The sequence below is a fragment of the Eucalyptus grandis genome, chromosome 3 (genome assembly GCF_016545825.1).
Source record: "Eucalyptus grandis isolate ANBG69807.140 chromosome 3, ASM1654582v1, whole genome shotgun sequence".
Classification (NCBI taxonomy): Eukaryota; Viridiplantae; Streptophyta; class Magnoliopsida; order Myrtales; family Myrtaceae; genus Eucalyptus; species Eucalyptus grandis.
The window spans coordinates 52,609,391-52,752,389 of NC_052614.1; the positions used below are offsets into that span (position 1 = coordinate 52,609,391).

A 142,999-nucleotide genomic window follows, 5' to 3' on the forward strand; every position below is an offset into this window, starting at 1 on the left:
CCAATTTTCCTATCCAAGCTTTAATTTCCCCACTGAATCCTTCAAGGAACGATGAGGAGCCTAATTTTCTCGTCTGACTCCTATTTTTCCTCTAAGCCTTATTCTTGCCAGCCACAAGGAAAGGAGAGGACGAACTTGAGCAAACAACGATGGCAAGCGACGATTATGAGCGACGAAGGCGATCAACGAGTGACTGTGAGTGAATGGCGAGTGGTGATGGAGTTTTAACGAGAATGGCGACCAAGTGTGAGGAGGACTTCAAGTGTGAGATGGACAATGAGAGACAGGGCTTGATTGGGTTAATACACTAAATAACATCGTTTATCAACCACACCAAAATGACGTTGTTTATTGTTTGCTTTGTCCATGTGGACAGCACAACATCGTTCGCCTTGTCCATTAGATAATTTTTTATAAAATAATTGTTATGTCAGCAAAAAAATGTTGTCAGAAAATACCACGTCAACTTTGACTGGAAATTTTCGGTGTTGATATTTAAGTGTTCATTTCTTCTACAATTTTGGCACCTAGAGTGTTTGGTACTCAAAATTTTCGAGGCAACTTCCCATCATCCATGATCCAAGAAATGCCTTTAATTGACAAGTTATTCTAACTAAGGGGTTACTTTATGGACAGCCCTCGTGCACTCTCTCGGCTAAATTAGCCAATGAATCTTGACAATGTATTCATCTAGTACTCACCTAGAAATACCTTAACTCTCTTCTTGTGACATCCGAAATTTCGCTCAAGAAGATAACAACCTCGAATACTTGACGAACTACGCCATTAAACAAGCTCACCTTCGACACCATCAAGAGGCATTGGTCTGTTCAATTGACATCGTCGCAATGCACTATCGCCACTCCATCACTCAGTGCCGCGTCATCAAATCGCCATTCAAACAAGCCACCGAGTCCAATCATCACCTCGCAATTGCCAAGCCCACTATCAAATTCCATCACCAGATCAATTGTGCCTCGCTCTAGCGGTCCCCATCATCGGCGGAGGTCCTCGCTCTAGCAGTCCCCATCATCGGCGGACCACCTCCGCCTCACCATGACACCAAGCCAACACCCCGCCACCTCAACTGCTAGTCGCACCATGCCACCTCGAGTGGGTTGGCCTCTTCGCGGGGTAACGCCTTTCATTTCCTTAGCTGGTGCCCACCACCCTCATGGAGTCAACATAAGAGACTGGATGCGTGTCATTTCCCCTTAGCAATTCGCTCCATCAAATGAACCCTCAGCTACAACATCAGGAGATTCGTTCCTCTCTCCTTCACCACCTGCATTCCTTAGTCCTCTTAGTTTTCTTCTTTTCATACCCTGCCACACGCGGAAGCAAACATAATTAGCTGCTACATCTTAGTTTCCCTTCCTCTATCTCTATTCTTCTATGTCTCTTTCAAACTCACTCTGCCCGCACCAATAGACAACTGCGACTAGCACTTGCTTTCTCTTCACTGCGGTTGCTCGTGCCGATACCCATCTGCCTTACCTCCGTCCGATTGGGCTGCCACCGCAATCCACAAAGACTTGAGGCAAGTGGATATCTCCCATTCTATCCTATATTGATTGTTTGTCATGTGATGAGGAGAGTTTCCTCAAAAATTTGTTGAATCAAGTGTTTCTAGATACGTTAGCACTTGGTCGTAGGTTGCGGACAAAGTTATATAGTTAGAAAGCTTAGGACATAGTCATTGGATTATCATATGTGTTCTGAGAAAGTTATTTACTAAATCTGTGTACACTTCTAAGCTGAAGTTGCTGAGGGTTGAGTCAAAATGGAAAAGTGGTTGTCAAGTTTAGGTTTGGTTTATTCCAACCTTGATTTTGCTAATTTCATACCAACTTATGTGATGCAAATTTCATGGGGTGTTCTTATGAAAGTTGTCTCTTATTGGCTATTCTACGACATACTTTAATTTCAAAATTTTTGGACTTCATGCGACAAAAATATATTTGAAAAATTATGGGGTTCGAAATCTGTTTTTGGACTCACTAAACCGTCATCTTCCAACTTTCCATTTTCCATAAAATTTTTGGTCTAGAATTTTAGCATGTGTCCTTCATGAAAGTTGTAGAGTACATTTTATACGACCATATATAAAATTTCCATGATTTTTCGATCTCATTTAATTTGCAAAATATTTATTTGCCTACTCCACTGCATTTTGGAAATTCCTACTGATTCGGTCATATTTACCAAAGATTATTTAGAATTGTATGAGCTAAATCAGACTTTGAGTATTTAATGGAAATTTGGGAGAAGTACACTATCAGTGCCATAAGTTGTGTACGGTGCTCAATTTGGTGCCAAAAATTTCCGTCAGATCACTTAAGTGTCAAATTGGAGAAAAAATGATCACTTTGGTACCATCGTCGAGAGATTCTGGCCAGATTAATTACGTGGCTTTTATATTTTAAAAAAAAAAAGTAACTGTGGCTTTAAAATGACATCATTTTCCATATTCTTCAAGAAATGACGTCGTTTTGTTGTTATACGTGAATATCCTCACAGAAATGATGCCGTATAGCTCATGGGGATTGAAATTAGAGTTTCCACTACTCGCCGCTCGGCCACCGTCGCTTTGCCACCATTGTAGTTGCTCGATTAGGTGAGCAATGAGAGATTGAAATTGTTGCTCAAGCAAGAAGTGGCAGGAAGAATAGGAAGCGAGGGCAGAGGAGGAGGAGGAAGAAGAGGGGTCGAAGGTGCCGCCGGGTGCACTACCGATGGTGGTGGTGCCATTGCTAGTGCCACCGCTAGTGCCATTGCTTGTGTCGTTGCTGGCATAGGTCTTTGAGGAAGAAGAAGACGACGTTCCTTCTCTCTCTCTCTCTCTCTCTCTCTCTCTCTCTCTCTCTCTCTCTCAATTTGGGGATAGGGTTTCTAAGTTGGGGGAAGACATGAAACGGCGTTGTTTTGTTGTTTGGATGGCTGACTGTACTCTCCGATGAGCCATGTCGGCTTCAAAAATTAATAGAAAAAGTGCCACATCGGAGTTCCGGCCAATTTCATTGGCGTTGGCACTGAAATGATTGTTTTTCAAGTTTGTTTGCACTTAAGTGATCAAACGGAAACTTTTGGCATCAAAATGAGTGCTATACACAACTTATGGCACCAATAGTGTACTTCTCCCTGAAAATAGTCACTCTAGGTCTTGACTATCTTATATTAAAGTTTCATAATTTTTCAAACTTGTTTACCCTAGACAACAACTACCATTTCTAAAGGTGCACGGAACGCCTTATAAGGCTAGTCTAAGGTCTAGGATATAAAATTTTTCTTATAGTTCATCTAATGTAGGCACATGTGAGAATATTCCAGTCTAGGGGATAGAATGATTGAGGTTTCATTAGGTTCACATTTGAGTTCTTGGGTACTAATAACGTCAATCTGCTTTTTGAATTGAATTATGAAATTACTGCATTATGGTATATGTGACTGGGATTACCGTTGGACCTTGGGATGACAATACCCTAGGTTGTAGTTGGGATGCCTGGAAGGGGCAACTGGGTTCCTTCAGATGCTTAGGGGCATAATAGATCCCCCTTAGATGTCCTTGCGATGCTGGATGAGTGTGAGATGCCCCGAGAGGGTGACAGGTTTCCCAAATGATGATGGAAGTAAGAATTCCTATTGAATATAATCTTGGTACCTTTAAATTGAGCTACTGATTACTTGTTGGGAAAAGCTAATGTTTATATTGGTCTATTATGTTATTTTGAAAAGGTTCTCAGGTAAGTTGATAATTTACTATACTTTATATTGAGTTTTCCTTGTCAGTACGGTGATTGATTTATATAGTATAGATCGATAGACCTTCTGCTTGCTGGGTTTAGGCTCATTGGTTGGTGACTTTATCTTTTCAGATCAATAGAAGTGTTGTCTCACCTGCCTCCCCTATGGTTCGTTATGTAGTATTAGTCGACTTCACTTGGTAGGAGGACGAGTTTATAGACCATGGTTTCTCGAACTGTTTTTATTTGAATCACGTCTCGTTTCGTTGTGGATATAGGGCCTCCAATGGGGCTTGTAACTCTTGGGTTTGTTGGAATGTACGCTTGCATCAATGTACGCCCGCATCAATGGACGCACAGTGCGTCCCCTCCTGCTGTTCACCGACGGACTAGGGGATGGAGGTAGCCTACTGCATTGAAAGGAGGTAGGAGGGTAGCAAGATTTTTGAGACTTGGAAGATTTTTGATGAAGCCAATTGGTCAAGGTTAGGCGATCACATGTATAGCTAGGTTGGGATGGGATGACCAACTTACAGTGGGGTGTAGTCAGTAGTGTTGACCCTTTTGAATTACCTAATGTACCCAACTTGCCGTTGGACATATATATATATATAGATAAATAAGAAATGGAGTCGCCTCATTTATAGAAGTCTATGTGCACCCCTGGATTACTTTAGTCCTTGAAGTTTCCACATGCTTAGGAAAAAGCGAAATGAAAAAGATAACCGTGCTAGTAGTTATACACTAACTGTGACGTGTTGGAGGCATCACACTCCTCCCCTCTCTCTTTCAGCATAGCTACAATGGAATGCTCTAATATCATGTGAGGTTTTGTGCGATTGCTACCAACTGTTTTGAAAGTTTCATTTAATGAGTTATGAGCCAATATATTAATTACTTCACGCCACATTAATTCTCCGATGTGGGATTTTCTAACACAATTTATCCATGCATCTCAATAATTTCCTCCCTCAGGTGTGAGCTTATTGTTGAGGTGAATTTATGAGTTCTATTAAAAAGTCCCACATTGGAGAAATAGAATGGTTTAATGTAGTTAATATATCGTAGTTAACTTAAAACTCATTAGCTCTTTTAGAATAGTTGGAAGTTTGTGAGAAGAAGCAGAATCTAGAAGATAACCTGCGTGTGAGAAAACTTCTGTACTCTGTAATTGTTGAATCAATCAACTGCAAACTTCATCATACATCTGTTCATTCTTCTTCTTGTTCTATCTTATAGAACTCTAAGATATGAAGAAGATCAAAGAAAAACTAAAGACAGATCTCTATCGGAGACTTAGAGAAAAAGGCTCAGATCAAGGAGATTCAAGTTTTATTGAAAACAATCAATTCTCTCACACTATCTGTACATTTTCCTTAGCCCCTTTTTATACTCAGGCTTTTAACTTCTCGAACTACCTTTACAACAGATTTAACAACTTTTATTAACATAATGATTAATCTTAGCCACACGTGTAGCTTCTTCAGTAGCTTGATCAGCTTATGTTCCTGGTTTTAATTTGTTGTATAACCAGATCCTTCACAAGGATTGCTAGCTCAGCTTGGATCGAGGATTGCCAGCTCAATCTTTAGTTTACTCCGAGCTTGCTCTGTTTTTGTCAGCCCGCCTCCTCTCGCTTCTATCTTGCTCGCTTTTATCGGGTCGACTTCTTTGCCTCTATCGGCTTCTCATTTCGGCTTTGTTTCTTAACATCCCCCTCAAATTGGGAATGGGAAGAGCACAGATTCCCAATTTGACTCGTAGATAGGAATGTGTTACCCATGTCAAGGGTTTTGTAAAGATATAAGCAAGTTGGTAATGAATTGGGACATATTTGACACGCAATGACCCAGAAGATACCTTTTCTCGAACAAAATGAAAGTCTACTTCAATATGCTTTGTTCGAGCATGTAAGATAGGGTTAGCAGTGAGTGAGATAGTTGATTTATTATCACAGTATAGAGTAATAGGAGAAGGAAGGGAACAACCTATATCTCGCAAAACAAAGCTTATCCATATGAGATCAGCAGTAGTTGATGCAAGAGCACGGTATTCAGCTTCTGTAGAGGATCTACTAACAGTAGGCTGTTTCTTTGCTGCCCAGGAGATAAGATTAGAACCAAGATATGTGCAAAACCCGGTTGTTGATTGTCTGGTTTCAGCACATCCTGCCCAGTCAGCATCCGAGAAGCCATAGAGATGCATAGTGCTTTGTGAGTGAATGAATAAGCCATATCTGATTGTACCTTTAACATATCTCGGTACTTTTTAATCTATGGAAATCTGTAGCGGAGGTGTCCGCATTTTCGGCGAGTAGATTTGTGGCATAGGCAATGTCTGGTCGAGTTAATGTAAGGTACTGAAGACCACCAACTAGGCTTCTATATTCAGCAGGATTGGATATAGCTATAGAGTCATTGATCAAAATAGTTGGTTTTAATGAAAAAGGAGTGGAAATTGGTTTAGACTCGAGCATATGAGCTCGGGTGAGAAGATCAAAGGCATATTTGGCTTGACAAAGAAACAAATGTGCTGGAGTACGCTGAACTTCAATGCCAAGGAAATAATGGAGTGAACCAAGATCCTTCATATGAAATCGAAGATGTAGAGCGAATAAGACCGGAGAGTATTTGAGATGAGCTTCCAGTTAGAATGATATCATCAACATACAGCATTAAGATGATTGTTTCTGTACCAGTGTGTAGGATGAACAACGAGGGATCGGTTGAGCTACAAAAGAATCCATATTCTAATAAGAAACTGCTGAACTTGTCAAACCAAGCTCGAGGAGCTTGTCGAAGCCCATAGAGAGATTTTCTCGAGGAGACAAACATGATGGGGTCTCTGTGATTCTTTAAAACCTGGTGGCTGTTCCATATGAACTGTTTCAGTTAAATTGCCATGTAAGAAGGCATTTTTAACATCTAACTGATGAATTGGCCACTGTTTCATCATTGCTATTGAGAGAATTATTCGAATTGTAGCATGCTGCACTACAGGGCTGAAGGTTTATGTGAAATCAAGGCCTTCTTCTTGATGGAAACCTTTGGCTACAAGCCGAGCTTTCAGTCTATCTAAACTCCCATCAGGTGCAAGTTTTGTTTTAAACACCCATTTGCAGCCAATTACATTCATTTGATCAGTTCTAGGAACTAACTCCCAGGTGTTGTTTTCATACAAAGCATCCATTTCTTCTTGCATTGCTTGATGCCATCCTTTGTGTGCTAAGGCAGACTTTACTGACTTTGGTTCAACAGGAACCTGATATTCAACCAGACATGCATATTTGGGATTTGCTTTAACAATCCCTGATTTTAATCTAGTTTGCATAGGATGAGTAGACAATGTACCTTGAGTAGTCCCTGATACAGAATTGATCTGTCCTTGTTCTGTATTAATATGAGATGTCGTGTTAGATTCTTGACTAATAGACACTTGTTCTTCATCATTTGGAGACATCTGAACTGTTTCAACATTACTGAATGCATTATCAGGAGTGATTTGTAACTAAGCATCAGATATTATGTTCAGTTGTGATATATATGTTGAATTGAGTATGCTGATCCCATTGTCCTGTATTTCTGGCATAATTTGGCTTGATTCAGTATTTGGCAAAGATTCAATCGATTCATTAACTTGTGATTGAATCTGTTCTGTAGTTTTGGACATAGGAGATACCAATCCTCTTATCCATTGTTTGTATAGATCTGAGCCCTGCTGATACTCTGTAGTAGTTCTTCGAGTAAAGGGAAATACCTTTTCATCAAACACCACATGTCTACTTATATAGACACATCCATTAGTAGGCAACAAACATCTGTAACCTTTATGTTTTTCACTGTACCCAAGAAACACACACATGAGAGATCTTGGGTCAAATTTATGCTTCATATAAGGTCTGAAACATGGATAGCAAGCTGATCCAAAAACTCGTAGATGAGCATAGCTTGGTTTCTGTTTATAAAGCCTATAATGAGGTGATTTCATATGTAGTTTTGTTGAGGGAAGCAAATTGATTATATACACTGTTGTCATGAAGGCATCTACCCAGTACTTTAATGGTACTTTTGCATGATACAGCATTGCTAAGCCCAACTCAACTACATGTCGATGCTTTCTTTCTGAAATACCATTTTGCTCTGGTGTATAAGGATAAGAAATGTTATGTTTAATGCCATACTATTGCAGGTGATTCTAAAATTTGATGCCAGTGAATTCTCCTCCTCCATCACTTTGAAAAACTTTGATCTTGTGATCAAGCTAATTTTCTACTAGTCTTTGAAACATAACAAACACATCATATACTTCTGACTTCTTTCTCATTGGATATATCCAACTAAATCGAGAAAAATCATCAACAAAGATGACATAGTAATGAAACTTTTGAACTGATGGGACTGGTGATGGTCCCCATACATCACAATGTATCTTCTCTAGAGGAACATTAGAGATATGGTCTGAGATAGGAAAAGGCAGAGCTGAACTCTTAGCTATTTGACAGCTGCTACACATATTTTGAGTTTTCGAACTACATTGTATTAGATGTTGAGTTTGCAGAACTTTTACTGTTTTTAAACTGGTATGAGCAAGCCTTTGATGCCAAACATCTTCTCCTACTTCATGTTGAGTCTGAGTGAAGTATGCTTCTGTTGCTCTAGATTCCACTCGTCTGCCCCTTGATTTTCCTTCCTAGCTTCACTTTGTTGTATGATTGTAATTGTCCTTCATATACACCCCATATTTGTCAAATATAAAGGAACAAGGATAGTCATCTCATGTTAATTTTGATACGAAAGGAGATTCTTCTTGATTTCAGGAACAATCAAAACATCTTTTAGTGGTAATATGCTAGTTGTTGTGTTTAATGTTCCATTCCTAATACATGAGATTGATAAACAGAGCCATCTCTTATCATAACTGTATCATTACCTCTATATGCTGCATAGTTTCGAATCTTACCAGGATCTGCAGTAATATGAGATGTGGCCCTTGTGTCTGGATACCATTCTGAACCACATGGTTCTTCAATATGCATGACTGCTAATGCAGTTGGTATTTCATCTGCTTGATATGAATTATCAAAGTGATACCAGCATCTAAGAGTTGTATGACCTGGTCTTTTACAGATTTGACATTCCAGAGGACCATTACTCATTAGCTTTGTTTCCTGTATGCGCTTATCACCATTTAAGCCTTGTGGTGGATAAGATCTAACACCTTGATATCTCTGAGTAGAATTTGTGTATGGTCTAAATCCCCGTCCTAGTTAGACCAGATATTCTTACTGATCTGGTCTTGTTTTGTTAGATTCAGATTATTCATTCTACTTTGTTGATTTCTTCCTATTCCAGTGGTATTATTTCCTCGATCTCTTCTATTGATGAACTGCCCTCTGCCAGAATTGTATCCTCCTTGAATACTTTCTCCTTGGCTTCTGGAATTAAACCTCTGCAAACCTGTTTCAATCTTTCTTTGTCCATACTATGCTAGGTTTGTATTGTATTGATTCACAGGATATGTTTGCAATCTGGTTTCAAATCTTTCAAGCTAAGAGATAACTTCATCATATTCTGGCTGGGGTTTGAGGCAGTACATAGTTGTTCTAAAGGTTTCATATTCAGGACCTAACCCTTCAAGTATGCCAAACATCCTAGTTATATCATCAACAGGCTTTCCAATAGCATTCAATTGATCACAGATAGTCTTAAATTCTCGAAGATATTCACTCAAAGGTCTATCTCTTTTTCTACAAGCCTGTAATTTCCCTCTTAACTCAAATTCTTTTGCTACAGATTTCTGAGTAAAGCGGTTGACAAGTGCCCGCCACACCTCAAATGCAGTTTCTAACCCAATTATCAAACTCAAGATATTCTCTGATACTGCACCACTTATCCATGATGAGATTAACTGATCCGTTTTTATCCAATCCAGGTGATCGGGATTCATCTCTTCCCCAATCTCGGTTGTACCATTTGTGCGGAGGTAATGTTTCACCATTAATGAAGCCAATTAGATCTTGACTTTTCGAAAACCTGCTAAATTGTGCTTGCCATAATAGAAAATTCTCTTCATTCAACTTGATTGTAACAAAGTTTGCTATATTCACATGAATAGGAAAAGGATACTTCTGCAACTGGTTGCCATTATATCTCCAGAAAACTTTGAAAATTCGAAGAAACACTCAAGTAATATTTCAAAGATCTTATCAAGAATCAACAAGTTCTTCGTATTGTCTTGCTCATACAATCTTCATACAGACTTTCAGTAATACAAGCATTAGATCTACAACTTCCAGGAATAAGCTCTGATACCATGAGAAGAAGCAGAATCTAGAAGATAACCTGCGTGTGAGAAAACTTCTGTACTCTGTAATTGTTGAATCAATCAACTGCAAACTTCATCATACATCTGTTCATTCTTCTTCTTGTTCTATCTTATAGAACTCTAAGATATGAAGAAGATCAAAGAAAAACTAAAGAAAGATCTCTATCGGAGACTTAGAGAAAAATGCTCAGATCAAGGAGATTCAAGTTCTATTGAAAACAATCAATTCTCTCACACTATCTGTACATTTTCCTTAGCCCCTTTTTATACTCAGGCTTTTAACTTCTCGAACTACCTTTACAACAGATTTAACAACTTTTATTAACAGAATGATTAATCTTAGCCACACGTGTAGCTTCTTCAGTAACTTGATCAGCTTCTGTTCCTAGTTTTAATCTGTTGTATAACCAGATCCTTCACAAGGATTGCCAGCTCAGCTTGGATCGAGGATTGCCAGCTCAGTCTTCAGTTTACTCCGAGCTTGCTCTATTTTTGTCAGCTCAGCTCCTTGGATCGAGGATTGCCAGCTCAGTCTTCAGTTTACTCCAAGCTTGCTCTGTTTTTGTCAGCTCAGCTCCTCTTCTTCTATCTTGCTCTGCTTTTATCAGGTCAGCTTCTCTGCCTCTATCAGCTTCTCTGTTCTGGCTTTGTTTCTTAACAGTTTGTCCCATGAAATTTCACATGTTAGGTCTAGTTTAAATCTTCCAAGCCCATATCTATCTTCCCAATTACATATTTTCAAGTTTAGGCTAAAGCCCAATTTACATATGAGGGAGCTTGAACAATCTTACAAAATCTTATAAGATTGTAACAGATTGATCACATAGTTTGGTCCATATGACACATACCAACTTTAGTCGTCGTGCGTCACTATCATGTAATATAGTTAACGTACAAAATTACTCTTCAATCAGAAACCGATTAAAGAGAGGAATGTCCTTTTCTAGAGGAATGATAAATGACGCGTTGAATCTCGAAATTGCAATTTGCCGGTTGGTCACCTACGGTGGGAAAACTTGCCTTTTCAAACTACATAGTACGCCAGCAGAACAGTCGTTCAATGCCCCGGCAAGCAACGGCATGAGAATTTCAGAGATAAAAAATGGAGGGACGTGAAAAGAAAAAGATATTAGAAGCTTCTAAATGAGACTATAAATGAAGACATTGCAAGTGCGGGTTGATCGGGCCTCGTTTGTACGAGTTTGGAGCTCTCAAAGGTCCAAATTCTTCTGCGGCTTTCATAAGGTAAGTTGGCTTCCATGTTGCTTGTGTCAGTGTGAAGCAGAGCATGTATAATCATGTGGAGTGTCGGACAGATGTATGCAAATAACCACAGTCGACATGACAATTGATACTGAACCTCATTGACTTTGATGTACACATTCACATGTCAGAAAGGATTACATGAGCCAACAAGGGAGCTCTTCCCTTCTCGTTGCATTCGGTGGTACGTTGGCCTCGCCGATCTTTCCATAGCAATGAAGCCCTCCAGCAAAAGACCGCGAGTCCTACTCGTGCTTCTTCTGGTGACGATGCAAGTTCAATTCTCTCGTGCTGACGTCGGCACCGCCGCGCACTACAGTCCTCCATACACACGTATGTGAAATCTCTCTCTCTCTCTCTCTCTCTCACACACACACACACAGAAGTTTGACATCATTATTTTTCAGCGACGGCATGCTTTGGCAATGATCCATCACAGTTCCCATCGAGCAACCTCTTTGCGGCGGCGGGTGAAGGGATATGGGACAACGGAGCGTCATGCGGGAGGCAGTACCTGGTGCGGTGCATCAGCGCCTCCGTCTCCGGAACCTGCATTCCCAGCCAGACTATCCAAGTCCGAATTGTCGACCGAGCGCTGTCCTCGTCTTCACGTCCCTCGAGTAGCGGCGCGACCATAGTCCTCTCAACAACAGCGTTTGGCACTATCGCAAAGTCATCTGCTGCGGCCGTGAACGTCGAGTATCAACAGTACGCTCTGTTTCCTCACCTAATTGGTTGTGTTTTGATCGAAACTAAACACCCATTTGACATAACATGACACGAATTCAGCCAGCAAAATTTGAATCCGACATGGTTCAACATCGACAATGCATATCGTCATGTCTGATGAACAATGTCTATCAAGTTGGAGGTTGAACGGGTGAAAGTTTTTTCACCCGTGAGTGATGACATAATGAAAAAATGCTTTGACTTTTAATCAACTAAAGGTGGCAAACGCTTGTCCACATGCCTTTTGTGTCACGGACTCCGCATCCTTTTTTATGCCAAAATCTCTCACTTCACGAGGGCGATGAATTGAAAAGTCAACGGTTTCAATTTATGTGTTTTATATAAAGTAGATTATTTTTGGGTATTGGGACGCCAAAGACAAAGTGCTAACGACAGCAAGTTTTTTCTTTTTTGACATCTTTCTTGGCAGGGTTTGAGGGAGCATACAAAAAGCACATTTGAGGTGGTGAACGAGTTCTCCCCTCGAAGGATCCATAAATTATTCGGTGCGTCATATTAGAGATATTTTCGTTATTTTCTGAGATAGAAAGTTTTCTTGTTGTAGAATAAAACAGCTTTTTTGTTAAATTAGAGTACTTTTTGCAATTCATATTCCTCGAGGACACCTCTTGATTGTAGAATGTTAAAAAATTCTATTATTGAGTAAAGATGTAACCTTCGTCTATTTTCTCTCTTCGTCTATAATGGAGATACTTGAATATTTATCTTCGTCTTTAATGGAGATACTTGAATATTTACATGGTATCAAACCTACCAAGAGAAAGGAACCCATATCAAAGCCCTAGCTTATCTTGATTCTTGACTTCAATCTTTAAAACAAAAAAATAAAAGAGAACCCTAATCTTTGCCATCATGTCTCCACCGTTTGTCGTTCTAAGTCCTCCGTTTTTCAACCATCTATCTTCATTCTCAAGAGCAGGCATAGTTAGTCGTCTTCGAGAGTAGTGCCATTGTCCTTCGCTTATTGCGGTTTCATATTTGCTCCTGTCTCTATGAGCCACTCTATTTAAGGGTTCCAAGGTAGAATTGGGAACCTAAGAATCAGACCAACCCGGTTCCAAATTCTAGAATATGTAGGCTCCAGTTCCAAAAATTAGGAAACTTGTTTTGATGGGTAGATTTAGGTTTCAGGAGGAATTTGGGACTTGGAACAAGTTTTTTTTTATTTTTCTAGTTCTATGTCTTCGTGCGATCTTACGGCATTTCATGGTGTCCAATTGTGAGTGTGTAATTTAAAACCATTAGTCTAAGTTTTTATTTCTAACGATATCTATGACTAAGCTTTCACTTTGTTAATATTTTATAATCTTTGTGTGTTTAAACATAAGCTATGATAAATGGATTGTAAAAAATGGTGGTCACTAAAGGTGAAAATTCATTGCAATCATTCAATTAAGAGTACAAATGGAATTTGGGTAAACCTTGAACCTATAACAAGGTAGGTTTCAGGTTTCTAAGTATTCCGACGGGTATATTCTGAGTGGAACTTGGGCGGAACCTAGAACTGATCATCTCTAGCTCTATATCATGAGTTGTTGTCTTTCTGTCATCATTGGGGGAGTTGTCATTTCCTACGGATCCGTCGGTCCTATTGTTGACATTCTTGTATTGGTGAAGTCTATCACAAGTCGAGCTTCAATGTTCTTTCGCTTCATTTCGCCATGCATTCTTCCCAATTTGGTCAACACTTAACATTGCTTCCCCTGGATGTTATTTGTTGTTGTACTCTATTTCAATTGGAGTGTCGTTGACAAGCAAAGTTGCCATCAAATGTCTAGGCAGCTGTGAGGGTCAGAGTCGAGCATGCCTTCATCGAGCAGCCAATGTTGAGCATTGTTGGATGATGCATTATAGTTTGCTGCAATTTGAGTTGGGTTTCCACACGGTTTAATCAAGTTTGTGTGAAAAGAAGGTGTTACTTTGAGATAAGGCCTTTCTTCAGCGCTTGTTGTGTTAGGTAATGATGTAGATTACATTGAATTTGTCGTGTGAAGTCCAGCTTACACAATCGTCACTGTCTTGAATCCAGTTCGTATATCCACATCCCTTGGCAAGTGTAAGGTTTGGCTTATGCCGCGCTTTTGTCATAGATTCTGTCAGAAAGTTGCGTCTATCATATGCAAGCTAAATGCTCTAGCTTGAGGTGGTGTTAAAGTGTATTCATGAATATTACAGAATTCTCTGTTAGAGAATCTTGTTGGGGATATTACTAAATATTGGAGATATTATTAGATATTTCGTTATTTTCATAGGATAGCTAGTTTCTTGTTTGATTAAGTTAGCTAATTTCCTTATTAGATTAGATTACTTCCTACATGTTTTTGAGTATAGATACCCATTGATTATAAAACATAATAAAGTTAAGTTATTGAGCAAACATTAGCCTTTGACTATTTTCTCTCTTCCTATCTCTCGAAGATCCCATGATATTTATAGCACACACCGTCCATGTAATCTTTAATTTACACAAACAGGGGACACATCGGCCGCTTGTGTAATTTTTTTTTATTTTTTTACTAACGGGGTATGCTGTAATTGCTCTCTATTAAATTGGCAGGAGCCACATGGGACCCACCATATTTAATGGTTGAGGTGTTTTAATACATATGACATGCTAATAATTTCTCCCACAATATTTTTTTCGCTTTCTAAATTTGCTGTATTATTTATGGCCGATAGGGCCTTATGAAAAAAAAGTCAATTTTTGTCTTACCTTTTAAAAGTCTCTCTGTAAATTGTTGTGATAATCACATGAAGTAGAATAACTCTTTTTTTTTTCTTTTTTTGTCGATTGAGTAGACTAACTTGTTCTGATAAATGTAATCTGAATTTAGATGTAGTTCGGGTGATGCCAAGTCATCTTCCCTTCTAGAGTTATGAAAGTATTCTAGAAGCCTAAATGTATCTTAGAAAGTACAACTTTTTTGAATTGACTCTATATAGAGGCGGTTATTAAATGATTCCACCGGACAGTTTTCGCCCTCCTTGGTTCTTTTCACATTTATGGGCGACTACTGGTGGCTAAAGATACGAAGAAGCTTTCCTCAATCCCTGCTGAACTTGGATAAAGATGATACTCATTCACACGAAATTGGTTCTATATACACTCATATGACATGCCCACTCTGGAACTTTATTTGTTGTTGACGACTAACTGGGACAAATTCGATTTCAATCGAGAAAGCCCTTCTTCTCCTTGACTTTTAGAATGAATGGGACTACTTTTATTTTGCCGTTACTTTCTAGTCTGCATCCGAATTAGCAGAAAGCAGTCGGCGAGTGCATTACACGTTCTCAATTGAATCTGGAGGATTGAATTTGATGAGGACCCGCGAGATTTAACAGTCCAGATACAGTTTAATACATGTACAACAGTTTAGCATATGCTGCCAAATTAGACACCGCAGGCACGCGGTGACGTTGCAAGTCGGCTGCAGCCAAAACTTACTGCTGGACAAGAATCCTTTAACCCATTCAATAGCTCTATTGGTGCCTCAACATATGTCAACAATTGATACATTAGTCATATATTTCATAACTTCCCTTATCTGTATTGATCAATGGTTTGGATAGATGAGATACTTAATGGAGATACCAATGAGATAGAGGATCTCATTCCCTTACTCTTACCAATTAACGTCAATATTTTGTTTCATTCCTACCCTTTATATTATCATGACTTCGCACAATGGATGAATCTTGTTTGTTCGAGCACTAATCACATGCTCACTTGATATACCTTAGCTGTACTAATGGGTTTTGTAGGGTTTCTATGAATGGGAAAAAAATCACAAAGCATCGATAATCACACAAAAAATGTCGAATGAGTATGTATCCAAACATTTCAATGTAAAGATGCATCGAAATTATATCTCATATCATTTGTCTTACAGATATATTGTCTTAATACACTTATATGGATTATCTGCCCCCCAACTTAAAATTTTGGGTTAAAGCATGAAATACTGCGATATAGAATTTTAATTCATGGATAAAAACCTCCATAAAAGTTGTGGAAAGCCTTCCAAATTTAAAAAATAAGACGGTTGACTACGGATATCTAGAAAACAAAGTGTGAACATGCTATATAGATGGGCCAGTGGTTGGAAGTTGCAATAACTTCATGACACTTTACATCACCCCAATAAGAATGCAAGAAGAAAGGCACACTGCATGGTGAAGTGTAGGGCACGTACTTTAGACAAACTTCTTTCTTGTCTTTTGTTTGATGTTGAATGCTTTCTCGTGAAGTACAACGTCTTAAATTTGTGATAGTCAAAAATGGAACTCCCATTGCACACTCTGTGATCACACTTGCCCCTTTTTCTCTGCAGTAATTGCATCATCGAGATAATACGTGATATGTTGACTTAACGGAACTGAATCAAGCATTCTTATTCATTTGGTCAGAAGTTCTTGAGCATATCCTCGTTGCCGTCAATTAATGACCATATAAGTGGGCAAGAACTGCAGGCATAATTGAAGCCTCACATTGCGAGAAGACGATCGAATTATGTAGTTCCTTGAGTGTGCAGCAGCTAAAAAGCCGTAAAACTATATAACAAATAATAATAAAAAAAGTCTGGTCTTCTTTCATTAGCTGGAGCTCCGGATTTTGCGGCAATCATTGTGAGATCTGTAGTGATTTTTTCATGTTCTTGTATCATCGAATGATGTGCAGGGTCAACGATTTGCGGCGGTCTTGAAGGTGAGGACCTGAACTTTTGCAGCGTGTAGGGTCCAACACGAACCGTCTCTCCCAGCTGGATTCAGTAGATATTAGTGCTTTTGCTTCCTTTTATTGCCCCCAGCTGCATCTTTATTCTTTACAGACCATGCCAATGAAAACAGCACAATTCCAACGTACGTTAGGTGCTGGAGAAAAAAACCACCTCGTCAGGTGGGGAGTGTTTGGCGTCTTGCCTCATTGACAGAAGCAATCAAAGACCGGTCAAGCTACGGTTCAGAAGAAAGTTTCAAGAGTTTCGCGAAACAAAGTTGTCCGCTTGTATATGTATAGATGAACCGTCTGTTGTTGCGCAAATCCGGCAGGTCCCCAACTTGTTAATGGACGCAGAGAGCCTTGGACCTGCACAACACTGAGAAAGGGAAGTATTTGGGCGTGGCCTATAAGAGATTCTCGGATGCTTAAATCAGTTTATATTCTAAGGAGAGTATACGGAGCGTACGGAGCAAGTCCAATGGGCTCCACATCTATTTCTGCCGAACTCTCTAGTGCATTGATCCAGTACTTCATCTCTGTAACTCGAAATTACTAAGCCTCCTCACTGCTACATGAGAATGAAATTCAGGGGAAAAACGTACTCATTCACCCGAATGGATCGAGATCCCTCCAGAGAATTTGATTAAATTTTACCCCGACACCGTGACACCCACATGATCTCAATCCATCAAACCACCCGGCTGACATTGACATATAATATTAAAAAGAGACCATTCGTAATCCTAAAGTGGTAAACGCAGGCAGTTGAAGCTTGCGCGTTTTGTCCCTTTCAAATGGCCTCAGCTTCCTGAAACCTGTGAAGGGTTTTTGAAGGATACCATTAAAATATGTAAAGAAATTGGGAAAAGTAAGGAAGAAGAAGAAGATTATGTCAGAGTTCTAGATGATAGACATGGTTCACTAAATTCAAATGAAGTTGACAAGCAATCCACAAGCAGCGTTCTCCATGACAGTTTCATTGAATTTCTAGAATTTCCTCACCAGAGGCTTCGTTAGGCAATCGTTTTACACCAAACATTTATTTTCTTTATCAGAAAAGGTCTTTTTTTTGGAAAAAGTCAGAACCCATGTAAAGATAGCGAAATAGGTAGAAACTCATGTCAGTTGTAAACATCGGTTCGCAATGTCAATCGGTCATAAATCCTTATCAAGAACATCATCTTCCCAACTATCCCAACGACTATGATGAAGATATCTCTCATGGGAGGAAACTAGTCTTTGCTTCTAGAGAAGTAAACCAAATTAAACATTTGCATGCAATACATGAGACAAAGCTTCTTAAATGTACATTCCAGAGAGATGGGCTTCACAATAACTGAGGAAAGCTAGTTTTCCAAGCCTAACCTACAAGTTGCACAGATAAAAATGGGTCATATGGATGCTACTTGAGATACCCATGGGCCACAAAGCCCTCGATCCCAGGTGAGAAAGTCTTAATACAGAGATATGTGCAGAGGAAGAGTTGATTGACACTAAATTATATGACGGCAAAACAGTCGACCAGAAGAACTGCAGATGCCATCGGCTGTTAAATGCATCTAATGAAAAGATACTGACATAAATCTACAAGATTTTCTTCCAGAGCTTCCTGGAAGACGTTTTTCAGTTTTGAAGCAGATTTCTTTTTGACCTGAGACATTCCTTGTCCTTCATTCCAGCTTCAGGAACTCTTCTTATGCAACTATACAAACAGTGTCAGAAAATCTAAACGACAAATTGACTAATCAAAATCTCCTCTAATCTGTTAAGAAGGAATCCTAGGTGATGACTACCCCCAAAAATACACCAAAAATGCATAAAGAAGGAAGAAGAAACCTGAAACAGTCAGGAATGAACTCCAACACCGAAACTAAATGCTGCAGAGCCGAAGATAAATCAGATGTCTTTACAACTCTCAGGTGCCAAAGGCTGGTCTATTACTGAACTTCATTCCTTTGATCGGCTGCACCCTTTGCAAGCGCCAATTCAGAAACTAGGGCAATATGATCACTACCCCACTTCTGAAAAAAAGAAGGAGAACGACCAAAAGGTCTTCGTCATCACAAAACAAAATTCTACACTCGGCAAAAGACTTATGCACCTTTATCACATTAATCCTTAGTTCTTTTACTGATTAGTAACAAGGTACTAGCTTTGCAATAGCATCTAAAGACAATCTAGAATGCTGAGGAATTTCAAAATGGTAGTCCAATCCACGATAGGTAGCATGCATTACTAATCAGTTCAGCCAAAAAAAAAGGTTATGAAATAAAATTTTTAAGCTGGAAAACAGAAATCATGAGTAATTTATCTATAAATGATCCTCTGTTCTCTTTGTAACTTCCTAGGTGTTGCAGATTCAAGCCATATACCTTGGTTGGGAACCCTGTTGTCCATTGCATAGCCTGTTTGGGTATAGGAGCAAGCACCCTTGTTGTCTGCAGACCTTCGGAATGCCTGGATACAAGATTATAATCATTAAGTTTTCCAACAATATCCACCATCAGAAAGCACGTGAAACATCAAGAAACTAAGAATGTCTATGTATTCTATAGAACCATTTGAAATTTACTTAAAGCAGGACAAAGAGATGCAACCTCATCAGCATGAGGAAAATAATGCCTTCCTCTTCATTAGTTCCTCTAGTTATCAAAGGTCTCAAGTAGGAATTACTATGATCTGAGGACTTACCATATGTAGTCAACTGTACCCAAGAAGCATCGATTGTAACTGGTGACAATGGGTTCCCCATTTGTGTCTCTAGTCCCAGAAGAATCCTGCATAGATGCATGCAATGATATCTAGGTCTGGACTCCTTTTTATGCAGTCTATTATTCAAGAATACTAAAATAAACAAATCAAGAAAGAATCTTGAGAATGTATAATCTACCTCTACTTCTGCATATGTGCTCTTAAGTTTGAGGGGATGCTCCAAAAAAAGACAATCTGCACTGCCAGTAGCTGTAGCTATCTCCATTGGTGTCCACAATGAAGGATCATAAGTAGAGATCTCCCCTTCAACAGGCTCAAAATCCAAACCAGATGAAAATTCCTTGACAATTCGACTACCAGGAGAGGAATCTGCACCTTCTACGTTGTGTAATGCAGATAAGAATGTGGCATCATCCTCATAAGAACATCCAACTTCCGTGCTAGATTCTTCTGGCTCATATAGAGATAAATTCTTCAGTTCCTCATCTATTATGTCATCCACGGTATCCCCAAGTAACTCACCATGTGAGGTTGAAGGATTATCTTGTTTGTCATTGACTGATGGAGATATTACATGCCCTGCAACTTCTGATGAAGCGGTTTCTGCATCATCAGAAGTAGACTTTTGGCTTGACAACACAAACGAAGTGATCTTTGCATCATTTGAATCTAGAGATTCAACATCTATAGCAACCCTAGTACAGTCTTCGCCTGTAAAGGAAGATGTTGGTAGAACATCTGTGCAATCTTTTGCTTGCAAATTATCTAGATCAGATAGCTCAGTGACACATGAAGAAGCCATCTGAAAATTACATTTATCTTCGCCTGACTTGACATCATTGAGAGGAAACACAGTTCCCCCAACCAAAGTATTTGAGTTTGGTTCTTTGTCCAAATAAGTATCAGAAGGTAATCCATTTTCATTTGCAGCATCATCTGCTGGATTCTGTTCAGAGTCTTTTCCCAGTTCATAATTTAGTTTGCTGTCATCACTTGCACTCTGCCTGTTTGTGCAAGAACTAGCAGGGGATGCTGGATCACTGTCCATACACCTATGCTGAGATGGGTCAGACACGTTAAGAGAATTTTCCTTATTGTTATCTTGGTTCCTCTGCTTCTGCTCATCCAAGGTAGAATCTTTTAGCTTATTGTAGTTCACCCGGAACTGAGGTTGACCACTGCAAATTTTCGTAAAGAAGAAACCATATTGAAATCAGAACCCTTGGCAAATCCAAATTTTCCTCTTACAGCTTTAAATTCTGATCCAAACCTTACCGAGTGTTTTGACTATCTGGTATTGTTGGACGAATTTCTGCAGAGGCTTGACCAGATACTTTATCTCTATCTAGTCCAGACAAACTTAACTGTCAAATCAAATGAAGCACAAATGAGTTAAGAGGCACACAGCACTACCACCCACACACCTACCTCATTTCCGAGATAATTGAAAAGGTAATCTAACAAGTGAAACTTACCTTCTGTTCAGATATGAAGTTGTATAGAGGACTCTGGTACAGCATAAGGAGAAGATGGTAATGACATATTAGAAGTTAAATCAGTTGGAGAACAACTAAATAAGGTTTACGGCATGAAAGCAGCACTAGAAATAAGGAATCAAGAAATTACCTTTGGAGTACAATTGAAATCTCCACAAAGAACAACAGGAGCATCAGCCCAAGCTCGGGAGACAGCATAAGCCCTGTCCAGAAGAACCCTTATCTGTTGAACAGATGCAAAATATCAACATCAACTACTTTGTCTACAGAACACCTAGGTTTATCTAAACATAATACGTTGTATAGAACACTTTTAAATAGAAAAAGATCTGGATCATCTTTACTGAGTCCCAGGGTGTTGAGTAACATAATATGTATTGTCCAGAGCAAAAGAGTATCACATGTAACCTCCCATCCCACAGTATGTCCTCTCGTCGAACTCAATGTGGGACTCATGGAATTGAAATATAAATACTTAAAACTTGTACATAGAACGTGGAATTGTGAAGATACAAATATATATGTTCACTCTTAAAGAGCAATATGTATGCAAATCTAGCTTTTCAGATATTATTAACAATCTTTCTTCAGATGTTCATCATGATTTTTTAGCTTGTAACTTTGCAATATGATGTAATTTACTTTAAAGTGGATGCCCCATAGCCACACTCAACACTCATTCACATGAAACTTGAGTTTGTGCAAACCCAGGCCAAATATTAACCAAGCTGATATATTTTGAGTCAACTGACTTGAGATTTTTCTGGAGGTCTGCAGTGAAAGCCAAGGGTTTGGGACCAGTTTGGTTATTTTTAATTTTCTATTTTGGATTGTGATAAATCTCTTTGATTTTCTCGCAATTGTGAGTGTGTGAATCTCTCTATGCATTATATAGTGAATATATAGAGAATTCTCTGCTCAACTTGTGTATTTCAAATTTATTGAATTCAACTCATCTATCTCCAGTGAAGGTAAGCAAGCCACATTAATTATGGGTCATTTCTCTGTCTCTCTTTCCTTTCAACCTCTTTTTTTGGCTGGACATGGAAAAGCCTACCTTGAGCAGTACCACAAAAACGCCTAGCTTCCAAATTCAGAAACATAGTTGACAATTAATAGAATAGATAAAGAAGAATAAAGCCACTTGACCAAATGGCTATGATAGAATATTATACTGGATATCCAACCATTAATCATCTGAAGACATCAAATACCTGACCAAGCTTTATTTCTCCTCTTTTTAGGATTGTAGAGCACGTGAATGTTACAGACCACGATCTTTCTAGAACCTGCTGAACTGTCAATAACACAACCAAATGTAATACACAAAAATGATAAAAGCTATCATGACTTCTAAATAAAAAGGAATGCAAAGAAACTTAACCGCCTGTTCAACAACAAACATAATCATCAAAATAGGCACCAGGAAGCGACAAATTCCCATCACAAAGGGTCACTTCAGAGTGCAAATAAATCTTGCAGTCGCATCTCAATATCAACTTTTTTTCCTCTTAAGTTTCAATATTACCTTGGAAAATTTTCTTTTCATTTTAACAGCTTTACTATCATCATGCTAGGAAGAATGCACCACAGCTTTTCAGATGTTAATGAAAGTCATAAAATTATTCTATAATAGAATTATGCCAAAGGAACAGCCACACTTTGCAAAATATTTCACTGTTCTTGATGTTCAAAACTATATCTAACCCGAAACAAGAGCATGACACGGAAATGAGATAGAGGAAGAAGCAGCAAGCACCTTGGTTGGTTCAGCAATTCTGAAAATGAGACTAAATGGACTGCTTAAGAGGAGAAGAGCAACAAGCTAACTGATTTTTGCATAGCTTTCTCAACTTCCATTACTAGTACTCAATATGGAATGTGTCCATCCTTATTACGTAATTGCATCTCCGTTACTATGTACTGGTGATTTGTGTGTTTGTCTTTTGTTGTTCGATTGGGGCTTGGTGAGAGAGAGAGAGAGAGAGAGAGAGAGAGAGAGAGATCTTAGTATTACCTGGCGGATTGATGTGCTGTATTTCCAGTCCCATTTTCACTCAATAGCTGTCCATCAAGAAAAACTGTGAGTATAAAATTAGGTATAAGTAATCACACTGAATGTCCCTGTTCTTTTTATCTCCATTTATATTAGGTTTGATGTACCTCAAGCACGCATATCTGAGCAACATTATCCCGAAGCCCCAGCTTGTTGAACTCAATGCATTCTTCCTGAAGCAACTTGAACCTAATAAAGAGAAATCAAATTAGTTCATAACCACATTCTCCAAAATAGTTTGATATTATCTGGAAAACTGCGTGGAGTTTGAAGAGAAATATACAGATCTCTTACAGAAGATAAAGATAAAAGAAATTGGCACTGTTACAAATTAATAAGCTCGCGATCTTATGAATCATGCGAAAAGGAAACTAATATTAGCACACACCTTATATCCATCTGTATCCACAATTGACGTAATAGAATATATCAAACACAGAGAAAAAGTTAATCCTCCAACTATAAGCCACTTGAAGAAAGGGATATAAGCCAATGAAGGCTTATATACTCCCATATTCTTCAATAACAAATTACAGTGGACATAACTGAAGGTACTTCTTGTCAAATGAATCATTAACATGGCCTAGACCGGCTAGAGCTAAAATACTCGCATGGGCATCATGCTTCTAACAGATTCAATTACACCCTGATCCCACAGCTTAGCATGCCTAAAGTTCCGTGGAAAGGGGAAACAGAGAGAGAGAGAGAGAGAGAGAGAGAGAGAGAGAGAGAGAAGGAAGGAGGGAGGAGAGGAGGTATAAACAAGGGAGGCATAAAAAGAAAGCCAAGAAGCTCACTGAAAAGTAATGCTTGACGGAGCTAGATCAATCAAATTAAAATTGTTCATAGTCGTGAAGGGAAAAAAAACATTTACCTTGAAGCACGCCAAAAGATTGCACAACCATCAACTGGATTTCCAGTCCGCATCTACAAGTGAGCAAAAAGTGGAGTTATCTCCATTTCCATAAATTACTTATCCTCTGCAACTTGTCCAGAGATATAAGTCATAATTTATGGTGAAATTTGAAAAGAATATTGCAAGAAAAGGCTAGATGCTCACATAAAATATCCAATTGGTGTAACGACTAGAATTTGATATTATTATCCACATATGATGTTGTTCACGTAATGAAAATAACATCTGATTCAGACATGCATTGACAAGATTCCTTTGTCTAGATCTGACTGAAGCCATTTTCAAGCCCCCAGCCTAGTCAACCACGCATTAGGACACAATTAAGCATCCTTTATCAACTCTTATCCTTATGCAGTCTTGCTGAGATTCAGAATCAATGGCTATCTCTTTTCAAGAAATTCTAGTGCATCTTTACTCTGTTTCACCTTTTTACCGTGTCGCACTTGTTGTGTGGGATTAATCGCAGCAAGCTACTAGAATCTAGCCTAAGCTCCAAATCAAGATTGACTGGTTCCATAGTTTTCATCCAAACAACAAAATCGAGAAGGGAGCAAACCAGAGAATAAGATTCTAAAACTAAACATGGATAGCCGAGTGACACCTCCCCAAAAAATAAATCTACTCTTCCAGCATGTAAGACCTCTATGAACAATCGCACATATCATACCCTAACCTTCATTGAGAATGTCTTGAATTCTATATGGGCTTGGACCAACGTTTAAGCTTGGAAGCATGTTATAGATTAAGAAGTTGAAACAGAAAAAGTCTATTTTTTTGAGCCACCTTTTATAATCATTGAATTTTACAATGGATTTTACTTCTCCATTCCCTGTGGTTTTTCCTGCAAGAGTTTTCCACATAAATCTGTGTGTTTTTATTTTTCTCAGTTTTAATTTTGTTGTAGCTTCTGCATCAATCATAACAATCTCGTATTGGAGCCATAGGGATTCTTGATCTTCTGGTTGTGGCTTCAAGTTCAACAACGAGATTTGACGTTGAGATCTTCAATGGGAGTGGCAGTTTCAACCTACAGCAAGTTTGCATGTTGGCTATTTTTACGCAATAGAGTTTGAAGAAAACTTTATTTGGGAAGAAGTTGAAAAGCACGCTGGATGAAACCTAGGAAGAATTGGATGAAAAAAGCCCTGTCTACTATTCAGTTGTGTCTCATGAATGAAGTTTTGCAGGAGGTACTAAATCAGAAAACAGATGCACGTTTATGGAAGAAATTGGAGATTTTTTTTTTTTTAATAAATAAAATCCCTCACCAATTGATTGAGGCTCAAGCAACAACTTTTCACTCTTTGCATGGCTGAAGGTGCTCCTCTTAAGTCTCATATTTTTGAGTTCAACGCTATTATCTCTTAATTAAGAAGTATTGATATTGAGATTGAAGATGAGGATCAGGCTCTCTTATTGTTAGTTTCACTACTATCCTCTTATAAGAATTTTAGAGAGACCATGATTGTTAGTAGAAAAACTATTGATCTTGAAGATCTCAAGACTAGTCTTCTTAATAAGCTAAAACTAGACACAGAATTGACTTTTGAAAGCAGTAATGATCATGGGGTTGGTCTAGTTGCTAGAGAAAGGTTCATTGAGAGAAGCAATGGTGGTAAGAGCAAATCCAATTCCAAGCATAGGGATCTGATTTGAAAATGTTGTAAGTTTTAAGGGGTGTATCTAGATAAATGCTTGAAACTGAAGGCAAAGAAGCAAAGAGAAAATATATGACTCAGCAAAATCAAGGGATGCAAATCGGCAAAACAATCAAACTATTAGAATAGACAGAGTCAGGGAAACGAAAATCCCACTAGATCTAGAGTTGCTGAAGAAGAAAACAAAGATTAGTTATTGGTTGTAGATGATAAAAACATTAAGTGGTAGCTGTACTCTTCATTCAAGCTGTTCATACTGCATGCGTCCTAATCGTGATTGGTTCTCCACGTACAAATAATATAATGGTGAAGTTATTCTAATGGGAAACAACACTAAATGCAAAGTAGATGGGATTACAACTGTCAGCATTAAGATACATGATGGAATAATTAGAACCTTGGACAATGTCAGACATGTTCCTGATTTGAAGAACCTTATCGCTTTGGGTAAACTTTATGCTAACATTGCTAGTTGACAGCTAGAGGTGAAGTTATCGAGATTATGAGAGGTTCACTTCTATTGAAGAAAATTGACACTTTATATTAGCTACAATGCACCACAGTTACCGGTTCAGCTGCAGTCTTATCCGTTATGACAGAATCAGACAACACTAAATTATGGCATATGAAATTGAACCATACGACTACTAGAGGGATGGAAGAGATGAGTAAGAGATGTCTTCTAAGTGGTCTAAAAATTGGGAAATTGGATTTTTGTGAGCATTGTGTTTTTGGAAAATAAAAAAGGGTCAATTTCAAGACAAGTTCACACAACAAATGGCACTTTGGATTATATTCACTCTAATCTTTGGGTTCCTACGAAAGTTCTTCCGAAAGGCCTTGATTCGAGGTATTTACTCATTTTCATTGATGATTTTTCAAGAAATGTTTGGGTCTATTTTCTACAGCACTTATTGCCTATCTCCTCTGCGATACCTTTCATCGACAATTCCTTTCAATTATTGATGTTCGTGTTCTTTTCTTATTGCTTTTTTGTTTGATTTTTATTCCTTTGAATGATTTTTTGCCTATTATATTAGTTTTCTATTGCTCTTTTTGTTTGGCAATCTTCCTATTGATTTTCCAGAAAAGAGAATTTAAGCAATGGAAACATTGATTGAGAAGCAAACTGATAAGAAGATCAAGCGGTCGAGAAGAGAAAGTAGGCTGAAAGCTTGTGAAGGTGAGTTTAATGAGTTTTGCAAAATTAAAGGCATTGTGAGGCATCATACTACAGTGAATACACCACTGTATAATGATATTGTAGAATGCATGAACAGAACCTTATTAGAAGAAACTAGGTGCTTATTGTCTAATACCGGTTTAGGCAAATAGTTCTAGGCTAAAGCAATTAATACAACTTGTTGGTTGATAAATCGTTCTCCTTGCACATCTATTGAGTGCAAAACACCTGAGGAAGTATGGTCAAGTAAACCTACTGATTAGTCATCTCTTCGAGTATATGGAAGTCCAGCATATGCACATGTTAGTGAAGGTAAACTAGAACCTATAGGGAAAAAAAAATGCATCTTTATTGGTTATGCTCCTGGTGTAAAGGGTTATACTTTGGTGTACTAATTCATTTAAGATTATTATCAACAAACATATTACTTTTGATGAGCCTATTAAGCTCATCCTAAGAAGGAATCATCTATTCCTTGTGATGAAAATCCGTAAAGAGTTGCAAAGAAAGCATAGCCTAAAATAATTTCTTTGCAACCAATTCAGTCGTCTATAGATAATATTTAGTTTAAAAAACCTAAAGAGGAAGATATTCTATTGCCAGAGATAGACCAAGAAGAACTGTGAAGCCTCCACAGAAATATGTGATCTCAGATTTCGATGCTTATGCTTTTGGTTGCAAAGTCAATAAAGTATAACAAGTCAAAAATGTTCAATGAAGTTGTCTCTTCAAAAGATTCAGCAAAGTAAGAGATGAAATCTCTTGCAAAGAATCAAATCACCAAAAGGAAAGAAAATTGTATGCTGTAAATGAGTTTTCGAAAGAAAGGAAGGATATCCTGGAGTTAAAGACATCAAATTCAAATCTCGTCTGGATGCTAAAGGCTATAATTAGATTAAGGAAGTTAATTTTAATGATGTGTTTTCACCTGTCACTGAACACAACTCCATTCGAGTTTTTCTTGCGTTAATTGCTATGCATGATTTAAAATCTGAACAGCTCGATATGAAAACAGCTTTCTTACATGGTATACTTATGGGAGAAAATCGATACGAGTCAACCAGAGGGTTTCCAATTTGAAGTTAAGGAAAATCATGTTTTTCTATTGAAAAAGTCTATATGGCTTGAAAAAATTGCCAATATAGTGGGTATAAAATGTTTGATTTATTTATGGTACAACTTGGCTATTTTAGAAGCAAATACAATAATTATGTATATCTTTGCCAACTTTCAAGTGGCTCTTTCATTTATCTATTATTTTATGTTAATGACATGTTGATTGCAGCAAAAGATAAATATGATATACAGAATTTGAAGGCACGATTGAGTGCTGAATTTGAGATGAAAGATTTAGGTTGAAGGGAAGAAAATCCTAGGCATGAAAATTTGGCAACATTGAAAAAGGTTCCAGAAAAGTTGCATTGAGAAGGTGTTAGATTATTTTGACATGAAAGATGCCAAACCAGTAAGCACTCCTCTTGCCGCTCATTTTATATCATTAGCTAATTTATGTCCACATACAGATAAGGAGATGAAAAATGTCACATGTTCCAAACTCTAGTGCAATTGGTAGTCTTATGTATGTCATGATTTCTAGTTGACCCAATATTTCACATGCTTTTAGTGTGGTAAGTAGATATTTATTATGGCCAGGCGAAGTTCATTAGCAAACTATGAAGTGGATTTTGAAATATTTGAAAAGTACTCCTAATTTTGGTTTAGAGTTTGAAAAATTGGTGACACTCTTGCAAAATATGTTGATTCTAATTACGCTGGTGGCCTTGATAAGAGGAGGGCTTTGACTAGGTACATCTTTATCATTAGAGATTGGGCACTCAATTAGAAAGCTACTTTACAATATACAGTTACTTTGTCTACTACAAAGGCAAAGTTTATGACTATTGTAGAGGTATTAACGAGGTCATATAGTTAAGAGGCTTATTTGGAGTGCTCAGAGTAGATCATGGTGTGACTGTTGTTCATTGCAATAGTTAGACTGCTATTCATCTTACTAAATATCATATGTATCATGAGAGGACAAAACACATTGATGTATAGTACCATTTTATTTGAGACACTCTTGCTGATGGTTAAATGAAGGTCTTGAAGAATGTCACAGACAATCTGGCCAATATGTTGACGAAGCCCTTGCCTATTGCCAAATTCAAGCATTGCTTGGATTTGGTCAATGTCTGTTGCGACTGAGTTTTACTCTAGTGGGAGGAGAAGCTTGTTTGTTGCTTATGTAGAAATCAAGCCAAGATGGAGATTTGTTGAATATGTCTCGAATTCTCTATGGCGTGGCCCAATGTTAGGGCTTGGGAGCAATATAAATATTGTTCTTCTCAAGTTATTAGGTTAAGTTGAGACAAAAAAGAGTTTATTTTTGAGGCACCTTTTGTAATACTTGAATTTCTAGTGGATTTTGCTTCCCCTCTCTGCGAGGTTTTTCCCACAAGGGTTTTCCACATAAATCTATGTGTTCTTTATTTTTCTCAGTTTTAATTTTGTTATAGCTTCCACATCAATCACAACAACTTCCATATGTGAATCTCACAAAATTTATGTGGCTACATAGAAAGTGAAAGGGAGAAAAATAAGAAGTCTAATTGCATGAAGAAACAAAACATAATTGATGCATGTGCATTCAACTGCTACAGGGCACAAAATCCTTTGTCTCATGCCAAATGCAAATAGAACTCAAAAGGAAGAAATAGGCTTGGAGAAAACATTTAGAATATACTGCATATCAATGGGGGTTAGGACAAGGATTGCATGTGTCATACCTTTCTAATGCCTATAAATGCCCAAAGTTAAATTTTTCTGTGGAAGTACAATTGATAACTAATAGACAAGATCACAAATAAGATAAAAAAGAAATGGTATATCTTGGCAACTTCTTTCTTGGTAGACCTACCAAAATCACATAACACATTCGAAATAAAACAAAAGAAGAATGTAGATTCCTTTACTAAAAACTTGTAATTTAAGAGCAAATGTAAAATGTGGAGATGAAAATCCTACATTCTACCAACAAGACATAATATAACTATAGTCGACAGCACTATATAGAATTAACACCACTATGTATCTCATCTTCTCATTTAGTAAGAAATAGGTGAAAGCTCCTAAAGAAATGCTAAATGAATAACTACAGTAGCTACAATTCAAAGACAAGATCACATGTTTCCACATACCTTCCAAATGCCACAGTATCCTCGTGGCTTTAACTCCTCCTCCAGGTCGTGAAATTTATCAACCTCCTGAAAAGAACAAACACATGTTGCTAATGAAAAAAAAGTGCAACATCATGGAAACCCTTGTCTAGCATTCCTTTGAGGTAAGTTCTAGCCGACATGTTCATGTCAAACAAGAAGTAATAAGATTGTCTGTCATTGCCTCTAACCTTGTCCGTATTTTCCTTTTAAATTCTTCAATTAACACCATCAAACGAATATGAAACACTACTGCATAAATGCACATGCCATAGGCTTTAAATAGTGTAAAACAAGGAACCTGAAAGCACATTATGTCAGCAGACCATAATCCAAGCTCAAATAAGATACTTCTCTTTCTCCACTGCCAATCCAGCATATGGCGAGGTATATGATAGTAGAGTTTGCTTCGATGGTTTATTGCAAGATAGTCAGCCAATATGTTGTATGACAGAATAACAAACTGCTCTGCAAAGATGGCACCAATCTAAGAAAGGTTAGATTCGACCTAAGTAGGGGGAAAGAGTTGGTAACAAAAAATTGCAGGTATGACTGTGAGAAGGCATTGCATGAGGATCTTGATCTCAAAAATCTGATATTGTTTCGAGATAAATAAATATAATGGTTTTTTAGCACAATCTACGATTGAAAGTTTAATTTCAATGAGTTTAGATGAATATTGAATTCAAGGCATAATTATCAAGCTAAACATGCATATATGTTTAATGAGGAGCTATACCATTTCCCCCAGTGAGATATATGTCTCATACAGAATTACTAATTCAGGCAAAGTCCCACACCAGGCAACTAAAAAGATATACTGGGGCCTATAATGGGGTGAATTCCCTCTCCTGTTAAGCTAGCCATTTGGGATGAGTTCTTTCACCCTTATAATGCATCAATATGGTATCAAAGCCACCCCTTGGACACCCACCTTCCAGCACTTTGTCCTTGGGGCTGCAGTCCCTTGGTGGTGACCCAAGGAGTTGTTCTTGGAGCTGTTCTGCAAGCTCGCAAAAACCTTGAAGAGGGAGAGAATGATGCAGGCAAAGTCCCACATTTGGCAAGATATTCTGGGGCTTATAATGGGGTGGGTCCCCTTTTCTGTTAAGCTAGCTTTTCAAGATGAGTTCTTCCACCCTTTGTAACAAATCAATTACTTTCACTTTCTCCAGTCTTCTTCAGAAATATTTGATAAAATTAAGACTCTCACTGTAGCTGCAAAATCCCAAATTGCATTATAGGAAAAGCAACCAAACCAGGGAGTCTCAAAGATTACCAATAATGATATAAATTTGACTTCCATTGTTAATCGGTATCTGATTAATATATGTTAAGGCTATGTTTGGAAAGATGAGGAGGGGGGATACCAGAGGTGTCAATGGAAAATGGGTTTAAAATATGAAATTTTCTACTATACATCCCCCACCACCATGTCCCAAACAAAGCTTAAAAAACCAAGCTTGCAAATTTACAGAGTTCATGAGTAAAGCTCAGCAAGCTTAAGAGTTATTTCCTCCACAATCAATAGATCACACACAGCATCTGCTAATACGGGGTGGTGTATCTTAATAATTCTCATTGACAAAAGCATGGGACACATGATTGCATACCACAGTCAGAAGGTGGCTCTCTTTTTGCATATTCCCAAATTCGAAAGTCAGGAGGTCTTTGCGGTCTAGACCTTTGCTCTTCTGATGTCCGAGCAGCTAAACTCCAATCAGAATGTGGAGGTCTCCTGAATGGCTGATTTTGTTTTGATGGCCGTTGCTGCTGAAACTGTGGATTTTGACTATATTGCCGGGATTGCTGTATACTTTGACCCTGATTATAGTGCCGGGGATGGTGGAATTGTGTATCATGACTGTAACCAGAGGATAACCCCGTATGACTGGCTCTGAACAAAATGCCTTCTTGAATTGACTGGAGGCCGATACCCAGCCTGGATGGCGGAATCACCGATCTCTCCTTGTCGGAATCCACGATTGGCATCCTGGACAGCATGGAAGTGAGAATCACCGGAGACGAAGTCAGCCCTTGCTCCTTGCTGGAATCCTCGGTTTCTATCTTGGACTGGGTGGACATTGGACTCACCACTTGAAAATCGCCCTCTTCCACCACCGCGCGAGGAGTCAGAGAAGCTCCTTTGGGATGGATATCTACCACCACGGTACTGTAGGATGAAACCAACATCCGCTTACATGCATTAGTAGGGCCACAAAACCTTAGTCATATCCTAACAAAAATCTAGCTTGAATTCATTATAGTGTTCAGTCAACAAAAGTAGCGGCTCGTCACTGAAAAAACAGTTCCAATCCTAATTGATATGACAAAATATATACGCGACCGAGACATATATAATGCGAAACTCATCGCTTGAGACGGCAATGGAACGGAAGTTCTCAATGCAGGAGCTTGAACAGCATAATTATTGGAAGCGCGAGTCCTATGAGCCGAGACGACATTCTATGGAATTCCCGAATCATGGAAGTTGCGCGCGAGCGCCTAAAGATGCTATTCCCTTATCAAAGACATCGACGACGGGCTGCGTGGTTGGAGAGCTCAAAGCAGCTCAATCACAATTCACCAATCGGTTCAATGTAAAATTGAACCGCAGCAGTTGCACGCGGACGAGCACAACGCTGCGGCATCGGCGAGGAGGAAACTCACCTTGGGACGAGGGTACATGGCGGAGCTTGCGGTGGCGGCGGAGGCGGCGGCGGCGAGAGGCGAGGGGAGGGAGGAGCAGCAGCAGCGCCTCATGGAGAGTCTTCCAGCGACGGAGCACACGTCATCGACACGGCGACGTTGGCGGAGCTTCGGGCTGCTCTCTTCCTGGCTCGGACTCGGATCGGAGATACTGGATTGAGCAAAAGATCGGATTTTTGGAGCCCAAGATTTTGCTCTCTTCACCCAACGGCCCAACACTCTGTTTTTCAGTCCAGGGGGAAAAGGTAGCTTTTGTTTTAAGGACAGGTCGGTTTCAAGATCGATCCAAGTTTCACTTGAAATTTTGGATCGGATCTCCTCAATTTTTGGAACTTAAAATGTACCTTATACATTCTTGAAACCCGGGACGTACCTTATTAATCGATAGAATTGGCTAGGTTTCGTTTGTTTCCTTTTTGTGTTCCCTTTTTGTCTCATTTTTAGTTAAGTAAGATGAACACATCAATAAAAATTCTCATTTGTCGATGGCAACAATCCATAAAAGATGAATATGAAAAACAAAAATTTCAAAACACATAATATAAACCTTAAATTATAGAGTTTCGATCTTCAATCATTCATGAAAAATTGATCCAAATTATAACCACCTGAAATCAAAAAGGTATTTATGGTGAATCTAGTGATAGGTTTCATTCAGTGCATCAACATTCGGAAAGACAGCTATGTGTATGATATATGCGCAAGAACAGAGGTTTGTTTTCTGCTCCTATCTTTCTGCTGTAGCCAAAAAGAAGTGGAAAAGAGAAAACAAAAAACGTGCAAGAAGATGTGATATCTCAGAGATTGTTCCTTAGAAATTCATTTCGGGCAGTTGAACCTTCTCAAAAAAAGAGATGAGGATCATGCATTGTTTTTGTGAAAAAATTCGATTTTTCCATTGTCTTGGTATGGTTTCTAGTGTTAGTTGTCCTATATTAGATCAGATTTGCATCTGAATGAGTTTGTATGCATGATTCCGTTCAATCCAATCACTGCTAATTTCCTGACAAACGATGCAGAACAATGTGATGGACAGTGAAAAGAAGGTGAACCGGGTGCCCACAAGGGATGAGGAATTCGATTTTAGAGCAGCACATTGGACCGACCTCCACGGCAAGACTGAAGTCAAAGTCAAAACTTGAGTTCTCAAGACTAATAACACCATCAAGATAAGCCTTAACTTGCTTGTCGCAGAAGATGGGCGGTCTTTCTTTCGTTCGACAGAGTTTCTGGCCCGACCTTATACTGGATCTTTCTGAAACCAATGAATTTAGGCCCCGATGCCATTGTTTTATCACAACATGTGAGCTTGTAGTGTGAAAGGATAGCGACTGTTTTTGTGCATGGCGAGGAGTCCTCGATTTTTCAGGATGAGAGAATTTAGAAACCATGTCAGGGATCAAGAGAGCTTACCGTGATATTGGGAAATGTCTGCACTATGAACTGGGTTCTGGGACTCATAGCATACAATATGAACTATTGAACAATAAGGCTTAATTGGATTTGGTACATCAATTAGCTTGAGCCTGAACTGTAGGTAATCTTCTATTATAATCTTAATTCTGCTTTTTTGTGGTAAAATTTTTGGTCCTGTGAAAACATTGCCGAATGCTATTGTCTTAATCAGGAAAAGAAAGAACATGTGCCAAAATGTTCATCTTCTCTGCAATTTTGCATCAAGTGAGTATAATATTAGACGGCAATTGTAACCACCCGCTCTAAAGAGAGCAAGAGTGGTCACTAGAGCTAGAGGGTCCGTAAAATGAGCGGCTCCTGGTAAGTTTCTAGGATGGTGAAGGGAGTAGGAATAAATCAAACTATACACTGAATAGGGGAAAATAATTCTAAAATATATATTATGATATCCTTGAATTAATTCACTCAATCCAACAGTGCATGTGAATATGGCTCGTATACACCAAGTGCATATACACGATTCTCTCCAAGAATCATACAAAAATTATCAACTTTGCACTTGAGTTTTTTCTTCTTTTCTTTTTTCTGCATTAAGTCGTGTCCCGACAATTTGCCCAACCTCAAAGCATTTTTCAATATCATCATGAGCACGTGAAGGCACATGAAGCAAATTGCTAGAGTAAGATACCGATCGAGGCAAGATGAGATATGCCAGAAAAGCTAACCAAATTAGTTTGGTCTCTTTTGGAAGTTTGTTTTTTTTTTTCCTTTGAATTGTCTCTTTAGAAGTTAGGAAATGGGTTTTGATCTAATAACATACATATTATACAAATAACACTTCAAAAAATTGTACTTTTCACTAGCAATGAACTAAATAAAGTCTCGAAATTTTGATATATGATGTACCAATATTTCTAAATGGTGACAAGTTGAGGGGACGAGCGAACAGTGTCACTCCACTGACTTGATTGCCTGGTACTTATTATAACTTTTGTAATAACATGTGCCCTACTCTATACAATTTCATTCAAGATTGTCACGTCTCCCCCTCTCTCCTCCAAGCTTAGCATTGCGATTATTTTTGTCTCGACTTCCTAAGTTAGATATGCTTCCACCAATAATTTTATGGATACATGTTCAGTCATTAACCACGAGACAACAAATATCAGCCGATATAGAATGCATAATCTACAATGTACATAATAGAAGAAGATGAGTAAGGGATGTTTGTTGGAGATCCTTTCACGTTCCTAATCCTCAAACGTATGGTACTTCTGGTGCAACATCCAAATTTCATGACCCCAATCACAAAGAGTAATCCCCTAAAAAGTCGAAGTGCTATACTATTTCGTTTGGACAGACTGAGATGTCTTGGCAGCTAGTGTAAAGGATTCTGAATAAAACCTAGCTAGCAGAATATGTTCAATTTAAGCCTAAAGGATCCCAATAATATCTCCCTGCTAATTTGTAGTTACGAAAGAAAAGATGATTTTGGCCAATGAGGCAAAACCTCAGGTCACCATTCAGATATAAAACGGGTCTTGCATCAGGCGGCCAAAAGAGCCATAGAAGTATAACATGACATTTAGGGTTTTGTCAACCCTTCGAATACAATGAAGAAGGTAAGCATGGCCCAATCAATTAAGTTTCTGCGTCATTGATGATGTTCAAAATGAATATTGAATAAAAAATGAGCTGTTGGTCCTGTCTGTAAAATCAGCTGCTTTTTTGTTTAATTAAGGCTCCCAATCAAAGGTCTGCCTTGCAAAGGAGGATGCAAAAGAGAATCACTGCACCTGTTGTCAAATCTTTGAAAGTTCCAACTTACACAAAATCCTTATGTCACACCCCGATCTTCGGACACGCACTCATCCCTCACCTAGTCAATTAAATAGCGACGTCCCAAGACGTAACTTCGATCCATTCTATTTTAAATATGCATGCGGAAGCATATAAATAATCCCTAGACAATAAAACAATAAGATATGAAAGTAGGATCGAGTTTTTCACAAAAGACATTTTCATAAACACATAGGTTTATACACGGAAGCCTACAAAAAGGAATCAGCTTGAAACAAAAGATAAATGTCCTAGGACTAACTAGCCGAACATGCTCGCCGATTCTCCAGGCTTCACCACCGTTGTCAACTAGGGGCTTAAAAATGGTTATACAATAACCAGTAAGACAATGTCTCAGCATGTTTAACCCCATAAGACCCGATTAGGAAGCAAATACGCCCTAAGGGCTGTCTAAGCATATCACGGGTCAGAGGACTTACCTTGGTTTCAGTTCCACCCTGTAAGTCAATATCATTTACAGAGGTCTCAAATCACATCAATCAATCAATTCATAACATTAGATCAAATCATTGATCAATTGACTTGGTCGATTACATGTCATCATGACATTTTCTTGGTTGGCTCATCTCATACTATCTATAAAGTTCGCTCATATCAGGATTACTCACTACTAAGCTAATAAATAGATAATATAGCTCGCTTCTAAGATGATCGAGTATACTACTCTCTACTAAACTGTCATATTGCCCTTAAGCTGATATAGTATATCGACAATGTTTAATCTAAGATGATAAGGTATACTGCTCTCTGTTAAACTATCATATCGCTCGTAGGCTGATATAGTATACCAACATCTTCCATCAAAACTAACAAGGTATACTGCTCTTTGCTAAGCTGACATATCGCCCGTAAGCTAATATAGTATACCGGTATACTACTCTCTGCTAAGCTGACATATCACCTGTAGGCTGATATAATATACTATCCCAATTATACAACCAATTCAACTTCTTTTATCATTCTCGATAAAATAGCCGTGTGGGTACATGGTTGGCTTTGGACAAAATACAAGGTTTTCACTTTTAAACCTCCCACTATTTTCAGCTGTCTCAAAAATAGATTTTTGGCGCGTAGACCGATGCCCGGTAATTTTCTAGTTAATTACCAAATTTAATTAATTTGGGAATAAAATCCTAAAATCACAATTAAATCAATTCAAACACAATTTAGAGCTCAAATAAATAAATAGATTGCATCACAATAACCAACATAAAATTTTGGCCGTCGGCTATCCTAGCCTAATTTCCGGAAAATAAATAATTAAATAAGTAATTATGAAAATATTAAATAAATAGCAATAAATCTAACTTAGGCCCATAATGCTTAATTGGATGCCGAAACGAATTTGGAAAAATTCCAAGGTTTGTTAAATAAATATTAGAACGTGTCTACTCGCTAAATACACTAACTAATCACCTAACATGTATTGACAGATAATTAAATTAACTAATCTAATATAATATATCCACCTAAACCATGCTTAATTAATCTAATCAATCCCTAAGCGTGATTAACCGACTAAGCGAGGATTAGGGAGTTCAACTCACTTGATTCATGATTCGTCTGGTTCAAAACATCGGGAACGCAATGAGGACCGACTTTCTCCAAAGCGGGCCAAACTTTCGAGGCCCAGAACCACCTCAAAACGGGCCTAGAAGCTGCTAGAAACCCACTAATTTGCTCTCTATTTTGGGGTAGAAACGATGCAGCAGGGCTGGTTGAGGCGTGCAAGGGTGGCGGAGGCGGCGGGGGTCGGCCACGAGTCTAAGTGGCGTTGAACGGCGGTGGAGGGAGCTCTGGCGGTGGCTTGAGTTGCTCGGGGGAGCTGCCGGAATGCGGCTAGAGTAGGGACGACAGCCTGAGGGAGGCGGAGACACGCGGATAGCGAAAGACGCGTGAGGGCGGTGTCACGGCGAACGACGACGGGTGGTGGTGTGCGGCTGTTCGACGGTGCTCTTTGCTAGCTCCTTTGCGGTTGCTAGCGTCGAAACAACAAGGAGGGAGGGGAAAATGGGGCTCGTTGACCGGCAAGGAGGGGGAGAGGAAAGAGAGAAGGAGTAAGGGGTCCACCTTGGCCACATTTTTCCCTTCAAATGTTCCCTTGACCCATCCTTAGCCACCAGCTCCTCCTGGCCTCCATTAAGCCACCAATGCTCATCTTAGGACTTTTGAATTGGTCCAAAACCATAGGCATATGGGGCATACGTTCCTACATTTCTCCCTTAATTGGACACTTGTTAGTCCTCAAATCAATTCAATTTGGCTCTTACAAATTCAATTATTGAGTTGATAATCAAATTGGTATTTTCCTCATCAACTAATCTCACCGCTTCCTAATTGCGTGATAAAAACGATCCATGACTTTTTCGAACAAAAACAGCCCTAGGACGACTTTTTTTCTAAAAGTCTCGGTTTGTAGAAAAATCTTCTAGAATTAATTATGACATGACAAAACTTTCAATTTCAAATCGGACTCGAATTTGCGGTTAATTTCAATCTGGCATGTTTTTAGCGTAACCTAGGCTACCAAGTAGGTTTCATAAATTTTTAGTGCAAATGACCCATGGTCAATTTTTTGAGTCACAATGAATCCACTCGACACATTGGCGACTCTCGATTATCGTGAAAATATCAAGGATTTAAATATAGACACAAGGTATGAAACGATAGAAAAATCAATCTAGTGCCGGCCGACGAGAATTTTATAATTTAATAGTGTCACCCATGATTAGCCACACATCTTAGTTGAACCGATCTATCTTTGATTTCAAATCGATTTTATATTGTGCCGTAATGGCCTCTAAAGATGAGCACGGTCAATAAGTCGATTTTTGGTCGAATTCTCAGGTCTATTGCAGTAAAATTCCTTAATGGCTTCCCTGAATAGTCTAGTTATTTCGAGAGTGATCGCCTAGAGACAGCCCTATAAACACGTCGATGAAATGTTTGATTTATTCAGTAGAAAACAAGATTGAAAATCTGGGATATCACACCTTAATAACATTAGAAAAAGAAAGAGGTTCAAATAACCCGAGAATTGGGACAAGAATAGTGCAAGTGTCATAATTTTTCTATTATGCTCATTTGAAAGCCATAACTTTTTTTTTTTGTTCACTTGAATGCCATTAGCGATTTGTTTTGTAGGAAAATCCAATGTGGATGCTCGTCATTTTACTTGACTTCATCGACGTTAACATAGAGAATTTTTTAATATTTTTAATTCTTAATTTTTCTTTGAATTTTTTTGGGCTAATCACCAGCCCTAAAAAAGGAGAAAAAAAGTGTCTTACTGAAAAAAGAAAAAAAGGAAAAAAAAAAAAAAAAACTCAAACAGGATGATTGGCTAGAAACGATACTCAAATGATTGATTTTATTCTAATGTGGCACTTACGGAAGCCAAAAAAATTATGACCCTCAAATGAGCACCATGCATAAATTATAGCATTTACGCTATTCTTCTCCCCAAGAATTATTTTAATAATGTTTCAAAAAAAAAAAGTAATTAAGTACTCTTGAAACTAGGGGTAAGCATGATTCGGGTTGGGTCCGTCAACTCCTAACTCTAGGACCAACCCCACAAGATCGATCCTCAATTTTGGAACCGAGGATCAACCCTATTGAGCTTGGGACGAGGACCGAACCAACTCAATGGGTTCGGTCCGGTTCCAAGGTCAACCTAAGATCAACTGATACTTTTTTATTTCATTTTTTGTATTCCTTAAAAAAACGATTAGGACCAGACCGACCCAATGAGTTCGGTCGATTTCAAGGTCAATCCAGATTAACCAATAATTTTTTTATTTCATTTTTTGTACTCCTTGAAAGGGCAACCGAGGACTATACCAACCCAATGGGTTCGATAATAAGTGAGGTCAGCTAATAAAGGCAAGCGGTAAGGGTCAAGTGGGAGAGAAAGAGAGAGAACAAATATAGTTAATCACTTAATAACATTAAACTAAAATAATTAAAAGAAAATCTCAGCACATGCATTCAGTATATGAATAGCTATATGCATGACAAGTACTAGTATTAGAGCAAAACATTCATAGACCAAGCCTTTCTATATGATAATTGGCATCCATGCCAACCATTGAGAGAGAGAGACGTGCGTGACAAGTACTTGTATTTGAGCAAAACATTAACAAACCAAACCTTTCCATGTGCTAATTGGCATCCATGCCAACCATTACAAATGAGAGAGAGAGAGAGAGAGAGAGAGAGAGAGAGCAAATATAGTAAATCACTTAATAATATTAAACTAAAATAATTAAAAGAAAATCTCATCACATACATTTAGTATAGGAATAGATACATGTATGACGAGTATTTATATTAGAGTAAAACATTAATAGACCAAACCTTTCTGTATGCTACTTGGCATTTGCAACCGTTGAGGATGAGAGAGAGAGAGAGAGAGAGAGAGATATAGTTAATCACTTAATAATATTAAGCTAAAATAATTAAAAGAAAATCTCACAACATACATTCAGTCTAAAAATAGATAGATGCATGACAAGTACTTGTATTTGAGCAAAACATTAAACCAAGCCTTTCCGTGCACTAATTGGCATCCATGCCAACCAATGCGGATGAGAGAGAGAAAGAGAACAAATATAGTTAATCACTCAATAATATTAACCTAAAATAATTAAAAGAAAATCTCAGCACATACATTCAGTATAGGAACATATACATGCATGACGAGTATTTATATTAGAGTAAAACATTAATAGACCAAACCTTTCTATATGCTACTTGGCATTTGCAACCGTTGAGGGTGAGAGAGAGAGAGAGAGAGAGAGAGAGAGAGAGAGAGAGAGAGAGAGAGAGAGAGAGAGAGAGAGAGAGAATAAATATAGTTAATCACTTAATAATATTAAACCAAAAAAATTAAAAGAAAATCTCACCATATACATTCAGTATACGAATAGATACATGCATGACAAGTATTTATATTAGATTAAAATATTAATAGACCAAACCTTTCCGTATGCTACTTGGCATCCTTGCCAACCGTTGAGGATGAGAGAGAAAGAGAGAACAAATATAGCTAATCACTTAATAATATTAAACTAAAGTAATTAAAAGAAAATCTCAGCTTATACATTCAGTATATGAATAGATACATGCATGACAAGTATTTATATTAGATTAAAACATTAATAGACCAAACCTTTCCATATGCTACTTGGCATCCATGCCAACCGTTGAGGATGAGAGAGAGAGAGAGAGAGAGAGAGAGAGAGAGAGAGAGAGAAACAAATATAGTTAATCACTTAACATTATTAAACTAAAATAATTAAAAGAAAATCTCACCACATACATTTAGTTTAGGAATAGATATATGCATGATGAGTACTTGTATTAGAGTAAAACATTAATTAGACCAAACCTTTTTGTATGCTACATTGCATCCATGCCAACCGCAATGCCAACCGTTGAGGATGAGAGAGAGAGAGAGAGAGAGAGAGAGAGAGAGAGAGAGAGAGAGAGAGAACAAATATAGTTAATCACTTAATAATATTAAACTAAACTAATTAAAAGAAAATCTCACCTTATACATTTAGTATACGAATAGATACATGCATGACAAGTATTCATATTAGATTAAAACATTAATACACCAAACATTTTAGTATGCTACTTTGCGTCCATGCCAATCATTGAGGATTAGAGAGAGAGAGAGAGAGAGAGAGAGATAGAACAAATATAGTTAATCACTTAATAATATTAAATTAAAAGAATTTAAAAAAAATTCTCACCACATACATTTAGTCTAGGAATAGATACATACATGATAAGCACTTGTATTAGAGTAAAACAGTCATAGACCAATCTTTTCTATGTGCTAATTGGCATCCATGCCAACCATTGAGGATCGTAGAGAGAGAGAGAGAGAGAGAGAGAGAGAGGGAGAGAGAGAGAGGGAAAAAATATAGTTAATCATAGGGGTGAGCATGGTCGGGTTGGGCCGGTCCAACTCCTAACCCTAGGATCAATCATGGTGCTGGTCCTCAATTTTTGGACCGAAGACCAACCTTATTGAGTTTGGGATTGAGGATTGGACCAACCCAATTGGTTCGGTACAGTTCCAAGGTTAATCCGAGATCACTCGATAATTTTTTTATTTCATTTTTAATACTCATTGAAAAAACGATTGAAGACCTAACCCACCCAATGGGTTCAGTTTAGTTTCAGGGTCAATCTGAAAACAACCAATAATTTTTTATTTGATTATTTTACTCGAAATGGCAACCGAGGACCGGATCAACCCAATGGTTTGATGAAGAGTGAGATCAGCTAAGAAAGGCAAGCGATAAGGGTCGAGTGGGATGGGCGTCAAATAGAGTGAGCATCGAGTGTTGAGCGAGGAGCAAGCCAAGCGAGCATCGAGCAGAAGAGGCACGAGTGACCCAAAGCGAGCGAGGCGAGTGTTGAGTGGCGAGTGAAGAAGTTATTTCTCTCGATTTTGGCAAATTGAAGACTAAGAAGACAAATAAGACGTAATAAAATGAGTACTATAGAAGGATACCATAATGAGTTATTTATGCCTTTTTGGACATCATGAGGACTACTTACAAAAACATTTTCCTCATTCATAAATTATGACTGTTGACGCCATAAAAGACATTAAAAATCTAAGTTATTAAAGAATAATGTAAAATTACTTGAATTACTAATTAAATAGTTATTTAATGTTGTTGCCATTGTTTATTTTAAGGTTTTCTTTATAAAAAAATTATAAATAATATATTATAATATATATATATATATATATATATATATATATATTATCGGTTCGGGTTGGACCGACCTTGAACTCCACGAACCGAGGATCAATCCTCATAGTGCTGATCCAAGAATCTTAGGACCAAGGATTAACCCAATTTCCGTGGGAACTGAGCCGGTCCAAGGTCGGTCCAGGATCAACCCTAGACCGATGCTCACCCCTAGTTAATCACTTAAGAATATTAAACTAAAATAGTTAAAAGAAAATCTCACCACATACATTCAGTGAGGAATAGATACATGCATGAACAATATTTATATTAGAGTAAAACATTAATAGACCAAACCTTTATGTATGCTACTTGGCATCCACAACCGTTGAGGATGAGAGAGAGAGAGAGAACAAATATAGTTAATCACTTAATAATATTAAAATAAAATAATTAAAAGAAAATCTCACCATACACATTCAGTATAGGAATAGATACGTGCATGACAAGTATTTATATTAACTTAAAACATTAATAGACCAAACCTTTATGTATGCTACTTGGCATCCATGCCAACCGTTGCGAATGAGAGAGAGAGAGAGAGAGAGAGAGAGAGAGAGAGAAAAATATATATAATTAATCACTTAATAATATTAAACTAAAATAATTAAAAGAAATCAGTATACGAATAGATACATGCATGACAAGTATTTATATTAGATTAAAATATTAATAGACCAAACCTTTCCGTATGCTACTTTGCGTCCATGCCAACGGTTGAGGATGAGAGAGAGAGAGAGAGAGAGAGAGAGAGAGAGAGAGAGAGAGAGAGAACAAATATAGTTAATCACTTAATAATATTAAATAAAATAATTCAAAAAAATCTCACCGCATACATTTATTCTAGGAATAGATACATGCATGATAAGCACTTGTATTAAAGTAAAACATTCATAGACCAATCCTTTATCTGTGCTGATTGGCATCCATGCCCACCATTGAGGATGAGAGAGAGAGAGAGAGAGAGAGAGAGAGAGAGAGGAGAACAAATATAGTTAATCACTTAATAATATTTATGACATCCTGAATTTCCAATTCTATTTTCAATTGAATGAATTGGGCTTTTGATTGACACGCCTATAGTTTTATTCTCTCGAGCTAATCACTCACGAGATAGCCTCTCTCTCTCTCTCTCTCATCCTCAATGGTTGGCATGGATGCTAATCAGCACACATAATGGCTTTGGTCTGTTAATATTTTGCTCAAATATAAGTACTTATCATGCATGTATATATTTCTAGACTAAATGTATGTGGTGAGATTTTCTTTTAATTATTTTAGTTTAATATTATTATGTGAATAACTATATTTGCTCTCTCTCTCTCTCTCTCTCTCTCTCTCTCTCTCTCTCTCTCTCTTTGGGCACACAGAAAGGCTTGGTCTATGAATGTTTTACTCTAATACGAGAACCTTTCGTACATGTATCTATTCTTAGACTAAATGTATGTGCTAAGATTTTCTTTTAATTATTTTAGTTTAATGTTATTAGGTGATTAATTATATTTGTTCTCTCTGTCTCTTCTCTCTCTCGCATCCTCAACGGTTGACATGGATGCCAATTAGCACACGGAAAGGCTTGGTCTATGAATGTTTTGCTCAAATACAAGTACTTGTCATGCATGTATCTATTCCGATACTGTGAATGTATGTGGTAAGATTTTCTTTTAATTATTTTAGTTTAGTATTATTAAGTGATTAACTATATTTCCCACCCCCGCTCTCTCTCTCTCTCTCTCTCTCTCTCTCTCTCTCTCTCTCTCTCTCTCTCTCTCATCCTCATGGGTTGGCATGAATGCCAATTAGCACACGGGAAAGACTTGGTCAATGAATGTTTTGCTCAAATACAAGTACTTGTCATGCATGTATCTATTCCGATACTGAATGTATGTGGTAAGATTTTCTTTTTAATTATTTTAGTTTAGTATTATTAAGTGATTAACTATATTTCCCACCCCTCTCTCTCTCTCTCTCTCTCTCTCTCTCTCTCTCTCTCATCCTCATGGGTTGGCATAAATGCCAATTAGCACACGGGAAAGACTTGGTCTATGAATGTTTTGCTCTAATACATGTACTTGTCATGCATGTATCTATTCCTATACTGAATGTATATGGTGAGATTTTCTTTTAATTATTTTAGTTTAATATTATTGAGTGATTAACTATATTTGTTCTCTCTCTCTCTCTCTCTCTCTCTCTCTCTCTCTCTCTCTCTCTCTCTCTCTCTCTCTCGTCCTTTATTGTCGGCATGGATGCTAATTAGCACATGGAAAGGAATGGTCTATGAATGTTTTTGCTCTAATACAAGTACCTTCCATGCACATATCTATTCCTACACTGAATGTATGAGGTGAGATTTTCTTTTAAATATTTTAGTTTAATATTATTAAGTGACTAACTATATTTTTTTCTGTTGTTTTCAAGCGGTTATAATTTGCAGCAATTTTTCATATATGATTGTGGAATGAAATTCTATGATTTAGATTTTATGTTACATTTATTGAATTTTTATATTATTGATTTTATTTTACGTGTTCATCTTTTATGGATTGTCACGATTGATAAATGGGACTTTTGTTGTTTTGTTCACTTTCAATTTAGTTGACTATAATTGAAACAAAAAAATGATAAAAAAAGAAAGAAGAAATTGGCCAATTCTCGATTATTGTTTGGAAACGACTAATAAGGTGAATTCTAGCTTCCATGACCTACAGGGCAAATTCTAGGTTTCAAAAATTGGAATCAGTCTCAACATGGTAGGTTATAACTTATAGGTGGAACTTGAACCAGTCTCGATTGATAAGGTAGATTCTAGGTTCCATATTAGCAAGGCTTAAGCCTTGCTAGATGTCAGCAAGGTTGAGGCCTCAACAAATTAGCAAGCTCAAGCTCACTTGATGCGGGCTCACCCGATGCCAATAAGCTTGAGCCTTGCTAGTCATTAGCAAGGCCTCAACCTTGTCAAGTTGACAAGATCGAGCTCATTGGGATCGAGTGAGCTCGAGTCTCGCTAGATTGGTAAGATCAAGCTCGCTGGCATTGAGCAAGCTCGAGTTTCTTTAGATTGGCAGGCTTGAGCCTCGCTAGACAACGGCCTCGCCAAATTGGCATACTTGAGCTTGCCCAACGCCAGCGAGCTCAAGCCTTGCTTGGCCGGTCACCGCTTTTTTGCCGTGCCAACCACCGACTAGAGAAGGAGGAAGAAGAGAAAGAAAAAAATAAAAGAAAAATGAAATATAAAAAAATAATTCTAATTTTGATTTTTATAAAGGTTGAAAGAGAGAGTGTAAGGCTTGAGTTGGATATGAGTGTTTAAGTCCAACCCATTTAACTAATATCTTCAAAGTATAAGTAATTCATATGACCCATTTATGATTTAAATATGTTATATATGGGTTTAAGACTCATTTTGATACCCCTACTAAAACGAATCTTGTATTAAATAAGGTTATCAAGTAGCCAATTTAATCTCAAAACACACCCCCAACACCTAGGCTGACAAAATCTTCGTCGCATCTTCAAAGTTCAAGTTGCGTTGGACATTCTTATAAGATTTTTGAGAACTCTATCCAATTGGAGAGCTCTATAGTTTCTTAAAGCTTTGCTTATTTTCTCCCCCAGTGCTATGAACAAATGCAAGTCAATTTTGTCTATTTCCAACGCCTCAGATGGTGAAAAGAATTTAAACAAAGTCCCACAACAATGTAGCAAAACTACTTAAGTGGAATCGTGGTCGATAGAGAATTCTCATAATGGCAAAGATCTAAAAAGACATCAATATGATGCGAATGAATAAAGAAATTATATATATAATAATTTCCTACTAATATACCGTATTTTCTCTCATTTGTAAGCTCTCATTGATTGGCACTAGACAGATTTTCTGTCATTTTTGTATCCCGTGTCCGTATTTGAAACCTTGAGATTTTCACGACAACCGAGAGTTGCCAATATGTCAAAGATGTACAATGTGGCTCGAAAATAATCGACCATGGGTCAATTGCACTAAAAATTTCTAAAAGCTACCCGGTAGGCTAGGTCACGCTAAAATCGCGCCAGATTGAAATTAACCGCGAATTTGAACCCAATTTCAGAAATTGAAAGTTTTGTCATGTCATGATTTATTTTAGGACTATCGGCTCATCTTGTGAAGATTTTTTTACAAACCGAGATTTTTGGCGAAAATTCGACATACGGCTGTTTTCGATCGGAAAATTCAGGGGATCGTTCTTGATCATGTTTTCGGGATGCAAGTTGGTTCTATTGGTGAGGAAAATGTTAATTTGGTTGAGGACACGTTGGTGAAATTTATGGGGACTGAATTGAATTCAATTTAAGGAGAATTGGTTCAATTTAGGGGAATTTGTGTGCAAATTCGTAGGCCATGGTTCCCACAACCTTTGGACCACTTTATTGACTTGCTAGGGAAGTTTGTGGGTTGCCAAGGAGCCATGGATGATAGCCATGGCTGGTGGGACCTTGCCAAGGGACAAAGGGATAGAATGGAAAACAAGAGGGACCTCCCAAGCCTTTTATTGTCCCATTCTTCTTCAGCAGAGCTGCTTTCCCCATTATAGACCATTTGAAGCTCCAAAAATTCTAGAGAAACCACCAGCTTTCCCCCTACCGTCGCAAGCCATCATCAAGCCGTCAGGACCGCTCGCTCGCCGTCGCGCCGCCCACAAGCTCTGCACGCCATCCTGCTCGCATCTTGCTCGTCCTGGATTGTCACACCATCCCCCGTAATCCTTGAGCCGCTGTCGAGCCTCCATCCAGCCTCCTAAGCCATCTTTGTCGCTGTCCAACCACCATCGAACATCGCCGTCCCCCGCTGCAGCCAGCGTCGCCCGTCCTTACCATTTCCAATTTAACCCATCGCCCGATTCTCTCTCTCAACCCAGCGAGTATAAACGAAGACCAACAAGGGTCTTTGGGCTTCGGGGCCCATTTTAGGACTCTTCCGAGCCTTGTTTGGCTTCGTTGCTAGGCGGTTTGTCGCCCATCTCCGCGATGTCGTTACCGTGGACTCACTAGATCGCTAAACCGATGAGTTTACTTGCTAAACTGATGAGTTTACTCACTAAACTTAGCTTAAGGAGTTAATGATGTTTAAGGGGTGTTTAGATTAGGCTAATTAAGGTTTAGGTGGTTAGTTAGAACGTATTAGTGATTTAATTATTCATTTATGCATGTTAGATGGTTCAAACGGCTTAATTAGGGACTAGATAAATCGTGCTATTTATCTAGATAGGTTTAGAAATTTTCCAGCCCTGTTTCGGTATTTAATTAGGTATTTTCGGCCTAAGTTTCTATTTTTGGCATTTAATTGTATTTATTTAATTATTTATTATTTTCCGAAAATTATACCGGGATAGCCGGTGACCAGAATTTCATGCTAATATGCTTGGTTTATTTAATTGAGTGCTAATTTGTGCAAATTGAGTGAAATTTGTGATTTTTGTTATTTATTCCAAAATTGGGCAATTTTGGTATTTTAGTTAGAAAATACCGGGAGTCAATTTTTAACGTCGAAAATGTCTTTGTACACTATATAAATAATGTGATTTTTGAAGAGAAAGATATAACATTATTGCACGTCGCCTTGTGAGAACAAAGATACTATATCAGCCCATGAGCTTGATATGTCAGCTTGTGAGAGTAATATACCTTATCAGCTTGTGTGAGCTATGATCGTTTATTAGCTTGTGAGAGCAACGATCCATATATCAACTTGTGCGAGCTACTATCTATTTATATTAGCTTGTGCGAGTTACTATCTATCTATAATAGCTTATGAGAGCTATTATCATCTATACTTTAGCTTGTGTGAGCAGTAATCAAATCTGTCACGCCCCGATCTTCGGGCATGCACACATCCTTCTACTTGGTCGATTTTAGAATGCGATATCCCAGGAATATGTATCGCCGACCCTTTCATAAATTAAGCACATGCGGAAGCAATTATAAATCCCCAGACAATAAAACAATGGGATAGAAAAGCAGGTTATATTTTTCATATTGAAATCTATAACCAAACTTTTATACATGGCATTAAACATAACACTTCACAGAATATTCACAACCTATTAGCCTCACTCTATCTACACATATACAAAGGGTTCACAAAAGATGGGATTTCAATCCTCATCTGGGTCATACTCAGGATCATCCTGATCCTCCTCTGACTCCTCTTCACTTAGATCATTCTCCTCCAAATCATCATTCCCTTCTTCAGCTTCATCCTCGGCTTCCGACACCGGCTCATCTTCAGGCATCTCCTTAGCTGCTCCCCAATCTTCTTCCTCCTCCAGAGCTTCCACTTCCTGCTGCTGGTCCCTCACATCCACTACCGATCCATCCGCTCGGTCGGCTGTTCCTTCTCCATCACATCAAATGGCACATCCTCTTCTAGGATAGGACCTTCTCTGCGCCCATCAAAGTAATCATGGTACCAAGACCGATACTGGTGGGGCCTCTGGTCTTCCTTCCCCACATTGACCCAGATGGTCGACTGGACCAAAACGTACACCAATCCTTCCGGGTGAGGGTGGACGTGGAAATGGGTCTCAAACTCAGAAATTTGCTCCGAAACACCATAATGCATACGAGGACGAGGAGGTGGAGGTCCTGCCATCCTAAGGGCCTGAAATGATATCCCACAACCGGGATGAGACTATGTCTCAGCAAGTTCTACCCCACTAAGCTCGATTAGTAAACCATTATACCATAGGCTGCCTAAACACGCACAGGCCTCTAAAGATGAGCACGGTCAAGAAGCCGATTCTTGATCGAACTCTCAAGTTTATTGCCTTAAATTTTCTTAATTACTTACCTGCATGCCTAGTTATCTCAAGAGTGATCGGCTCCGAGAATAGCCCTATAAACGCATCAACGAAATGCCCGATTAATTCAGTAGAAAACAGGTTGAGAAATTCAGGATGTCACAAAATCGATTGATTAATAGATGGTAATAATTGATAGATGGTATTGAATTGATAGATAATATTGACTGATAGATAGTATTGATTGATAGATAGTACGTATCATATTAATCGTGTCGAATTGAGTTGATTGACTGAATGGATTGATGGATCGATGACTTAAATTGAATTGATTAATTGAATATATGAATCGTACTGACTTGCAGAAGGAACAAAGGTAAGGTAAGTCCTCTATCTTGTGTGTGCATAGACTACCTTTAGGCGTATTTCCTTCCTAGTCGGATTTTAGGGGGTGAACTTGCCGAGACATTATCTCATCCCATCGTGGGCTCAACCTTTTTAGATTCTTAGATGGCAGCTCCTCCAGAGTGTTTTGGCCGACCCATGAGGGTAACTGAACAGGTTTTTAGTTACCCCGATCCTGGAAGTCACTGGGTCTATAAACTTGTGGTGACCACCGTCTAGGTTAAAGAGGACCTACCTCATAGGGTACCTCATTGATTCAGAGCGTGATTTTGCTAAGGACCCAATGGATTTAGGGTGGATCCTCTTAGAGGTTTTGAAATTCCTGCTATGGTAGTTGATACCACTCTAGGTGAGAGTGCATCTGACCCTCCTGATGGTGTGGTGGTGGACCTGACGCCCCCAGAGCCTGTGGAGATGGAAGGATCGGAGAATGAGTCTCATTAGCTGGTCTTAGGACAGCTTCGTTTTGGAAACTGGTCTTTTGTAGACTTTATGCTTTTATAGACTTTTGTCTATAGACTAGTATTGTAAATAAATTAGTCAACTGTGTATAAAAGTGTGTTGTGGTTGTGAAATTATGGTACTGCTTTTCTATCCCATCTTTGTGCTATTTGGAGATTTATTTATACGCTTTTGCATGTGCATTAAAATGAATGGGTTGGCGACGCGTCTTGGGACGTCGCATTTTAAATCGACGACTGAAGGATGGGCACACGCTCGAGGATCGGGGCGTGACAATATTAAACTAAAATAATTAAAAGAAAATCTCACCACATATATTCAGTATAGGAATATATACATGCATGACGAGTATTTATATTAGAGTAAAACATTAATAGACCAAACCTTTCTCTATGCTACTTGGCATCCACAACTGTTGAGGATGAGAGAGAGAGAGAGAGAGAGAGAACAAATATAGTTAATCACTTAATAATATTAAACTAAAATAATTAAAAGAAAAACTCACCATATACATTCAGTATAGGAATATATACATGCATGACAAGTATTTATATTAGATTAAAACATTAATAGACCAAACCTTTCCATATGCTACTTGGCATCCATGCAAACTGTTGAGAGAGAGAGAGAGAGAGAGAGAGAGAGAGAGAGAGAGCAAATATAGTTAATCACTTAATAATACTAAACTAAAATAATTAAAAGAAAATCTCACCTTATGCATTCAGTATACGAATTGATACATGCATGACTAGTATTTATATCAGATTAAAACATTAATAGACCAAACCTTTCCGTATGCTACTTGGCATCCATGCCAACCGTTGAGGATGAGAGAGAGAGAGAGAACAAATATAGTTAATCACTAAATAATATTAAACTAAAATAATTAAAAGAAAATCTCACCTTATACATTAAGTATACGAGTAGATACATGCATAATAAGTATTTATATTATATTAAAACATTAATAGACCAAACCTTTCCGTATGCTACTTTGCATCCATGCCAACCGTTGAGGAGGAGAGAGAGAGAGAGAGAGAGAGAGAGAGAGAGAGAGAGAGAGAGAGGGAACAAATATAGTTAATCACTTAATAATATTAAACTAAAATAATTAAAAGAAAATCTCAGCACATACACTCTGTATAGGAATAGATACATGTATGACAAGTACTTGTATTTGAGCAAAACATTCATAGACCAAGCCTTTCCGTGTGCTAATTAGCATCCATGCCAACCATTGAGGATGAGAGAGAGAGAGAGAAGAAGAAATATAGTTAATCACTTACTAATATTAAACTAAAATATTTAAAAAAATATCATAATTGTATTTGAGCAAAACTTTCATAAACCAAGCCTTTTTGTATGCGAATTGGCATCCATGCCAGCTATTGAGGTTGAGAGAGAGAGAGAGAGAGTACAAATTATATTTTAGAAAAATAAAATAAAAATAATTAAAAATTCAATTTTTTTAAATAACGTTTATAAAATTATAAAAATTGTCCATTAAATTTGTATTGCATTAAAGTGTTTTAGCAATACCATTTTCAAATATATATATAAGAAATAAGCTTTGTTATATTTGGTTAGACGTTTTTCATGTCTTTTATTTTATTTACTAACTTTTTATCATTTAATTTTCTTTTAAATTTAAAGTAACATATATGTGAAGAACTTAAAGTGAATGAAATGTGTGGGAGTGGAATAAAACTATATTGAGTTGAATATTAATGTGTTTCGATAATATAAATTGGGTGAGGTGTGGGTTGAGTATAGATCGGGTCGGGTATGGGTCATCAAATTTACATTATATGAAAATAAGTCAAAATAGTTTAAACATGTCAATATGAGTTGGACCATTTTTGACCTTACTCAAATCCGACCCAATCCACCTATTTGACGGCCCTACGATTTAGGGATTCTTTTGAAAAAAAAAGGCTTACTTTGAGGTCTTATTTGAAATTTTCCCTAGAAAAAGAAAGTATTTAATCATCATTACCACACTTCCAAATGATTAACAAATTAGTAGAGCTCAGCACAGGATTGCCGCATTATGTGGAATCATATAATCAATGTTTAAGTCTTTCTCTTCACTCATTTATCTTGATGGGTAAATTTTAAAATTTCTATTCATAGAGTGGAGGATCTCATCGTTGTTATATATGATTCTCTAATTGTATCTTTTGCCTTTCAATTCGAGATTCTTCGTCTAATTGTTAAATCAATGAAGAAAAGTATGTAAAATTAATAAACAAAAATACACCTTCTAGTTATCTCCATATGGAGAAGTGTTAGAATTCAACACAAACTGTAAAGTTACTTATGGTAATTAGGATAAACATCAGAATAAGATAAAATTTATCATATTTTATGTTTAATTCTTATCCAAGACAAAAAATTATGGGATATAAAATAGATTAGACTAAATAAAAATATCTCATAGGGGAGGTAAAATAAAAACGAATAAGATTTCTTATATCAATGATATAAAAGTTATTTTTCTCGAATGGCAAGCTTCTTAAATTAACGAAATTAAAATATAAATAATATTCTAATGTAAAATAATTTTTGTTGTTATTTATTTCTATTTTTATTTATAGTCTAGTATTTATATCTATTACACATTTTAAGTATATTATTATAATCTATTTATTTAAAAATTGGAATTAATGATAGGAAGGAATAAAAAATAAAATAGAGAGGGAAAAATAATAAAAATAAGCAAATAAAAATGAAGTAGAAATAACCATATTTTAAATGAATAAAAATTCAAACTTCAAAAGATCTTTCTAATTCTAGTAGAATGAGGGGCAACGACACATGTTGAAGCTTCTTGTTTTTTGGTCCATGTCAAAGCTTAACCAAAACAGGTGAGAGTAAAAGATTCGCGTTAAAAATTCATGAAAATGGTAGGAGAGTTGAAACTCATCCTCCTTCATAGCTCTACAATTCGTGTCAAAGCTTCACAAAAAGTCATGAGAGAGTCAAAGACGATACTTTTGGAATCATGAAGGTGAGCAGTCACATTTTCTCCATCTTACTAGATTTGACATTCAGTAACTAATCTACCTTGTAGATATTGCCATTGCTTGTTAAAGTTTCATGTCACAGTTGGACCTGCGAATTTGGAATACTCTAATGTCTTTCTTTGCCTTTTAAGATTTAGATCGTAGAATAACTATGATTTGATTATGCATTTGTGGCTTTTTTAGCAATGAATCGTGATAGATTCTTACCACCTCTATTTGTTAGGTTCATTTATATCAATATGTCATCTTTATACAAAACAATTAACATGATAGGTTATGAGAGTATCTGGCTTTATTACTGTAATTAATCAAATAATAGATAAAATATAGCAAAATCCATGGATTGCATATCATATCATATCTAATCTTATGTTGACTAAGTTATGATAATAGGTAATCCAGTTATTTTTTAGAATTAACTACTTAATCTAGACAATTTATCTAACTAGTCAAAGTTTGGACTTATAATTTATTTAAAAGTGGTAACTTTATAAAATTTGTGGCATGTCCATAGTGTAAATAAGATATTCATGTGTGTTAGATAGTAAATGAATGGCCTTGGGCATTTAATTTAATTAGTTTAGCTTGATTAAGAGAGATTGGACTTAATGGCAAAAATGCAAAATGAGAAACTTCATTGGGGCAATCATATAATTTGGAAATCTGGAATTTTAGAAAATTAATTTTAAGTTTGATGGTGAAGGTGAACTTAATCATGACCCGGTCTTAGTAGTTAAATTATATGAGTTGACTAAAGTTAAGGTCTAGTAATGACTCAATAATGAGGCAGTCATTTAATTTGAAAATAAAGATCATGCGACTAGATATGGATATATAAATATATTAATCTTATGGCTTCAAGATGAGGCATCTGGTTAGTAATTTAGTGGAAAAATTTAACTATTCCTTTTAGGTAATTTATTTATACTAAGTTATCTAAATTATAGAAGTATTTATTGTGTAAGGTTAAATTCATGTAAATTATATATGATATGAATTTACATAAAATCTATGTTAAATGATGATTCCATGGTGAATGAAGGTTTTTGTGTAAGGTTAAATTCATGTAAATTATATATGATATGAATTTACATAAAATCTATGTTAAATGATGATTCCATGGTGAATGGAGGTTTTTTTTTTTTTTTTGATACCCAAGGAATCCCGTATAGCCGGCAACCGGCGGGTGAACCCTGGAGTGACGCTAGTGGAGGACCCACCACCCCGACGTCACACTTAAGACATCAAGTGCATTCACCAGGTTTTGGACCTCTCACATTTGGGCAAGGATCAACGGAGCTTTTATCCAGCGGTAGCCGGTGGTGTGAATGAAGGTTTGTATATTGAAAAAATGAATTTTTTTTTTATTGCCACCATTTCCAAGAGAAATGTCAAGAGATTAGTGTGCTATTATTTACTATTGTGGCTATTGAAATTAAAAAAAAAAAAAGGTGTCATTTTCAAAAGCTAATCGACCTTAGAATCCTTGATCTGATTTATAATGCTATTTTTTAGGGTGATTGGTGACCCTATTAGAACATGAAATTTGTCAATGACCCAATTATCTTCTAGTTATCAACTCCTAGGCTCCAGGATTCAACCTCCTGCAACTATAGTCTAAATTGGCAATCTCAAGTCACAAAACCAAATGAGACACAACAATTGGGAGCCTTGGACATCGAGTTGATTTGTTTTTATTTAATTTTCATATAGATCAAATTGTTATCCTACATCTCTAATTTCTGTCATAATTATAGAGGGTGGTATCTCTATTTATAAGGTATAACGGATCAGTGTAAAGTATACTCAATTCTCTATTCTCATGGTATCAAAGCATAGGAGGTCCTTATTTCAAATCTTTCCAATCCCATTTTTCTTAGCCCCACTTTTTTTAACCCCATTTCTTCGTCTTTATCGGATAGAAACACAGAGTAAGTCTTGGAGAAGATACAACAGAAGTCATGAATTACAGTAATGATCTTTCTCATCAAAACAAGCCGAAGCCGAAGGCCGTGATCGTAGGAGGAAGCATAGCAGGTGTGTCATGTGCGCATGCGCTCATTCTGGCGGGGTGGGACGTTGTGGTCATAGAGAAATCGTGCAGGCCTCCGAAAGGAAACCCCACTGGCGCAGGACTCGCGTTTGATCCGCTCTCTCAGGAGCTCATCGGGTCCTGGACTGGACGCCCTGAACTCCTCCATGACATCACCTCCCCTCTCGCTATTGATCTTGTAAGGGAACTTCATATAATAAACTCACTCTACTCCCAAGTCTTCCTAAGGTTTGAATTATGATATGCACTGAAGTTAAGATCGCAGCTACTAAAGAATTGGTGCGGAATATGTCTTTCTTCTTGCACCTTGATTGTCAAGTTCTTGCTTTGCTCGACACTGAGAGGAGATGTTAAGCTCTTCCAGGAGATATGGGTCCTTTTCCTTTTCTGTAGTTGAACATATAGAAATTGATCTTGCTTTCTATGTGGCACTCAAAATTGTATCCTGGTTCTCACCAAACTTGTTATGCGCCCATTTATACTAGAACCAAGCAATCAATGATGAGAAATCCATGAAGATACTAGCAAGAGATGAGAATTTCAATCATAGAGCAGCACATTGGTCCAGTCTGCATCACCACCTGTTCTCTGCATTGCCACCAGAAATATTCCTGTGGGGCCATCTTTTCCTCTCTTTTTCTATTTCCAAGGATAAGCGACCGGTCAAAATCAGGGCCCAAGTTCTCGACACCGAAGAAACTGTGGAAGTAGACGGAGATTTGCTCGTCGCTGCAGATGGATGCAACTCTCTGATTCGCAAGAACTATTTTCCCGACGTCAAACTAAGGTTGTTACTTCTTTGCCCAAATTGTTATGCACGAATCCCTAACTTACCCCTTTTTGTTATCTTTCATGATTATGTCAATATAATAGGTATTCAGGCTACTGCGGCTGGAGAGGAGTTCTTGATTATTCGGGGATTGAAGATTCCAAAACCATCAAGAACGTTAGGGAGGCATATCCGGAGCTCGGAAAATGCTTGTACATCGACTTGACGCCCGGAAATCATACCGTTTTTTTTGAGATCCCAAACAAAAGGCTGAACTGGACATGGTGTTTGAACCAACCTGAGCCTCACTTAAAGGTAATTGTCACCCATCTTGCTCCTCCTCGACTGTACGACAGTAATAGCAGTTGCTGATGTACTGAAAGACCCAAATAATTACGACAGACATTTCCAATAATTTTCCTGTTTATTCATGAGATTTATTTGCAGAGCTACACAAGCATATCTCATAGAAGGTCTTAGTCTATACATATATATATAGGTATCTGTATACATGCATCCCTTTCTGTAAGTCCCTTGCGTCATGCGGTATCTCATATTCTGTCTGCTATTGACACATACAGGGCAATTCGGTTACTATGAAAGTAAGTGATGAAATGATTCAGAAGATGTACCAAGATGCAGAGAAAATTTGGCATCCTACTTTGGTTCAGGTCATGAGAGAAACTAGAGAACCTTTTGTCAATGCCATTTACGACTGTGATCCCCTAGAACGGATAGTTTGGGACAACGTGGTACTTATCGGCGACGCAGCACACCCCACAACACCACACAGCTCGAGGAGCACAAACATGTCGATTCTAGATGCGGCAGTCCTAGGCCAATGCTTGGAGAAGTGGGGGTCGGAAAATCTAATGGCTGCTCTTGAAGAATACCAATCCATTAGGTTACCCATTGCATCCAAGCAAGTCTTGCATGCCCGGCGAGTCGGGAGGATAAAACAAGGCCTTGAACTTCCTGACTGCAAATCTTTCAATCCTAACACAGCCAATTGGGAGGAATGCAAGATGCTTCTACAGAGAGCCGTGCCCTTCTTCGGGCATAACCCTTTGCTCTAATAGAGCTGATCAAGCAATCTTTTCTCGGTCGGCAAATGCTGATCATCTCGTGTTTGTTGCCATTCTGGGCATGTCAATGTCGATTTCAGACAAGTTACAGGTTATTTGTAGCTCTAGCTGGATAAAGCAAGAGACGCATTTCTTAAGTAATTTCACTTAAACCAGTATCATTACCAATGATAGTGACACTCACCTTAGATTTGTGTTAAAGAGGGGTAGAGATCATTTCAATTACTGAAGCACTTAGATTAAGCCAACTGATGCATGTAATTTACCTATTTCTTGTTACAACAGTAATAGTCCTTGTACAGCAACAGAAAACTTGTTCCTCACCCTCACAAATTAGTCAACTTGATCTATGAATGACAAAATATTCTCGATCTATCATTGCGTCTAGCCATGTATGCATTCACATGTCTAGAAATATGAATGCTGGTGATTACTTATTGAAAAGGAAAAGAAAGCTTCTAATGAAGCACCTTTAGATAACCGAAAAGAATATCTCAGAATCCGCACTTCGACCAAAACATTTCTCTACTTATAATACAACAAACAAGTTGAACTTATGGTTCATCATTCTACACTAAAGTAACGTGGACGATCAGTCAAAATGCTTGCATGATGAGAATCATAAATAATTTTTGTGTTTGATTTTTGAAACTATCTCACTAGTTTTCACAAATGTCATGGTCATAATATAAGACCATTGCATATTCTCAATTATTCCAGGCCAAACCGCCAAATGTTCGGATAGATGTCACCTTAGCTTTGTGTTAAGAGAACTAAGAATCATTTTATCCACTAAAGCATTTAGACTACGCCAACTGATGCATGTAATTTACATGTTTCTTGTTTCAGCAACAATAGTCTTTGTATAGCAATAGAAAACTTGTTCCTCACCCTCATAAATTAGTCAAGTTGATCTATAAATAACAAAATATTCCTAATTTATCACTACATCAAAGCTAGTCATGTATGCATTCACATGTCGAGAAGTACTGTCACGCCCTGAATTCCGAGCGCGTGCCCATCCCTTGGTAGACGATAAAATTTGCGACTTCCCAGGATGAGTTACCGACCCTTTCATTTTATCGCACATGCGGAAACAAATAATAAATCCCCTGACAGTAACTATCTCGGGATAGAAAAGTAGGACAACAATTTCACAAACAAACATGCTTTTATAAACTAATTGAGTTATATACAAAGGTCAGCAACCAAAAGTCTACAAAAGACGATTCTCCAAAAAGAAGTGGTCCTAACTGACCTACACTTTAGGTCACCTTAGCACGACTCCAAGTCCTCCATTCTACAGCCTTGAAAATTTAAGCCCACGACGGAGTGAGATATAAATCTCAGCAAGTTCTCGCTCCCGATTAGGAGGGTGATATACCTAGAAACGTCCTAACCACACAATCACACCACCATAGGGACTTACCTCATCTCAGATCCACCTTGTAGGTCAGCACAATTCATATCATAAACAGCCATAAAGACATGAGCAACAATTAAGCTCATCAATAGGAACGCCATACTCAATTATAACAAAGCACAAGGGTCCTGATTATAGGGCCAAATTGTTATGACATGTCTTATACCGTGCCACACAATTTTATCCCATAATCTGACGCGTTCAACCCAATTAATCATGCGTTCCTAGTTTTGGTCTTGGCATATAGCACCGACTACTCTCTGTTCAGCGGTCTTCTAGCATTACCAAGCTTCGTCTCATACCATTGAGTACGGCTACATCTTTCCTAGACGGTTTTCCCGAAGGAGCACATGTCCAGAATCTAATGCGACCGGCTTCCCGTTGTCTAAGAGCGTCCCATATAAGGGTTACCGTCTAGCTTAACAACACAAGACGGGTTCTCTTAACCAACACACGATCACTCAATTATGGCCCAAGGCACCGTGCATTGCACTCAAATATCTCCATTAGAATGATGAACCTTACCTATTTTATTTTTTATTTTGATACCCAGGGAACCTCCATGCGCCGCTTTGCGGTGGAGTAAACCTTAGAGGAGCAAAAGAGTCACCACCACCCTTTCTGTCCCGGGCAAGTCGTGGGTTCCTTTCCAACAAGGTAGACAATGCAGAGATTCGAACTCCAGACCTCTCCCAAAAGGAACTGAAGCTCAACCACTACGCCGTCACCACGGGTGGTTCTTACCTATTTTATTCGTATTAGAAATACACAATAAAATAGTCGTGCATGGGTACACGGTCGATCAAATCAGAAAATTGATATTTTCCAATTTAAAATCCCACTATTTTATATAGTATATAAAATTATTTTCGGTATTAAAATCCGATACCTGGCATTTTCTGAATAAATAACGAAATTCACAAATTTTAGAATTAAATACTCAAAATTCCAATCGGCACTCGATTTGTACAATTTAACATTTAACTGTAGAAATTAACCACACTATTAAAATCAGCACGAAATTCGGACACTTTGGATATCCTGCTCTAATTTTCGGAAAAATATTTAATAATTAAATAATTACTAAAATTAATTAAATTAATTAATTTAGATACCGAAAATACTAAACAAGGATGTAATCGCTAAATTAAATACCAAAATGGGCACGAAAAATTTCCGAACCTGTCTAGATAAATAACACATCCTATGTAGGCCTTAATTAATCTAATCTAACCACATAATATGCATAATTAACTAATTAAATCACTAATCTAATTTAACTAACCACCCAATCCCTAATTAATTTAAACTAAACATCCCTTAAATGTCATTAGCCTACTAAGAAGAGTTTAGTGCATAAACTTACCAGTGAAAACCGGTTCACCACGCGGTGGCCGAAATCCGAACTTTTGGTGGCGTCAACAGACACTTGGACTGCGCCCAAAAGGCCTTGTAAGTCCACAGCAAGTGCTGGGCTTGGTCTGCGGGTTGGGCTTGCTTCAGTGGGCTGAAGTTCACGGCTGCAGCGGCTGAACTTGTGGGCTTCAAATGGGCTTGACCAAGACTAAAGATGGGCTGGAATTCATGTGGGCTGAACGCACGGGCCGTGAAATTCGCTGGTGTGGCTTCGAACGGGCTGAAGCTTGCTTCGGGCGAGGATGGGCTGGCAGCGGCAAAGCAGAAACTGTTTCGGTGGCAGAGGTGGATCGGTGGAGTTGCTTCGCTGGCGTGTGCTGCTTCGGTCGATTGATGCTAGACGAGTGGAGATTTGCGGTCAACGTTGGGGGAGAGCTTCACCGGTTTTGTTGACTCGGTGGGCTGCTGGAATGCTGGGGTGAAACCGCAGCGTGAGAGAGGAAGTGGAGATAGGATTGATGGGGAGCAGACGGGTGGTAGCAGCCTCAGAGGGGAGGAAGGGAGGTGGCCAGCTGGTGGAGGCGTTGGCAGAGATGAAGAAATCGAAGGAAACCGAGGCAAAGGAGGATCGGTGGCGCTGCAGGGTTGACTGGAACGGAGATGCGGACCACGGTGGGGCAGCTTCGGACGAATGGCAGAGGGAAATTCGGTGGATGAAGATGGTGCGGCAGGCGTGAGAGAGAGAGAGAGAGAAACAACGATGAGAGTGCTGCCTCGAAGGAACAAACGAAAGGGATAAAAAGCCAAAATGAAAGTGAAGCAAGTAAGTCGGCAGCAAGGAGGGAAGCGGCTGGATGCGCGAAGAGGATGGGAACGGTTCAGCGTGCTCGGCAAGCTTGGGCAAGAAAATGGGAAGGTCTACAAATAATATCCCTCCATTGATTGCATGTCCCCTATTTCTTTCTAGAATAAATTTTACCAAATAATCATTTTTTGATGCTAAAAATCCAGGCCCTTCTACAAGCTCTGAATTTCATCAATTGAGCTTCAATTCCTCCATGAATTTTTCCAATTAGATGTCCAATTTCGCTGTAGAAAAATCTCATACAAATTTCTGCAAGTCCCCATCGCCAAATAGCTTGGTAAGGAGGCCAAAATTCCCTTCAAATGAGCCCATCCGAATTTCTGTTAATTTCCAAAACGTCCGAATGATTTTCCGTAAAAATCTTGGAATCGCCAAAATTTTTTCGGAGGTTAAGTCGACATTCCTAAAATGAATTGTGACACGATAGAACTTTCAATTTCTGAAATCGGGTTTAAATTCGCGGTTAATTTCAATCCGACGTGATTTTAGCGTGATTTAGTCTATCGGGTAGCTTTTATGAATTTTTAGTGCATTGGACCGTGGTTGATTGTTTTCAAGCCACATTGTACATCTTCGACTCATTGGTAATTCTCGATTGTCGTGAAAATCTTGAGATTTCAAATACGGACACATGGTACAAAAAATGACAGAAAAATCAATCTAGTGTCGTTCGACAAAAATTTTGCAATCAGTGGAATCACCCACATACTAATCACATATCTTTATCGAATCGATTTATCTCCGGTCTCTGATCAATTTTGACGGTCCCGTAATGACCCTTGTAGATCAATACGGTTGAATAGTCGATTCCTAGTCGAATTCTCAAGTCCATTGCGTTAAAATACCTTAGTGGCTTTCCCGATAGTCTAGTAATCTCATGAGTGATCAACTCAGAGAATAGCGCTATAGGCGCGTCAATGAAAAGCCCGATTTATTTAATTGAAAACAAAATTTGAAAATTCAGGTTGTCACGAAAGTAAGAATGCTAGTGTTTACTTATCGAAAAGAAAAGAAAGTTTCTAACATGGTATCTTTAGATAGCAGAAGAGAATATCCCAAAATCTACAATTCAACCAAACATTTCTTTAATTACAATATAGCAAATACGTCAAACCTATTGTTCATTCATTTGACATGACTAATGTAATGTGGACAACTAATTACATCACTCGCATGATGGGTATCACAAATAATTTTTGTGTTTGATTCTTGAAATTGCTTGACAAGTTTTTGTAGAAGTCATGATCATATTATAAGATTATTGCATAAAATATGTGATTATTGCTGTCTAGCTACAATTTTTAATCACTTCAAGCCAAATTGCCATATGTTCTAACCGATGTCACCTTAGATTTGTGTTAAGAGGGTTAATGATCATTTCATCTATTGAAGCACTTGAATTAGGTCAACTGATGCATGTAATTTACCTTTTTTTTTATTACAATAATAATAGTCATTGTACAGCAGTAGAAAACTTGTTCCTCACCCTCACAAATTAGTCAACTTGATCTTTGAATAAGAAAATATTCCTAATCTATCACTGCATCCAAGCTAACCATCTATGCATTCATATATCAAGAAATAGCAATGCCAAGGCTTACTTATTAAAAAGGAAAAGAAAGTTTCTAACGTCACATCTTTAAATAGCCAAAAAAATCCCAAAATCCGCACTTCAACCAAAACATTTCCTAATTACAATACAACAAACATGTCGAACTTAAGGTTAATCGTTCTACATGGTTAATGTAATGTGGACGACCAATCACAGTGCTCGTGTGATGGGTATCATAAATAATTTCTATGTTTGATATTTGAAACAATCTGACTAGTTTTAATAGATGTCATGACCCCTATTATAAGTTATCTGCACACAATATCCCGTTGTTGCTATCCAACTATGATTCTCCACCATTCTAGGCCAAACTGCCATATGTTTCGACCAATGTCACCTTGGATTTTTCTTGGGAGAGTTAAGGATCAATTATGTACTAAACCACTTAGATTAGGCCAACTAATACATAATTTGCCCATTTCTTGTTACAGCAACAAAAGTCCTTGCACAACAGCAGAAAACTTGTTCTTTACCCTCACAAATTAGTCAACTTGGTCTATGAATAACAAAATATTCATGATAGATCACTATGTGAAAGCTAACCATATATGCATTCACATATCCAGAAATAGGATTTCCAGTGATTATTGAAGAGGAAATGAAAGTTTCAAACGTAGCACGTTTAGATAGTCAAAAAGAATATTCTATAATCCACACTTCGACTGAACATTTCCCTAGTACAACAAAAATGACAAACTTATGGTTCATTGTTTTACGTGGCTAACACAACGCCAACGACCAATCACAGTGCTTGCGTGATGGGTATCATAAATAATTTATGTGTTTGATTTTGAAACAATGGCAGATGTCATGGCCATGTTATAAGATTACTTTATAAAATATCCAACCGTAGCTATCTAACTATGATTTTCAATCATTTCGAGTCAAACCACCACATGTTCTGACCGATGTCACATTTGATTTGTGTTAAGAGGATTAAGGATCATTTCACCTACGGAAGCACTCTGTTTAGGCCAACTAATGCATGTAATTTACCAGTTTCTTGTTACAGCAGCAATAGTCTTTGTATGGCATCAGAAAAGTTGTTCCTCACCCTCACAAATTAGTCAACTTGATCTTTGAATAAAAAAATATTCTTGATTTATCACTGCGTCAAAGCTAGTCTATATGCATTCACTTGTCAAAAGAAAATTTCTAACAACGCACCTTTAGATAACCAAAACGAATATCCCAAAATCTGCATTTTGATTGAAATATTTATCTAATTACAATAAAGCAAACATGTCGAAATTATAGTTCATTGTTCTACTAGCGAACGTAATGCTGATGACCAATTATAGTGCTCGCGTGATGGGTATCATACATAATTTGTGTGTTTGATTTTTTAAATTTTTTGGCTAGTTTTGGCAAATGTCATGGCCATATTATAATATTACTACATAAAATATCTGGCCGTCACTGTCAAGTTATGGTTCTCAATCATTTTGGGCCAAATCGCCACATGTTCCAACGGATGTCACCTTACATTTGTCTCAAGAGGGTTAATGATCATTTCATCTATTGGACCACTTGGCTAGCCAACTAATGCATGTAATTTACCTATTTCTTGTTACAACAGCAATAGTCCTTATACAGTAGCAAAAAACTTGTTCTCTACCCTCACAAATTAATCAACTTGATCTGTGAATAAGAAAATATTCATAATCTATCACCGTGACAAAGCTAACCATGTATCCACTCACATATAAAAAAATAAGGATGCCGGTGGTTACTTATTAAAAAGAAAAATAAAATTTCTAACATGGCAATATTAGATAGCCGAAAAGAATATCCCAAAATCCACACTTTAATTGAAACATTTCTCCAATTACAACAAAGCAAACATGTCAAACTAATAACTCATTGTTCTACATGGCTAATGCAATGCAGACGATCAATCATAGTGCTCGCGTGATGGGTATCATAAATGTTTTATGTGTTTGATTTTTGAAACTATCTGATTAGTTTTGGTAGATGTCATGACCATATTATAAAACTACTACATAATATATCTGGCCGTCACTGTCTAGCTATGATTTTAAGTCATTCTGGGCCAAACCACTATATGTTTTGACCAATGTCACCTTAAATTTGTGTTTAGAGAGATAAGGATCATTGCATCTACTGAAGCACTTGGATTAAGCCAATTGATGCATGAGAATTACTTGTTTTTTTGTTACAATAGCAATAGTCCTTGTACAGCAGCAAAAATTTGTTTCTTACCCTGACAAATTAGTCAACTTGATTTTTGAATAAGAAAAAAATTCCCAATTTATCACTGTGTTAAAGCTAGCTATGTATGCATTCACATATTAAGAAATAGGAACGCCTGTGATTACTTATCAAAAAGGAAAAGAAAGTTTCTAACATGGTACATTTAGATGCCAAAATGAATAGCCAAAAATCCACAATTTAATTAAAACATTTCTTTAATTACAATACAGCAAATACATTGAACCTATCGTTCATTCGTTCGACATGGCTAATGTCATGCGGATGACTAATCATATCACTCGTATGATGGGTATCACAAATAATTTCTGCGTTTGATTCTTCAAGTTGTTTCAAGTTGTCTGACTAGTTTTGGCAGATGTCATAGCCATATCATAAGACTATTGCATCAAATATTAGGCCGTCATTATCTAACTATGATTATTAGTCATTTACAGTCCAACTGCCCCATGTTTCGATGAATGTCACCTTAGATTTGTGTTAAGAGAGTTAAGGGTCATTTTATCTACTAAAGCACTAAGATTAGGCTAACTAATGTATGTAATTTACCTGTTTCCTGTTACGGCAGCAATAGTCCTTGTATAGTAGTAGATAACTTGTTCCTCACCCTCACAAACTAATCAACTTGATCCATGAATAAGAAAATATTCATGACCTATCACTGTGTCAAAACTAGTCATGTCTGCAGTCACATATCCAAAGATAAGAATGCTGGTGATTACTTATTGAAAAAGAAAAGAAAGTTTCTAATTTAGCACCTTTAAATAACAGTAAAGAATATCCCAACATCTGCACTTTGACCGAAACATTTATCCAATTATAATATAGCAAACATCTCAAACTTATGCTTCATTGTTTTACATGGCTTACGCAACATAGACGACTAATCATAGTGCTCACATGATGGGTATCATAAATAATTTATGTGTTTGATTTTTGAAATAATTTGACTAGTTTTAATGTCATGCCCATATTATAGGACTATTGCATAAAATATTTGGTCATCGTTGTCTAGCAATAATTCTCAATAATTCCGAGCCAAATTGTCACATGTTCAGATCGATGTCACTTCAGATTTGTGTTAAGAGTGCTAAGGATCATTTTATATACTAAAGCATTTGGATTAGGCCAACTGATATATGTAAGTTACCTGTTTCTTGATACAGTAGCGATAGTTCTTGTACAGCAGCTGGAAAACTTGTTTTTCATTCTCACAAATTAGTCAACTTGATCTTTGAATTAGAAAATATTCCTGATCTATAACTACATCAAAGCTAGCCATGTCTACATTCACAAATCCAGAAATAGGAACGTCAATGATTACTTATTGAAAAGGAAAAGAAAGTTTCTAACATAACACCTTAGATAGCCGAAAAGAATATCCCAGAATCCGCACTTCGATCGAAAATTTCTCTAATTACAATAAAGCAAACATGTCGAACTTATAGTTCATTGTTGTTCTACATGGCTAATGTAATGCAAACAGCCAATCATAGTGTTCGCGTGATGGGTATCATAAATAATTTATGTATTTGATTTTTGAAAATATCTAACTAATTTTGGTATATGTCATAGTCATATTATAAGACTATTGTATAAAATATCTAGCCGTCATTGTTTATCTATGATTCTCAATCATTCCAGGTCAAACCGTCATATGTTTCGATTGATGTCACCTTAGATTTGTCTTCCATCTACTAAAACACTTAGATTAAGCCAATTGATGTATGTAATTTACCTGTTTCTTATTGCAACAGCAATGGTTATTGTACAACAGTAGAAAGCATGTTCCGTACCCTCACAAATTAGTCAATTTGATCTATGAATAAGAAAATATTCCCAATCCATCACTGCATCAAAGCTAGCCATGTGCACTCACATATCGACAAATAGGGACGTTGGTGATTATTTATTGAAAAGGAAAATAAAGTTTATAACGTAGCACCTTTAGATAGCTGAAAAGAATATTCTAGGATCCACACTTCAATTGAAACATTTTTCTAATTACAATAAAGCAAACATGTCAAACTAATAGTTCATTGTTATACATGGCTAACGCAACACGGACGACCAATAACAGTGCTTGCATGATGGGTATCACAAAAAAAATTTGTGTTTGATTTTTTATTCTATTTGACTAGTTTTGGAAGATGTCATGGCCATTAAAAGACTATCCGGCCGTCGCTATCTAGCCATGATTCTCAACCAAACTGCCACATGTTCCAACCGATGTCCCCTTAGATTTACCTTAAGAGGATTAAGGATCACTTCATCTACTAAAGCACTTGGATTAAGCTAAATGCAAGTAATTTACCTGTTTTTTGTTACAGCGGCAATAGTCCTTGTATAGCAGCTGAAAACTTGTCCCTTACCCTCATAAATTTGGCAATTTGATGAATAACAAAATATTCTAGATTTATCACTGCATCAAAGTTAGCCATGCATGCATTCATATATCAAGAAACAGGAATGCCGGTGATTACTTATCGAGAAGGAAAATAAATTTTCTAACATAGTATTTTTAGATAGCTGAAAAGAATAGCCCAAAATGCGCACTTTCACCAAAACATTTCTTTAATTACAATACTGCAAACACGCGAACATATCATTCATTTATTCGACATGGCTAATGTAATGTGGACAACTAATCACATCGCTTGCAAGGTGGGTATTGCAAATAATATGCGTTTGATTCTTCAAATTGTCTGACTAGTTTTGGCAAATGTCACGGTTATATTATAAGACTACTGCATAAAAATATTCGGCCGTCACTATCTAGCTATAATTCTCAATCATTTCGAGCCAAACCGTCACATGTTTTCTGACTAGTGTCACCTAGATTTGTGTTAAGAAAGTTAATGATCATTTCATCTACTGAAGCACTTGAACTTGGGCAACTGATGCATATAATTTACCTATTTCTTGTTACGGCAGCAATAGTCATTGTACAACAGTAGAAAAATTGTTCCTCTCAAACAAGAAACGTGTAAAGATGCGCATAAAACATATTGTTTCTGTGAAATAACATGAGGATCATATCCTCTCTTTGTGACAAAAGTAAAACCCAACAACCAAATTGATTGTTTCACCGTCTTGGTTTGGTTTCAATAGTTACACCAAATTAGACTGAGTTCACCTCTGAATTAGTTCGAATACATGGTCTCGTTGTATCCAATTCAGGCTAAGTGAGCCAGGTGCTCACAAGGGATGAGGAATTCAATTTCAGAGTAGCGCACTGGACTGACCTCCATGGCCTTCTTTGCAAGGAACTACCACCGAATGTTGTGTTATGGGGTCATGTGTTCCTGTCATTCAGCCTATCTGACGACTAGGGCTGAAGTCAAAATCAAAACTAGAGTTCTCAAGACCAATTATACAATTGACAAAACCGGTGACTTGCTTATCGCAGCAGATGGGTGTCTGTCTTCCATTCGACAGAGTTTCCTCCCCGACCTTAAACTGAGGTTCTTTCTGAAACCAATGAATTCAGACCCCCATGCCTTTTTTATTTTATTTTAAATATCGCAAAAGACTTGCATTTGAGCTTGTAGTGTGAAATGATAGCAACTGTTTTGTAGGTATTCAGGTTATTGTGCATGGAGGGGAGTTCTCGATTTTTCAGGACGAGAAAACTCAGAAGCCATTTTGGGGATCAAGAGAGCTTATCCTGATCTTGGGAAGTGTCTGTACTTCGAGCTGGGTTCTGGGACTCATCGCCTGTTCTATGAACTCCTGAACAAAAGGCCTAATTGGATTTGGTACATCAATCAGCCTGAGCCTGAACTGAAGGTAAATCTTCTCGTAGAATCCTCACTCTACTTTTTTTCCATTGAATTTTCGATTTAGTTAACCACCATTGAATGCTGTTATCTTTATCAGGAAAGAACAAATATTTGCCAAAATGTTTATCTTTCCTGCAAATTTCCATCAGGTGAAGTAAATATGAGATGTCAAACTTCCTCAAACATCGTCACTATGAAACAAGTAGTTCTCTGCAAGATTTTTGAGTCTTGACAACTATGTGCAGTCCTAATTGTGAAGACTAGTTTCAGAGGATAGCAATGCAGTTCATAGTAGTAGATCACCTTATCTTGATTACTGCTCCTGCTCAATCCACTTTAGCCCTTTTATAACACGAATGCATCCAGCTTCTTCAAAGGATTATACAAATACTATCTCCTCAGACCAGAACATTCTTAGTTAAAAATATTTTCAGCCGTAGCACTCTTCATATAGTAGAAAAAATCCACATTTTGCTTAACACAGATGCATCAGGAAGCATCTAATCAATTGTAGAGTTCTTTACCATCTATTTAGGTGTGGCAAAAACCAGATAGGAACAACGGAAAATATCATATTTCTAAAATTTCATACGGGGAAACTCTGTTATCATGAAAGTCAGCAGCGAAATGATCAAGGGAATGCACAGAGAAGCAGAGAAAGTTTAGCTTCCTGAGTTAGCTAGAATAATCGTGCATAGATGCATGCATTGATATCTTGGTCTAGACTGGTCTAGACTCCTTTTTATGCAGTCTATTATACAAGTATACTAAAATAAACAAATCAAGAAAGAATCTCAAGAATGTATAATCTACCTCTACTTCGGCATATGTGCTCTTAAGTTTGAGGGGATGCTCCAGAAAAGACAATCTGCACTGCCAGTTGCTGTAGCTATCTCCATTGGTGTCCACAATGAAGGATCATACGTAGAGATCTCTCCTTCAACAGGCTTAAATTCCAAACCAGATGAAACTCCTTGACAATTTTACTAACAGGAGAGGAATCTGCACCTCCTACGTTGTGTAATGCAGATAAGAATGTGGCGTCATCCTCACAAGAATATCCAACTTGCATGCTTCATTCTTCTGGCTCATGGAGAGACAACTTCTTCAGCTCCTCATCCATTGAGCCATCCATTGTATCCCCAAGTAACTCAACATGTGAGGTTAAAATATTATCCTGTTTGTCATTGACTGGTGGAGATATTATATGCCCTGCAATTTCTGAAAAGCGGTTTCAGCATTGCCAGAAGTAGACTTTTGGCACGACAAGACAAGCGAAGTATCTTTGCATCATTTGAATCTAGAGATTCAACATCTATAGTGACCCCACTAGTACAGTTTTCGCCCATAAAGGAAGATGTCCATAGAACATCTGTGCAATCTTTTGCTTGCAATTATCTAAATCAGATAGCTCAGTGACACATGAAGAAGCCATCTGAAAAGTACACTTATCTTTGCTTGAATTGACATCATCAAGAGGAAACACAGTTTCCCCAACCAAAGTATTTGAGTTTGGTTCTTTGTCCAAACAAGTATGGAAGGTCATCCATTTTCATTTGCATCATCATCTGCTGGATTGATTTAGTTTGCAGTTGTCACTTGCAGTCTGCCTGTTGGTGCAAGAATTAGCAGAGGATGCTGGGTCACTGTCTGTACACCTATGCTGAGACGGTTCATCCACACTAAGAGAATTTTCCTTGTTGTTATCTAGGTCCCGCTGCTTCTGCTCAGCCAAGGTAGAATCTTTTAGCTTATTGTAGTCCACCCAGAACTGAGTTTGACCACTGCAAAATTTCGTGAAGAAGAAACAATGTTTAAATCAGAACCATCGGCAAATTCAAAGTTTCCTCTTACAGCTTTAAAATCTGATTCAAACCTTATGGAGTGTTTTGACTATCTGGTATTATTGGGAGAATTTCTGCAGAGGCTTGACCAGATACTTTATCTCTATCTAGTCCAGACAAACTTAACTGCCAAATCAAATGAAGCACAAATGAATTGAGAGGCACACAGCACTACCACCCACATGCCAACATCATTTCCGAAATAATTGTAAAGGTAATCTAACAAGTAAAACTTACCTTCTGCTTGGATATGAAATTGTACAGAGGACTGTGGTACAGCATAAGGAGAAGATTGTAATGACGTATTAGAAGTTGAATCAGTTGGAGAACAAACTAAATCAGCTTTACTGCATAAAGAACAACAGGAGCATCAGCCCAAGGTCGGGAGACAGCATAAGCCCCGTCGAGAAGAACCCTTACCTGTTGAACAGATGCAAAATATCAACATCAACTACTTTATCTACAGAACACCTAGGTTTATCTAAACATAATACGTTGTATAAAACACTTTTAAATAGAAAAGATCTCGATCATCTTTACTGAGTCCCAGGGTGTTGAGTAACATAATATGTATTGTCCTGAACCAAAGAGTTTCACATGTAACCTACCATCCCACAGTATGTCCTCTCCTTGAACTCAATGTGGGACTCGTGGAATCGGAATATAAATACTTAAAACTTGTACATAGAACATGGAAATGTGAAGATACAAATATATACGTTCACTCTTAAAAAGCAATATGCATGCGAATCTAGCTTTTTGGATACTATTAACAATCTTTCTTCAGATGTTCATCATGATTTTTTAGCTGGTAAGTAATTTTGCAATACGATGTAATTTACTTTGAAGTTAATGTCCCCATAGCCACACTCAACACTCATTCCCATGCAACTTGAGTTTCTGTGAACCCAGGCCAAATGTTGACCCAAGCTGATATATTTTGAGTCAACTGACTTGAGATTTTTTCTGGAGGTCTGCAGTGAAAGCCATGGGTTTAGGACCAGTTTGGTTATTTTTAATTTCCTATTTTGTATAGTGATAAATCTCTTTGATTTTCTCGCAATTGTGAGTGTGTGAATATATAGAGAGTTTTCTGCTCAACTTGTGTATTCCAAATTTTAATGAATTCAATTCATCTATCCCCGGTGAAGGTAAGCAAGCCTTATTAATTATGGGTCATTTCTCTATATCTCTCTTTCCTTCAACCTCCTTTTTTTTTTTTTGGCTGGACATGGAAAAGCCTACCTTGAGAGTACTACAAAAACGCCCAGCTTCCAAATTCAGAAACATAGTTGACAAATAATAGAATACTTATGATAGAATATTATGCTGGATATCCAACCATTAATCATTGGAAGACATCAACTACCTGACCAAGCTTTATTTCTCCTCTTTAGGATTGTAGAGCACGTGAATGTTACAGACCACAATCTTTGTAGAACCTGCTGAACTGTCGATGACACAACCAAATGTAACACACAAAAATGATAAAAGTTATCGTGACTTCTAAATAAAAAGGAATGCAAAGAAACTTGACCACCTGTTCAACAATACACATAATCATCAAAATAGGCACCAGGAAGCAACAGATTCCTATTACAAAGGGTCACTTCAGACTGCAAATTAATCTTGCAGTCGCATCTCAATATCAACTTTTTTTCCTCTTAAGTTTCAATATTACCATGGAAGTTTTTCTTTTCATTTTAACAGCTTTACAATTATCATGCTAGGAAGAATGTACCACAGCTTTTCAGATGTTAATGAAAGTCATAAAATTATTCTTTTATAGAATTATGCCAAAGGAACAGCCACACTTGGCAAAATATTTCATTGTTCTTGATGTTCAAAAACTGTATCTAACCAGAAATAAAAGCATGACACGGAAATGAGATAGAAGAAAGAAGCAGCAAGCACTTTGGTTGGTTCTGCAATTCTGAAAATGAGACTAAATGGCCTCATTAAGAGGAGGAGCAACAAGCTAACTGATTTTTGTATAGCTTTCTCAACTTCTATTACTAGTACTTAACACGAATGTGTCCATCCTTATTATGTAATTGTATCCTCGTTGCTATGTACTGGTCATTTCTTTGTGTGTCTTTTGTTGTTTGATCGGGGCTTGGAGAGAGAGAGAGATCTTAGTATTACCTGGCTGATTGATGTGCTGTATTTCCAGTCTCATTTTCACTCACTAGCTGTCCATCAAGAAAAACTGGGAGTATGAAATGAGGTCTAAGTAATCACACCGAATGTCCCTGTTCTTTTTATCTCCATTTATATTAGGTTTGATGTACCTCAAGCACGCATATCTGAGCAACATTATACGGGAGCCCCAGCTTATTGAACTCAATGCATTCTTCCTGAAGCAACTTGAACCTAATAAATAAATATTAGTTCATAACCACATTCTCCAAATTAGTTTGCTATAATCTGAAAACTGTGTGGAATTTGAAGAGAAATATATATATATATATATATATATATATATATATATATCTTTACAGAAGATAAAAGAAATTGGCACTGTTGCAAATTAATAAGCTCGTGATCTTATGAATCATGCAAAAAGAAATTAATATTAGCACACATCTAATATCCATCCATATCCACAATTGATGTAATAGAATATATCAAACACAGAAAAAGTCAATCCTCCAACTATAGGCCACGTGAAGGAAGGAATATAAGCCAATGAAGGAATATAAACTCCCATATTCTTCAATAACAAATTGACAGTGGGCAAAACTGAAGGTACTTCTCATCAAATGAATCATTAACATGGCCTAGACCAGCTAGAGCTAAAGCACTCGTGCAGGCATCATGCTTCTAGCAGATTTAATCATACCATGACCACACACCTTAGCATGCCAAAAGTTCCATGGAAAGGGGAAAGAGAAAGAGAGAGAAAGGAGAAGAGGTATAAAGAAGGGGAGGCATAACAAGAAAGCCAAGAAGAAGCTCACTGAAAATTAATGCTCGACAGAGCTAGATCAATCAAAATTAAAATTGTTCACAGTCGTGAAGGGAAAAAGAATTTTACCTTGAAGCACGCCAAAAGATTGCACAGCCATCAATTGGATTTCCAGTCCACATCTACAAGTGACCAAAAAGCAGAGTTATCTCCATTTCCATAAATCATTTATCCTCTGCAACTTGTCCAGAGATATAAGTCATGATTTATGATAAAACTTGAAAAGAATATCTCAAGAAAAGGCTGGATACTCGCATAAAATATCCAATTGGCATAACAACTAGAATTTAATATTATTATCCACATATAACGTTGTTCACGTAATGAAAATAACATCTGATTCAGACATGCATTGACAAGATTCCTTTGTCTGGATCTGACTGAAGCCATTCTCAAACCCCCAGCTGAGTCAACCATGCATTAGGACATAATTAAGCATCCTTTATCAACTTTTTCCTCATGCAGTTTGGCTGAGAATCAGAATCAAATTGCAATCTCTTTTCAAGAAATTCTAGTGCATCTTTACTCTATTTAACCTTGATACTGTGTCGCACCTTTTTGTATGGGATGAATCGCAGCAAGCTACTAGAATCTGGCCTAAGTTCCAAATCAAGATTGACTGGTTCCATACTTTTCATCCAAACATAAAAATTGAGAAAGGAGAAAACCGGAGAATAAGTAAGATCCTAAAACTAAACATGGATAGCCAGAGTGGCACCTCCACAAAAAATAAATCTAATCTTCCAGTGCATAAGACTTCTATGAACAATCGCACAGATCATACCCACTATCTGCTTAACTTCTGTTGAGTATGTCTTGAATTCTCTATGAGCTTGGACCAACGTTAGGGTTTGGGAGCAATATAAATATTTTTTTTTCTCAATTTATTAGCTTAAGAAGTTGAAACAGAAAGAGTCTTTTTCCTTACCAAAAAAACAGAAAGAGTCTTTATTTTTTGAGCCACTTTTTACAATCCTTGAATTTTCTAGTGGATTTTGCTTCTCTGTTCCTTGTGGTTTTTCCCACAAAGGTTTTTTTTTTTTTTTCGTTATAGTTTCTGCATCTATCATAACAATCTTGTATCAGAACCAAAGGATTTCTTGATCTTTTGGTTGTAGCTTCTAGTTCAACCACAAAATTTGATATTGAGATGTTTGATGGGTGTGGCAATTTCAACCTATGGCAAGTTCACATGTTGGCTGTTTTTATGTAGAATGATTTGAAGAAAACTCTATTCGGGAAAGGGAAGAAATCGAAAAGCACATCGGATGAAACTTAGGAAGAATTGGATGAAAAAGCCCTATCTTCTATTCAGTCGTGTCTCATGAATGAAGTTCCGTAGGAAGTACTAGATCAGAAAATAGTTGCAGGTGTATGGAAGAAATTGGAGATATTTTTTTGATAAAATCCCTCACCAATTGATTGAGGCTCAAGCAACAACTTCTCACTCTTTGCATGGCCAACGGTGCTTATCTTAAGTCTCATATTTTTGAGTTCTATGCTATTATCTCTTAATTAAGAAGTATGGATATTGAGATTGAGGATCACACTCTCTTCTTGTTAGTTTCACTACCATCCTTTTATAAGAATTTTAAAGAGACGATAGCTGTTAGAAAGGTACACTTAAGTGCCAAAATTGAAGTAAAATGGATCACTTGAGTGCCAATCTGCAAAAATCTGGCCAAAATGTCGACGTGGCACTTTTCCGGCGAACCGAGCTCAAAACGACACCGTTTTTCACGTGACGTGGCCAAAACGGCGTTGTTTTGGCCGAAGTGGCAAAAAATAAAAATAATTAAATTAAATTAAAATTATTTAAAATGTTTAAAAATAATAATTTTAAAATTAAATTTAGTTAAAATATTTTAAATTAATAATTTTGAAATTAAATTTAGTTGAAATATTAAATAATTAATAATTAATTTTTTTAAAAAAAAAAGGAAAGGGGGGAGGCGGCTGAGGGCTAATCCCTCAACCGCCGCCGCCGCCCGCTGCCGCCGGGAAGGGCCGGCGACGGGGGGGCGAGGGTCGGCCGAGGTCGCCGGGCCTTGGCTGGGGCATGCGATATAGCTAGTATAAGTACCTAGAGGGGGTGAATAGGTATATAAAGGATTTTTCTCAATAATTGCACAATACTAGACAAATGATAGATTTGAGACAAACAATAATCAAAGTAAGACCGAGAGAAGAGAAAATTGAACACGCGGTTTATAGTGGTTCGGCTTATTTCAAGCCTACGTCCACTTTTCGCATTGACAGCCTATTGGCTGGATTCCACAATGAACAAAGAGATGTTACAGCGTTGTTCTTCATTGATTTCTCAGTGTAGATGATCTACCACACTCTCTCAAGGTATCACTAAGTATAGACACTCTTTGTGTATACAATTTCACTCAAAATGTATCGACTAATAATCAAGGTGCTTCGACTGGAATTTCTCTATCGATCATGCACTAAAGCAACTAGAACGTCTTCCTTTTATACTCCTTTATGCCATCATACCCGTTGGCACTTACCAAAGGAATTCCTCCAATCTACCCGTTGGACGGAATCAATCAAGAAGATCATTCGAGCTATTAAAGGAACCTGACGATAGCCCATCAATCCTGTTCGTCCATACAATCAGGATCTTGGTTTCCAAGAATAGAACCTTCAAAGAATATTTCGTCGACCATCGGATCTTCAAACGATCTTGATTATGAATAAAAGAATCCGTTATATATATCCAGCCAAGAGATCTTCTCCAGAGGATAAGACTAAATCCTCAACCAAATACTTTGGCTCTGGATTGCCTTCGTCACTGGTTTAGAAAAATTGTCAATGAGAATAGTCTTGAGTCTTAAGTCTTGAGTGCTGAGTCTGGTGATTTGAAAGTCTTCAGACTCTAAACAGAAGGTTTGTATTTATCCAGACTAGACTGATAGAAACGTTTTGTCAACTTCAAAATATTCGAAAGATTTCTCCAACAATCTCCCCTTTTGATGGTGACAAAACTTTCCCGTAGATTTGAACAACTTTGACCTGCAAAACATTACTCAAGCAATATAGCTATCTCATAAAGATTAATAAATCAACTAGACTCTGCATCCACAGAAAATCGGTTGTAAGACCATACAACAACACTTGATATAAATGCAAACAGTCAAACATCAAAATCCACACCCAAGTCAGTCAAATTCAAGTTCACACCCAAGTCATACTCAAAAACAAATATTCAAACACAAAAGAAATTTAAAGTCAAAGTTTAAAGAGTTCAAATTGCAATTCTCCCCCTTTTTGTCATCATTAAAAAGGTGAGAAAAGAGTCAAGTCTCGCTTGGGAACGCGCACAATCTGAATTCTCCCATCGACTAGACGATGCCTTCCACCTCTTCAAGTCTTCCCGTAGATGAGCCACCTCTTCTCCTTTGGCATTGGCTTGAATTTGAAGAGCGAGGTCTTTCATTTGATCCGCCGGGGGAGTAACGAAGATGCTTGTCCAGCATTCTTCAGACTTGAAGTTCACAATTCGAGCATAGATTTGACCCTCGCATTTTAAGAACATCAAGGATACAACGAAAATCTGCGGTATTGTTCGTCTGTGCTCACATTTGCTCTTTCGGATGGAGTGAAGGCGGACGATGGAACTTCGTGTAATCGAGCAGATTTGGTGTTGACGTATCATGTCCTTCCTCGGCATTTGAGAAGCCTGAAAATCTTCGGATTTGCTGGTGAGCGACTCACACCTTCACCGTTGACAGCATGTGGTGTAGTCCTTCCTTGCTCGCCATCTCCCCCTATCTCTAGGACCTCAATTGGGGAAGAGTGATGGTCATGCTCTTCAACGTCTTGATTCCCTTTCTCTCTAGCTTCATCTGCAGACTTTTCTTTTACTGCTTCTCCTTCTTCTTCAGCTTCTTTCTCTTCGACTTCTTTCTCTTTCTCTTGTTGCTCCTCTCGCTTCTCTCGTTCTTTTTGCTTGTCCCTCTTCTTCTCTCTCTCGTTCTTTTCCTTTGCTTCTTTTCCTTTCTTCCTGTCGTTCGTTGATTCGTACAGAACGTCTAGTCCTTTTCAATGCGTAGATAGTGAGATCTTCCTCTTCATCTTCATCCTCCAAGATAAGAGTTCTTTTCTTTTTTGGATGGAGCACCCATGGGCTCTTCCCTTTTCTTTGATGCGGAAGATATTGGAGTCTTCACTTTGAACTTTTCCATTGCCTTATTAAGCTCTTTCAAACGCATTTTTGTCAAGCATTTTCAAACCCACCACCATTTTGTCGCATGGTCGAACACAAAGAGTATGTGGAGGTTCAATGTTCAAGTGTCTCGAAGATCTTGGTCACAAGACCGGATAAGGCAATTGGCCCTTGTCCTTCACCATTGCTCTGTACATGTGAAAGAGAATGGTGTGAGGGAGAGAGAACTTCTTCCATGAATTGATCGCGTACATCAATTTCGCCTCGGAGTTAGACACGTCAGTCTTGGATGTAGACTTTGGCCTGATACAGTTGATCACAATTTTGTGAAGCAAGATGTTGTTGGCATGCATTCTTGTGTAGGTAACTCTTCCTTCTGTACTTTTGTCTTTGACAAGTTCCAATGTGGTACGAGTGATTGAAACCTTGATCGGTTGATATCGTCCTTTTTCAACTCCAATTATGTCTGCCAACATGTCCACATCTACCACATAGACTTGGTCTTGAACATCGAAGGATATTCTATTCGCATCTAAAAGCTAAGATTCGAATAGAAGTATGCTGTCAATTGCGCATAACCATCTGTGGTATCGGAGCAAAATTGCTCAAGTTGAAGTAGATTGAACTTCTCCCTTAAGTTCACATTAATGGCATCCAAGAAATCGAAATCAACACTCCTAGGGTTTATCACCCCTCGTTTCAACAGTCTGAAGAACAGATTCTCCTGTTCCTTCGATTTAAACAAATCCATCCTTTTTCCCTTCACCTTCGTAGCAACACCCATTCTAGGTTGAAATTCACTGAACATTTTATCATCATCGTTCCCGTCAGTCGGATTCGGTCCCAATACACGAGGGTCACTTGGAATGTTCGCAAGTGCTTCCTCAGCCTTTCCTTTGGGAGCAATTCCCAAATCCTCCATTCATCGCAAAAAGATATACTCATTCCCATAATTCTTATCTTTAAGGAAGTCATCTATGTAGTTCAGCGGAGTCCCAATGCTCTTCAACGCACGATAGAGCTTGTAAATAAAATAGGGTTTTTGGACTCTTACAGGGCCTGCGTCCTCGATTATTTCTTCCTCCGGTTGTTGACCCGCACCTTGTGGGGTAGATGGTGAAGAGTGACGAGGTGGAGAGTGAATCGGGCTCTGTTGGTGACTCGGTAAATCTTCCTCTTCAAAGAGATCGAAATGGGTAGGCCCTCCTCATTCTCTCGTGGTCCCCTGTCGCGATTCTTGAAGATTTTCTCGAATAAGACATCCTTCTTTGTCGTTGAAAGATTCCTTTACTCGCTTTCCCAAGAAAAGATGACAACTTTCTCGAAGATAAACACGAAGTAGAGACAGATTGGGAGGAGAATGCCTTTTAGGGTTTTGAAGTTTAAGCAAGGAAAACTATATATATACAAGTCAGTTTTAAAAAGGAAAAACCAATCGGCACAAAGGAAAATGAACAGACGCCTCTTTTAAAATCGATAATTGCCAAATAGAAGTTAATCTTTTTGAAAAGACAAGATTCAGTTTTTCTACGGAAATTATAAATTAACCGAACTAATGATCGTACCTTTTTGAGATTGAATAAAATAACAACTTACAGTCTATAGCCATGAATGTCTGAGTCTAAGGGTTGGAGAGTCTTTAGACTTTAACTTCCTCAAGCTTCAAAATGTTGAGTCTGGAACGGATAAAATCGAATTGATTTTTCTCCAAAGGCTTTGTGAATATATCCGCTAGTTGATTTTTTGAATCAACAAATTGAATCGAGATTTCTCCATTTTGAACATGATCTCTAATGAAATGATGTCGAATCTCTATATGCTTTGCTCTTGAGTGAAGGATTGGATTTTTAGTGAGATCGATTGTGCTGGTGTTGTCACATCTAATTTCTGTGCACGAGTCTTCAATTCCAAAGTCTTGTAGCTGTTGTTTTATCCATAGAATTTGCAAACAGCAACTTCCAAGAGCTACATACTCTGCTTATGTTGTTGAGAGAGCCACAGTGCTTTGTTTCCTTGAAAACCAAGACATTGTCCTGCTTCCAAACAACTTGCAAGTTCCCAAAGTGCTCTTTCTATCAACTCGCAACCGGCCGGATCTCGCATCCGAATATCCCCGGAAGATTAAAGTCTCCTTCTTAGGATACCAAAGACCGATGCTTAAAGATGAAGCAACGTATTTAATAATACGTTTCACAAAGACTGAGATGGGATTCTCTAGGATCCGATTGAAACCTAGCACGATGCAAACACTCAACAAAATGTCGTCTAGAAGAAGATAAAGAAGTGAACCAATGATGCTCCCGTATAGCTTTTGATCAACTTTCTTCCCTTCTTCATCTTTGTCTATCTTCAAAGAACTTGACATCGGTATGTCGGTCTTTTGCACTTTTCCAGTCCAAACCTTTTGACAAGATCATTAGCATATTTTTCTTGATAAATAAAAGTTCCTTCCTTCAATTGTTTTACTTGAAGACCAAGAAAGAATGTTAACTCTCCCATCATACTCATTTCAAACTCATCCTGCATAGACTTAGAAAATTTCTTGCACAGACTTTCATTAGAGGATCCAAAAATAATATCATCCACATATATTTGAACAAGTAAAAAAAATTTGTTTTCCTTTTTGATAAATAAAGTAGTATCTACTTTACCTTTGACAAAACCATTATGTATTAAGAACTTACTTAGTCTGTCGTACCAAGCTCGAGGTGCTTGCTTTAAACCATACAAGGCCTTTTTTCACCGAGACTAAGTCTCGGCTTCTTTGGGTCTTCAAACCCCTGGTGGTTGTTCCACATAAACTTCCTCATGGATAAATCCATTTAGGAAGGCACTTTTGACGTCCATTTGGAATAACATGAAATTTTTATAACAAGCAAATGCAAGTAATAAGCGAATAGCTTCTAACCTTGCTATTGGTGTGTAAGTCTCATCATAGCCTATTCCTTCTTCTTGCGTATATCCCTTGGCCACGAGTCTTGCTTTGTTTCGTTTAACTCTTCCTTTCTCATTCATCTTGTTCCCCGAACACCCATTTAGCTCAATAACAGTTTTACCTTTTGGTTTAGATGTCAATTCCCCACATCATTAATGTTGAACTGTCTAAGCTCTTCTTGCATAGCTTCAATCCAGCTTTCATCAGATAAAGCTTTTTCTATGCTCTTTGGTTCAATTTCAGAAATGAGAGCCACAGCACTAGACTCTTCACGTCTTTTGGATCTGGTGCGAATTCCTTCATTAATTTCGCCGATAATGAGATCTTTGGGATGACTGGACTTATGCTTCCGATTCTTGGTTGATTTGTCCGGTTGATGATCTCTTTCTTTATTTGAATCTTCACGAACAGCTTGATCTTTGGTCTTCCCGTGAGTCCGAGATGCTTCTTGAGTTGTAAGCTTTGGAGGGTGCTGAGCGTGTTCGTACTCTTCATGATGAGTCGATTGATTCATCTTGCGTAGAGTCTTGAAATTTGACATTCATTGACTCCTCCACAGACTGGCTCTTCTTTTTATAGACTCTGTAGGCTTTGCTTGATGTAGAATATCCAAGGAAGATGCCTTCATCCGATCTTTCTTCAAACTTACCAACTCGATCGTTTGCATTTTTCAATATAAAGCATTTGCAACCGAACACATGAAAGTATGAAACAATAGGCTTCTTACCTTTGAATAACTCATAAGGGGTTTTCTCATAATAGGTCTTAAGAAGACTCTATTGATGATATAGCATGCTGTTGAAACTTTCACTTTCCCAAAATCGTGAAGAAATCTTACTTTCAATTAAAAGAGTTCTAGCCATTTCTTGAAGAGATCTATTCTTTCTTTCCACAACTCCATTTTGCTGAGGAGTATATGGAGAGGAGAACACATGCTTAAAGCCGATTCATCACAAAATTTTGTAAAATCTTGATTTTCAAATTCACCTCCATGATCTGTTCTTATACTTGAGATAACACATCCTTTTTCATTTTGAACCTTTTAGCAAATTTTTCAAAATACGAGAAGGTTTCGGACTTCCTTGCAAGGAAATATACCCAAGTAAAGCGGGAGTAATCGTCCACAATTACTAGGCAATATTTCTTACCTCTAATGCTCTGGGTTCTGGTTGGTCCGAAGATATCCATATGCAGCAACTGTAGTACATGATTAGTAGAGACATGATTTATTGGCTTAAATGAATTTCTTACCTGCTTTCCCAGAATACATGGAGCGCATGGATCAATCTTTTGGTATGGTAATTTGGGTAGACCTCGAACAAGCTGCTTTGATGAGATTTTGGCTAATTGCTTCATGTTGACATGACCAAGCTTTCTGTGACATAAGCTTGCTTCGTCTTGAATTGAGATTATGCATTGCGATTCATTTGGTTTCACATCCAGAAGATAGATATTTCCATGTCTTTGACCCATGAAAGACTGAGTAGAGTCTTTACTGGTTCCAGAATATGTTCCTTCTTGAAAGAAGATCTTAAAACCAGTATCACACAATTGGTTAATACTTAGAAGATTGTAATTGAGTTCTTCCACTAGGAAACATTACTTATTGTGAGATTTCCAATTTTCACAGTTCCAAATCCCACAATACTTCCTTTTTGTTTCCTCAAAATGAAACTTTTCCACCATTTACTTGAACAAGCTTTATGAAGCAATTTGAGTCTCCTGTCATGTCTCTTAAGCATCCACTGTCAAGATACCAATTTTTCTTGACGGAAACCTGCATTTAAAAGAGAGTCTCAAGCTTTCTTTGGTACCCAAATTTTCTTGGGTCCTTTGGTGTTAGTAAGATAAACAAGATTAGCCCATACTTTTTTAACAGGTTTCAAACCATAGGACACTCTTTTCAAAGTGATCCGGATCATTTGCACTTTGAACACTGAGGGCATTTCGACCTCTGATTTTACAAAAACTTTCTTGAAATGATTTTTGTAAGCCTCTCTGAGGATCTTTCCTTAATTCTTTCTTTTACTTTAGGAAAATCAATCAAGGGAATTGTTTCTGCTGTCATACCTAGACCGACTTATTGAAGTAAGGTCTTTGAGCTGAAAAGAATTTTTTTCAAGTTTTTCGGACCTATTGAAAATTTCTTTGAAATATTTGATAAGTCAGTTTTTAAAAGGACATTTTCTTTAAAAGATTATCTTCATTTTCTTTAAGAGTGGAAACATTCAAGTCTAAAATTTTAACTCTTTCTTCTAAAACGTTTTCCTTTTGTTTTAGAGCTGAGTTTTCCTTTTTAAGTTCGGAAATTCTTTTGAGAGAAGTCTTAAGACTAAAACACAGTTCATCAATGTATTTAGAAACTTTGACAGGAATTTTAAAATTACTTGCCTCGAATTCACTGTCTGAGTCTGATCCAGACTCTGAGTCTGAGTCTGATTGTGCCATCAGACATAGGTTGGCATATTCATTATCACTTTCTTCACACTCGTATCACTCTAGGTTTCGGCTTTGAGAGCTTTTCGAAACTTTTCAGCTTTTCCTCTCTTCTTCTTAAGAAGAGGACACGGTTAAATCCCATGTGTCCCTTTTTCTTACATTCAAAGCAAACTACATCTTTGTTTGGTTCTCATCATCACTGACTTGGTCTCCTGTCTTTGAAAACTTTGTTTCTTTGAGTTGAACCTTCTTCCTTTCTATTCAGTTTTCTGAATCTTCTTATCATGAGAGCAAGTTCCTCATCATTCATATCATCTTCGAATCTGTATCATCGAATCATCATTTGATTTTAATGCAATGGATTTCTTACCTTTTGGATCTTCATCTTCATTAATTCGTTCCACTTCATAAGACTGAAGAGTTCCAATCAGCTCGTCGACAGATAGTGGCATAATTCTTTGCGTCTCTCTTATTGAAGTCTTTATATGATTCTAATCCATGGAGAGTCCACGCAGTAGCTTGTTTACCTTCATGGGATCAGAAATTGTTTGTCCTTGATTCTCAAGACCATTGACAATATCTGTAAAACGGCTAAACATGTCGGTTATAGATTCTCCTGGTTTCATTTTGAAGGCTTCATATTGACCGAGGAGAATGTTAATTCTGGGTTTCCTTCACTCGACCTGTTCCTTCATAGGTGATATGTAATGTCCCAAACTTCTTTTGCTGTAACACAAGAAGATATTATGTTATATTCAGTTGGTGACAAAGCACAATATAAAGAGTAAATTGCTTTTGCATCGAGTGCTTGTCTCTTGATTATCTCTTCCTGAGTCATTCCGCTGGTCTCAACAGTTTCTTTCCCTCTTTCAGAGACCGATGCAGCTGTAGGAGTAATTCATTTTTCTACAACGTCCCATTCCGAGGATCCTTTGATCGTAGGAAAGCTTTCATCTTGTTCTTCCGGATGTTGTAATCCTTTCCATCAAAGTAGGGTGGTACGGTATTGCTTTGCCCTTCCATCAGCCCTGGTGCTAGCATACTAGCCATGGATCTTTTACTCTGAAGTGAAACACTTCAAATAAAGTGAGTACACGAGCTCTGATACCAATTGATATAGCTAGTATAAGTACCTAGAGAGGGGCTGAATAGGTATATAAAGGATTTTTCTCAATAATTGCACAATACTAGACAGTCGATAGATTTGAGACAAACAATAATCAAAGTAAGACTGAGAGAAGAGAAAATTGAACACGCGGTTTATAGTGGTTCGGCTTATTTCAAGCCTATGTCCACTCTTCTACACTGATAGCCTATTGGCTGGATTCCACTATGAACAAAGAGATGTTACAGCGTTATTCTCCCTTGATTTCTCAGTGTAGATGATCTACCACACTCTCTCAAGGTATCACTAAGTATAGACACTCTTTGTGTATATAATTTCGCTCAAAATGTATCGACTAATAAGCAAGGTGCTTCGTACTGGAATTTCTCTACCGATCATGCACTAAAGCAACTAGAACGTCTTCCTTTTATACTCCTTTATGCCATCATACCCGTTGGCACTTTACCAAAGGAATTCCTCCAATCTACCCGTTGGACGGAATCAATCAAGAAGATCATTCGAGCTATTAAAGGAACTTTGACGATAGCCCATCAATCCTATTCGCCCATACAATCGGGATCTTGGTTTCCAAGAATAGAACCTTCTAAGAATATTTCGTCGACCATCGGATCTTCAAACGATCTTGATTATGAATAAAAGAGTTCGTTATATTTATCCAGCCAAGAGATCTTCTCCAGAGGATAGGACTAAATCCTCAACCAAATACTTTGGCTCTAGATTGCCTTCGTCACTGGATTAGAAAAATTGTCAATGAGAATAGTCTTGAGTCTTGAGTCTTGAGGCCGAGTCCGTGATCGAAAGTCTTCAAACTCTAAACGTAGGTCTGTATTTATCCGGACTGGACAGATAGAAACGTTTTGTCGGCTTCAAAATATTATGGAAAGATTTCTCCAATAGCGACCCCGGCCGACCGGTGGCGAGGGCTCATGAGCCGCCGCCCGATCTCGGGGCGAGGGTCGCGCCCTTGCCCAGATCCGGCGAGGGCGCGGCAGCCCCCTCGCCCGGCCCTTGGCCTCGCCGGCGAGGGCCGCGAGCCCTCGCCACGAGATTGGGGAGGCCTCATGGCCCTCGCCTAGATCCGGCGAGGTCGGCGGCCTCGCCGGCGGGGCTAAGGGCCGCCGCCCGTCAGGGGTCGCCCCGCCGGGCGGCGGCCCTTGGCCCGGCCGCGAGGGCCACCGACCCTCGCCCGGATCCGGGTGAGGGCTCGCGGCCCTCGCCGGATGCGGGGCGAGGGCTCGCGAGCCTCGCCGCCGGCCGGCCGTGGTCGCCGACCCCGGCCAGGGCCCGACGACCCAAGCCGACCCTCCCCTCGCCGTCGCGGCCCTTCCCGGCACGGCGGGCGGCGGCGACGGTGGTAGCCGAGATCCCTCACCGCCTCCCCACTTTTTTTTTTTTAAATTTGTAAATTTTAATTTTTTTTTAATATTTCAACTACATTTAATTTTAAAATTATTATTTTTTAATATTTCAACTAAATTTAATTTTAAAATTATTATTTTTAAATATTTTAACTAAATTTAATTTTAAAATTAATTTAATGAATTTTTTAATTTTTTTTTACCACGTCAGCCCAAAACGACGCTGTTTTGGCCACGTCAGCGTGCAAAACGACGTCGTTTTGGGCGCGCTTCGCCGGAAAAACGCCACGTTGGCGTTTTGGCTGGAGTGGCACTCAAGTGATCCGTTTTTTTTCGAATGTGGCACTTAAGTGTACCTTTCATAAGTTATGGCACTTAAGTGTCCCTTTGGCCAAAGTTATGGCACTTGAAGTGTTCTTTTGCCGAAGAAAAACTATTGATCTTGAAAATGTCAAGACTACTCTTCTTAATAAGCTAAAACTAGACACAAAATTGACTTTTGAAGGCAGTAATGATGATGGGGTTGGCCTAGTAGCTCGAGGAAGGTCTGTTGAGAGAAGCAATGGTGGTAGGAGTAGATTAAATTCGAAGCATAGGGATCTAATTTGCAACCGTCATAAGTCTAAGGGGCATATCAAGACAATTGTCTAAAACTGAAGGCAAAGCAGCAAGAGAAAATCATATGAATCAGCAAAAAAATTAAGGGATGCAAATCAGTAGAACAATCAGAACTAATAGAATAGACAAAATCGGGAAAACGAAAATCCCACTCAAGCTGGAGTTGCTAAAGAAGAAAATGAAGATTGATTATTGGTTACAGATGACATAAACATCAAGTGTAGCTGGATTCTTCATTCAAGCTGTTCGTACCACATGTCCTAATTGTGATTGCTTCTCCACATACAAAGAATATAATGGTGGAGTTATTCTAATGGGAAATAACGCTAAATGCAAAATAGATGGGATTGGGACTATCGGCATTAAGATGCACAACAGCATGATCTAAACCTTGGACAACATCAGACACATTCTTGGTTTGAAGAAAAACCTCATCTCTTTGGGTAAACTTGATGCTAACAGCTGTAGGTTTATAGCTAAAGGTGGAGTTATGAAGATTATGAGAGGTTCACTTCCATTGATGAAAGAGCTGAAAACTGGTATTTTGTACCAGCCGCAAGACACCACAGTTACTAGTTCATTTGCAATCTCATCGGTTATGAAAGAATCAGACAACACTAAATTATAGCATATGAGATTAAATCATATGAGTATTATGTGAGTGCTAGTATGAACAAAATAAAGGAGTTAGGGAAGAGAATAAGAACACAAGATTTATAGTGGTTCGGCTTAATCCAAGCCTACGTCCACTCTCCCACTGATAGCCTTCTTGGCTGGATTCCACTATGCAATCAACAAGAGATTACAACTTCGAGTGCAAACACTTAGTAGTAGATCACACTATCTCACTAAGTCACTCTTTGGTATTTCTCTCACGATTACAAACGTTTAAGCTCTCAAGAGACAAGTATATGATCAAAAGTCGCTCAGACTTTGGAATTATAAATTCTACGCTCCGTCTCTTACTTGCTCATCGGTCCATGATCTCCTTAAATACTCCTCCACTTCCAAACTACCCGTTGGACAGTATCCCGGAGAATCGTCTTCCAATATACCCATTGGACAGCTCTGTATCTAGAAGATTTGGTAGCCGTTGAGTGACAAAGGTAGAATCCCAAATTGATTCCGATCGCCCATACAAACGAAATCTTGGTTTCCATAAGTAAAGCTTCTTCGTATAGAAAGTTTTTGTCTTCAAGATCCAATCGTCAATCAAATAGATTGAATCAATCAAATCAATCTTGATGTGGAATCCAAACCAGATCACTAGCCGTTGTATGATTGGGCTTGAGTTACGATTCATTGAATCTGATGTAAAGTCGATAGCCATAGATTTTACAATCCGAGTCTGTAGACTTTACAATGGCTCAACATATCTGCTTCGAACAGATTTAGCTTTAAGGTATGTACCAGTTCGGCTTCAGCATAGAGTCTGTCTTCCTGTTCAAGATTCACGTTCGATCCGGAATTAGTCGAGTTGACAGACTTCGATGTAGAACAGACTTTGACACTAAAGTCCAGTCTTGGACTTTGACACGGCAGTCTTCAGACTTTGACACGTGTCTAGAAATCTTCGAATATACTGGACATATGTTACGTTCAGTCTTACTGGCCGTCTTCGACTTTGATAATATCATTTACATGTTCTAACATCTGCATGGTCTATTACTCAACCATCAAACATGTTAGTAGCCTTTGATTTATTTTGTCATCTTCAAAACATCATAAGGGATTTCCCTAACATATTAGAGGGATAGAAGAGGTGAGTAAGAGAAGTCCTCTGTGTGGTCAGAAAATTGGAAAATTGGATTTCTGTGAGCATCATGTTTTTTGAAAACAGAAAAGGGTCAGTTTCAAGACAAGAACTCACAATGTGCGAGACACATATGATTGGCTCTGAACAAAATGCCTTCTTGAATTGACTGGAGGCCGATACCCAGCCTGCATGGCAGAATCACCGATCTCTCGTTGTCGAAATCCACGATTGGCATCTTGGACTGCATGGAAGTGACTCCTCGGTTTCTATCTTGGACTGGGTGGACATTGGAGTCACCACTTGAAAATTGCCCTCTTCCACCACTGTGCAGGGAGTCGGGGAAGCTCCTTTGGGATGGATATCTACCACCGCAGTACTGTAGGATGAAGCCAAAATCCGCTCACATGCATTGGTTGGGCCACAAAACCTTGGTCAAATCCTAACAGAAATCTAGTTTGAACAGATTGGATAATAGTGTTTAGTCAACAAAAATAGCGCCCCGTCACCGAAATAACAGTTCCGATCCTAATTGATATGACAAAATATATACGCCACCAGTACATACATAATACCAAACTCATTGGCGGAGCTTCGGGCTGCTCTCTTCCTGGCTCGGACTCGGATCGGAGATACTGGATTGAGCAAAAGATCGGATTTTTGGAGCCCAAGATTTTGCTCTCTTCACCCAACGGCCCAACACTCTGTTTTTCAGTCTTGGGGGAAAAGGTAGCTTTTGTTTTAAGGACGGGTTGGTTTCAAGATCGATTCAAATTTCACTTCAAATTTCTCAGAATAGATCTCTTCGATTTTTAGAACTTGAAATGTACCTTATACATCTTGAAACCCGGAACGTACCCTATTAATTGGTTGAACCGACCAGTTTTTTTTTTTTTTCCTTTTCGTTTCATTTTTAAGTAAGTAAAATGAGCACAACAACAAAAATCCTCATTCATCAATAGCAACAATCCACAAGAGATGAATATGAAAAATCAAAATAAATAATAAAAAGTTCAGAACACGTAACATAAAACCTAAATTATAGAGCTTCAGTCCTCAATCATTCATGAAAATTGCTCAAAATTATAACTACCTGAAATTAAAAGAAACAACAAACATATTAATCACTTAATAATATTTTTAAATAAAAATTACTATTAATTAAATTAAAATAATTATTAGAAAAACTCATCATACATATTCATTTCATTTCAACTCGTCAACTCTATTTACCGATGACAATCTCCTTACTAAGACAATCCACATCTAAAAGGAAAAGAGAAGATTAAATAAAACACTCACTCATTAAATATACAAAGGAATTACAATATAAAAAGAAATACACATCACTTATGATATGTAATCCTCGGTTCATTAGTTCCTAGTTTGGTTCTTACCAATGAATCAAGAACCAAATTGCATAGTATCAGTTAAATTTTTTTTTTTTTAATTGATAACTGCAAAGAACTTGGAACCGAACTAGTTCTTATAGTTGGTTCAGTTATATTTCTGGTTCTACCTTGGACTTATATGCACCCCTGATTTGTTTCACATTATAATTTATCAACAAAGGAAATGGTTTTACTCAAACTTCAATTTCATGGAAAGTGATCAATTTTTTTGATCCTGAGCATGACAATGAGAGGGAAGTAGTAGAAATAAGTACTCAATCGTGTTGCATTGGAAGCACTAGGAAAATGATTTCCACTTTCATGGGAGGGAAATCTATTTTCCAAAGTCTTAGCATGCCAATTTCGGTCAATGGAAAACATACCGATTCATTTTCTAATGTCCAAACGAGGGAAAAAGTAAGAAAACATTTTGCTGGAAATGGTTTTTCTCCCAAAAACGCATCCTAATTTTATACATAGTAATTGCACTTTTTCTTTTTTCCCACAATTCTTGTTCATCACCATGGATTGGGATGTTTATCGACTTTTCGACTTTTCAAATGATACTTGCCGATGGATATGAGTCGTGTATCATATATAAAGTCTCAAAAAAATTGGGACCCTCTTATTTTAACATTATAAGCGTAGTAAAACAATCATGTTACTCTACTTACGTGATTTTTTTTTTTTATAATAACTTTACAACTACATCTTTTCATTAATTGAACAGCTATACAAAAAATCTCTTTTTTGTTTTTTTTTTTGTCACAAAAAGAAAATCTTGAGTTGAAAGGCAAAAGATAGAGTTGCATAATCAAACAAGACCACTATGCTTTTTTTTAATCATTGTTGATTTGTTAATCATTTGATGGTGTTGCAATGATGACTCTATGCTTAAAATAAAATTTAGACGACCCAAAGTTAGCTAACTAGCGAACATATAATGATAAAAAAGCGTCATTTTCAAGAGACACTCACAGAAGAACAGGTTCATGAGGTAATGCTATATCTGGGGCCCCGTGGTGATTGGTGATCCCTATCAGCACATAAAATTTGTCAATGACCCAATTGTCTTCTACTTCTCAACACCTTCTTCACTCCCTGGATTCCACGTCCCGCAATCATATAGCCCAAATGAGACCCAACAATTGGGAATCTTGGACAGTCTCTCCTTTATGAACTAGAAACGCAGAGCAAGAGCTGGAGAGGCTACAACAGAAGTCATGAGTCACAGTCACGATCTTCCTCAACAAGAGAAGCTGAAGCCAAAGCCAAAGGCTGTGATCGTAGGAGGGAGTATAGCAGGCGTGTCCTGTGCGCATGCACTCATTCGGGCGGGGTTTGTGGTCATAGAGAAATCGCGCAAGCCTCCAAAAGGAAGCCCCACCGGTGCAGGACTCAGCTTGGATCCTCTCTCTCAGGAGCTCATCAGGTCCTGGACAGGACGCCCCGAACTCCTCCGAGATATCACCTGTCCTCTCGCCATTGATCTAGTAAGGAAACTTCATATGACAAACTTTGTCTTATTTAAGGTCCTCCTGAGGTGAGATACGACATGTATTGAAGTATAAGATCACAATTACTGGAGAATTGGCGCAGAATATGTCCTTTTTCTAGCGGCATGAAATTTAAGTTCTTGCTTTGCTTGACAGTGAGGGGAGATGTTAAGTTCTTCAACGAGATATGGGTCCTTTTCTTTGTTTCTTGTTAAAAATATAGATATTGATCATGTTTGTTATGGAGCAGTGAACATTGTGTCCTTGTTCTTACCAAATTCTTATGCGCCTATTTGTACCAGAACCAAGCAATCGATGATGAGAAAACAAGGAAGATACTGGCAAGAGATGATCATTTCAATCATAGAGCAGCACATTGGGCTACTCTGCATGACCACCTGTTCACTGCATTGCCACCGGAAATATTCCTCTGGGGCCATCTTTTCCTCTCTTTCTCTGTTTCCAATGATAAGCAATCAGTTAAAATGAAGGCCCAAGTTCTCGACACTGGAGAAACCACCAAAGTATGCGGAGATTTGCTCATCGCTGCAGATGGATGCCTCTCCCTGATTCGCAATCACTTTCTCCCCAATGTCAAACCAAGGTGATTACTTCTCTGGCCAAATTGTCATGCACCAATCCCTGACTTAGACATTTTGTTTGCTTACCATAATTATGTTGATATAATAGATATTCTGGCTATTGTGCCTGGAGAGGAGTTTTTGATTTCTCGGGGAGTGAAGATTCTGAAACTATAAAGAACGTTAGGGAGGCACATCCGGAGCTTGGAAAATGCCTGTACTTAGACTTGGCACCTGGAAATCATACTGTTCTTTACGAGATCCCAAACAAAAGGCTGAACTGGATATGGTATTTGAATCAACCTGAACCTGACTTGCAGGTAATATTCACCCATCTTGCTTGTCACCGACTGTACTAGCAGTTGTGGATTTAGTTAACGATGCAAATGATCGTGATGGAAATTGTCATATAGTTTTCCTGTTTATTCAAAAGATTTGTTTGAGGAACTACATGAGCATCCCTCATAGAAGATCTGGGTATGGATATATCCCAAATTCATCAAAACCTAGATCACAGAAATCATCATAGATGTATCTTTATATATGCATCCCTGTCCATGAGTGAACTTGTGCCTTATGGTATATGATATTTAGTCTGTCATTGACAACTACAGGGAAATTCAGTTACTACAAAAGTAAGTGATGACATGATTCAGAAGATGTACCAAGATGCAGAGAAAATTTGGCATCCGGCTTTGGTTCAGCTCATGAGAGAAACTAAAGAACCTTTCATAAATGCCATTTACGACTGTGATCCACTAGAACAAATAGTTTGGGACAATGTGGTACTTATTGGTGACGCAGCACACCCCACGACACCGCACAGCTCAAGGAGCACAAACATGTCAATTCTGGATGCGGCTGTCCTAGGCTGGTGCTTGGAGAAGTCGGGATTGAAAAATCTAACAGCTGCTCTTGAAGAATATCAATCCATTAGGCTACCTGTTGCATCCAAGCAAGTTTTGCATGCTCGGCAAGTCGGGCGGATAAAACAAGGCCTCGTACTTCCTGACTGCAAACCTTTCAATCCTAACACAGCCACTCAGGAGGAATGCAAGATGCTTCTGCAGAGAGGCGTGCCCTTCTTCGGACAAAATCCTTTTCTCAGATCAAGTGACCTTTTGTTGGCTGGCAAACGGTGATCATCTTGTATTTGTTGCCATTCTGGTCATGTCAATGTTGATTTCGGACATGACACAGATTATTTCTAGCTCCAGCTAAATATAGCAAGAGATGTGTCTTTTAAGTATCCGACTTAAACAGGATCATCATGGATGGTGACCCTCATATTAGACTTGTGTTAGAGAGTTAATGATCATCTCATTTACCAAAACACTTGTTGCATGTAATGTAGCTATTTCTTGTTCTAGTTGCAAAGCCCTTGTACAGCAGCACAAAACTTGTTCCTTACACAAATTAGTTAACTTGATTTATGATTAAGAAAAGCTCCCTGACCTAACAGTGTGTCAAGGCTAGCCATCTATGCATTCGCATTGCAATCAATAAGAAAGCTATTGAATACTTATCAAAATGAAATAGAAAGTTTTAATGGGGCATCTTTAAACAGCTGAAAAGAACCCAGTTAGTATCAGTGCTTCAACCAAAGCATTTATGTTTTCACAATGCAGCAAACATGTCGAAGCGATTGTCCATCTTTTACAGGGCTAAACGTAACGTCAATGACAATTCACATGCTCACATGATAGGCATCACGCATAAAGTATCATTTTTTGAAATTGTCTGATAGTTTTGTCAAATGTCGTGATCACATAATAAAAGCACTACATAAAATATCTGGTTCTCGTTGTCTGGCTGTGACTCTCAATAATTACGAGCCACACTGCTACATGTTCTGACTGAACATCAGGAAGAAGACACAGAAGGCACAAGCTTTCATGAGACAATCGTGTTCATAGATTCCCAATGGAGGGTAAAGACGAAGAAACCTAGAAACCCACAAAGCCCAAGGCCAAGGTAATGATAGTTGGAGGCATCATCATGGGATTATCCTGCGCGCACAAGGTCATTTTAGCAGGATGGGATGTCATCATCGACAAATCGAACATGGCGCCAACCGGGAGTTCTGCCGGAGCGGGGCTCGGGCTTGAACCCTTCGGCTCAGTAGCAGATCAAGGCTTGGATTTAAAGGGTCCAGCAACTCCACGACCCCTCTTTGCCTCTCGTTATTGACCAGGTCACTCTGTTGTGCGTTTTCTGAGTTCACGAGGACGTAAAAGGATATGTTTCTTCGAGTGGTTCAGACTTGAGGAATAAGTGAAAGGTTCTGTGTCAGTTAAAATGATTAGGTTCAGCTTCAAAGCGTGAAGCTTTAGTTCATAATGTAGCTAAGAGAATGCGTGAATTACAACTGATACAAAAACCATAAAAGCTAGAAGCGCGGTTTTCTTTGGATATAAACTTGAACAGAAAAGTTGAAATAGGTTTCTGTTTGGTTCAGCCAAAAATGTTATTTGCGGTGAATCTGGTGATAGGTTTAATTTAGTGCATCAACATTTGGAAAGACAACTATGTGTATGATATATGCGCAAGAACAGAGGTTTGTTTTCTGTTCCTATCTTTCTGCTGTAGCAAAAAAGAAGTGGAAAAGAGCAAACGAAAGACGTGCAAGAAGATGTGATATCTCCCAGATTGTTCCTTAGAAATTCATTTGGGGCAATTGAACCTTCTCAAAAATAAGATGAGGATCATATATTGTTTTTGTGAAAAAATTCTTTTTTTCCACTGTCTCGGTATGGTTTCCAGTGTCAGTTATGCCATATTAGATCAAGTTTGCCTCTGAATGAGTTTGAGTACGTTATTCCACTCAATCCAATCACTGCTAATTTCCTGAAAAACAATGTGATGGACGGTGAAAAGGAGGCGAACCGGGTGCCCACAAGGGATGAGGAATTCAATTTCAGAGAAGCGCTCTGGACCGACCTCCACGGCCTTCTTCATGGGGAATTACCGATTGGTGTTGTGTTATGGGATTAGCGTTCCTGTATGACAACCTATCTGCGACAAGACTGAAGTCAAAGCCAAAACTCGAGTTCTCAAGACTAATGACACCATCAAGATGAGCGTTAACTTGCTTGTCACAGCATATGGGTGGTCTTTCTTCTGTTGAACAGAGTTTCCGACCCAACCTTAAACTGAGGATCCTTCTGAAATTAATGAATATAAGGCACCCATGCCATTGTTTTATCTCAACACGTGAGCTTCTAGTGTGAAATGATAGCGACTGTTTTTGTAGGGATTCCGGTTCTTGTGCATGGCGAGGAGTTCTCGATTTTTCAGGATGAGAGAATTCAAAAACCATTTCAGGGATCAAGAGAGCTTCCAGTGTTATTGGGAAATGTCTGCACTATGAACTGAGTTTTGGGACTCATAGCATGCTTTATGAACTATTGAACAAAAAGGCTTAATTGGATTTGGTACATCGATCAGCCTGAGCCTGGACTGTAGGTAATCTTCATGTAAAGTCTTAATTCTGCTTTTTGGTGGTAAAATTTTCGATTTTGTGAAAACACTATTGATTGCTGTTATCTTAATGAGGAAAAGAAAGAACATGTGCCAAAATGTTTATCTTCTCTACGATTTTACATGAAGTGAGTATAATAATAGATGGCAAATGTAACCACCCGCTTTGACAAGAGCGGGGAGTGATCACTAAGGCTAGAGGATTTGTACAATGAGTAGCTCTTGGCAAGTTCCTAAGATGGCAAAAGGGATAGGAATGAGCCAAATTATACATCGAACAAGGGAAAGCGATATATTGTGATATATCTAGATTAACTCATTCAATCTGATAATGCATGTGAATTTGGCTCATATACACCAAGTGCATACAATACATACTTCTCCCAAGAAAATACAAAATAATCAACTCCACACTTGAGTTTTTTTTTTCCTTTTTCTACCTTAAGTCGTGTCACGATCATTTGCACGACCCCAAATCATTTTCAATATCATTATGAGCACACAAAGTCATATGAAGCAAATTGCAAGAGTAAGATACCTAGCGAGACAAGACGGAAAATGCCAGAAAAGCTAACCAAACTAGTTTGGTCTCTTTTAGAAGGTTTTTTTCTTTTTTTTGGAATTGTCTTTGTTAGAAGCTAGGAAATGGGCTATGATCTAATTGTTGGAAAAATATCAGGATACATAAAATAATAATTATTGGAAATACATTACAAAAAATTAGAAAATAAAAGGAAATGTTTGAGCTGCAAGCACTGTTTTTAAGGATAATTCTGCTTCTCGGAGTATGAAACTCGGTGCGTAAGGCTCCAACGGCTATCCTCCTAAAATACAATAGATCTTCTATTATACTTCACACTGAATATTAGAATGAAACTGAACAACTTTTTGTGTATAACCCAGCAAAAAGAAAATAAAAGGTATAAGAACATCTTGTATCTTCAAAGATTGTGGTTTGAAGTTTAATTTATATTTAAACAAGAAAAGAGAGAAAGCCGTTAGGAGATTGTCATAAATCAATTGGTAATTAAAAAAAAATGACCGTTATAAAATAATGAAGAGTTTATGAAGTAATAAATCAAAAGTTATAAAGCCGTTAGACGATTGTTATACGGCAATTAGAAAGCTGTTATATGGCCGTTATGTCATGCCCCGAACCTAGCGTGCGTGCAAAACCCTCGATGGTCGATAAAATTTGCGACATCCTAGGAAGTGTCGCTAACCCATTCATTTTATTGCACATGCGAAAACGTAATAACAATCTCTAGACAACATAAAAGTGGGATAGAAACATAGGATAATATTTCATAAAAACACACATGAAATACAACAATGTTTATATACAGAAAAGTCTAACACAACATGGATCTATTTCAAAATGAAAAGCTTCTAGGTTATCTATGCTTTGAGCTCCTCGTCCCCGGGGCCAAAGCCCCCTACGAACCGATCAAACTTCTTGATATCCATAGGATGAACTGTCATCCACTGTCTAGCTCCAACGGAAGACTCGTCATCATCCGCGGGGGCTAAAGAAAACCTAAACTTCACTTCTTGCAAACCCCTGCACCTCACTTGACATTCTTCCATTTAGGGTTCTGGAAATGGTTATACAATAACCAGGGAGACAATGTCTCAGCAAGTCCACACCCTAAATCTCGATTAGTTGAAAAATATACCCACAGGTGTCCTAATCAAATCTCCTCAAACTCACCTAGCACCAGTATTCTCCTACACATTAGTACCATTCAATTCGCATATAATTGTATTGAAATTTCATGGGCCCTGATTACCAGACCAGATCGTTATGGTACGTCTCATACCGCACCACACAATTTCGTCTTATAATTAAGCCCCTCAATTTCAACCATTCATGCGTCCCAATTGATTACTAGCCATTGGTCACGGCCGACTCAATAGTAGCGGTCTTCTGGTGTAGCCGGGCATTGTCTCGCACCATTGAGTATGGTAACATCTACATCTAGACGGCATTCCTCATGGGAGCATCGATCTAGCCTCTACTATGACCGGCATCCGTTGACTTGGGGTATTCCCGAAAGAGCATCGTCCGGCCCTAAAGGCTCGTGACGGGTTCTCATATCACTCATGCATTCACCCAATTTTGGCCCAGGAAACCATGCATTGCACTTAAATGCCTCAATTAAAATAGTGATCATGACCTATTTTCTTCATATTAAAAATACAAGGTAAAATAATCATGTGCAGGTACACGGTCAGATCGAACCAGAAAATTTGATATCATCTCTTTTAAAGTCCCACTGTTTGATATAGTATTTAAAACCGTTTTGGTGTCAAAACTCGACACCTAATATTTTCTAATTAAATACCGAAATTTCACCTTTTGGAATAATTGCTCAAAATTTACAATCATCACTCAATTGCACAATTTAACAATCGATTGCATAAATTGAACACACCACGCAATCGCATGAAATTCCGGTCACCAGCTATCCCGATATAATTTCTGAAAAATATTAAATAAATAATTAAATTATAATTAAATCATCTAAATCAATTATTTAATTAATCGCTCTCATCAAATTAAACTACCCATTTAAATTAATTATAGTCTCCATCAATTATTTAAACACCTGACTCAATTAAGTTACTAAACTAATTTCCTAAACTTACCGTTCTAACTAATAACTAAATTACCTAACTAAATTAACTAACTAGTCTAACAACTTAGTTCTCTTACAACTAACCTAACTAACTACTACTTACTCTAACTAAGCTAGTTACTAAATCTACTTAAGCTTAATCCACATTCTAATAAGTGTAATTAACTCCTAATCCAAATTTAGGAAGTTAACTCACCTAAATTAAAAACTAATGATTCTCGGCGGTAGTGGAGCAACGGCGACCAAGCTTCGGTATCCAGGGGGCATCAGAGGAGGTCCGGTCAACCCGGAACAGGACCTCAAGGCCCTTAGCTCACGGCTACGAGGCGGTCTTCTCGGCTGGTTCAGGCCGAGCAACGATGGCATGAAAACCATGAGGGTGCGGCAGCAGCACAGCGAGGCTGTTGGGTCAGTTGGTGGGCTGCACCGGCGCAGCTAGGGTCCTGGTGACAGGGTAGTAGCAATAGCAAAGGGTTGGTAGTCTCCGGTGAGGTTGGTGAGTCTAAACAGAGGGGGAGTGAGCTGTGGAGTGGCGGCAACAACCGTGGACAAAGGTGCTGAGCTTCTGGCGCAGAGATGTAGGGGTCACGCTGATTTTGGAGGGTTGTTGGACTGCTGGTGAGGGTGGTTGAGCGGCAATTAGAGGCCAAATAAAAGAGAATGGAACATGAAGGGCAAGCTTGACCGGTGGTGGCTGTATTGGTCCAAAAACCAGTAGCACAGAACAGAGACTTTGCTCAGTTTTTTGTTGATGTTCGGTCGGCTATGGAGAAGTAGGGAACTGAACACTTCAAGAGGGCAAAGACAAGGAAATTTACGGCAAGGAAAATGAGAGGAAAAGGAAAGAAAGAGAAAGAGAGAGGGGAGAGAGAGAGTTGGTCGAGCGACACAAGAAGGGGGGGAGGGTTTCGCACGGATGGAGGGGAGAGAAGAGAAAAATAACCATGGAGGGTCCCCCCTCCATACTTCCACAACCTTAGTCTATATTTCATGGAAGTCATGGACCACATGGGTCCTACCCCTCAAAAGTGAGTCTATCCTCTTCAAATGACACTCAAATGAAGGTGAAATTCCGTTGGGCAAGTAGACATCCGAATTTTGCAGCCTTTGCATTAGTTTTTCCCTTTTATATTTTACCATTTAATGGCCTTAGGTAACAAAGATGAGGCCTCAATTAAACCCTTATAATTCCCATCTCCAATTGTTCCACAATGAAGGCCAAAAATCCATTTAAATAGTGGTCTTTCCCATTTTCATTTAATTTGATGCACTTGAACTTTCCGCCAAAATTCAAGTTTATCAAAAGGTCTTGAGAGGATGCAACAATATTCCTAGAATTGATTGTGACGCAGTGAAATTCTTAATTTCCGAAATCGGAATAAATTCCATGGTTAATTTCAATCCGACGTGATTTTAATGTGACCTAACCTACCGGGTAGTTTTGAGGAATTTTTGGTGCAATTGACCTGTGGTCAATTATTTTTGAACCACAATGTACATTTTTGACTCATTGGCAACTCTTGGTTGTCGTGAAAATTTCGAGGTTTCAAATACGGGCATAGGGTACCAAAACGACAGAAAAATTGATTTAGTACGATTGACGGGAATTTTGTAATTAGGTGAAATCACCCACGCCTAATCACATACCTCGCCGAATCGACATATCTCCGGTCTCTAATAGATTTTCGACTGTGCCGCAATGACCCTTGCGGACTAACACGGTCGAGCAAGCAACGAAACCCGGTCGGATTCTCAAGCCCGTTGCATTAAAATCCCTCAAGAACTTCGCCGAATAGTTTAGTTATCTCATGAGTGATTGACTTCGAGAATAGAACTATAGGCGTGTCGATGAAAAGCCCGGCTCATTCAATTGAAAATAGAAGTGAAAAATCAGACTGTCACACGTTAGAAAGTTGTTACAAAATGACGACTTTCATGATGATCATAATTTCTAAATATTTTAAAACTACTGAAATATCCAACAATCCTCCACATATTTCAGAAAGTTTTGACAAGAAAAATAGAATACTGCTCGGTTATTAGAGAGTAATGCATCGGAACTAGTGCTTGTTAGGCTATGAACCAACCCTAGAAAGAATGAAATATAATTGACGAAATCATTGGTGAAGTTTGAAACTTCTATGAACCAAGAATTTCTTTTTGTGAATTATAATTTTCACCAATCACATTACACTCCCACAAACTTTGTTGTTCAACGCAATTTTGCGCTAATAGGTCATGCACGTGCTTGGTTTATTCATAGGTGCTTTAGAGATTTTCACCAAAAATTCTCATAGGAGTGGGCCCACTCCATACTTATATAGGTGATTCCATCAAGTGTATTCTACAATTTAATACACCACCAATAATGGCTATGGAATTTCATTAAGAGCTTAGCTCAACCTCTTTTTCTTTGCAATTTTGCACTATTTTCACCTTAGGATGGACAATAATTTTTAATAGTACACTAGATCAACAAATGACTTGTTATTACCCATATGAACCTAATTCATGGGATCGCCAATCACATAGGTTTGGTTATTATCACTGTTGATTTTCTTTAGTTGGTTTGTCTCATTCCCGTTGATGTATAGTTAGAGAATTGGCCAAAATCCATTTCTAACTTCATATAATTAATGGACATAATTCCATCATTAAGCAGCCGCTTTACCATGTCATCCCTCAATTGGACGTGTCAATTTTTACCATTAAAAGTTTTATCTTTGCATGGCTATTGCCTCTTGGCAATCATGATGTATAAACACAAAATGTGTCATTTTCCTAAAGGAATATTTGCTAAGAGTCTCTCAACTACTCAGCCTCATTTTCATATATGAGTTTGAGAAAAAATTTCTCTTTTTCTTAAGAACTTGAATAGTTCACAATTTACCAAAGAATAGTAAATATTTTCTTCTCCTTCACCCATTGGACCTTAGGAGGATAAGGCATTTTGTTTACACATATATACCTGGTAGCACTTGAGTCTACCACCCATAATTTCGATTAGCCACAATATTGGTATGGGAATGACTACATCAATTACTTCATCAAATCATCTACTTCAACCAAGTCAACTTTTAGTTTAGTAGGATTGCCATTTCCCCCACGATTTCATTCAGTTGCTTTTATGTCAAGCACTTCCACCAGGTGAACACATATTTGTTAGTGGATTTTATCTCATATGAATCCAAGATCCAGTTAACATCACCGTATCCTTATAATACAGTGGAAAATCCACCGTTATAAACTTGACAATAGTCACCCTTTAACAAAATATTTCACAAAAGACATCAATCTTATTCAATATAGATCTATGTTGGCTATGGATGCAAAGAAATAAAAATGAATTTCATCTCCACAGCAATCAACTAAAGGAGGTTAAATTGCAAAGCTCAAGCAAGTCTTCAAGTACGCAATACATGTTGGCACATAGCTCAAAGCAAGAGGGCTTATTTTCCAGAAAAATAATTACCACAATACAAAGAGACTATAACAAAACACAAAAAGAGTTAGCATACTCTTAAAATTACGACTCCCCCATATATAGGTTAAAAATACAACTCCAAATAATCCGATACAATTAGAGCCAAAGTTGGGGAAACAAGACAGAATGTCATTATCCCATCTACCATCTCAATTATCCATCATCAAGCTAAAGATGCAAGACCTCGAGATACAACAATTAATTTTTCAAACACTGAAGCCGATAGATGCTGTAAAATAGCTATAGAAAGATATAACTGACTTTTGAGATCACACAATTTCATCTTCATTATTCAAATGATTTTCTCTCTTAGGTTTATACGAGAAAAACACATAAGCCACCAACAACTCAATGAACACGCACAACACTGTTTGGCGAGTGAAATAAAGACACTGAGAGGACATGGAAAAATCTTGCCATGCTTGATAATTGGACTTGGCTAATGTTCAATTAAAAATATTAACTTTGAAATAGAGCTATTTCAAGATAATTGCACGCTTCATAGAAAAAACAAGAAATTATGCAAAGTCAAAACCAATGTATCCATCCACGGCATGTTATGACTATATTGTTTTTTACATCTTTAACCATCGATAATGATAGCGAAAAGATGTAAGTGAGCGACAGTGTATTTCTATGACAACACAATTCAAATGAAAGACTTTTTTAAAGAATTGTGAATTTGTTACAAGGCTATTTAACAACCTCCTTTATCTAGCAAGATTTAATAAGAAAAATGTAATGCAAAATTGAATTTGATATAAAAGAACAACATGTCACTTTAGCTCGAGTAATCGAATATTTGATCCACACAATCCACACCCACTATTACATCTTAGTCATCAAACATATTGCAATGAACAAATATCAACTCAACATAGAAACACGAAAAGGAAGGTAGCTAATTATACTCTAGAAACTAGACAATACACTGCAAGGCTCCCATGAAACGCTTGTGTGATTATTCTTTCACCTTCATTATGTTGCACTCATTAACCCGATCCAACCCATTTACTTTCAAAAGGAACATACTAAAATATGAGATTTATAAGTCTACCTAATCCAATCCAATCACCACCGATCCAAGCTTTATCCAATCCAATTGCATTTTAATCAACCATTTACGGAAACCTAGCAAGACCCAACCAACCCAACATCAATTGGGCATCAAAATGTTTATAAACAGAATGCAATAGGAACTAATCATCTATGGGTGGGTCAAGAACTCTATCAATTGAGTTGTGAGCATGTGGTCTGAAGTACCTGATAAATAGAATAGCTAACTATTCAAAATACAATATGACGTAGGGTACTCAACGAGACAATATAGTAGAGATAATTTGGCAAATTTGGGTTTAATTAGATACGAAATGACCTGATGGTCCGACGCCGATACTTGGCTTCAATCAGCAAGGTGAGATGATCCAGAATTAATTGCGGCTCACTTAATGGATAAGACCCAACCTTGCAGTGGTGAGGCGATACCACGCACAACAATGATGAGGCGGCTGTGCTATGGTTCACGTTCTACGCCCTGACTTCATTTCCACCGAACGCCGTGAAGCTTACTGGGTCCCTTTGTTTTCTGGTATGTGTGGTTCTCAGTTGATGGATTCGTCATTTCTTGAGCGTCATGGAGCAGGATATACGACGGCAGAGCTAGAGACGCAGCGGAAGATTAAGTATAAAGCTATCGGAGCCCCATTGGAATCTCAATCAATGGACTGAATTGAGTCGTGGTTGATTAAGAAGAACTGCAACGATTGTAGAACCGTGAGCCAACATCAAACTGCTGGAGAAACTGGTGCCAGACGACGGAGACTAGGGAATAATTATCCTTAAGATTGTTGGAAAAATATAAGGATATATAAAATAATAATAATAATAATAATTGGAAATACATTACAAAAGATTAGAAAATAAAAGGAAATGTCTGAAGTGTGCAAGCTCTATCTTTAAGGATAATTCCACCCCTTGGAGTACGAAATTTGGTGCGTAAGGCTTCAGCGACTATCCTCCCAAGATACAACAGACCTTCTTCTATACTCCGCACTGAATATTAGAAGGAAACAAAATAACTTTTTGTGTATAACCGAGCAAAAAGAAAAGGAAAGGTATGAGAACATATTGTATCTTCAAAGATTGTGGTTTGAAGTTTAATTTATATTTAAACAAGAAAGAGTGAGAGAGAGAGAGCTGTTAGGAGATTGTCATAAATCAATTGGTAATTAAAAAGATGACCGTTATAAAATAAAAAGAGTTTATGAAGTAACAAATCAAAAGTTATAAAGCCATTAGACGACCGTTATATGGTAATTAGAAAGTCGTTATATGGCCATTAGAAAGCCGTTACAAAAATGATGACTTTCATGACAATCATAATTTCTAAATATTTCAAAACTACTGAAATATCCAACACTAACAACATACATATCACTTTCTTAATACAAATAACACTTGAAAGGATTGTACCTTTCACTAATGATGAACATAATAAAATCTCAAACTTTTTCATGAATAATATTTCATATTTCTATGTAATGACAAGTCGAGGGGGAAAGCGGACTCCATCACTCCATTAGCCCAATGCCTTGGTACTTATCTAAACTTTATCATAACATGTGCCATACTCTATACAATTTTATATGAGATTGTGACATTTCCCCCTCCTTCCTCTGAGTTTAGCATTACGATTATTTGTGTCTCACCTCCCTAAGTTAGATATGCATTTGCCACTATTTTTATGGATACATATTCAGTCATTCGCCTTGGGACAATGAGTTCTTAACAAGCTAGCAGAATATGCTCAAATTAAGATTAAAGAATCCCTATCAAGTTCTTCGTGCTAATTTATAAAACTGGGTTACCATTCAAATATAAAACTGGGTCTCGCATCAGGAGGGCGAAAGAGTCATAGAGGAATGATGTGACATTTAGGATTTTGTCAACCCTTTGAATACACTGAAGAAGATTAGCATTTTCCAACCAATTCGTCGCAAAGTTTCTGGGTCATTGATGACGCTCAAAATGAATATTAAATAAAAAATGAGCTGTTAGTCCTATCTGCAAAATCAGCTGCTTTTTTGTTTGACCAAGGCTCCGGATCCAAGGTATAGCTGCAAAGAAGGATGCAAAAGAAAATCACTCCACCTGTTCTCACATCTTCGAAAGTTTAGACTTACGGAAAATCTTTAACAACAATAGGGTAAAAAAAAGGTTCCTATAGCCCAAGAATTGAGATAACAACAGCTTATGTGCCACAACTTTCATACAACACTTACTTGAATATCGTAACTTTTTTTTTTTTTACTTAAATTCCACAAATTTAAAAAAATCAATTATTTGAGTGCCATCACCGATTTGCCTCTTTGAACAGTCTAATGTGGATATTGGTCGTTCTACCTGACTTTATTGGCGTTGGCATGGATATTTTTTAATAATTTTTAATATTTAATTTTTTTGAATTTTTTTAAGGTTGGTCGCCAGCCCTAAAAAGGAAAAACAAGTGCCGACCCTGAAAAAAAGAAAATAAAGGAAAATAAAAAAAATAAAAAATTCAAAATTCAAAAATTCATGTAGGATGATTGGCTAGAAACAACACTCAAATGATCAATTTTATTCCAATATGGCACTTAAGGGAGCCAAAAAAAAAAAAATGAAACGCTTAAATGAGCATCGTGCAAAAGTTATAGCACTTATGCTATTCTTCTCCCTCAAGAATTATTATGATAATGTCTAGACAAAAAAGTCATCAAGTGCTCTCGAAACATCATCTCCTTTCTTTGAAAATTATTAAGGCGGTCAACATTATTTGCGCGAGAGCTTACAAATGAGAGAAAATATGGTATTTTCGTTAGAAATTATTAGGGATAAGTGCATTGGAAGTCCTAAAATTTGTCATGAAAATGCAATTAAGTCCTAAAACTTTCAAAAAGTGCAATTAAGTCCTATAACTTTCAAAAAGTGCAATCAAGTTCTAAAACTTATCAAAATTGTTCAATCTAATTCCTTCCATTGATTGTATTTTTTTGAAAGTTTTAGGATTCGATTGCACTTTCGAGACAAGTTTTAGGACTTTATTGAACATTTTGAAAGTTTTAGGATTTGATTGAACATTCGTGATAAGTTTTAGGACTTAATTGCATTTTTTGAAAGTTTTAGGACTCAGTTGCATTTTTATGATAAGTTAGGATTTCTAATGCACTTATCCCAAATTATTATTACAATATTTACTCATTCGCATCATATTGATATCTTTTAGATTTTTGCTATCATGATAATTCTCTATCAACCACGATTCCACTTATGTAGTTTTTCTACATAGTCGTGGGACTTTGTTTAAATTCTTTTCACCATCCAAGGCGTTGGAAATGGCCAAAATCAACTTGCGTTCGTTCATGGTACCGTGGGATAAAATAAGCAAAACTTTAGGAAACTATAGAGCTCTCCAATTGCATAGAGTTTTCAAAAATCTTAAAGGAATGTCCACCATAACCTGAACTTTGAAGATGCGAAGAAGATTTTGCCAACCTAGGTGTTGGGGGTGTGTTTTGAGATTAAACTCACTACTTCATAACTTTATTTGACCCAAGATCCATTTTAGGGACTCTTTCTTTTTAAAATAAACGCTTATTTCAAGGTCTTATTTGAAATTGTCCCTATAAAGAGAAAGTATTTAATCATCATTACCACACTTTTAAATGATTAACAAATCAATAACACTCAGCACATGATTGCTACATTATGTGGAATAGTATAATCAATGTTTAGATTTGTCGCTTCACTCATTTATCTTGGTGGGTAAATTTTAAAATTTCTACTCATAGAGGGGAGGATCTCATCATGGTCACATATGATTCTCTAATTGTATCTTTTGCCTTTCAATTCAAGAATTTTTGTCTAATTGTTAAATCGATGAAAAAAAGTATGTAAAATTAATAAATAAAAATACAGATTCTAGTTATTTCCATACTATATGTATCGAGAAGAGTTAGAATTCGACATAAACCATAAAGTTACATCTAGTAGTTAGAATAAAAATCAGAATATGGTAAAATTTGTCATGTCTTATGTTTTGTTCTTACCCAAGACAAAAAAATGTGAGATATAAAATAGATTAGACTAAATAAAAAAATCTCAAAGGGGAGGTAGAATAAAAGTGGATAGAATTTTTATATCAATGATATAGAAGTTATTTTTCTCTAATAGCAAGCTTTTGAAATTAATGAAATTAAACTAATAAATAAATATGATATTCTAATGTAAAATAATTTTTTTGTTATTTATTTCTTTTTTATTTATATATGTTTAGTATTTATATCTATTACATATTTCAGGTATATTATTATAATTTTTTATTTAATAAATTTTTTTAATGAATGATAGAAAGAGATAAAAAAAAAAAAAAATTGAAAAAGAGAGGAAACATAATAAAAATAAGAAAAAAAATGAAGTAAAAGTAACCACAATTTAAATGAACAAATTCAAACTTTAAAAAGATCTTTCTAATTCTTGAAGAATGAAGGGCAACAATTCATGTTGAAGCTTCATGGCTGCCTGGTTTTTGGGTCCACGTCAAAACTCAACCAAAACAATAAGAGAGTAAAAGATACACGTAACAAATTCTCGAAAATGGTACAAGAGTTGAAACTCCTTTTCCTTTGTAGCTCTACAATTCGTGTTGAAGACTATACTTTCTAGAATCGTGAAAGTGAGTGGTCACGTTTTCTCCATCCTACTAGATTTGACACTCATTGGCTAATCTACCTTGTAGATATTGCCATTGCTTGTTAAAGTTTCATGTCATAATCAAACCTATGATCTTGGAATACCGCAATGAGTTCCTTTGCTGTTTAAGATTTAGATCATACAACAATCATGTTTTGATTGATGAATATTATCTTTGTTTATGCATTTGTGGTTTTTTTTTTTTTAGTAGTGAATCATGACATATTCTTGCTATCTCTATTTGTACATTTATAGGTTCATTTATATCAATATGCCATCTTCATACAAAACAATTGACATGATAGGGTATGAGAGTATCTAGCTTTATTACTACAATTAACCAAATAGCAGATAAAATATAGCAAAAATCATGGATTTCATATCATATCCTATCTAATCATATCTTCAATAAGTCATGATAATAGGTAATCAATTTTTTTTTCAGAATTAACTACTTAAACTAGACAATTTATCTAACTAGCCAATGTTTGGACTTATAATTAATTTAAAACTGGTAACTTTATAAAATTTGTGGCATGTCCATAGTGTAAATAAGATATTCATGTGTGTCAGATAGTAAATGAATGGCCTTGGGTATTTAATTTAATTAGTTTAGCTTGATTAAGAGAGATTTGACTTAAGGGCAAAAATGTAAATGAGAAACTTCATTGGGGCAATCATATAATTTGGAAATCTGAAATTATAGAAAATTAATTTTAACTCTGATGGTTAAGGTGAACTTAATCATGACCCGGTCTTCGTAGTTAAATTATATTAGTTGACTAAACTTAAGGTCTAATAATGACTCAATAATGAGGCAGTCATCTAATTTGAAAATAGAGACCACGTGACATGATATGGATATAGAAATATATTAATCTTACGGCTTCAAGATGAGGCATCTGGTTATTAACAGTTAAATTATATGAGTTGACTAAAGTTAAGGTCTAATAATGACTCAGTAATATTTAATTCGAAAGTAAGATCATGTGACTTGATATGGATATATAAATATATTAATCTTATGGCTTCAAGATGAGGCATCTGGTTATTAATTTAGTAAAAAACTTTAACTATTCCTTTTAGGTAATTTCTGAATACTAAGTTATCTAAATTATAGAAGCATTTATTGTGTAAGGTTAAATTCATCTAAATTATATATGAATTTACATAAAATCTCCGTTAAATGATGACTCCATGGTGAATTAAGGTCTTTATATTGAAAACGAAATTATTTTATTGCCACCATTTCCATGAGATATGTCAAGAGATTATTGTGCTGTTATTTACTATTGTGGCTATTGAAATTTAAAAAAAAAAAAATGTCATTTTCAAAAGCTAATCGACTTTAGAATCTTAGATCTAATTTATAATGCTATTTCTGCAGGTTATTGGTGACCCTATTAGCACATGAAATTTGTTAATGACCCAATTATCTTCTACTTATTAACTCCACGACTCCGAGGATTCAACTTCCTGCAACTATAGTCTAAATCAGCAATCTAAAGTCACAAAACCAAAAGAGGCACAACACTTAGGAGCCTTAGACATCCTCTTGAAGTAACAAATCAAAAAGTAATAAAGCAGAATTGTTATAGTGCAGAATCTTCCACAAATCAGCATGGATATAACACATCAAGCAGAGTATCTGAAGATTTTCTTTTTCATTCAATTTCCACGAAAGTCATATTGTTATCCTTCATCATTAATTTCTATCATAATTATAGGTGGCGATATCTCTATTTATACCTTACAACGTATGATGTAAAGTAGACTCAATTCTTTGTTTTTATAGTATCAGAGCAAAGGAGCTCTAGATTTTAAATTTTTCCAAGTCTCATCTCTCTGGAACCCCATTTCTCTTCTTTATGAGATAGAAACACAGAGCAAGTCTTGGAGAAGATACAACAGAAGTCATGAATCAGAGTCATGATCCTCCTCATCAAAACAAGCTGAAACCTAAGCCGAAGGCCGTGATCGTAGGAGGGAGCATAGCAGGTGTGTCATGCGCGCATGCGCTCATTCTGGCGGGTTGGGACGTTGTGGTCATAGAGAAATCGCGCAGGCCTCCGAAAGGAAACCCCACAGGCGCAGGACTTGCGTTGGATCCGCTCTCTCAGGAGCTCATCGGGTCCTGGACTGGACACCCTGAACTCCTCCATGACATCACCTCCCCTGCCGCCATTGATCTTGTAAGGGAACTTCATACGATAAACTGTCTACTCCAAGTCTTCCTAACGTTTGAATTATGATATGCATTGAAGTTAAGATCGCAGCTACTAAAGAATTGGCGCAGAATATGTCTTTCTTCATGCACCTTGATTGTCAAGTTCTTGCTTTGCTCGACACTGAGAGGAGATGTTAAGCTCTTCCAAGAGATATGGGTCCTTTTCCTTTTCTGTAGTTGAATATATAGAGATTGATCTTGCTTTTTATGCGGCACTCAAAATTGTATCCTGGTTCTCACAAAACTTGTTACGCGCCTATTTGTACTAGAACCAAGCAATCAATGACGAGAAATCCAAGAAGATACTAGCAAGAGATGAGAATTTCAATCATAGAGCAGCACATTGGTCCAGTCTGCATCACCACCTGTTCTCTGCATTGCCGCCAGAAATACTCCTCTGGGGCCATCTTTTCCTCTCTTTCTCTGTTTCCAATGATAAGCAATCGGTCAAAATCAGGGCCCAAGTTCTCAACACCGAAGAAACTGCGGAAGTAGATGGAGATTTGCCCGTCGCTGCAGATGGATGCAACTCTCTGATCCGCAAGCACTATTTTCCCGACGTCAAACTAAGGTTGTCACTTTTGCCCAAATTATTATGCATGAATCCCTGACTTAACCCTTTTTGTTATCTTTCATGATTATGTCGATATAATAGGTATTCAGGCTATTGCGGCTGGAGAGGAGTTCTTGATTTTTCGGGGATTGAAGATTCTGAAACCATCAAGAACGTTATGGAGGCATATCCGGAGCTTGGAAAATGCTTGTACATCGACTTGACGCCCAGAAATCATACCGTTTTTTATGAGATCCCAAACAAAAGGCTGAACTGGACATGGTGTTTAAACCAACCTGAGCCTCACTTGAAGGTAATAGTCGCCCATCTTGCTCCTCCTCAACTGTACGACAGTAACAGCAGTTGCTGATGTACTGAAAGACCCAAATAATCATGACAGACATTTCCAATAATTTTCCTGTTTATTCATGAGATTTATTTGCAGAACTACACGAGCATATCTCATAGAACTTGGTCTATATATATAACTTGGTCTATATATATAGGTATCTGTATACATGCATCCCTTTCTGTAAGTCCCTTATGTCTTGCGCTCTCTCATATCTGTCTGTTATTGACAAATACAGGGGAATTCGGTTACTATGGAAGTAAGTGATGAAATGATTCAGAAGATGTACCAAGATGCAGAGAAAATTTGGCATCCAACTTTGGTTCAGGTCATGAAAGAAACTAAAGAACCTTTTGTCAATGCCATTTACGACTGTGATCCCCTAGAACAGATAGTTTGGGACAATGTAGTACTTGTCGGCGACGCGGCACACCCCACAACACCACACAGCTCAAGGAGCACGAACATGTCAATTCTGGATGCGGCAGTCCTAGGTCGGTGCTTGGAGAAGTGGGGGTCGGAAAATCTAACGGCTGCTCTTGAAGAATACCAATACATTAGGTTACCCGTTGCATCCAAGCAAGTCTTGCATGCCCGGCGAGTCGGAAGGATAAAACAAGGCCTTGAGCTTCCTGACTGCAGATCTTTCAATCCTAACACAGCCAATTGGGAGGAATGCAAGATGCTTCTACAGAGAGCCGTGCCCTTCTTCGGACATAACCCTTTGCTCTAATAGAGCTGATCAAGCAACCTTTTCTCGGTCGGCAAATGCTGATCATCTTGTGTTTGTTGCCATTCTGGGCATGTCAATGTCGATTTCAGACACGTTACAGGTTATTTCTAGCTCTAGCTGGATAAAGCAAGAGATGCATCTTCTTAAGTAATTCCACTTAAGCCAGTATCATTACCAATGATAATGACATTCACCTTAGATTTGTGTTAAGAGGGTTAAAAATCATTTCAATTACTGAAGCACTTATATTAGGCCAACTGATGCATGTAATTTACCTATTTCTTGTTACAGCAGTAATAGTCCTTGTATAGCAACAGAAAACTTGTTCCTCACCCTCACAAATTAGTCAACTTGATCTATGAATCACGAATATTCCTATTTATCATTGCGTCAAAGCTAGCTATGTATGCATTCACATGTCCAAAAATAGGAATGTTGGTGATTACTTATTGAAAAGGAAAAGAAAGCTTCTAATGAAGAATCTTTAGATAGCCGATAAGAATATCTCAGAATCTGCAATTCAACCAAAACATTTCTCTAATTATAATACAGCAAACAAGTCGAACTTATGGTTCATCGTTCTACATGACTAACGTAACGTGGAAGATCAGTCAAAGTGCTTGCATAATGAGAATCACTAATAATTTGTGTGTTTGATTTTTGAAACTATCTGACTAGTTTTAGCAAATGTCATGGCCAAATTATAAGACCACTTCATATCCTCAATTATTCTAGGCCCAACCGCCACATGTTCTTATCGATATCACCTTAGATTTGTGTTAAGAGAATTAAGAATCATTTCATCCATTGAAGCATTTAGATTAAGCCAACTGATGCGTGTAATTTACTTGTTTCTTATTACAGCAGCAATAGTTTTTGTATAGCAGCAGAAAACTTGTTCCTCACCCTCACAAATTAGTCAAGTTGATCTATGAATAAGAAAATATTCTTGATTTATCACTACGTCAAGGCTAGTCATGTATGCATTCACATGTCAAGAAGTAGGAACACCGGTGTTTACTTATCGAAAAGGAAAAGAAAGTTTCTATTATAGTACTTTTAGATAGCCAAAGAGAATATCCCAAAATTTGCAATTCAACCCAAACATTTCTTTAATTACAATACAACAAACACGTCAAACCTATTGTTCATTCATTCGACAAGGCTAATATAATGTGGACAGCTAATTACATTGCTCAATTGATGGGTATTGCAAATAATTTCTGTGTTTGATTCTTGAAATTGCCTGACAAGTTTTGGCAGAAGTCACGGTCATATTATAAGATTATTGCCTGAAATATCCGGCCGTCGCTGTCTAGCTACAATGTTTAATCACTCCAAGCCAAACCGCTACATGTTTTGATCGATGTCGTCTTAGATTTGTGTTTAAAGGGTTAATGATCATTTCATTTACTGAAGCATTTGGATTAGGCCAACTGATGCATGTAATTTACTTGTTTTTTTTTTTTTTGTTACAGTAACAATAGTCATTGTACAGTAGTAGAAAACTTGTTCCTTACCCTCACAAATTAGTCAACTTGATCTCTGAATAAGAAAATATTCCTGATCTACATTGCGTCCAAGCTAGCCATCTATGAATTCACATATCAAGAAATAGGAACGCAAGGGCTGACTTATTGAAAAGGAAAATAAAGTTTCTAACGTCACATCTTTAGATGGCCGAAAAGAATATTCCAAAATCCGCACTTTGACCAAAACATTTCTCTAATTATAATACAACAAACATGGTGAATTTAAGGGTCATCGTTCTACATGGCTATCGTAATGCAGACAACCAATCACAATACTCACGTGATGGGTATCATAAATAATTTCTATGTTTGATTTTTGAAACAATTTGACTAGTTTTGGCAAATGTCATGACCCTTAATAAGTCTACTGCACAAAATATCCGGTTGTCGCTATCCAGCTATGATTCTAAACCGTTATGGGCCAAACCACCATATGTTTCGATCGATGTCACCTTAGATTTGTCTTGGGAGAGTTCAGGATCCTTTATGCACTAAACCACTTGGATTAGGCTAACTGATGCATATAATTTACCCATTTATTGTTATAGCAGCAACAGTCCTTGTACAAAAGCAGAAAACTTGTTCTCTACCCTCACAAATTAGTCAACTTGATCTATGAATAACAAAATATTCCTAATCTATCACTGCGTGAAAGCTAGCTATGTATGCATTCACATATTCGGAAATAGGAATGCTGGTGATTACTCATTGAAAAGGAAAAGAAAGTTCCAAACGTAGCACCTTTAGATAGCCGAAAAGAATATTCTACAATCTGCACTTCGACCGAAACATGTTCCTAATACAACAAATATGTCGAACTTATGGTTCATCGTTTTACATGGCTAATGCAATGCGGACGCCCAATCACAATGCTTGTGTGATGGGTATCACAAATAATTTATGTGTTTGATTTTTGAAACAATGGCATATGTCATGGCCATGTTATAAGATTACTATATAAAATATTTAGTAGTAGCTATCTAGCCATGAGTCTCAATCACTCCGAGCCAAACCACCACATGTTCTGACCGATGTCACCTTAAATTTGTCTTAAGAGGATTAAGGATCATTTCATCTACTGAAGTACTCTAATTAGGCCAATTGATGCGTGTAATTTACCAGTTTCTTGTTACAGCAACAATAGTCTTTGTATGGCAGCAGAAAACTTGTTCCTCACCCTCACAAATTAGTCAACTTGATCTATGAATAAGAAAATATTTTTGATTTATCACTACGTCAAAGCTAGTCATGTATGTATTCACATGTCAAGAAGTAGGAACGCCAGTGTTTACTTATCAAAAAGGAAAATAAAGTTTCTAATGAAGCACCTTTAGATAGCCGAAAAGAATATCCCAGAATCCACGCTTTGATCGAAATATTTCTTAATTACATTAAAGCAAACATGTCGAAATTATAGTTCATCGTTCTACATGGCTAACGTAATGTGGATGACTAATCACAGTGCTTGCGTGATGGGCATCATAAATAATTTTTTTGTTTGATTTTTGAAACTATTTGATTAGTTTTGGCAGATGTCATGGCCATATTATAAGATTACTGCTTAAAATATCTGCTTGTCGCTGTCTAGCTATGATTCTTAATTATTCCGGGCCAAATCGTCACATATTTCAACTGATGTCACCTTAGATTTGTCTTAAGAGGGTTAAGGATCATTTCATCTATTGAATCACTTGGCTAGCCAATTGACGCATGTAATTTACATATTTCTTGTTATAGTGAAAATAGTCCTTGTACATAAGCAAAAAACTTGTTCCCTACCCTCACAAATTAGTCAACTTGATATGTGAATAAGAGAATATTCATAATCTATCACTGCGTCAAAGCTAACCATGTATGCATTCACATATCAAGAAATAGACATGCTGGTGGTTACTTATTGAAAAAGAAAAGAAAGAGTATCGGACACCTAGAGTGCCAAAACTTCGCACTAGGGGACACTTAAGTGCCAAAATCAGACCAAAATGGATTAGTTAAGTGCTGATGACGAGAATCCGGCCAAATTGTATACGTGGCATTTTCTAGCCACATGCTTTACCGAGGTGGCAAATATTTTTTTTTTAAACAAAAAAAAGCGCACGGACGAGGAAAACAACATTGCCCCATCCACGCTAGCTTGGCCAAGCTTAATGACATTGTTTTTCTTTGGTGCTAAATAACGTCGTTTAGCTTATTTTTAGGTTTAGCCAAATTTGGTCGTCGCCGCTCCTCTCCATTCATGCTCTTGTTCACACTAGATATGACATCCATCTCTCTATCGCCGTTCACGGTCACCTTTTCATGCTTATCGAGGCGGTCATCGCTCATCATCGTTGCTTGCCATCATCGCTCGCTCAGGTTTGTTCTCTTTTCCCCCTCCCCTGTGGTGAAATTAGGGCTGGAACTCATCTATTAGGGCTCCAATTATTAGGGCTTCAACTGGAAATTTGGGGCTCGGCTAGGAAATGTAACACTTGGATGGTATTTTGATGGGAGATGTAAGGCTCAAATGTGGTGCTAGATTCCTAATGGGGTTCGGATTAACAATTTAGGGCTCAGCCATGAAATGTAGGGCTCAGTGAGGAGAAAATTAGGGGTCCTATGTTACAATGATGTATGATTTATAGCTCAAATGTGGTATTATGATGTGTGAGAGTAATTTTTAGGTGTCAGATGTGAAATGTGATGTGTGTGGACGATTTTTATGGTTCAGAGTAGTTGTCATGGAGACTTTTGGACTTTTTTTTTATAAAAAAAAAAAAAAAATTGAAGTGTTAAAATGGGTGTCATGAGAACTCGTGCTTATCGTGGGGACATTTTTTTTTAGTCAATATGTTAAGGAAATGCGATATAATTAAACTAGCTGTCGTGTGGGGACCTCTATTTGTCCAAAGGGCATATTTCCAGTAAATGGTCTTACATGTGCATCTCTTCCCTATTCCTTCTTTTCTTTAAAAAAGTCCATGAGAGTGTAGAGACCTCCATATGCAATTGTCTATTGTCCTTTGTAAATGTGGTCTCAAAAGTTAATTATTTTTTTCCTCCTTGTTGCAGAAATGGCTTTATGATAAGGATTATGTTGCTGTTATTGTTTGTTACGGTGGAGATTTTGTGATTGGGGAGGATGAGTGAGAGTATGAGGGGGGAAATGAGGGCACTATCTTTATCGATATAAAGAATGCATCTTATATTAGATTTGTTAGGAATATAGTGACATATTTGCCTTGTAAAGTACAAAAGTAGTTGTATTGTGTTCCTCAAAAAAGCTTAAGAGATGGTTTGAGAAACTTAAAAGATGATAATAGTTTTAAGGATGTCCTGTATCATTATCTTCATGGTGAAAAGGCGAAAGTATATGTTGAGTACAATAATGATAGTAAGGACAAAGATGATGATGAAGAGAGCACCCAAGTAGGAAAAGGAGGAGATGGTATTCAAGCTAAGTACTGAGGTTAAGGATGAAGGAGGGCATGATAGATAGGACGGGAAGGAGAGGGGTGCAGATGCAGTTCACCAAAGTAATGGTGACATAAGTGATGTCATAATAATTGAATTTTATCGGGAAGTAGTTGAATCCAGTGATGATGATGATGAAGGGTTGTCTACTGAAAATTTCTTAAGTGATGACGACGACAAGGAGCTTACGCAATCAAGGAAAAAACAAAATGAGTTTTTGTCAGATAGGTTTGTAGCTTTGTAGATAACTGATGAAGTTCCAAACAGGGACAAAGGCTTTGTAGATGCTGTTGTTGCTAGCTAGGAGACTGATTGTGAAGAAAGTGTTGAGAATGCTACTTCTCAGGACGAGCTTGAAGAAGATTAAGGAATTGTGCGTAGAAGGAAAAGTAAGTTTCCTTCTAATGATCCATCCGTTGCCTTTCCTACTTTGTCAGTAGGTATGATATTCCAAGATGTGAAACAATTTAAGGAAGCTATACTAAAAACTCCATTATTGCACAAAGAAATATTGACTTCATTAGAAACACTAAGAACTTTGTAAAAGTTAGGTGTTTGCAGCAAAATTATCTATGGGAGATCTACGGTGCATTTGATAGGAGGAGGGATCCCTCCATATTAGAACCTATCAAGAGGAACATACTTGTTTCATTAATTTCAAAAACAAAAAGGTAACAAGTACATGGTTGTCCAAGCACTTCTTTGATCTGATCAAGCTGATACCCAAGATGAAAAAAACTGACTTTAGGATGCTGGTGAAGGAACGTGTAAACATCAATGTATCTAGGAGTCAGTGCAAAAGATTGAAGTAAAAGGTGATGATAATACTTATTAGTCAGTATGGCAAAGAATATGGGAAAGTGTGGGATTATGCTTAGGAGTGTAGGTTACAAAACCCTTCAAGTAAAGTGTATCTAGATGCCATGGAGAGGCCACTTCCTAACAGTGAAACCAAGTTCGATAAGTCCTATGTGTGCTTCAATGCATGTAGATGGGGATTTTTAGCTAGTTGTAGACGGATTATGGTATTGAACATTTGTTTCTTGAATGGCTTGTGCAAGGGAGAATTTTTTGCCGCGATTGGAAGAGATGTGAATAACCAAATGTTCCCACTAACATGGGTTGTTGTAAGGGTTGAGAACAAGGACAATTGGTCTTGGTTCCTAAAAAATCTTATGGCTAACTTAGAGATAACAAATGGGGAAGGGTGAGCGTTCATGAGTGACTAACAAAAGATAATGCTTGCTTTTTGAAAAATCTAGTCAATTGTTTGCTTTATGATATTGACATGTTATTTGCATATATTATTTACTTTGACTTATTGTAGGGACTAGTTTCGGCAATTGCGAAGTTGTCGCCCTATGCCAAATATCGAATGTGTGTGTGGCACATATACAAAAATTGGGCAAAGACCTATAAAGGGGATAAGCTGTAGTCGCAATTTTGGCAGGTAGCAAAAAGCACGAACATGGCTGACTTTAGGATAACCAAAGAATGACTATTTCAGTTGACAAATGAAGGTTGTGCTATACTATTCCAAACAGAATTAAAGCATTGGTGCAGGAAGTTCTTCAATGAGGAATTCAAGTGCGATAATATCAATAACAACATATGCGAAGCATTCAATGGGAAGATAATATATGCCAGACGCAAACCAATCATCTCGATACTTGAAGATACACGAGTTATGATCATGATTCGGTTGCATAAACAAAAAGATGAGGTTGCAAAGTGGACTAGGCAATGTGGTCCTAGGATTGCTAAGAAATTAGATGAAAACTTGGCTGCAAGTAATTATTGTCATCCAATTTGGAATGGGGATTAATGATATGAGATAATGAACGGTTCCGATAAGTATGTTGTCCATCTACGTATGAGAAAGTGTTCATATAGAGCATGGCAACCAAGTGGAATTCCTTGTGCATATGCCATATGTACCATCCAATTGAAGAGCCACAACGTAGAGGATTACATTGATTATTGGTACACAAAATCGAAATTCCTTGCTTTGTATCAATTCATGATGCAGCCAATCAGAAGTAGCAAGTTTTAGGAGCCAACAGATCGTAAAACACCTCAACCTTTGCCACTGAAGAAGAAAATGGGAAGGCCAAAACGAAGATGAAGAATGGTAGAAGGGGAGGTCTCGGGTCAGCAAAGAATGATTAGGATAGGTGCAAAGATGACGTGCTCTTATTGCCACGTAGTAGGGCACAATACTAAAGATTGTTAATTGAGGAAGCAGCATGAATAGTTGAAGGGCCTAGTGAAGGGACAGTTGAAGAAGGGCACAATAGAAAGTCAACTGTTCTTTAATCGACAACAAGAAACCCAGTAAGTCATGAAATTGGTGTTTATGTTGCTTTGTGATTTATTATAAATATTTACATAATCCCAATTGGTCTTGTATGTAATGTCTTTATCAAATCACGAGAAGAATACATAAAAGATTGGCTGAAGCCCCCACAGTACTTGAAATTGAAGGGCCTATTCAAAGAAGGCAAGGTAGAAGATAGCCAGCTAAAGGATTGATCGAAGTAGCTAAAGGGCCAGTTTAGTCGACTGTTCTTCAGTAACAAAAATACACCCAATATGTTCAACAATTTGTATTCAATTTTCCTTTACGTTATTATATAGTCTAATGTTATATTCATGGTATCTTTTACCTCTTTCTCAAGTTTGAAGAAGGTAAGTTGGAGCTCAATTGCCAACAGAAGGACCAATTGAAGGGCGACCACAAGGGTCACCATAGGGGCCATTAGAAGAATCACTACAAGGGTCACCACAAATACCACCCGAAGAGCCAACAAGGTGTCACCAAGCTAAAGGGCTATATAAAAGGACAACTAGAAGAAGGCCAAGTGAAGGGCTAACTACAAAAAGGCCATCTAGAAGACGCCTAGTTGAAGAATTGGTCAAAAAAGCCTCGGCTGTAGCTCAAGGGCTGAATGAAGGGCCCAAGAAATCATAGGTGAGAAGAAGAGTTAGCCAATTATAAGTTCCTGAAAATGATGCTCCCCTTTGAACAAGAGGGGCTCTAGAGAAAATGCTAAGATAATATGGTTATGGCATTTATACAGAGGAGCGTACTAGAATAGTCATTTTGAATGTAAGTTTTATTGACTGTATTTAATTTAATTTATGCTGCAAACTTTTGTTGACAATTTAATTGTCTTTTTGTAGCCTGAGAGAAGTTAAGAAGTTCTTATTTCTCAAAGCCCAACTTAAGAATCAATGGCTACGCCAACAAAGAAAAAGACATCAACTGCGCCAACAAGAAAGAATAGTAAGAACCCAGTTATAGGTCCATTTGAATCTATTCAACCTAGGATAATTGCAGCTCCATCTAAATCAGTGCATCCTCAAAAGGTTGAAGAAGAAGTTGCACGTCTAGTTAGAAAGAGTGCAGTGATTATGAATTAAGTGAAAAGTCTATCAAAAGGAGCACGAACATATGGCGTTGTGCATATTGATTGATAAAATGGGACGAGATAGGATTTATGGAACTCAGGAGTCAGTTTTGTTTATAATAACTTGCTACTGATGGTTTTTTTTTTTTAGTTTGTTATTGAGTTTGTGAGACTTAATTTCAATATCAATGGAATGATCTTGCTGCTTGTCAAATTCTTTTACCTTTTTCATTTTTTTTATTCTACTTTTACTTGGTAATGTTGGTGTTAGGTTTGTGGTGTGGTAGTTGGGGTGCTGGTGTGGCTAGTGGCTAGTGTTGGTGGATGGTCATGCTTAGTGGTGTGGGTTTGTTGTGGGGGTTCAGTTGGGGGCTCGTATTGTATCCGGTGCAAGTGTGCATTGTGCATATCTTGCACCAGGTGGTGCTGGTGCAAGGCTCAACTTGCACCAACACCTTCCGCAAAAGACCGACCACCAGCACAGTGGCTACTCAGTGGTGAGTCTATAGTAGTGGCTGGGGTGTTGGTGTGGCTAGTGATGCCTAGTGGTGGTAGGTTTGTGGTGGGAGTTGGGGGCTTGTGCTGCACCTGGTGCAAATGTATAGTGTGCACATCTTACACTAGGTGTACTGGTGCAAGCTAATGTAAGGCTCAGCTTGCACCAGCACCTTCTACAGCAACATACCACCGGCACGATGGTGGCTCAAGATGGTGGTTGGGGTGCTGGGTGTAGCCGGTGGTGGTGGTTGGCGGCCGATGGTGGTGGCTGGCGTAATTTTTAGAGAAAACCTACAAAAATTGGCACTTAATTGATCACATTCTAAAAAACTTGGCACTTAAGTATTCACTTTTAATTATGAGTGACACTTAAGTAATTACTTTTAGTAATAATTTGACACTTAAATGATCCTTTTTCTTTCATTGTGACTAGCACTTAAGTGATCATTAAACACAACTTATGGCACTCGAGTGATCACTCGTATCTATCTTGTGTATATACTAGTTTGCAGCAAAATAGAGAAGCTGATGGCAATCCAATTTATGGCAACTCCATTCAATTCAATGTTTGATGCCGGTATATGTTTATATTTAGTTCAATTTAAAAGCCACCACAACACATTGACCCAATACACATCCATCATTACTGGTTTTTATTCAAGAATAAGCAAAAACATAGTACAAGCAGCATCTCATTCATTCATTCCCTTTTGGACCTCCCCACAAACACAAGAAGTAACCCACAATACATATGACAGCACAAACAACAACAAAGCCACAATGATCTTGTGGAACAACACAAATTCTTCTTATCTCCCCCCCCCCCCCAAAAAAGAGCTTACATTTGATCCAAAACAATTGCATTTGTCCACTCATTTTCAACTATGGCGATCAGAGAAACTTTTTCTCATCTTTAAGTACTTTACATTTCATCATAAAGTAGGATAGACAACAAAAAAACACCATAATAAACGCTTGGTAACACCTCCGTTCAATTTTCATCCCTGAAACTTCATTCTTCAAATGTTAAACCAAAAATGTTTGAACTTGCATTAAGTCAATATCGTCCAAGTCATCCACAAGCATAGATGGAAATTGATGCCGTTCATTAAGTAGATCCAATATCACCTCTATGGCTCAATGAGAGAATTTCGTATCGACCCATTTGAAGTATTTGTACTTCGACTTTTCTTTTATATCGAGCGCATCCATAAAATCTTCTCCAAGGATTCATTTGAGTCCACGATATTCTTCTTAGACTCGATAACCCACAAAAATAGAAAAGCTAGCCTTCTCCTTCGCTTCGGTGAGAGGAATTTAAGACGCTGCTAAAAATCTTGCTCTCCATTTTTAATATTCGACAATGGAATTTTGGGCAAATCGAAATTAGGGTTCGAGCACTTTAATACGAATTTTGGCCGATTTAGGGTTTTAGATTTGGGGTAATTTGAGAGACGATGTCGTTTTGGCAGATTTAGAACTTTTATTTTGGCCAACTATGGAATCGAGTCGTTTTGGGTGAGTTAGAACTAAGTCAACTCTCCGGCGAGCCATGTAGGTGAGCAAAATTTATAAAAAAAATTGCCACATAGGATTTCCAGTAGGTTCGCCGAAGGTAGCACTTAAGTGTCCCACTTTTAAAAAAGAAAGTGGCACTTTCCTAACTTTTGCCACGTATGTGTCCCTTAGTGCCAAGTTTTGATACTTGGGTTGTACTTTTTATGGAAAAGAAAGTTTCTAGCATGGCACCTTTAGATAGCCGAAAAGAATATCCGTCAGAAATTATTATAATATTTACTCATTCACATCATATTGATATCTTTTTAGATTTTTGCTATCATGAGAATTCTCTATCAACCACGATTCCACTTATGTAATTTTTCTACATTGTCGTGGGACTTTGTTGAAATTCTTTTCACCATCCAAGGCGTTGGAAATGGCCAAAATCAACTTGCGTTCGTTCATAGTATCGAGGGAGAAAATAAGCAAAACTTTAGGAAACTATAGAGCTCTCCAATTGGATAGAGTTTTCAAAAAATTTAAAGTCCACCACAACCTAAACTTTGAAGATGTGAAGATTTTGCCAACCTAGGTGCTGGGGGTGTGTTTTGAGATTAAACTCACTACTTCATAACTTTATTTGATACAAGATCCATTTTAGGGACTTTTTTTTAAGGCTTATTTCAAGGTCTTATTTGAAATTTTCCCTATAAAGAGAAAGCACTTAATCATCATTACCACACTTTTAAACGATTAACAAATCAATAGCACTCAGCATATGATTGCTACATTATGTGGAATAGCATAATCAATGTTTAGATTTGTCGCTTCACTCATTTATCTTAGTGGGTAAATTTTAAAATTTCTACTCATAGAACGGAGGATCTCATTGTGGTCACATATGATTCTCTAATTGTATCTTTTGCCTTTCAATACAAGACTTTTTGTCTAATTGTTAAATCAATGAAAAAAAAAATGTATGTAAAATAAAAATAAAAAAATACACCTTCTAGTTATTTCCATACTATTTGTATGGAGAAAAGTTAGAATTCGACACAAACCGTAAAGTTACATATGGTAGTTAGAATAAAAATCAGAATATGATAAAATATATCATATATTATGTTTTATTCTTACCCAAGACAAAAAAATGTGAGATATAAAATAGATTAGACTAAATAAAAATATCTCATAGGGGAGGTAGAATAAAAGTGGATAGAATTTTTTATATCAATGATGTAAATGTTATTTTTGTCAAATAGCAAGCTTCTGAAATTAATAAAATTAAAATAATAATTAAATATAAATAATATTCTAATGTAAAATAATTTTTGTTGTTATTTATTTATTTATTTATATATGTTTAGTATTGATATCTATTACATATTTGAGGTATATTATTATAATTTTTTATTTGATAATTTTTTTAATGAATGATAGGAAGGAATAAAAAAGAAATTAAAAAAAGAGGAAACATAATAAAAAATAAGAAAATAAAAATGAAGTAGAAGAAACCATATTTTAAATGAACAAATTCAATGAACAAATTCAAACTTTAAAAAGATCTTTCTAATTCTCGAAGAATGAGGGGCAACAATTCATGTTGAAGCTCGTCGACTACCTGGTTTTTTGGTCCACGTCAAAACTCAACCTAAACAATGAGAGAGTAAAAGATTCATGTAAGAAATTCACGAAAACGGTACAAGAGTCAAAACTCCTTTTCCTTTGTAGCTCTACGATTCATGTCAAAGCTTCACAAGTGACGAGAGAGTCGAAGACAATACTTTCTGGAATCATGAAGGTGAGTGGTCACGTTTTCTCCATCTTACTAGATTTGACACTCATTGGCTAATCTACCTTGTAGATATTGCCATTGCTTGTTAAAGTTTCATGTCATAATCAAACCTATGATCTTGCAATAACGCAATGAGTTCATTTGCCGTTTAAGATTTAGATCATACAACAATCATGGTTTGATTGATGAATATTATCTTTGTTTATGCATTCGTGGTTTTTTTAGTAGTGAATCGTGACAGATTCTTGCTATCTCTATTTGTACATTTATAGGTTCATTTATATCAATATGCCATCTTCATACAAAACAATTGACATGATAGGTTATGAGAGTATCTAGCTTTATTACTACAATTAACTAAATATCATATAGAATATAGCAAAAATCATGGATCTCATATCATATCTCGAACTTTATCACGAAGGATTCTCATATTTCTATATAGTGACAAGTAGAGGGGAAGAGTGGACTACATCACTCTGCTAGCCCAACGGCTTGTTACTTATTGAAACTTTATCATACCATGTGCCATACTCTATACAATATTATACGAGATTGTGATGTCTCCCCCTCCCTCCTCTGAGTTTTGTATTGCAATTATTTTTGTCTCACCTCCCTAAGTTAGATATGCATCCACCACTATTTTTATGGATACATGTTTGGTTATTAACCATGAGACAACGAGCTCTTAACAAGCTAGCAGAATATGCTCAAATTAAGCTTAAAGAATCCCTAACAGGTTCTTCCTGCCGACTTATAAAACTGGGTCACTATTCAAATATAAAACTGGGTTCTGCATCATGCGGGCAAAAGAGCTATGGAGGAATGATACGACATTTAGGGTTTTGTCAACCCTTTGAAGACACTGAAGAGGGTAAGCATGGCCCAATCAATAAAGTTTCTGCGTCATCAAATTGATGACGCTCAAAATGAATATTGAATAAAAAATCAGCTGTTGGTGCTGTCTGCAAAATCAGCTGCTTTTTTGTTTGACTAAGGCTCCCGATCATAGGTGTACCCTGCAAAAGAAGGATGCAAAAGAAGGATGCAAAGAAAATCACTCCATCCGTTGTCACATCTTCGAAAGTTCAAACTTACGGAAAATCCTCGACAACAATAGGAAAAAAGAAGAAGGTGTAGATAGCCCAAGAATTGAGATAAGAACAACGCAAATATCATAATTTTCTTACAGTATTCACTTGAGTATCATAACTTTATTTTGTTTACTTGAGTGCTATCAGTGATTTATTTTGCTGGAAAATTTGATGTGAACGCTAATCATTTCACATAACTTCATTAACATTGATATGGATAATTTTTTAATAATTTTAATTTTTCTTTGAATTTTTTAAGAGTCGATCACCAGCCCTAAAAAGGTAAGAAAGGCATCAGCCTTGAAAAATTTAAATAAAAAAAGGAAAAAATTAAAAATTAAAAAATCCCACGCAGGATGGTTGGCCGGAAATGGCACTTAAATAATTGATTTTATTCTGATGTGGCACTTAAGGGTTTGTTTGTTAATGTTCCAATTTCTTTGTTTTTCCGTTCTTTTATTCCCTAAAGCAAAAAAAGAATATAAATCCGTTTGGTAACGTCAATTAATTTTCCTATTCCCTAAAATAGAAAAGTAACCAGAGACTAGATTTGGAACAAAAATAAGAATTAGAAAAAAGTAGCTTCTTGTTTTTAGAAATAATTTCTAAAAATAAGTTTTTTTTTTTTGTTCATTTTTCTTGCTCCTCACCCCTCGTCGTCCATTGCCCCCAATCGATGGTCGGCCATCGGTTGTTGGCCACCTGCCATTGGCCTTGGTCGCTGGTCGCGTGGTGGCCGCGAGCAAGAAGAAAAAGAGGAAAAAAAGAGAAATCCACAAAAACTATCAAAAAAATTAAACAAATAAAAAAATTGTGAATTATACCAAACATATTCATTTTTTTTTTCTATGTGAAGAATAGAAATTTTGTATAGTTACCAAATGTATTCTTTCTTAGAAATTATTATAGAGAATAGAAATAGAAAAAATATTATATCTGAAAAGAAATTATTTTTGAAACAAAAATGTTACCAAATGCATCATAAGAGAGCCAAAATAAAATTATGACCCTCAAATGAGCATCATACCAAAGTCATAGTACTTACACTATTCTTCTCCCCAAGAATTATTATGATAATGTCTAGACAACAAAAAGTCATTAAGTACTTTCAAACATCATCTCCCTTCTCTAAAAATTGTTAATGTGGTCAACGTTATTTGCGCAAAGTTTACAAATGAAAGAAAATATGGTATATTAGTTAGAAATTTATATATATATATATATATATATATATATATATATTCTCTTTATTCATTCGCATCATATTGATATCTTTTAGATTTTTGCTATCATGAGAATTCTCTATCAACCCCGATTCCACTTATGTAGTCTTCCTATATTGTTGTGGGACTTTGTTTAAATTCTTTTCACCATCTAAGGCATTGGAAATGGCCAAAATCAACTCATGTGTGTTCATAATACCGAGGGAGAAAATAAGCAAAACTTAAGGAAACTATAGAGCTCTTTAATTGGATAGAGTTTTCAAAAATCTTATAAGGATGTCCATCACAACTTGAACTTTGAAGATGCGATGGAGAATTTGCCAGCCTAGGTGCTAGGGTGTGTTTTGAGATGAAACTGGCTACTTCATAACCTTATTTGATACAAGATTCATTTAAGAATTCTGTTGAAAAAAAGGCTTACTTCAAGGTTTTATTTGAAATTTTCTCCAGAAAGAGGAAGTATTTAATCATCATTACCACACTTCCAAATTATCAACAAATCAATACTTCTCAGCACATTATTGTCGCATTATGTGGAACGGTATAATCAATGTTTAGGTCTATCGCTTTAATCATTTATCTTAATGGGTAAATTTTGAAATTTCTACTCATAGAGTGGAGTATATGACTCTAATTGTATCTTTTCCTTTCAATTCAAGATTCTTTGTCTAATTGTTAAATCAATGAAAAAAAAAAGATTATGTAAAAAAAAAAAAAAAATACACCTTCTAGTTATCTCCATACTATTTGTATGGAGACGAGTTAGAATTTGACACAAACTGTAAAGCTACACCTGGTGGTTAGGATAAAGATCAGAACGACCCACCATGCCTGAATGAGGCAATCATATAATTTGATGGTTGAGGTGAACTTAATCATGACCCGGTCTTAGTAGTTAAGGTCTAATAATGACTCAGTAACGAGGCAGTCAATTAATTTGAAAATAAAGCTCATGCGACTTGATATGGATAAATAAATATATTAATATTATGGCTTCAAGATGAGGTATCTGGTTATTAATTTAGTGGAAAACTTTAACTATTTCGTTTAGGCAATTTCTGAATTCTAAGTTATCTAATTTATAGAATCATTTAAAGGTTAATTTCATCTAAATTATATATGAATTGACATAAAATCTATGTTAAATGACGATTCCATGGTAAGTGAAGGTTCGTATATTGAAAAAACGAATTTATTTTATTGCCATCATTTTCACGAGAAATGTCACGAGATTAGTGTGTTATCATTATTTAATATCATGGCTATTGAATTTTTAAAAATAAAAATCATTTTTTAAGCTAATGGACTTTAGAATCTTAGATCTGATTTATAATGATATTTCTGCGCGTGACCCTATTAGGACATGAAATTTGTCACCGACCCAATTATCGTCTACTTATTAACTTCCGGACTCTGGAATCCAACTTTCTGCAACTATAGTATAAATCAGCAATCTAAGTCACAAAACCAAATGAGACACAACACTTAAAAGCCTTGGACAGCCTCTAAAAGGTAAAAAATCAAAATCAGTACAGTGCAGAATCTTCTAAAGATCAGCATCAAAAGATAACATATCGAGTAGATTATTTGGAGATCTTTTTCAATTCGTTTTTTATTCAATTTCCATATAGATCAAAACATTATCCTACATCTTTAATTTTCATCATAATTATAATTGATGATTACTCTAGCTATATGATACGATGGATCAGTGATCGTAGGAGGGAGCATGGGCTCATTGTGGCGGGTTGGGACGTTGTGGTCATAGAGAAATCGCGCAGGCCTCTGAAAGGAAACCCCACTGGTGCAGGACTTGCGTTGGATCCGCTCTCTCAGGAGCTCATCGGGTCCTGTACTGGACACCCTGAACTCCTCCATGACATCACCTCCCCTCTCGTCATTGATCTTGTAAGGGAACTTCATATGATAAACTATGTCTACTCCAAGTCTTCCTAAGGTTTGAATTATGATATACATTGAAGTTAAGATCGCAGCTACTAAAGAATTGGCGCAGAATATGTCTTTCTTCTTGCACCTTGATTGTCAAGTTCTTACTTTGCTCGACACCGAGAGGAGATGTTTAGCTCTTCCAGGAGATTTGAGTCTTTTTTTTTTTCTTTTTTGAATGACCGAGGGACCGCCAGAGATCACCTTTCAGGGACAGAGATCACCTTTCGGGGATCACACGATCCTCCGGTGCTCGGTAACACTGGTGGGACCTCGTTGCAAGCCACTATTTAGACGTAAACCCTCGGGGGCTGGCCTAGTAAATTACCCCTGGGATCCCCACTTAAATCTTTTTCTATAGTTGAACATATAGAGATTGATCTTGCTTGTTGGGTGGCACGCAAAATTGTATTCTGGTTCTCACCAAACTTGTACGTGCCTATTTGTAATAAAACCAAGCAATCAATGACGAGAAATCCAGGAAGATACTAGCAAGAGATGAGAATTTCAATCATAGAGCAGCACATTGGTCCAGTCTGCATGACCACCTGTTCTCTGCATTGCCACCAGAAATATTCCTGTGGGGCCATCTTTCCCTCTCTTTCTCTATTTCCAAGGATAAGCGATCGGTCAAAATCAGGGCCCGAGTTCTCGCGACCGAAGAAACTGCGGAAGTAGACGGAGATTTGCTCGTCGCTGCAGATGGATGCAACTCTCTGATTCGCAAGCACTATTTTCCCGACGTCAAACTAAGGTTGTTACTTCTTTGCCCAAATTGTTATGCATGAATCCCTAACTTACCCCTTTTTGTTATCTTTCATGATTATGTCGATATAATAGGTATTCAGGCTACTCCGCCTGGAGAGGAGTTCTTCATTTTTCGGGGATTGAAGATTCTGAAACTATCAAGAACGTTAGGGAGGCACATCCAGAGCTCGGAAAAATGCTTGTACTTCGACTTGACACCCGGAAATCATACCCTTCTATTTGAGATCCCAAACAAAAGGCTGAACTGGATATGGTTTTTAAACCAACCTGAGCCTCACTTGGAGGTAATAGTCGCCCATCTTGCTCCTCGATTGTACGATTGTAATAGCAGTTGCTGATATACTGAAAGACCTAAACAATCATGACTAAAATTTCCAATAATTTTCCTGTTTATTCACAAGATTTTTTGGCGCAACTACACGAGCATATCTCACGGAAGATCTTGGTCTATTTATGTATGTATGTATGTATATATATATCCAGAATTCATTAAAACCTAGAACATAGGAGCCATCATATAGATATCATTGTATATGCATGCCTTTCCGTAAGTCCTTGCGTCTTGCTATCTCATACTTTGTCTGTTATTGACAAATACAGGGAATTCGGTTACTATGAAAGTAAGTGATGAAATGATTCAGAAGATGTACCAAGATGCAGAGAAAATTTGGCATCCAACTTTCGTTCAGGTCATGAGAGAAACTAAAGAACCTTTTGTCAATGCCATTTACGATTGCGATCCCCCAAAACGAATAGTTTGGGACAACGTGGTACTTGTCGGCGATGCAGCACACCCCACAACACCACACAGCTCGAGGAGCACAAACATGTCGATTCTGGATGCAGCGGTCCTAGGCCGGTGCTTGGAGAAGTTGGGGTCGGAAAATCTGACGGCTGCTCTTGAAGAATACCAATCCATTAGGCTACCCGTTGCATCCAAGCAAGTTTTGCATGCCCGACGAGTCGGGAGGATAAAACAAGGTCTTGAGCTTCCTGACCGCAGATCTTTCAATCCTAACACAGCCAATGGGGAGGAATGCGAGATGCTTCAGTTGAGAGCCGTGCCCTTCTTCGGACACAACCCTTTGCTCTGATAGATCTGATCGAGCAATGTTTTCTCGACAGGCAAATGCTGATTATTTTGTGTTTGTTGCCATTCTGGGCATGTCAATGTGGATTTCATATATGTTACAAATTATTTCTAGCTCTAGCTGGATAGAGCAAGAGATGCATCTTCTTAAGTAATTCGACTTAAACCAGTATCATTACTGATAATGGTGACATTCACCTTAGATTTATGTTAAGATGGTTGACGATCATTTCATCTACTGATGCATGTAACTTACCTATTTCTTGTTACAGTAGCAATAGTCATTGTACAGTAGTAGAAAACATAATCCTCACCCTCACAAATTAGTCAACTTGATCTATAAATAATAAAATATTCTTGATCTATTACTGTGTCAAAGCTAGCCATGTATGCATTCACATATCAAGAAATAGGAATGCTGATGATTACTTATTGAAAAAGAAAATAAAGTTTTTAAACCTTTAGCTAACCGAAAAGAATATCTCAAATCCACACTTCGACCAAAATTTTTCTCTAATTATAATAAAACAAAAATGTCAAACCCATCGTTCATCGTTCTACATGGCTAATGTAACGCGGACGACCAATCATATTGCTTGCACGATGGGTATCACAAACAACTTTGATGCTTGATTTTCGAAACTATCTTACCAGTTTTGGTAGATGTCATTGCCATATTATATGACAACTGCATAAAATATCTGGCCATTGCTGTCTAGCTATAATTTTTAATCAATCTGAGCCAAACCGCCACATGATCTGACTGATGTCACCTTAGATTTGTGTTAAGAGGGTTATGGATCGTTTCATCTATTGAAGCATTTGGATTAGGCCAACCGATGCATATAATTTACCTATTTCTTGTTACAGCGGCAATAGTTCTTGTATAGCAGCTGAAAACTTGTTCCGCACCCCCACAAACTAGTCAACTTGATCTATGAATAAGAAAATATTCATAATCTATCATTGTGCCAAAGTTAGCTATGTATGTATTCGTATATCAAAAAAATAGGAATGTCAATGATTACTTATTGAAAAAGAAAAAAGAAAGTTTTTAACGTAGTACCATTAGATAACCGAAAATAATATCACAAAAATCGCACTTCGAAACATTTCTCTAGTTACAAGACAACAAACATGTCGAACCTATCGTTTATCATTTTACATGGCTAATGCAACGTCGACAACCAATAACATTGCTTGCGTGAAAGGTATCATAAATAATTTCTATGTTTGATTTTGAAACTATCTAACTAGTTTTAGCAAATGTTATGTTTATTATAAGACTACTGCATAAAATATCCAGCCATCGTTGTCTAACATTCTCAATCATTTCGGGCAAACCACCACATGTTATGATCGATGTCACCTTATATTTGTGTTAAAATGGTTAGAGATCATTTCATCTATTAAAACACTTGGATTACCCCAATTGATGCATGTAATTTATCTATTTCTTATGACAGCAACAATAGTTCTTGTATAATAATAGAAAACCTATTCATTACCCTCACAAATTAGTCAACTTGGCCTATGAATAAGAAAATATTCATGCTTAGCCATGTATGCATCCATATATCAAGAAATAGGAATGCTAGTGATTACTCATTGAAAAAAAAAGGAAAGTTTCTAACGTAGCACCTTTAGATAACCGAAAATAATATCTCAAAATCTGCATTTCAAATGAAACATCTCTCTAATTACAATACAACAAACATGTTGAACCTATTGTTCATCGTTTTACATAGCTGACGTCACGTAGATGACCAATCACATTATGCGCGTGATAAGTATCATATGTCATGGCCATATTATAAGACTACTACATAAAATATCCGATTGTCCATGTCTAGCTATGAATCTCTATCATTCTGAGCCAAATCGCCATATGTTCTTATCAGTGTCACTTTAGATTTGTGTTAAGAGGGTTAAGAATCATTTCATCTACCGAAGTACTTGGATTAGGCCAACTGATGCATGTAGTTTACCTATTTCTTGTCACAGCAGCAATTGCCCTTATGCAGTAGTAGAAAACTTGTTCATCACCCTCACAAATTAGTCAACTTGATCTATAAATAAGAAAATATTCCTAATCTATCACTACGTCAAAACTAGCTATATATGCAATCACATTTCAAGAAATAGGAGTGCTAGTGATTACTTATTGAAAATGAAAAGAAAACTTTTGACATAGCACCTTTATATAGTCAGAAAGAATACACCAAAATCCATATTTTGATTGAAATGTTTCTCTAATTACAATACAACAAATATGTCGAACCTATTGCTTATCATTCTACATGGCTAGCATAACGCACACGACCAATTACATTGCTCGTATGATGGGCATCATATGTCATGGCTATATTATAAAAAAACTGCATTTGGTCATTGTTGCCCAGCTATGATTCTCAATCATTTTGGGCCAAACCATCACATGTTTCGATTGATGTCCCCTTGGATTTGTATTAGAAGGGTTAAGAATCATTTCATCTACCGAAGCACTTGGATTAGGTCAATTGATGCACGTAGTTTACCTATTTCTTGTCATAATAGCAATGGTCCTTGTACAGCAGTAAAAAACGTATTCATCACTCTCACAAATTGGTCAACTTGATTTATAAATAAGAAAATATTCCTGATCTATCACTACGTCAAAGTTAGCCATATATGCATTCACATATCAACAAAAAGGAATGTCATTGATTACTTATTGAGAAAAAAAAAAGTTTCTAAAGTAGCACCTTTAGATAGCTGACAAGAATATCTCAAAATCCACACATCGATCGAAACATTTATCTAATTATAATACAATAAATATGTTGAACCTATCATTCATCATTCTACATGGTTAATGTAACTCAGACAACCAATCACATTACTCACATGATGGGTATCATATGTCATGGCCATATTATAAGACTATTGCATAAAATATCCGGCTATCATTGTCTAACTATGATTCTTATTCATTTTGAGCCAAATTGCCACATGTTCCGATCGGTGTCATCTTAGATTTATGTTAAAAGGGTTAAGCGTGACATCCTGATTTTCGACCATGTTCCGATTAAATAAAATGGACTTTTCATCGATGCGCCTATGATCTTTTTCTCTGAGCTGATCACTCACAAGATAACTAATCTATCAGGTGAAGCCATTAAGGAATATAAACGTGACAGACTTGAGAATTCGACCAGAAATCGACTGCTCGACCGTGCTAATCGGCAATGGTCAATACGGCACCATTAAAATCGATTAGAGATCGAAGACAGGTCGATTCGACAAAAGCATGTAATTAAATTGTGGATGATTCCATCTAATTGCAAAATTTGCATCGAACGGCACTAAACCGATTTTTTAGTCAATTCTGTACCCAATGTCCGTAATTAAAACCTTAAGATTTTTATGACAAGCAAAAGTCGCCAATGGATCGAAAATGCACAAACGTGGATCGAGAATTATCGACCACGAGTTAAATGTAATAAAATCCCTAAAAGCTACCCGGAGGTTAGGTCACGCTAAAGTCGTGTCCGATCAAAATTAACCACGAAATTGAACTCGGTTTCGGAATCAAAAGTTCGAGCATGTCATGATTTATTTTTATGACATCGTCTCATCCTTTGAAAAATTTCGGCGAGCCCGGATTTTGGAAAAAAAATAAAATTTGGCCAATTAAATTCAAAGGAAATTCGGAGGGACCTCTTTAGTTGGATTTTGGGCTACCAAATTTAATTAGTTTGTGGAGAAATGGTGGAAATTGTATGGCAGCTTTATGGAGATTTCTTGGTCACCAATTGGGCTTGAATTGGTGAGGATTTTAATGGAAATTGAGGTGAATGGGTGCAAATTCGTAAGGAAGGTTGTTGCCAGGGGCTATTGTGGCCTTCAAACTTGGCTAGTTTGAGAAGTTTGGGAGGGGAAAATGGCTGCTGGATATGGCTGAAGACTTATGGGGCTTACACTTAAGTGTTTTGGATATTTAAGCTTGACTTTTTCATAGCTTATTGTCCCCTTCCAACAACAGCTTCTTCATTTTCACCTCCTTCAACCTCCATTTCCGGAGAAAACAAACCAGCACAACCCCTCACCGAAGCCGCTAGCCTCACGCCGCACATTCGAGCAGCCCATTGCCCTGCAAGCCACTCGCGAGCCCAGGCCAGCCCACACGTCGTCACTTGCTCGACCGACGCTCTCGTCCGTGACGTATGGCTACCCATCGCCGTCCTTGAGCCGCCAACTCCTTGCGTCCGCCTAGCTCCAGCCGTCTATCGTTCCAGTCACCCTAGTCATCGCCACCTGCCCCTACTCGTGCCACCGAATAGCTCTGCCCGCTCCCACGCCGTGTTCAAATGGCCCCAACCAGCAAGCAAGGCTAAAACCTCAGCTTAGAGCTAAGGCTTAGTTGGCATTTTTCGGCCTTCCCGGCCCTTTAGCATCGTTGTAGACCCGAGTTTTTGTCGCCAAATGCCACCGTCGCAATAAACCAGTTTTGCGCTAAACTAGTGAGTTTATCTCCTAATCTCTAATTATGAGGCTAATTACACTTAAGAGGGAATTAGTGGGCTAATGAGTGGATTAGTTAGGCTAATTAGGATTAGTGGATTTAGTTCATGTAGCTGGATTAGTTAGGTTTAGTTAGTTAGTTCAATTAGATAGTTAGGTGGATTAGTTGGGTATTTAGTTAGCTTATTAGGTTAAATTAGTTAGGTTGGTTAGATTAATTAGTTAGTTCAATTAGATTAATCAGGTTAGGTTATTTAATTTAAGTAAGTGTTTTAATTTAAATATTTTGTAATTTATTTAATTAAATGTAATTTATTTAATTATTTATTAATTAGCGAAAATTATACTAGGATAGCCGGTTGTCGGAATTTCGCGTAAATCGTCATGGTCGCATTGGTTTGTGCAATTGAGTGCTAATTTATGCAATTAATTGCTTGGTGTTGATTTTTGAATTATCATTTCAAAAATATGGAATTTTAGGACTCGCGGATCCCTAGAGTGCCATAACTTGCTCAAAGAGACACTCAAGTGCCATAACTTACTAAAGTGACACTTAAGTGCCAAAATCGAGCAAAATGGATCACTTAAGTGCCAATTCGGCCAAAAAATCCGGCCAAAAGGCGATATGTCAATTTTAAAGGCGAAACAAGTGCAAAAAGGCGTCATTTTGGTGCCGATGTGGTAAAAATTAATATAAAAATTAATTAATTTAAATTTAAAATTAAATTTATTTAAAACATTTATAAAAATGTACAAATATTTAAAATATTTTTAAAAATTATAAATTATAAAAATTTTAAGAAAATTAGAAAAAAAGGGAGGCGGTGAGGGCTCGGCCTCCTCGCCATCGCTAGCAAAGGTCGATGACAGAGGGGGGAGGGTCGGTGGGGGTGGGTCAACTAGCGGCTAGGGCTCGCGAGCCTCACCCGGCCGAGCCAAGGGCCGTCGACTCTCGGCTTGGATTTGGGTGAGGGGAAGGAGGAGGAGTGGAGGTAGGGCGGCGGGAGGAGGGAGGAGGAGGAAAAAAAAAAAGTGGGGAGGGGGAGGGGGAGGGAGGAGGGAGGGAGCCGGCGGTTGAGGGTTGAGCCCTCGTCGCCGCCGTTGCCATCTCCCCACCATCGCCGAGGAGGTGGGGGAGGGTCTCCCCGACGCGTAGGAGATGGCGGCGGCGGCGGCGGCGAGGGCTCAACACTTAGTCACCCGGTTGCCTTCCTCCTTTCTCCTCCCCCTCCGTTTTTTTATAAATAAATATAAATATAAATTATTATTTTATTTTAAATTTAATTTAATTAATTTATATTATATTTAAATTTAAATTATGCCAAAACGACGTCATTTTGGTTGATTTAAGGGCTCTATTTTGGCCAACTATAGAAACAATGTCGTTTTAGGTAAATTAGAGTTGAGTCGGCTTTTACAGGCGAGCCACCTCGGCAAGAAATATTAATATTTAATTGCCACATATGATTTCCGGCCGGTTTCGTCGGAGGTGGCACTCAGGTGTCCCACTTTTCTTAAAGTGTAACACCCAAGTTTCACTTTAAGTAAATTATGACACTTAAGTGTCCCTTTATACCAAGTTATGGCACTTGAAGCGATCTTTTGCTGGAATTTTGGTATTTAATTAAAAAAAATACCGGGTGTCAATTTTTTACCCTGAAAATGTTTTTAGTACTATATAAAATTGTGGAATTTTAAAATGAAAGGATATCACATTTTATAGTCCGATTTGATCGTGTGTTCACACACAATTATTTTACCATGAGCTTTTAATATGAAAAAATAGGCCAAGTACATTATTTGAAATTGAGGCATTTGAGTGCAAAGCACAAGTCCTTGACCGAGATTGGATGTGCGTGTGATCGCTATTGGAATCCGTCACAATGTGTTTATGCCGGACGATGCTTCTTCGGGAATGCCCAAAGTCAACGGATGCTGGTCGTAGTGGAGGCTGGATCGATACTCCTTCGGGAATGCCGTCTAGATGTAGATGTTGTCGTGCTTGATGAAGCAGGACAACACCTGGTTATGTTGAATGATAGCCAACTGTTGAGTTGGCCATAGTTGATGGGTTGTAACTAATTGGAACATGCTTAGGTAATTGATATAACCGCGCCTCATTATGAGACGAAATTGTGTGGCACGAAATGGGACGTGTCATAATGATTTGGCCTTATAATCGGGTCTCCTATGATTTATTGACATATGAGTTGAAGTGTTTCAATTCTGAGTGCATTGACTTGTATGCATATGTATATGAGATGTGCTAATGTGTAAGGAGGTCTTTGAGGCGAGATAAGTCTTATATGATGCATGTTTAAGCTGCCTCTAGGTGAATTTCCTCCTAATCGGGGTTTAGGGTGTAGACTCGCTGATTGTCTCATCCCATTGTGGTTAAATTTTATAGGTCCTTAGATGGAGGTGCACCACGTTCGTTTTGGGTGGCCACGAGAGGTGGAGACCCAATGTACCATCCCTATCCATGGGACCCTTGACTGGACCCGTGAGCTCGTCATGACTACCATCTGGGTCAATGAGGGCCTATCTCAGCTGGTACCTCATCAATTCAAAGCGTGGTTTCGTAACGGGCCCAATGGTGTTTGGTAGGGCCCCTTGGATGGTTTCAATGGGCTTGTCGTTGATGACAAGTATGTGGAGGTACTCGACTGCAGTAGTGGGACGCCGATGTTATAGCTCATATCGAGGCACACCAAATGCCTGAGGGTGAGGAGCCTGCAGCCGCAGTAGCTGACCCATTAGATATCGACATCCCTGATGGTGTCGTAGTAGACTCGGATCCCAAGTAGGTCGGGTCCGGGCAAGGTTAGCTCAATAGCACTTTTTGGTTTAGACTCTTGTGTATATAAACCCGGTTTGTTTATAAAATATGTTTGTGTTGATTGGTTATCCTACTTTTCTATCCATTTCTTGTTGTTGTCTGGAGATTATTTAATTCGCTTTCGCATGTGCATAAAACGAATGGGTCGGCGACGCGTCTTGGGAATGTCGCAATTTAGTCGACCACCAAAGGATGTGCACGTGCTCGAGGTTCAGGGTGTGATATCCTCGCCCGAAGTGGTATTAAAACTGGTTAGTGTCTAGAGCGATAAAGTGCGATGAGTTATGGGATAGTTAGTAGGAAAGACTTTTTTCTTTATATAGATGACAGCGATTGATTAACTTATTGGTAGATTGTTTTGTGTGGATCACTTAGTTTCCTAATTTTGTATGGAATTGGAAAGCAAGTTCTATAAGGAGTCAACATCATGAGCAATTAGGAGCAGAGGACTCTTAGGAAGAGGTTAGTAGTATCTGTACTCGGGGTAGGACACCGACTAGGGTCGGTGCCGGAGTAGGGCGCGAGGCTCAAGCCGGCGCAAATGGGATAGCACCCTTTGTTAGTCGGTCTTTGGTGTAGCAACACTTGGCAATCCTAGAATCAATAAGATCGTACGAGGTGCTCGAGACTTTGGGGAATCTAATGGGGCGAGGGGCCCCGAGAATCAAGCTGCTACCACCGCTACGCTACCGCACCTATTAAGGTTCCACCTAGGAACGTGATTGCTGATCGGCCTATGCATAAACGGTGGAATAGTTTATGAAGCATAACCTGCCAAAGTTCACAGGAGCGGGTGATCCCAAGGCTGGAACCCTCTGGATCCAAGAACTGGAAAAGGCCTTTGAGCTGCTGAGGTGTTCGAAGGAAGATAAGGTGGTCCTTGCGGTCTACTAGCTACAAGGAAATGCAGTACCTAGTGGAGGGCCGCTAGAGGAAAAGTGTTCCTTGAAAATGTGGTCTTGGTGTGGGCGCCGTTGAAGCCTTCAACGGGAAGTATTTCTCGGATTGAGCCCGGAACAAAGATGGCGTAATTCCGGTGCCTTCGTCAAGGTCTAATGTCAATAGACGATGCACGAGGCGAAGTTCGCCGAGCTATCTCGGTATGCGCCAAGACCGATCGAGGATCCGTGGAAGAGCAAAAAGATTCCCGGATGGACTCGGACGGGCGAAAGACCCACTAGTATCGTTCAATCTAAAGGACTACAACGACTTGTATGAATGAGCTTAGCTGATTGAGAGGAACCTTAATGAATGAGCCACTGCATCTAGGTCGCGGTTCAGTTCAAGCAGGGATGGTAATTGGTTTTGGAAGAAACCGATGTATGAAGGAAGGTATCCCATTTCGCCCAATAGGAATGGTGGGATAGGAAAGTCAACGCCGAACCAGAATGGCGTGTGTCATTTCTGCGGACGATGACACAGATCAGCCTCGTGCTTGTTATGAGTGTGGCTAGTAGGGCTACCAAGTTAGAGATTATCCTCGAAGGCCAATGGGATCTCAGCTGCCACTATTGTTGATGGGTCAGAACAAAGGAAATGTGCCCCAGATTGCACCACAAGGTGGTTTGAACCGACCTCTAGCTTAGGGAAGGGTGTATGCCATCACCTGACGATAGGCAGAGGCCTCATCCGACATGGTCATGGGTACGGTCTCGCTGAACGACCATGCTACTTATGCTTTATTTGACCATGGAGCTACACATTCATTTATTGTTGAGCAGTATGTTAAGTTGGTAGGGTTGAGTTCTGAACCGTTGGGGTAGGTCATTAGCATATCTACCCTATTAAAGAATAAGGTGTTGTTTACAGTAGGTTGTCCTAGTTGCAAGTTGGTTATTGGTGAGCGAGAGAAAATGATAGATTTGATAGTCCTAGCCATGTATAATTTTGATTTGATAATTGGCATGAACTGGCTCACCAAGCAACGAGTTACTGTAGACTAAGCGATTCAGTTTAACTTGTTAGCGGGTAAAAGTTTTAAGTTTATTAAGTGTCGAGGAGGACCCTCGATTACCTTAATCTTGTCGCTTGAGGCAACGTGTTTGTTAGATGGAGGTTACCAAGGTTACTTGGCGACAATCATTGATATGACATTTGAGGAGCCGAAAATGAAGGATATTGCAATAGTATCGAGTCGCGTGTATTTCCTAAGGAATTACTTGGTCTGCTGCCAGAAAGGGAGATTGAGTTTGTAATTGAGTTGACCCCCGTGACAAAGCCAAAGGATTCATACGTCTTAATGCATCACCTTGTGGAGCACCATTTCTATTCGTGAAGAAGAAGGATGGTTCGTTGCATTTTTGCATTGAATATCGGCAACTCGATCAAGTGATGATCAAGAACAAGTACCCGCGACCGAGAATTGATGACTTGTTTGACCAGCTACAAGGGCGTCGATATTTTCTATGATTGACTTAAGGACGGGTTACCACTAGTTGAGGATCCGGAAGGAAGAAATACCAAAGACGGCGTTTTGTACGCGTTACGACCATTATGAGTTTACCGTCCAACACCTCAAATTTGCTTTCATGGATCTGATGAATCGAGTATTCAAAGAATACCTGGAACAGTTCGTGATCATGTTCATCAACGACATCTGGTGTACTCGAGAAGTCCGTGAGGAGCATGAAAGACACTTAAGGATAGTGCTTCGGACTGCGAGAACATGAACTGTACGTCAAGTTCGGTAAGTGCGAGTTTTGGTTGACTCATGTGGCTTTCCTAGGTCACATGATTTCAAGTAAAGGAATCTCCGTAGACCAGAGACTAATATCGAAGCCGTGATCAATTGGCTAAGATTGACGCAGCAGTGATAGAGATCGAAGTTTCTTGGGTTTGGCGGTTATTACAGGACAATTCATGAAAGGATTTTTAGAAATAGCCATGCCTCAACTCGACCATTTATTTGAAGAAGGAAAGAAGTTTGTATGGATGGATAAGTGCGAGCGCGGTTGTAAGAGTTTAGCGAAGGCGGACCGCACCCAGTGCTTGACAATTCCATCTAGTCTTAGAGGATATGAGATCTTTTAGTGATGCATCATTCAGAGGATTGCGTTGCGTGTTAATGCAACATGGCAGAGTCATTGCATAAATGTCTCATTAGTTGAGGCCTCATGAGTTGAATTACCCGATGTATGATTTAGAACTCGCAACGATTATTTTCGCTCTGAAAATTTGGAGACACTGCTTGTATGGAGAAAGATTCCAGATTTTTATCGACTATCAAAGTCTTAAGTACTTATTCTCTTAGAATGAGTTGAATATGAGACAGTGTCATTGGATGGAACTTCTTAAGGACTACGACTGCGACATTCTGTATCAACCTGGAAAAGCTAACAAGATCGCAAATGCGTTGAGTCAAAAGTCTTCGATTGCGTAGATGGTGATCCGGAGTGGATCTTACTCGAGGAGCTTGAGATTTGGTTTCAAATTTGAGGTAAGCCACCTTTCAAATCTTATGGCCACCCTTAGAATTGAACCAAAAGTGTAGATTAAAATCAAGACATTGCAGGTCAACGGACCCTAAGATCCGAGAAGATCCTACAAGAAGATGCAAAAAAGAAAAGTGCTGACTTTGATTTCTAAAGACGAAACTCTAAAGTTTCGTTGATGATTATGTGTACCTGATGATGCGAGCTTAAGGAGAAAATCTTGTCGAAACTCATCGTAGCAATTACAGCATTCATCTAGGTAGTACGAAGATATATCGAATTTGTGTCAACACTTTTGGTGGACCGATATGAAGGCGGATATCGCCAAGCATGTCGCCAAGTGTCGACATGCCAGCAAGTGAAAGCACATCAGCTGGCGGGAGAACTCTTGCAACCTCTTGAGATTCCCGAGTTGAAGTGGGAACATATCATAATGGACTTGGTGATGGGCTTACCAAGGAGTTAGAGAGGTAATGATTCCATATAAGCTGTAGTTGATAGATTGACGAAGTGCACTTCATCGTCATACAAAAAGGATTTTGCATTAGACCAGATATATTGAGTTATGCGTGCACAGATAGTTCGACCACATGGAGTTCCAATGACAATTACATCTGATCGAGACTCGAAATTTACAACAACCTTCTGGAAAAGTTTACAAACTGCCTTGGGATTGAATCTACATTATAGTACGGCCTATTATCCACAGACGAATGGCTAGTCAGAGAAGATGATTCAAACCCTCAAGGACATGCTAAGAGCTTATGTACTAGATTTCAAAGGAAGCTGGGAGGAATAGTTTCATCTTGTTGAGTTCGCCTACAACAACAGTTATCAGTAGAACATTCAGATGGCGTCATTTGAAGCGTTGTATGACAGAGTGTGTAGAACTCTGGTATGTTGGGATGAAGTCAGAGAACAGAAGATCACCAGCCCGGTGGTTCGGTAGTTAGTCGACACCTGTTAAGGTCATTCGGGAAAGACTAAAGACAACTCAGAGTCGCCAAAAAAGTTATGCTGACAAGTGGCGAAGACTATTGGAATTCCAAGTTAGCGAGCACGTCTTTCTTAAGGTATCACCGATGAGGAGTACTTCGTGTTTTGGCAAGAAAGGGAGGCTAAATCTGAGGTACGTCCGTCCCTTTGAGATTTTGAAGAGAATAAAGACTCTGGCGCCTTACTTTGCCGCCAAGACTTGCTTAGGTGCATGACGTCTTCCACGTGTTGATGTTAAGAAAGTATAAGCTTGACCCGACCCACGTGCTGAATTTTGAAGAATTAGACGTGGACGATAAAGTGTCATATGTGGAGAGACCAGTTTAGATCGTGGATCGAAAGGAACAAGTTCTGCGCAACATGACAATCTCGTTGGTCAAAGTGGTGTGGCAACACCACAGGACAGGAGCAGCAACTTGGGAAAGCGAAGACTTGATGAGATGACAATACCCTCACCTTTTAAAGAACAATTGTAATAGTTTAAATTTCGAGAACGAAATTTTTATAAGATGGGAAGAGTTGTGACATCCTGATTTTCGACCTTGTTTTGATTAAATGAAATGGGTTTTTATCGACACGCTTTGTGGTCTTTTTTTGAGTTAATCACTCACGAGATAACTAATCTATCAGGTGAAGCCGTTAAGAGATATAAACGCAACAAACTTGAGAATTCGACCAAAAATCGACTGCTCGACTATGCTAATTAGCAAGGGTCAATACAACACCATTAAAATCAATAGGTTGATTCGACAGAAGCATGTAATTAAATTATGGGTGATTTCACCTGATTGCAAAATTCGCGTCAAACGGCACTAAACCAATTTTTTTGTCGATTCTATACCCGGATGCCCATAATTAAAACCTTGAGATTTTTACGATAACCAAGAGTCCCCGATGGGTCGAAGATGCACAAACGTGGATTGAGAATTATCGACCATGGGTTAAATGCGATAAAATCCCTAAAAGCTACCCAATGGTTAAGTCACGCTAAAATCGCGTCCGATCGAAATTAACCATGAAATTAAACTTGGTTTCAAGAATCGAAAGTTTGAGCGTGTCACAATTTATTTTTAGAACATCGTCTCATCCTTTGAAGAATTTTCGGCGAACTCGGATTTTTGGCAAAAAAATCAATTTAGCCAATTAAATTCAAGGAAATTCGGAGGGGCCCCTTTAGTTGGGTTTTTGGGCTACCAAGTTTAATTAATTTGTGGAGAAATGGTGGAAATTGTATGGTAGCTTCAAGGAGATTTCTTGGTCACCAATTGGGCTTGAATTGGTGAGGATTTGAATGGAAATTGAAGGTGAATGGGTGCAAATTCATAGGGCTTCTGCCAAGGGCTGTTTTGGCCTTCAAACTTGGCTTGTTTAAGAAGTTTTGGAGGGGAAAATGGCTGATAGATATGGCTGAAGATTTATGGGGCTTACACTTGAGTGTTTTGGATATTTAATCTTGACTTTCAAGGCTCATTGTCCCCCTTCCGGTAGCAGCTTCTTCTTCATTTCACCTCCTTCAGCCTCCATTTCCAAAGAAAACAAACTAGCATAGCCCCTCACCGGAGCCGCCAGCCTCACGCCAGCCATCCGAACAGCCCATTGCCCTGCAAGCCACCCATGAGCCCAAGCCAGCCCACATGCCATCGCCGCTCAGCGGCGCTCTCGTCGCAACGCCTGGCCACCGTCGCCGTCCCCCGAGCCGCCAACTCCTCGCGTCTGCCTAGCTTTAGCCGTCTGCCATTCCATTCGCCTGAGTCACCGCCAACTACCCTTGCTCGCACCACCAAACAGCTTTGCCCATTCCCATGCCGTGTTCAAACAGCCTCGACCAGCAAGCAAGGCCGAACTTCAACTTAGAGCTAAGGCTTAGTTGGCCTTTTTCGGCCCCTTGTGGCCTTCCTTTGGTGTCAACGTAGACCCCAGTTTGGATCGTCGTCACGCCACCATTGCCGTGAACTGGTTTTCACACTAAATTGTTGAGTTTACCTCTAAATCTCTAATTATGAGACTAATTACACTTAAGGGTGGATTAGTGGGCTAATTAGTGGATTAGTTAAACTAATTAGGATTAGTGGATTTAGTTCATGTAGCTAGATTAGTTAGGTTTAGTTAGTTAGTTCAATTAGCTAGTTAGGTGGATTAGTTAGGTATTTAGTTAGCCTATTAGATTAAATTAGTTAGGTTGGTTAGATTAATTAGTTAGTTCAATTAGATAAATCCGGCTAGGTTATTTAATTTAATTAAGTGTTTTAATTTAAATATTTTGCAATTTATTTAATTAAATGCAATTTATTCAATTATTTATTAATTTGTGAAAATAATACCGGAATAGCCGGTTGTCGAATTTCGTGCTAATCGTCATGGTTGCATTGATTTGTGCAATTGAATACTAATTT

At 37.8% G+C, this 142,999-nt stretch overlaps 6 protein-coding genes, 1 long non-coding RNA gene and 2 pseudogenes across 7 annotated transcripts; 6 read left to right on the top strand and 3 right to left on the bottom strand.

Moving 5' to 3' along the window:
• Positions 1-11,181: 11,181 nt before the first annotated feature.
• Positions 11,182-12,744, top strand: LOC104437697 (EG45-like domain containing protein). The gene is made up of 4 exons (XM_010050694.3): positions 11,182-11,312; positions 11,462-11,663; positions 11,738-12,038; positions 12,490-12,744. Exons 1-4 carry the CDS (start codon positions 11,223-11,225, stop codon positions 12,494-12,496), a joined length of 600 nt encoding a protein of 199 aa, XP_010048996.2. The 5' UTR covers positions 11,182-11,222; the 3' UTR covers positions 12,497-12,744.
• Positions 12,745-18,057: 5,313 nt separating this feature from the next.
• LOC104445438 (carbon catabolite repressor protein 4 homolog 6) lies at positions 18,058-31,830 on the bottom strand. Its single transcript, XM_039310397.1, is given in 15 exon segments — positions 18,058-18,824; positions 19,176-19,260; positions 19,495-19,580; positions 19,694-20,693; positions 20,791-20,879; positions 20,991-21,023; positions 21,142-21,234; positions 22,226-22,252; positions 22,254-22,308; positions 23,029-23,075; positions 23,175-23,256; positions 23,942-23,994; positions 30,022-30,087; positions 30,341-30,526; positions 31,653-31,830. Coding segments are annotated over 15 exon segments (2,016 nt in total). The 5' UTR covers positions 31,683-31,830; the 3' UTR covers positions 18,058-18,740.
• Positions 31,831-31,897: 67 nt separating this feature from the next.
• On the bottom strand, positions 31,898-32,956 carry LOC120291959 (carbon catabolite repressor protein 4 homolog 6-like). Its single transcript, XM_039309775.1, has 2 exons — positions 32,710-32,956; positions 31,898-32,212 (listed from the first exon to the last, which is right to left on the bottom strand). The coding sequence occupies exons 1-2, from the start codon at positions 32,800-32,802 to the stop codon at positions 31,898-31,900; spliced, it is 408 nt and encodes a 135-aa protein (XP_039165709.1). The 5' UTR covers positions 32,803-32,956.
• A 22,480-nt stretch (positions 32,957-55,436) lies between these two features.
• Positions 55,437-57,373, top strand: LOC104429792 (6-hydroxynicotinate 3-monooxygenase-like). Its single transcript, XM_039309776.1, has 4 exons — positions 55,437-55,706; positions 56,014-56,315; positions 56,402-56,612; positions 56,879-57,373. The coding sequence occupies exons 1-4, from the start codon at positions 55,437-55,439 to the stop codon at positions 57,371-57,373; spliced, it is 1,278 nt and encodes a 425-aa protein (XP_039165710.1).
• A 3,596-nt stretch (positions 57,374-60,969) lies between these two features.
• On the top strand, positions 60,970-68,716 carry LOC120291960 (annotated as a pseudogene).
• A 1,334-nt stretch (positions 68,717-70,050) lies between these two features.
• LOC120291149 lies at positions 70,051-70,901 on the bottom strand. The gene is made up of 3 exons (XR_005548999.1): positions 70,734-70,901; positions 70,529-70,622; positions 70,051-70,436 (listed from the first exon to the last, which is right to left on the bottom strand). It is a non-coding gene; the product is annotated as an uncharacterized LOC120291149 (long non-coding RNA).
• Positions 70,902-90,354: 19,453 nt separating this feature from the next.
• On the top strand, positions 90,355-92,579 carry LOC120291359 (6-hydroxynicotinate 3-monooxygenase-like). The gene is made up of 4 exons (XM_039308617.1): positions 90,355-90,751; positions 91,057-91,358; positions 91,445-91,655; positions 91,950-92,579. Exons 1-4 carry the CDS (start codon positions 90,482-90,484, stop codon positions 92,475-92,477), a joined length of 1,311 nt encoding a protein of 436 aa, XP_039164551.1. The 5' UTR covers positions 90,355-90,481; the 3' UTR covers positions 92,478-92,579.
• A 15,847-nt stretch (positions 92,580-108,426) lies between these two features.
• Positions 108,427-110,855, top strand: LOC104437700 (aurachin C monooxygenase/isomerase). The gene is made up of 4 exons (XM_010050696.3): positions 108,427-108,857; positions 109,162-109,463; positions 109,548-109,758; positions 110,033-110,855. The coding sequence occupies exons 1-4, from the start codon at positions 108,582-108,584 to the stop codon at positions 110,525-110,527; spliced, it is 1,284 nt and encodes a 427-aa protein (XP_010048998.2). The 5' UTR covers positions 108,427-108,581; the 3' UTR covers positions 110,528-110,855.
• Positions 110,856-126,727: 15,872 nt separating this feature from the next.
• On the top strand, positions 126,728-128,902 carry LOC120291961 (annotated as a pseudogene).
• Positions 128,903-142,999: the final 14,097 nt, after the last annotated feature.

Bases quoted from the DNA above. Each gene is read 5' to 3' on its own strand.
- LOC104437697 (XM_010050694.3), top strand. From the start codon at position 11,223: ATGAAGACATTGCAAGTGCGGGTTGATCGGGCCTCGTTTGTACGAGTT. The intron at 11,313-11,461 runs GTAAGTTGGCTT...TTCACATGTCAG, and splicing joins TCTTCTGCGGCTTTCATAAG to AAAGGATTACATGAGCCAAC. The intron at 11,664-11,737 runs GTATGTGAAATC...ATTATTTTTCAG, and splicing joins CTACAGTCCTCCATACACAC to CGACGGCATGCTTTGGCAAT.
- LOC120291959 (XM_039309775.1), bottom strand. From the start codon at position 32,802: ATGAGGCGCTGCTGCTGCTCCTCCCTCCCCTCGCCTCTCGCCGCCGCC. The intron at 32,213-32,709 runs GTGAGTTTCCTC...TTCATCCTACAG, and splicing joins CCATGTACCCTCGTCCCAAG to TACCGTGGTGGTAGATATCC.
- LOC104429792 (XM_039309776.1), top strand. From the start codon at position 55,437: ATGAATTACAGTAATGATCTTTCTCATCAAAACAAGCCGAAGCCGAAG. The intron at 55,707-56,013 runs GTAAGGGAACTT...CATTTATACTAG, and splicing joins CCCCTCTCGCTATTGATCTT to AACCAAGCAATCAATGATGA. The intron at 56,316-56,401 runs GTTGTTACTTCT...TCAATATAATAG, and splicing joins TTTCCCGACGTCAAACTAAG to GTATTCAGGCTACTGCGGCT.
- LOC120291359 (XM_039308617.1), top strand. From the start codon at position 90,482: ATGAGTCACAGTCACGATCTTCCTCAACAAGAGAAGCTGAAGCCAAAG. The intron at 91,359-91,444 runs GTGATTACTTCT...TTGATATAATAG, and splicing joins CTCCCCAATGTCAAACCAAG to ATATTCTGGCTATTGTGCCT. The intron at 91,656-91,949 runs GTAATATTCACC...TGACAACTACAG, and splicing joins AACCTGAACCTGACTTGCAG to GGAAATTCAGTTACTACAAA.
- LOC104437700 (XM_010050696.3), top strand. From the start codon at position 108,582: ATGAATCAGAGTCATGATCCTCCTCATCAAAACAAGCTGAAACCTAAG. The intron at 108,858-109,161 runs GTAAGGGAACTT...TATTTGTACTAG, and splicing joins CCCCTGCCGCCATTGATCTT to AACCAAGCAATCAATGACGA. The intron at 109,464-109,547 runs GTTGTCACTTTT...TCGATATAATAG, and splicing joins TTTCCCGACGTCAAACTAAG to GTATTCAGGCTATTGCGGCT.